General features: G+C 39.2%; 2 protein-coding genes across 2 annotated transcripts; one reads left to right on the forward strand and one right to left on the reverse strand.

Moving 5' to 3' along the window:
* Positions 1–16,370: 16,370 nt before the first annotated feature.
* LOC135473108 (neuronal acetylcholine receptor subunit alpha-10-like) lies at positions 16,371–96,879 on the reverse strand. Its single transcript, XM_064752927.1, has 7 exons — positions 96,788–96,879; positions 64,294–64,384; positions 40,433–40,602; positions 34,492–34,536; positions 19,509–19,618; positions 17,298–17,833; positions 16,371–16,935 (listed from the first exon to the last, which is right to left on the reverse strand). The coding sequence occupies exons 2-7, from the start codon at positions 64,370–64,372 to the stop codon at positions 16,400–16,402; spliced, it is 1,476 nt and encodes a 491-aa protein (XP_064608997.1). The 5' UTR covers positions 64,373–64,384; positions 96,788–96,879; the 3' UTR covers positions 16,371–16,399.
* Positions 96,880–123,479: 26,600 nt separating this feature from the next.
* LOC135473367 (uncharacterized) lies at positions 123,480–124,761 on the forward strand. Its single transcript, XM_064753217.1, has 2 exons — positions 123,480–123,910; positions 124,584–124,761. The coding sequence occupies exons 1-2, from the start codon at positions 123,480–123,482 to the stop codon at positions 124,759–124,761; spliced, it is 609 nt and encodes a 202-aa protein (XP_064609287.1).
* Positions 124,762–144,179: the final 19,418 nt, after the last annotated feature.

Here is a 144,179-nt window from a genome sequence, read left to right on the forward strand (position 1 = left end):
TACCGTCCACAAATTATCAGTCTTGTCTGTGTACCTATTACCATTCAAAATCTGCAGTGCAATTCCTAAAATGTATAAAGCGGGTGACATTAAAACTTTTTCAAACTGTAGAATTATTGTAATACTGTAAATAATAAATGTACGAGTCTGATATTTATTGAAAGGCAGTCATTTGAGCTGTTTGGTATCATTTGATATTTTATTTGATTAGCGAATGTGGAAGTTTATGGAAGCCTGGTGTCAGTATAATGTGACTGAATGTTATGTCATGTCCGGTGCCGTCGGCATGCCACAGTTAGACACAGCTTACATACGTGTACACCCACCCAATGACTCCCCGCACCCATATAACTAGACAATATGATGTAAATCCTCAAACATACACACATACACACAAATATACATACATGCATACAAATATACATACAAACATACAAGCATAGTCTGACCATGCTGTAAAATTGCTCCTAGTTCACTTTCATCAAATCAATAAGTCAAAGTCGTGTGGACGCTTTTCTACTGATACTCCTGTCCACATTGAGCACAGACCCTGGTTAAAATCATCGCCATTTCCCGTCCAATTTTCATGCCATCCGACATGTCCGATTTGAGATATTTTACACTTCAATAAGAGTTACATCCCCTGGAATTTCCTTTTTCAAAATGTCTTTCGATTTACTATCAGTAAAACGAGCGATCTCGAGAGAAGTTAGCTTTGGGGTGAAGTCCTTTTAGAGATTGTTTTTCGGGTGTCAATCAATTTTAACGTCAGAAACTATTTAAGCCAAGGGCCGACATACAGGCTTGATTGTAAGATAATCAATAGAACGCCCTAGTGGATTACGCTGTGGTGGGATTCGAAGTGACATCGGTTATTCTTCATCTCTTGAAAAAGCTGAAAATTTGAGAAATTTGGTAGAAAAGATCTCCCTGGGTGCTCCGAGATGGAGTAGGCTCTTATCCACGACAGTGTTAAGAAACTCTAGCTTAAAGGCGAAGGGCGTTACGGATTTCACTTAGTCTTTTACAGACATTTTACTGATCAATTTTTTTTTTATCTGATCGCGTTTGGGGTTTTACACAGTGTACTGAGTGTGATCAGATTCGAAGGTATGTGAATATTGTACAGCGTGATACGTGATTCCGTGTTTTGGCTGAATAACGCCCATCAAACATTGCTACGCGTATTAGGTGATCCATACTGCTGCCTAGAGATTTGTGTGTGAACAATGACACATGTGCATGCTGGCTTCCTCTGCGGATGTATGTGCAAAGGTCTGAAAGCAACCTGGTAGTGGATGGTCGTGGGTTTGTCCTGGCCTCTGCTCAGTTTCCTCATAATGCTGAGCGCTTTCGTATAAGTGAAATATTCTTAAGTAGCTCATGAAACACCAATGAAATAAATAAAAAATATACTGCTGTTCTGCAAACACAAACCTCTTTCGGTGACTCCGTGGCTCAGTTGGTGTAATCCACTAATCAAATAAATAAATCAATCAATGAAAACTTTTTCAAACTACTTGCCGTTGGACAGGTGATTTCTAGATTCCTCCGCTATTATTTTCCGAGAAGCTTTCTTTTTCCATAAAATTATTCAACATTGTATAAGGGAAATATTTCTTGAGAATTGGACGAATATTTTTATATGAGTGAAAACAAAGAAAATATTGTAAATAAATTTGAGTTGTTTTTCACAATGTAATTTTTTGCCAATTTTCAACATTTTGGGTGTTTTGTTGTCCAAATCGACAGGTTGATAGTCCAGACTTCCGATTCCGAGTTTTCAGACGTTGGATTTGATCTTTGTTCAGGCAGTTCCAACGGCACTGGCAATACTGGTAAACTATAGCTTATCCTATGTTACACTGTACATTGTATGTGTTTATATCAAGATTTCATATTTTTTTACTCTATTCTGTCTCTCTGTTTTCCCATTTCACAATAAATATCAACATATATTTTGTAGTTTTTGTGAACACTGAACTAAATGGAGAAGTTCTGATACCTCGGAAAGGTTGGGCGTGTGATATAATTCGGCAGAGACTGTCGAGTGTAGGAGGAAAAAATGCATGAAATTATTAGCGATTTTAAGTGTTATGTTACTCATATTAATATACCGTTTTTTTCAACATTTTTTTTTACACTCATCGACATATACAGGGGTATCTTAAAACTGTCGCACATGTTTTACACATTCATGTTAGGATTCTTGGAGTGATCATTCAATGTTAAAACTGTGAAACTATCTAAATGTTTTGGAAAGTTTGATATTCTTTTACCTATATACATGCATATGAAACTAGAAAAAATATCAAGAAAGTGTGGGAAGTTTATCTTTAAAGTGTTTGTCTACATATCTGCAAGATTTCAAAGTTTATATTCGAAATCAAAGTATTTCGCCATACGACTCAAAAGGAGAAGAAAGGCGGGGGGGGGGGGGGTAAGCAAAATGTATGGAGGAGTCTCACGTGTGATCAAAATCGCCAATAGTTTGGTTGCAAATTTATTTTAATCAAGTGTTTTTCGTTCTCCCGTCAAATAACACGACATGAAAACGTAAGTTGGTGTTTTATCTAGACAGATCTGAGCCAAACCTGCTCGGATATGTTTATTATAAATTTATAAAACACCAATTGAGCCACGGTGAGGTGATTATGAATGATGTTTTTGTTAACAAGTTTCTGAGGTAGATTTTTTTTCATCTTTAAGTGGGAGTACAGATAAGCAAAGAGAGAAGGCGACCAGACAAACGCACAACACTCATTAAGCTGGTAGACCTTCTCACGTACGACCTGATAGGAAGTGTTTCAGTAAAGTTGCTGATAGGGAGACAGACATATAGAAACGGCAAGGAACGGTTCAATAAATCCTGAATCTGGATCCAAATCCGAATTACATGTACCAGCAAAATAAAATAAAATGGTGCCAGTATCAGAGTCTAACAAGGTTTTCACCACGATCCGTTCATTACTTATTTTCAAGACCTCTTTGACAAACATTTGGCAATGCTGAAGAATACATTAAAGGGACATACCGCCGAAAGAAATTCAGAATTTTTGAGTTGGAACAGTTGAATACAAAAATGAACTGGATTTGACTCTTAACAAAACCTTCTGGGCCCATATTTTCTGAAAAATATCAGATAAGAGAATAACATGTATAAGGGGAAATCCTTCAATGGCCTAAATATGCACATGTACATCAATTCAAGTCAGCTAACAATTTATGAATCAAATTATGAATAGCATTGTTCTAGTAAAGAATCGCTCATGTTTGAGACATGATAAGTACTGGTTTTAACTGTAAGATGCTTGAGGATTTGAAGGCGCATGTTCCGGTGTGCCCGATTTTCGGCCTCTCTTGCATACTCCTTTTATTTTGATGTACAGAATTTAGAGTGTTCTGAGAAACTTCCATACTCCTCACATTGCAATCTCCGCTATCTGGATTCGCTTTACATCAGACGCCTCACTCGCAAATTTTTTTCAGACATATCAACAAAACGCCAAGGTCACTAGGGCAACATTCAGAAAAAAAAAGTTCTGTCTCAGCCAATTTCTTCTAATAAAGTGTCGCATTCAGTCGAAACGATTAACGTGAAGTGGTGGCAATGCTAAAAAGGTCAGCGTATAGATTGAAGCCTCGGCTGTGAGGAGTATCCTTTACTTCAGCGGAAATATATTTTCTCTGAGCAACTTTAAAGGGAAGAAAATTTAAATATCAAACAAATACCACCGAAAAGAGTATGCATTTCCTCTCAGGTGCATGCCATAAAAAATTCTACTATGTACCTCAAGTTGATAAATAAAACAAAGTCAGCGCCAAAATCTGCTGTGGGCAACTCCATTTTCCTTAAGAACTAGTCCTGAAGTCCTTTGTGTTAGGAGGAGAATTGCTGTGGGAAACCGCTGAAGTGCAATTCGTACATTTCTGGCAGAACTCTTTTTCCCAGAAGGTAGCAAACAATACAGTTCTTTTTCCGCTTGACGATCGGGAAACCGGAATGTGGGATGTAAGTTCCGAGTTTACACGAACAAGCCGGCAGTTTTATCGACTCTCATTGGCTGAGAGGCAACACATCCCCAGCATAAATTACAAAATGTTAAAGATGGAGAACGTGATGGACTCTGCGATTTATGTCAGCTTTGCCGTTTTCAGGCTGTACGTGTATGGGGCGGAAAAATTGCAAAATTATGCAGCAGGCACCACCAGATTGAAAAAAAGTGCTCTTTTAGTGTCATTTAGTGTCAAAACAGTTTTCTTCTTTTAATAGAACTGTTTGTTTGCTACTGATTGCAACTGCAGTTTTTGGATACATTTCTGCAAGTACAGTTTTTGACACATTTCATTTTGTTGGCATAGTAACCCTATAAGTTGTGGCGCCGCCCTTATTATTGGCAAATGTCACTTAAATGTCAATGATGTAAAAAATTTGGTGCAAACTCCCTTAATGCTAACATTGTGAAAGCCTATCTTTTGGACCACGTGGTAGAATTTTTATTGGCAGTAAGAGTTTCTCCCCTTGGCACATTTCACGATATATCAATTTTGTAGCACCTGCTTTGTCAAAATGCTGTTAAGAAAGCTGGTGATAGAAAGCAAGGTATAGACTCTTGGCGGTCAGCATTACGGGAATAGCGCAACGAATTGTTGACCCGTATCAGTATACTTACAAAGATTTTTAACTACAACAGTCATTTTTCTTTGGAGGACACAAATCTGACCTCCCTAATATAAATGAAAAGCTGTTGTGCACAGCGTTAAGAATTAACCAAACAAATAAATGACACCAAAGATCACAGAATGAATAAAACCAGAGCAGCGGTGAATCACAATGAATCATTGATTGATTTATTTATTTATTTATTTACTTGATTGGTGTTTTACGCCGTACTCAAGAATATTTCACTTATGCGACGGCGGCCACCATTATGATGGGAGGAAACCGGGCAGAGCCCGGGGGAAACCCACGACCATCCGCAGGCTGAAGGCCTTCCCACCTACGGCCGGAGGGGAAGCCAGCATGAGCTGGAACTCACAGCGACCGCATTGGTGAGAGGCTCCTGGGTCATTACGCTGCGTTAGCGCGCTAACCAACTGATCCAAGGTGGTCCCGATGAATCCTTTGAGGGACACGAGTTCATTACTAGCATTTCTGGGGCCCGTATCACCAAAGTTCCGTAGCCACCTAAGGTAGGATGAGGTTCATTTAGCAGACCACCATACGCAACGCATAAATTGACTAGACGGTTATACAAAAGTAAAACCGTCTAAAGGTGGTTTGAATCTATGATGATAGTTGATAAATTTCCAAAATACATACCTATATATACATATATGTATATATATATATATATATATATATATATATATATATATATATATATATATATATATATAAATTACTATGTATAAAAACAAAAAGACTTTTTCTTCTTCATTTTCGACAAAGTTTGCAAACGAAGCGATATTTACCCTCACAACAGACAAAAGCAAATCGAAACAACAGCAACGCATGCGTTTTGGTGGGTGTGAGTTTTAAAACTCCTTTATTTGCTGACAGAAACTGATTTATGCCTATTTTTCTTCAATCAACCTTTCAAAACAGGTTCTGATGGCACCTTTAAAGGTGTATTTATTCTAACTTAGCTACATTCGGGCGTTACAAAGGATTTTGGGCTAAATCAAAGACAAAAAAACTTTACGTCATGAGGCTTGTCAGTGGGTGCTTTAGTACAGGCACTCTGTTTTCCTTCGCCAGTATCCCAACGCCACTTACACTGAACTGTTGTTTGTAGTATGATAAACCGATCCTGCGTGGAAAGGGCGGTAACTGCGCACATATCTTGTTAATAGCACACACGATTGACACGACTGGCATGAAGAGTCAAGTACACATCACCATCACTGCTTCGAGGTAGCTTTCCCATTGGATGTTCGCAAGCCTATTTTAAAATTATGACAGCCTCGTTATAGCAAACAGGTCAGCTATTTACGGATCAAGGCTTTGGGGAATCTCTCACTGACATGACCGTACAGTGTACAGTTGTCAGTATCATAACCGCTCACCAATGCGGCTGTGGTGAGTTCAAATCCAGCTCATGCTGGCTTCCTCTCTGGCCATACGTAGAAAGGTCTGCCAGTAGCCTGCAGACGGTCGTGGGTTCCCAAGGGACTCTGTGTGGTTTTATCCCAACATGATGCTGGCCTTCGTCGTGTAAGTGAAACATTCTACGGCGCAAAACACCAATCAAATAAACCAATCAATAAATCATTGCTAACGGCATACGGAAAATCTCTCATTTTCGAAATTATTCTGTATCTGAAGAAAGAAAAAATGCCTCAATTACATTTCGTGAGATGGTGATGTTGCAGTCATGCTCACGTACGCCTGCATATCGTTCGCATGTGTCAGACGAGATGCACTCTCATAGCACAAGTAGTATTACATAGTAATGATTCTGACGGGAGAATTCTCAAGGGATTGCACCCTCTCTAGCAGTTGTGAATTCAGCTTCACGGCCCAGGGAGCATCTCAACTGATGAAACAGCGGCAAGTTGAGCAATGGAGGTAACCAGTTCTGGAGCTGTGTTGCTAGAACAGGGGAGGTAACAGGGGTTCAGGTACTGGACTACTCTTGATAAGAAACTTTCCTATGAGTTAATGCCCCTTAGACGGAATTGCGAAGAAAAGAAAGAAAAACAAGAAGATTGTTAAGGCTTTACCCCTACGTGTATATGTTTATTTGTAGACAGATTCGCTTTACTGTTTGCTTTACTTTTCAGTTGATTGCTTTATGCAAAGGCAACGAAATCTTCTTCTGCAAAGGTTTTTTGTAATAGAACTTTGCTTTATCGATGAACTTCATATGAAAATTATGGAATGGTATGCTGCAGCGGACGACGTATTGCTGATCTTGATGAAAAACACTGCCTTGCTGATGGCACAGACTTTGGTTTCTTCACCATATCACTGATCGCCATGGCTTAAGTGAAAATATCTGTATAGCGATAAAGAACAATCCGATAAAGCGCAATTATTCGTCACCCATTTATTTTATGTGAGTCTCCAGCACAAATCATTTTACCAGTTTCTCATAGTTCGTTAGCATGAATATTATTTTACCCACTGTGAGTTCAAGTCCAGATCATGCCGGCTTCCTCTCCGGCCGTCCGTGGGAAGGTCTGCAGCAACCTGAGGATGGTCGTGGTTTTCCCCCGGGCTCTGCCTGGTTTCCTCCCACCATAATGGTGGCCGCCGTCGCATAAGTGAAATATTTTTGAGTACGGCGTAAAACAACAATCAAATAAATATTATTTTACCTATACATCCAGAAGGAAAGGGCAGAGCATTTATCACTCTCAGCTGACACTCCGATGCGGAAAACTCTCACATATGTATTCAAGCGTTTAGAGCTTGAGTGAAAACACAGGTGTTTTAGGTGGACTTCGTCCCGCTGTAGTAACCGGTTGACAGATATCGAGATCAGTGCGGAGCTCATTTACGCCGAATCGCACGCCTTTGTAGGGATTTCTATAAAAAATGAGTGAGGTCATTCAGTTTTACTTGAATTCCCATTTTACGTCAGATATACGAAGCGATGATGTATGTGTAAATAAAAATTAGTCGTTATATTAAAGGTGTGTGATATAAATTTTGTTTACACAGGCAAATTGAACCATAAAAATTAGACATTAAATGTCCCTCAAACACCAAAGCAAGGTCATCTAACTACAAAAGGCTGAACTCACTTCTAGGATGAAACATACTCTTCGGATCCAGAATGTAATTAAACTCAATCATATCTTTTTATTTATCATAGGATATGCAAGAACTTGATATGCAAATTTTCAGACAATTTTTCAGAAAAAGGTTTTTGCAGATATTATGGATTTTCTCTGTTTGCTTTGATGGATCCCCGTGCTATAAGATACACTGTCAAGAACTGTTTTTCTAACAAGGTGTCTGCCAACCAACATGTTTTTCTCCAAGCAGTATTTATGAAAGTCTGTATACATGCGCTTACCATTCAACTGGTCACCAAGAATCATTTATGTTTGTGGTTAGAATGTCTGTCTGGATCTATCCAAGCCATTTGTTCTTTTGTCTTCTTTTTCTTTTTGCTTTTGCTTTGGAATACATTGTTTGTCTTCTTAAATAAATTTATTTTTCCCCTGTCAGTTTTAGTTTTGTTTGAGCAATGCGACCTACATGCAGGCTGAACATATATGCGTATGCATGCGTTCACGCAAGAACCATTGCTGTTTTTCTATAGTATTATGTTTATAATTTCTGGTTATTGTCTATCTCGCTGCAGCTACCCAATGGACATTTATTTTCTTCACTAAGAACTGTTGGTGTGCTGTAGTTTGTCGTTACAACGCCTGGTTGCCCGCGTCTACCCGGGGGACACTCATTTTCTTCACTAAGCACTATCGGTGTGCTGTAGTTTGTCGTTACAACGCCTGGTTGTCCGCGTCTACCCGGGGGACACTCATTTTCTTCACTAAGCACTATCGGTGTGCTGCAGTCTGTGGTTACAACGTCTGTCTGTCTGCGCCTACTTAGGGAACATTTATTTTCTTAAGTAAGCACTATTGGTGTGCTGTAGTTTGAGGTTCCAATGTCTGTCTGCTCGTGCCTACCCAGGGAACATTCATTTTCTTCACTAAGAACTATTGGTGTGCTGTAGTTTGTGGTTACAACGTCTGTCCACGTCTACCCAGGGGACACTCATTTTCTTCACTAAGCACTATTGGTGTGCTGTGGTTTGTGGTTTCAATGTCTTTCTGTCCACGCCTACCCAGGGTACATTCATTTTATTCACTAAGCAGTATTGGTGTGCTGTAGTTTATGGTTACAATATCTTTCTGTCCTCGCCTATCCAGGGAACATTCAATTTCTTCACTAAGCACTGTTGGTGTGCTTTAGTTTGTGATTACAATGTCTGTCCTCGCCTACCCAGGGAACACTTATTTTCTTAAGTAAGCACTATTGTTGTGCTGTAGTTTGAGGTTCCAATGTCTGTCTGCTCATGCCTACCCAGGGAACATTCATTTTCTTCACTAAGATCTATTGGTGTGCTGTAGTTTGTGGTTACAACGATCTGTCTGTCCACGTCTACCCAGGGGACATTCATTTTCTTCACTAAGCACTATTTGCGTGCTGTAGTTTGTGGTTACAACGATCTGTCTGTCCACACCTACCCAGGGAACATTCATTTTCTTCACTAAGCCCCATTGGTGCACTGTAGTTTGTGGTTGCAATATTTGTGTACCCCCATCTATCCAGGGGACATTCATTTTCTTAAGTAAGCACTATTTGTGTGCTGTAGTTTGAGGTTTCAATGTCTGTCTGCTCATGCCTACCCAGGGAACATTCATTTTTTTCACTAAGCACTACTGGTGTGCTGTAGTTTGTGGTTGCAATGTCTGTCTACTCCTGCCTATCAAGGGGACATTCATTTTCTTCACTAAGCACTATTAGTGTGCTGTAGTTTGTAGTTGCAATGTCTGTTTGCCCGCGCATACCTAGGGGGACATTCATTTTATTCACTACGCGCTATTAGTGTGCTGTAGTTTGTGGTTACAATGTCTGTTTGTCTGGGCCTACCCAAGGGACATTCATTTCCTTCACTAAGCAGTATTTATGAGGCGAATTTTGTGATTAGAATGTCTTTCTGTCTGTGCCTCCTCGAGAGGGTTTTTTTTTTTACAGTAAGCATACATCATGGGTGATGCATTGGGTGAGAATAGTTCTGCGTCACAGATACCGGAAACATGAGACTGATCATACCTGGAACAGCCTGTAACCAGAACGGCCATATATATACTCGTGCACCTGACTTTTTGTCAGAACTGATTAGTCGATGATTTGGAGGTCACAGCTAATGGACTTCCGATGTTTTATCAAATTACCCCGCAACTGACATGGCTTGAGTCGCCAAGACTGTAAAGTCTGTGAAAAGAAGAGAATAGAGCTGGAGCTAAAACCACAAGGGTTTAGGTGTAACTAACGTGAACGTGCTTTGTTACCATGTGTAATTACGTAAAGGGCTTTTGTCTGCTGTCGGGAAAACACTGAACCAAGAAAATAGTCTCCTCGCCGGGCTAGGATCCTCTTCGGATTATCAACATATAAAACAACTTTTTTTCAGAAAAAATTCATTATTACTCCCATACATCCCTGTCCATATTTAGTTCAAATCAATAAAAACCAATTGGTACACATAAAATATTGACACACTGCGGTCATATAGTGTAACCACATTTACTTCCGCGTGTCCGGAAATTGTCGCAAAGTATTGAAATTACTTGCCATTCTGGCTTTAGCGGCTGAAAGAATAAGACACAGTATGTCAGTTTGTGACGTAATAATCAATCAATCTGTTCCTGTGAATAACCCTTTGCTCATCTTTGTTTAGTAATTGCTCCCCATCCGCGTGCATGATTACTATGTTGTGAGACACTTGACTAGCGTACACACTAATTCTCAATGACAGATGATGTGACGGAAAGACGAGCACGCAGCACCCAGTGCCTGTAAAGTTAGCTTAACTATCGGCCCCTAGAATTCTCAATTTCATAACCAGGGGCAATGGTCGCTTCACGTTGGCATCAATCCACTAGCCGGTCAGACTGAGTTGGCAAGAAAACTGCTACATGCTTCTTTATTCCGCATGCGCAACCATGCCAAAAAACTTCATTCAGTGGTTTATACGTAAAGTGAACACAAAATAGCCTAAAGAACAACATCGACTCTTAATGAAAGTAAGGTCTCCCCTTAGTTCAGTAGGCACTGGTATGCTATAACTAAATGAGAGACTGAAGTTACGCCTTGGAGAATTTAATACTTTTTTCCCAGATACTCTTATTATGTATGTATTTTATTTCCACAGCGGAATAATCTTGTATATATATATATATATATATATATATATATATATATATATATATATATATATATATATATATATATAAACTACCGGGCAAAAGAAACGTATAACCTTGTTCAGCACCACAAGAAAGAGAAAGAAAGACAGACAGTATCAACATGATAAGCATTATATTGCAATAAACCATTTTCCAAGTTCTTTTCATAAATTCAAAACCATATGGATATTACACTTGCTGTCAGGCCGAGTAAAGAAGGCATGGGGTAAATATGAAAAATTACACAAATGCAAGTAAAGGGACTCCCTTAAAAAGGTGTACCTAATGTCCTATCATGTCATAAGACAGATCGTTAGTAGCGTGTGTGAGCACCCATTGCATCAATTAAAGCCAAAATACGTCTCCTCATGGAAGTCGTCAGCCGCCGGATGACGTCATCAGGAATTCTGTCCCACTCCTCAAATAAAGCCCGTTCGAGCTGTTGCCTGTTTTGTTGGGGAGGGACGCGTTTGTCTCAGACGTCGATCAAGATGATCCCACAGATGCTCTAAGGGATTCATGTCTGGCGATCGTGCTGGCCAAGGCAGTACGTTGACATCAACGGTATCCAGATAATTTAGTACAACTCTGGTGGTATGAGGTCATGCATTGTCCTGCTGCAAAATGATACCCCTTTGCTGTTGATGCACGAATGGCACCACAACAGGTTCCAATATTTCATCTCGGTATCTTTGGCCAGTCAGATTTCCCTGGATGATGACCAATCTCGTTCTCACCTGTGCACAAATTCCGCCCCATACAAGCACCCCACCAGCACCAAAAGAGTGGACATTCTGAATGCAGTTTTGTGCCAATCGCTCTCCCCTGCGTCGATACACACGAATTCGACCATCAGTTCTGAAGAGGTTATATCGGCTTTCATCAGTGAACAGCACCCTTTCCCAGTCTCGTCGCTGCCATCGACGTACAACACTTGCCCAACGCAGCCTGTTTTGACGGTGTAGAGGAGTCAATGCCATTCCACGGAAGGGGCGATAGGCTCTGATACCACTCACGCGGAGTCGTCGTAAGACTGTGCGTCTGCTGATGGGGTGTCCCAGTGCCGTTTCCGCCGTTCACGTCGTCGTCACAAACCGGTTACGTAGGTGGATTGTGCCGATGTACCGGTCTTCGCCAGGCGTTGTAACACTTGGCCTGCCCGATCTTGGACGATCTTGTGTCCTGCCTGTTAGGCGGTAACAATTCAGCATTTTGGATCATTTACACCTGTGACGTGTAGTAAATTGCAATTAATATAACTGCATTTTTTAAAACCTAATTCTGTTTAATTGAATATTTGTCAGCTATTACACTGTTTTCGCTGCTCTGGTTTTACTCTTTTGCACGTCTTTAATTATATTTTTAGTATTTCAGGATTTCTCGGTAAGAAAGTTTTAAGATATATACCAGCTGATAATATCTTTTTTCATTAACAGTGTGTGTAATTTACGATCCACACAATCTTTCAGGTTCTATGCTAGTTTCATTTTCTGAAGCTATTATCTTCATTGGCTACAAGTTTGGTTACAGTGACTAATATAACGGATCAAAAGGGTTTGTTTGATATTGACAACAGCATTATACGTACATAGCTCGACGTTTTATCATGAAGTATCAAATGAAAAAAGGGACATTGGCTAAAATTACAAATTTATCTTTTTTTAAGTCGCGCATCTTTTATGTTATGTTATCTCGCCGATAAGGGCGTTTTCAAATTAACAGTTCAGCGAATGTAACGACGTGAAAGGCAGCTACATTTATGAAGTTGGAATGAGGCCAAATATCTTCCACGATCGGGAAGAACTGTACTTTGGTCTTTCCGCTTATCCAGCAGCATCTTAACGTAGCCTTGGTTACGCCCAGTCTCACACAGAATTCCACAGGCAACATACTCAGCCCCGGTCCCCTCCTCCTCCCCCTCGCTCTCCTCCAGCCTTTGATACCCTTTACTAGAAAACTTGCACTAACTTTCCCTGTTGGGCTTTTTAGTAAATATACATTTATCTACAGCTGAAGTGGTCAACGATTTCCCCCGGGGCGTGTGGCGGGGAGGTTGGTTTGGGGAAAGGGAGGATGGAGAGTTGGCGAGACAGCAGATTACTGGTTAATAGTCGAATAGAAGAACAAATAGGTTGTCCTCAAGTCAGGCATCACTTGACGTCAATCAAAATTGCACTCTCAGGAAAATAGGAAAATAACAAGGCTTCTATCCGTGAAAACATGTATATAATATCTGATAATGAAATAGCTACATATATAGCAGTATCAAGTCGGTATCTAATTCGCCTTATCCTGAGGCCAGGGTCGTTATGTGTATCGTTTTGAAAAAGACGACCACGAACTGGATACTGATTCAGTTTGCCGTTATCACTGAAAACCACGGACTGCTTCTCTTTGCATGAATGCACTCTAATTTCTTGCTTTATACACTTTCATATTTCTTTGGTGGTGCGTGTTGAACGTTGGTTTTGAAATTGATCCTGTACGTATTGCAAAGAAGCCTTCGTTATGGTTAATGACTGGAATACGAATGCCTGTTTTGAAGCCTAGATTTGGGACACCACTTGTACAGAAAAAGAAGCTACAAGTACTTGACGATCTTATGTGCGGAAAGTCGGATTTGTGGCCAAATTCTGCAGGTTAAGTATAGAGGCTAATAAATAACAGAAGAAACAAAGAGTATACGTCTATGGACTAACACCGTCAGTAGCGCCAGGCGGTATATTTAAAGGCGTTTAGGACGGAGTTGATCTAGCAAATGCCCGGGCTTCTTTATGGTAGCATGTATATTATTGCCTGTTTTTTCGTTGTCTTTCCAAGTGTTTCAGAAAGTCTTTTCAGCAGGGAACATTACTCGTATGCCTTTCATTCCTTGGGCTTAAGTTATGTGGGAATTACTTACGACTGTACAAAACAGTGTACTTCAACATATACTTGTAGATATATTTTCTACTGAAAATTGCAGTAAAATTAAAATTTATTACACGTATTGAAAGAAATAACAGAAATATTTCATCATTTCAAAAGTCACTGAAAATCTCTTATCGAAAACTCATTATTTATACAAATGTAATCCTTGAATAAAATGCAAAAGCCTAAAACCGGGCATTATAAATAACATACCTCAAATGCATTTCTCCGTTTATACAAAAAAAAACGTTTTATTCAGTGAAATCTAAACGAAGAATGTGCATTATTTGATCAGAGTGGTCCATAAATACATGCATAGTGCAGAAAACCCTCCTCAATATTTAAATTTCCTCTTGTATGTGTATTTCTGTGTGTGAAAGGATTTGAAATGTTATTAATTTGGAAAAATTATTAATTATTCGGAATATTATATTCGTGATAATCACTTGAACTTTTTTGAGGGGGTGATGCTTTATTCTGCAGAATGGCTATGACTTCCATAGAGAAAAGTACAGTTTAGGAGATACCGTCTCTTATGTTTCATTTTCGTCAACATCGTTCTACAAATAGTAGGTAGAATAACCCTCTATGTCACAGTGCATTCAGGGAATCATTTCCTCTGAATACATTTATATCTGTGCATGACCTTCTGATAAACAAAATAAGAGGTTCGACACCCAAATGTTTCGCATTACAATCACACTGAGTTGGCATCGACCCGTGCCAGCCCATAGTTGGGCTAATATGCTATTTATTATTCACAGTGACAAGGATCTGGGCATGAATTCGACGAAAATATTCTCTACAAGCCAATCCGTTAAATTTAACATACCGTAATGTTTTCTGAGTGATGGTATAGATAAGATTGTATTACTTTAACATATTATTATGTTATGCGAACATTGCAATACCCCGGTACACCAACAAGCGTGTTCTCTTGGAATAACAGAAGGAGTTTGTTGATGACGTATACCATGATAGTCTATAGTAATAACATAATCTGTTCTCCCATAATGCAGAAAACAAAGCATTCTTCCAGTTGAACAAACCATCCTCTAAAATCTACATCAACTACAATGTATCTTCCATGGCATTTTAGGCTCCGAGACATGAACCCAGTTTGAGCTTGTTTAGAACTTTCGCTTCTTGAATGAATGATTATGGCTTAACGTCACATCGGCAAGTTAGCGGCCATATCGTTGCTATCGCTTCTTGAACGCGAGATCAACGGTGCATATGCACAAATATGACGTCTCATATGACTTCCATTTTCAATTTCATCACAACATTACAATGATATCTATTTATGAATGATAATTTTAATGATTGACAGCCAGACAAGAATAATAGACAAAACACTTCACGGGCAGAACGAGTTAACTATGCACCTGTGCGGTGAAAGTTAGAATCCCTCATGAAGGTCGAAACAAAATTATCTTAAAATAAAAATATCCAAACGCGCCAACTGACAGACACAATATATCTTAATATGTACAAAATAAACATTGCCTAAATCAGCAGTCGATTTTCATTTAAAAGGTTTACAATTCGTTGAAAGATGAATCGAAAATGCAAGTACGCACTCTTCAATATATCTTGCTAAAATCATAACTTAGTTAAACTAACAATTACATGATCGAGATTGATTGCACCAACAGATTCTCTGCTGGCAGTTCGGTTCTATATCCTGGTTAAATATAACTGCGTGCAGACAACATGCACACAAAAGCAAAGAGAGCATACTGTAAGTTGGAACCTCACTCGACGGGGCTCTCGCCATGTATCCCCTAGCAACCAGATGAGGCGAATTACATACATTGCCACACAATTCATTTGCTAGGTGAGCATGGACTAGTGTCAATCTGTCATATCACGCACTTTGGTTATTTCGTGTGATAAAATGACGAATATACAAATGAAAAGACGTCTATCCTGCGTCGCCTATACAACAGGCAAATTGTTTTCCATGAGGCACGTCAAATCACCTTCAGGTATTGGGCCTTACTTTACTCCATCGTCGACACTGTCTTCTGATAGACGCGCTTAACGCGACACTTGGTAAATGCTGTATATAGTAGAAGTAACATAATAATATGACAATAATAATACAGACCTTAATATGTTAGTTGTATTGTTTAGGTACAGGAAGATAAGGGTGAAATCATCGGACTTATGAATAACCATTCTAACAGATTCTGAACAGATGAGTCGGTATCATCTCGGACACATAATAAACCATGTCAGCAGATTCCGAACAGATGAGTCAGTATAATCTCCGACACATAATAAACCATGCCAGCAGATTTCGAACAGCTGAGTCGGTATCAGCGCGGATGTATAAAAAGCCTTGATGGCACATTCCGAGCAGATAAGTCAGTGTTATCCCAGACTCGTGATAAGCCGTGCAGGTATATTTCCAAGCAATTCATCCTATATGTCTAATACTCAGCATTCTCCAGTGGATGAACGGTCGTTTAATATGCACATGATATACACAAGCAGTAATATCACCATCACGCTTACCATGATGCTTACCACGATGCTTACCACCGCTACATCACTCCACGTGTTTCACAGGCTTTCCCATGGGAAGAAACACAAGAATGATGATAGTTGATATAGTGGAGCCGATTAAAAACAACCAGAAGAGGAAGCGATCCATAATTTGCGCCACCAAACGCCACTGGTTTACCACGTCCTGGTACTCCTCTTCACTATCTTGTTTGGAAATTAAAATTTTAAGGTGATTCGTGATTTTGTCCTTTGTTTCCCGCTGGCCGTGTTTACCAAAATATCGAGTACGCGACACTGTACCCTGATGATGCCGTAGACTGCCATTGCAGTTTTTCTCGTCCCTGGACTCCATAAATGTGGAGAGACAAATGTCGTCCTGGCGTGCGCTGGAGTCGTGACCCTGCAGTTGCTTCACATTTGAGCGCATGCACACTAGTCGGGCGATAATTTCGAACATGATCACTCGCAGCCATTTGGGAACTCTCTTTTGATGAGGACTCACGTGGTGCAGCTGCAGGACAAACACCGTAAGTATGATGGACAACGACGTCATGGCCATCGTAACCGTCAGATAAATTCCTGTTCGAGGAAGAAATATCATCTGTTAGACAACATTGGTTTTAATGAATATATCACACAAGTAGAGCAAATGTTATCTGGCACTCTATTTACCCTGAGTTCTTGCTTACAAACTAAATACATACTGAAAGAAGTTAGCCTTTAGAAACCCTTTCAACATTTACTATTGCACTAGTGCAAGATGGCGATTTTGGTTTTGCGTTGTAATTAAAAAGCAGAAAGTAAAATCAAAACATTTTTTTCTCATGGATGATTATAATTGCATGGTGAAGATCCAGTTTAATGGCTAAACTTCCGCGTGTCTATTGCGAAGAACTATTGTGAAGAAATATTCACGTATTTACTTTCTTACAACAACTTACCAATAAGTGGTACAAACTCCGACGTAGCTGGCATGTTCTCGGCTATAAGTAACATGAAGACGGAGAATGCCAACAGTACTGTGATGCCTAACGTAATCTTCTCGCCTGAGTCAGGGGGCAACCAAAATCCCAGCAAGCTGAGAATTGTCAACCACAAACATGGGAAAATGATATTAAACAGGTAGTATAAAGTACGCCTGCGCATGGTTATTGTAAATGTCACGTCCGGATAAGGTTCGACACAACACGCGTAGTAAACCTCATGACGAATGATTTTAATGTCGATAAGCTCCCACTCTCCGCTGTAAACATAGTTAGCTAAGTCCACTTCTGCCGATCTGTTTGTCACATCCACTTGGAAGCCGTCGTATGTCCAAGAACCAAACTTCATTTTGCAACTTTGGTCATCGAACGGGAAATAAGTAATATCGATTTTACAGGAGCTCCTTAATTTGGCGGGAGGTGGCCAGAATACACTGCCATTGAAGTCCACCATTGCCTTGCTCTGCATATATCCTGTTGTGAAATCGTCGGCACTAAAAACAGAAATAAAATTATATTTTACAATATTTAAAACCTGCAGTTCTCGCTAGATTCCACAGCAGTCTTAAGTCAGGATGACTCAAAATGGTTTAGGCCTCTACTCTATGCTCTCTTGTGCCTCCCCCCCCCCCCCCCCAACCGCAAACACAACCGTTAACGCGAAAGTAAGGTGTATGGGCAAGGCTTTAAATACTAATGAAATGAGCAAATAAATAAACTTTCCAAATTCCATGCACTTTGGCCTAAAATCCAACCAAGTAAGCTTGATTATAAAAAAACGGACTTTATGACTTAGATCAACAGACAAAATAATTTAAATAATGTGTATGGGAATTACACATCCAGTTATTTTCTGTGTAAAACGTCGTTCAGATACGAGATATATCATTACGTATCATATATACCATTACATATCATATGATAAATTTAGTAGTGTATATATATATATATATATATATATGTATTTATATATACACTACTAAATTTATCATTACACTACTAAATTTATTTATGTTTTGGTCTGATATATGTATCGGGTGATATTTCAGAATTGAAATGAGATGGTTTACAGCCTGTTCACCTCCGAACAATGCCCGGTTTCCTCTCTTTACAATGCTAGAGGTCGTGGTATAAGTGAAATATTCTTGAACACGGCGTAAAACCTTGTCATATAAAAATACACCCTGTTTATTGTTGAAACAAAGATGTCACCTGCTACTTGGACATTGTTCCTGTATCCATATTGCACAAATGGACTAAACAAACCCAGATATGCAATATTTATTCATTTATTTATTTGATTGGTGGTTTACGCCGTACTCAAGAATATTTCATTTATACAAAGACGGCCAGCACTATGGTGGGTGGAAACCGGGCAGAGCCCAGGGGAAGTCCACGACCATCCGCAGGTTGCTGACAGACCTTCCCACTTACGGCCGGAGAGTAAGCCAGCATGAGCTGGACGACCACATTGGTGAGAGCCTCCAGGGTCATTACGCTGCGCTAGCGCTCTAGCCAACTGAGCCACGGAGTCCCAGCAGACATGCAATAAACCATGAACTTACTGTGTGCATATGGGCTATATACTATGAGGAGATGGCTATGCTATAAAACGTGATGTCATTCATAAAACATTTTATGGTTGAGGAGTCAGATGACGTTGAGATAGCCGACATAAAATGCTTTCATTGGCGTCTCATATGTACAATGATTGCACGTTTTACATGTGTATCTGTCGGTTCAGGGGAGTAGCAGAGTTGTTATAGACTAAGGTCAAAGCTGAAATCGATTTTATCGGCCTGTGCTCATTGAAATTATCCATCGATCCCAGTTATGCTTTCTAAAAGCCAAACATAATTTTTTTAAAAGGGAAATAACTGACAAAAACCAATGTAAATACATCCTGTTTGGCTTAAACTGATGTAGGCCCTGCCAACAATACCTCGCCATCTAACCTATATACCGATACGGCTTTAATATGGATATTGCATTGGAGGTGAATTGCTGGGAGGAAAGAGTAATGAAGGATGTCTTGTTTTCCCGTGACGTGCTATAATGAAATTACCCTAGCTCATTTCTCGGGCCGCGGTCAAGCTTCGATTTATTTTTCCCCATTGCTGATTCCCTCGATACAAGATCGCGTGTACCACCAGATGTGTACAACCTTACCTGTTGTACAGAACAATGTCGGGAAGCCAGATTTTATCACAGGGAATGCGCATAATCTCCAACCCATTGTAGTCTTTCGGATTCCATTTCAGCCGCTCGTCTATCCATTGCTGTGAACAAAGACAACGTGCGGTTAGAGGATGCAGTAACTTTGTGAATAACCAAGGCAATGAAAAGAATGATATGGAAAAAAAAAATAAGCCACAAATAAGGAATTTCGTATTCTACCAGTTACCGGAAGTGTATAGAAGCGTTCGTATTAAAATGTGATGTCTATCGTCTTTACATTGATTTCTTCCTAACAGCCTCGAAATGTTGTGGTTTACTGAAAACAACAGAAGAATGTTTGTGGATTTTATTTTATTTCCGTTCCGTGTCCTTGACCCATATTCCAAATAATTCTCTCCTAATTGATAACTACCTGTATGTAAATGGTTGAGCGTGTGATGGTACCCTGTCAATACCTCACTTTATGAAACATTTACTTGCACTGACCGAGGACGTATATGCAGAGGAGTATTATTACTCACTCTTCTTAGAACAGACGATAGCCAGTCAGAACATAAAATACTCGGTGCTGTCAGTGGACATCGGAAATAAATTCTCCACGCCTCTGGCTATACACCACAGAGGACAGATCCAGTTTTCCGTGGGAACGGCTGTTTAATCCGCCGTCAGAAAGTCGTTCATGATTTAACGGCAAACGCGTTTTGTTCCATTATCTGCCAGATCGGGATATGTTTGGCCACAAGACGATCTGTGGATGATTTAAAGCACAACCAGAAAATTGCCTTTCTTCACCATTTATAGCTGAAAGGAATGCTGCAATTTATGGCTTAATTGGAATGTGGATGTAAACCTGGCCATTATTTAAACGCCACGGGCGCTAGCTCGTTACATGAATGTCCATTGGTAACAGTGTGATGCCGTATTGTAACACAGTTGCTTTGCCGTTGACGCCAGTTCGCCTGTCACCATAAACATCCAGGCTAGTGCTAACCCACGTGTTCTTGCTGTGGTAAATGCCAGTGAGATGCACACGAACGCATCACATAATCTGCTGTGAAAACGTGGGCTATATTTGTCGACCGTTAGTGACCACAAAGTTTTATTTACACTGCAAAAGAAAACCCAAGGAGATAGTTTGTCGACAAAACAGAGTAAAACTGGCCAAATTTGTGTATCTCGACAGTCGAGGCGTAAATAGCAAATTAAAGCCTTATACATTGGTACGAAACTATTTCGAGCGGAAATATGCGCTGTTTCAACATATCGACAAACGTTTTCAGGAAATTAGTTCCCATTTCTGTCGCAGCTCTATGTCCACCGATGAATTGAAAAGGCATTCATCTCAGCAGCCCCATATCATCAACTTCCGTGACGTTCTCATTCACCAGTCACTTCCATGGTGTCTCTCCAGTGATCAAAAGGAAGAAAATTCCTCTGATATTACCAATTCCCCGAATGCTACAGCCAGCTGTGAGAAATGCTTGTATGACAAAGAATACTTCGATTTTATATCTGTAATTGGTTAAAGGGTAGTATAAACCGTAGTCGGAGCAAAGTTTAAGAATGTAAATGTACTCGAGGAGCCTCACATGCATTTGTCTTAGAAGTAACCACCAGAAATTACCGACTGCAACCTCATACCGATAAGTTGAATTCGCTCGGCAAATACCTTCATTTTGAAACTATATTTACTTTTCTAATATGTGAATAAAAGCTAATAAAAGACGTCTGCACTGGTGGAATTAAGTGAACAGATCTGCAAAGTACTTGGCACCGTGCCGTCATTCGGGTGAAATATTGCTGATTACTGCATAATAAATTATGGCTCTTTATCTTTAACTTTCATAATGTCTCTCACTTCTAGCGAGCAGTCATATTTGTAAATTTTTCTACCTTGAGATAATCATTCAGATCCCAATCTTTTCATTAATGCTAACTCCTACAAATGCTAAACTGTGTAACGAAAACTGTTCTTGATTTCAAGCCCACATTTACATATTCAAACCAAGCTTCTTTCAACATGATATCTGAGCTAGAAGACAGCTTGGGACAGTGATCAAATTCCTGCAGCAATGAAGAGGCACTGGGAGGGGGTATGACCAGACATACAAAATACCAACTGCAGTCAGACACTGAACGAGAATTGGGAGGGGGTATGATCAGACATACAAAGTACCAACTGCAGTGAGACACTAAGTGAGGATTGGGAGGTGGAGGGGCGTATGGTCAGACATACAAAATACCAACTGCAGTCAGACACTGGATGAGGATTGGGAGGGGGTATGACCATACGTACAAAATACCAACTGCAGTGAGACACTGAACGAGGATTGGGAGTGGAGGGGGGGGGGGGGAGGGGCATACAAAATACCAACTGCAGTGTACATATCTCGATGTACAGTCTAGCAGTCTTAGAAAGGCGATCTAGAGTTCTGGCAGAACTTATACTGAGGTGAGCGATTTTGTTTAATCTGGGAAATTTCAGTGTAAACTTCTTCTCCGGCAATTGGTGTGGTGGGGGAATACAGCTGGGGAATCGATAAAAGTATGGTCATCGTGATGTGGGGACTGGGCCATCCCTAATGCGGCTGCTTTCTTATCCGTGCTATGCAGTTACCTCAGAACGTGTTGCAGTGATTGCTCGAGTGCCTGTTCTGTTTATAAAGACAGACAAACCAAAGTGAAGAAGTTGGGTAATGGAATTATCTAGACTTTAAGCCCCCGTTTTCAGCATTCGGTGGGGCTTAATAGAGACAGGTCTGCCTAATTTATAAACTGTCATCACCATTTCATAGATCAGACTGTTTGTTCAAGCAATCTTAGGAAATGCCCTTTCAGTGAGCGAGCACTAGTGATGTAGCTGTGTTAAGACTTTTTTCACCAGAGGCTGCAGACACGACAGGTATATGTATGGTGTGATAGACCATTTGGATCTGTGGTCACAACTGTGAAATATGTTGGAAGAAAATAACCTATCTTGCACGGTAGTATATTCTCTTTGCATTGAGTTTTAAGTGTTAGTAGCTCAGTTGGTTAGCGCGCTAGCGCATCGTAGTGACCCAGGAGTCTCTCTCCAATGCGAACGCTGCGAGTTTAAGTCCAGCTCATGCTGGCTTCCTCGCCAGCAACCTGCGGATGGTTGTGGGTTTCCCCTGGGCTGTGCCCGGTTTCCACCCATCATAATGCTGGCCGCTGTCGTATAAGTGAAATATTCTTGAGTACGTCGTAAAACACCAATGAAATAAATAAATAATTGTTAGTATGTTTCCTCTGTGGTGTGCGAAGACAGCTTCCAAAGCCATTTTTGCTGCAACATTTTCTTTAAAGTCATATAATGATGTAGGTGAATTACTCCTTGTATTATTAGTTTTGGTAAAAAGGAGCAAGTAGTTAAAACGAGGCAACTACACATTCCATGAATCAAGAAGTTAGTACGTTTCAACGAGTCGACATTATGTGAGTTTAGGGATGCATGTTAGGTTGTGTTCAGTCACTGATATATGCCGAATGAACAGAGAGATAGCCTGATCCGTGAGCATTCTGGTCTGGAAACTCGCAAGTTAACTGGATTGATACGATCAAAGAGTGGGCACAGTATACTCTCCAAAAATGTATTTTCTGATACATCTGTGTGAGCGACGAGCTTACAATTTCATGACCAGCAAACATACACGTCAGCATGTTATATGGCTTGTGACTTTGCAAGTACTGAACAATCAATGAGTCCGTGTGTGTGTGTAATGATCGGGCCAATGATGACAGCCGATGTCTTGCCCTTCTACGTTGATAACTTATATACAAATATTTATCTCTTGTCATTGATTGAGTGTACCGTTGGTACAGACCCTCTGTTTTAATCGTGGAATGTAGACGGGCAATTTCACAATATTATTATAATTGACCAATGGACAGAGAAGAGTTGATTGTGGTCTAACTCTATTAGGCACACCGTTCGACACAAAATGTACCACTGGAGCAGGCACATTTATTATACAAGAACTACCCGATAACGTTTCTTCCCCCTTTTTGTAACATACAATATAACACTGCAACAAAACACAAAGCAACAATATTTTTTTAAGGGTGTTACTTCTAAAAGTATACAAGTTTCCTATAGCTAGTCTCTGCGGCACCTTACACTTTTCTTCACACTACGTGACGTATCTGCACAGTCATGTATTTTTTCACTCTTTTGCGCAGCAAACGCTTGAGAAATGGCTAATGCATGGTGGGAAAATATTTCAAACGGTGTTGTGTTGAAATAGAATTAAAATTACGACAACGGAGAGTTTTGTAAAAGGACAACAATGTCTTTTATGGTAACTGTTTTAGACTTGCTTGGAAATATAAACATAGACAATAGGTTCTTTACTACATAGCAACAATGATTAGCCAAATCGTAGCTTTTAAGTACGGAGTTTCGATTTTAATGTTTGGCCAGTTCTTGAAGGAGACGTTTTCATTAGATTTCCAACGATTCAGTTCACAATCCCCCCCCCCCCCCAAGAGGTTGGCATGTTTCTCCACCAGGTGGCAGAAGCTTCTACAGACGAAGTAACATGTGTAATGTGACGTGGAGACTAGCTGTAGGAAAGTTGCATACTTCTAGGTAATGGATTTCTGATATTAGTTAATTATATAGACAATCATATGAAAATATCATTTGTGTTTCTGCCAAAGTGTTCCTAACTAAAAGAAAAACTGAACAGCCTTAATGCATCCTCATATACGTGACTAATAACCATGCGCACGTAATTTTAAACTATGTGTAAATGTGATAATTGCAAGGATTTACTGGTTTGAGTTTTGCAATCATTCAATTACCTCGAAACATTCACACGTAAACGAATAGGTATATGTCGCTGGACTGACTCGCAAGAATCATTTTAAATGCTCTTTCAACACTCTTGTCCGCTTTTGGGACTGGGGTAAATGCTTAGACCCTGTTGATAAAACTCAACAACACTGTTTCATTTTCTTGATCTTAACAATTTCTTTGTTTTTGTTCAGCGCCTGTGTTGAAGCCTGTACTATGCAGCATCTCCTATCCTAACAGATGTATTTTATTTGTACTTTCTGGTTAGCTAACGGTAGTCTGAGGAAAGGAAGAGGGGTGAGCTAAGCTATCGATCGGTCAATTGGGCAAACGTTGCTGACAATAACGTCTCGTAAAGCGAGCTATTGGCCTCCAGGTATCCATGTAGCACACTTTCACATATATCCCATATCACAATTTAATAAACGATTTGGGAGGAACAGAAAATGGAATGTTCTCTTTTCTGCTTTGTATATTTCTTTGTTCCATGTTCTATATCAGTTTTCTATATTTGCTCTCCATTAATCTGACAGACTGAAGCCCTTCGTGTTTTTGTACGGCTATGTATGCCTTTGTACATCTACTGGACAGGTGTCCTCTTTGGCCCTATCAAGTCTTATGCTTGCCACCATATTGCGCAAGTTTTGCTGGGTGGTTAGTGTCGACAGCTGAAGTTTAAGTTGGACGTTTGAAGTTCGTTTTCCGTGTAGATAGTGTTTAGCTTGGTTAGATTTACTCTCCCCATCTCCTTGTATGGCCACTTAAATGTTCAATGCAACGACCAATACAGGCATGTCATGGTATCTGATTGATGGGCTCATTCATTTATTGGCTGATAATGAATCCAGACTTTTAATTATAAAGTGTCGGACTGTTATGTTGTTGCTTTTTTATTGAGAGGGCGAGAGTGAAGGAAACCGAAGTGCCCAAGAACATGCACTCATCCTTGGTAAGTTACAGACGACTACATGTACCTCAGACGTACAGTTACAGACGACTACATGTACCTCAGACGTACAGTTACAGACGACTACATGTACGTCAGACGTACAGTTACAGACGAATACGTCCCTTACAGTTACAGACGGATACGTCAGACGTACATTTACAGACGAATACGTCAGATGTACAGGATTGTTCGCCATATTACTAGAAGACACGTGGAGGCTTGTACGCCATATTCGTGGAAAATACGTACTCTCCAGCGAAAGTAATGACATCAGTAAATCTGCACAAATGGCCCCACGAATGGAACTGACTCTCTGTTGTAACCAAGACCTTTACTCGCACGTACTATGGGAAGTTATGGTAGTGATCACATACTCTTAATATTTTAGGCATGGATGAATGGTGGATGATAGAGGTGGATGTGTTTCGCAAGTTAACGGTATACAATAATATAACATCTGCGAGTGGATGGGTTGTTGTGAATTGGATAAATATATGTGCAGATTTTTACAAAATACCTAACAACTCGTAACAGGGAACTTATATTCCGAAAATAAGCTCAAATTGCTTTGCTGATAAATAACATTACTGGGGCTGGAAGATACAGCGAGGATGGATTATCAGTACTGTCAAGCGTGGGATTTACAATGCGTAGTCTTCTATATGTAGTTCGTTCAGTCCTTTCGTCAGTAAGATTGTCATGTGTAAAGAACCTGTTCACTGTGAGAGAAGTGACTTTTGGGGGAATTCGCAAGCAAAGTGTCAGCCCTTTCTAATTCAGAAGGCTGCAGATTGTTAAGGGCTTCATATTTCAGGGGGCTTGCTATTGACAATGATAAATATGGCGTTAGCGACCCCTAAAGGGCTTGGGAACTACTCACTCCATCAGTTCAAGATTAATCCCTTGTGCTGGAATAAAAAGCTGCGGTTAGAGGATGGTTTGGATTGCAAGGTTAATCCATTCGGCCGACATTCGCTCCAGTAGTTTTCGTTACGCTTTCCACGATTCCCATTTCACTATTTCTCAACAGCTAGAAACTAGACCTGCATCGTAATCTCGACGGCTAGGAATGAAATTCCCCGCCGACTGATGTGCACTGATGCTGTCATTATCACATTAACGTAATTGGAACAAGACTTAAGCAAAGGAAATTGTCGACATCTTTTGAAGCTGGCAATGGAGGTGGTGGCTAAATGTCAAAGACTACAAAAAAGGTTAGAATTCTACACAAATGCCCTCGTATTAGCTTGTGAGAGAATTTTCTTATTCTCGTTTCACCAGAAGTGTAAATGGGTTAAATTCCAAATGGATAGAAGTAACAATTTTAAACATATTACTCACTTTCGTCAATAACGCATTTTTCTCTCAGTTGCTTCAGAAAGGACAGAAAAGAAAATTAACTACCATCTTCTGACATCTGATCGTTCGTGAGCGAGAATTTTTTCCTAGCAAGAATAAGAATGAAAAGAACAATATTATCCGAATATAATACGAAGACCAATGATTAACCGATTGTTAAAACTACGAAAGGTGTGAAGATGAACTACGCTTAAATACCAATCCAAATCCAGAATCGCAATGCTAGTTTGGAAACGTCAAGCAGACAGATGTCTCACTTTTGTCAGCCTTGACCTTTGAAGGAATTTATTTACTGAAAAAAAAGTAAAGACAATTGCTTAAGATGTAATTAAGCATGGGACACCTCGCGTTTATTCCTGTACTGTACGGAAATGACATAATTAAGTCAACTCAAAACACGTGGATGGTGGGGCCTGTCTGATTTGAAACTCATAAGGATAGAAGTGATACGAGACTTCCGCTCCAGTTACTCATAAAATAGCCATGCTGTACACTGGCCTGTCAGTTAACCCGAATTTGTGCATTAACAGAGACATCTCGATGAGCTGGTGAAATATGCCATTATCAGTTATTCTGCATAACAATTTATTATTACGGCTACATTGCCTAGCTCTGGATGACTTATCATTTATTGTTGGGTAAAGAAACCATTTCCGAGCTAGCGCCGAACTGATTGAAAGGCCATATCGTTCTTCCACTAAGTTTACCCCATAGGCTGAAGAATGTAGTTTTGTTTGGATCAAGTCAAATGAACAAACACTTCCACCGAGCTTCTGTAGAGGATTTATGGTTCGGTATCAAGTGAAAGACGGTGCAGGTCATGGGGTCTAGGTATCAAATGTTTTCGCTCAAGCTACGTGCGGTATTACTCTGACCGTGATTAACGAAAAGATTGCTCTGATAAAAGGTTAAAATGATTTTGTCTGAATATATATATACATGAAGAGCTAATGAATATGAAAAGAGAAACTACAGAAATAAGTGTTTCTTAGCATGGATAACACGTGCTGTGGTCAAACAAGCGAGAACAAGAAACAAAATCGTTTCGTTCACAAAACTAATTAGATTAGAGAAATTATAGATATGAAAATACTCGACTCGTTTCTGTAAGTTATTAAAATAATTGCGAAATTCAGGTAAATTAAAAGAGTTTGTACGACTTGGGGAAGCCCCTAATCATAACCTCATGCAAAGTAACTCATATTTAACGTTATGTGCTGACAATTTAAATATCTTTGGCCATTAACAACCCACTATTTTGACATTTCAATTGTTGACTGAAGTACAAAAAAATGATTGCGTCAGAATTTCAACGGATTTAACGTTTAGTGTTTTTGTGTGTGTCAACACCAAAGAACTTTCATCCATCACAATTTGAATTTCAAACATCTTAACTCAAAAATCAAACATCTTATTTCAATCTCCGCTTTTAAATAGCCTTTTACGTCTGACAAAACCCATGCAGTAACTTTAGCCTAAGGCTTTCCTTGAGCTTCGTATAAACTTCGTGCTCAGGCGGAAGTCATAATGTTATATAGCATGCAGAAAACAATGCAGTAAGAGCAAATTAGCTTCAAGCCATGGTTGGTGTCCGGATTCCTCCCATCATCATGCTGGCCTTCGTCGTATAAGTGAAATATTCTTGAGTACGGCGTAAATCACCATCAAATAAATCAAATAAATGTATGCATGCTTCTCCACAAACACTGTGATTGTGATCAAAACATGATGCCCTGAAAATAGCGGCAAACGATCGCAAAATCTCGCCATGACTAGACAAACTATCTCATCTGAGATGATAAAAAATATCTTTAAATTAAATCATTAACTTTCATGTCCTAATGACAAAGGTCAAGGGCAAGGGCATGGTTCTTTGATCCTTGGATTTTTTTTTTTGGCGCATAGTGGTGGTCACACAAATCAAGAGTGCATTCACATTTTCTTTTTCCATTTGCAAGTTCTTTCACGTAAACCATGTTTCCTTCCGAGGCACTGGACTACAAGTACTTGCCTTGTTTAGATCCTTTTCTTTTAAATATGTGGTAAAATGACCCAGAGTTTGAGCTGATCTGTTCGTAAGTATATAGTGCTATTTTATGGTTTCATGAACCAGAGTTTGAGCTGATCTGTTCGTAAGTATATAGTGCTATTTTATGGTTTCATGAACCAGAGTTTGAGCTGATCTGTTCGTAAGTATATAGTGGTATTTTAAGGTTTCATTTTTAGTTTCACCGTTATCTCAGCATGGCTGGTATTGACACAGCACGTAACTAAATTGCCCCTTGTAAAATTGAACTCTAGGGCAATGCATCATCCTCAAATGTTTTAGAAATTCATGTAATTGATGATTTATGCTGCGCTCGAGGATGTATGGGCTACATGTAAAAAGCAGCGCGGAAGGAAGTTCCTCTAACTAAGAGTAACAAAAATAAGGCATCTAATAATGACAAAAAGCTCGTTGAAAGACTTTAAGGGGCTTACTGCCACATGTATACATTCTCGATCCTTCATTAGGGGAACTGTCCGCGGGTCACACAAGAATGGCTCTGAGAAAGGAGCGTCCAATGCTTTCTACTAACCTTCAAAAAAGTGAAATGTTACGCACCAGCCGGCTGACAACGAAGGGCGTTAATAAACAGACCCGTTGTGAAAGAAAAGCGTGCAAGTCAGAAGCCCTGAAAGAGGCATTTGCATTCGAGAGTGGACAGCGTTCTTGTGGGTATTCAGAGATTAACCAAGAAGGATACCTGCGATGTGCTCAGATACACCCGTTTGCGATTTTTCAACTTTTCTCCGGTCATAATTTCAGCATTACCAACAAAAGCCTATTAATGTTTCATTTAATTACTCAGTCAGACAACGAGAAGAAATTACCAATCTGTGGTCAGAAACTCGGGCGCACGAACATTTCAAAAATTCAGCACAAAAACTCCTCTGAGTTATTAGCCCAGCCGTCTGTTCTTACATAAAAATGAGAGGCACCTTTTACTTGCGTAGGGAGTGTAACGGCCCAAGCACCGTCACCAAGAATCTTGTCTTGTGCTGTAAAGATGATATTAGAATGAAAATAAAATTCTTTACCATGTACAGTACTTATCGCACGAAATTAACTGATAAATACTTGAGATTATAAAGTCATTTTGTCATCTTGTCATCAAACTGATTTTAAACAACTAACAAAAGTGAAATCACAAGTGAACGATTATGGTATAAAACCACATTACAGCATTTCAAATCATACTCTGGCGATAACATGATAGATCTGTAGGAAACGGATATGGCCTGCTACGTGAGAATGGTCTAAATCAGAACAAAAAGGAAACAAACGCCTTTTAAAACCAACCAAAACAAAAAAATTAAATTACAATTCGAACACCACGTGGCAAATATTTTGCACACAATACCCTGATATATATAGAAATATTTTTGAAATGTTATCAAGTACGGAAAGAAAACACCGTTTAATGATACTTTCACAGCAAATGAATATATTTATTTATTTATTATTTTTTATTTATTTATTTATTTATTTATTTATTTACTTACTTATTTGAATTATGTTTAACGCCATACCCACGAATCTGTCACTTACACAATGACAACCAATTTTACGGGTGGAGCAAACCAGAGATAGAGTGCGGAAAAAAACACCGCGAGAGTTACTAGCGAATACTACCACGCATGACAAAATGGCATATATAGGTGGGAAGCAAGTGATGTTCAGAGAATGTTTTAGTCTTACTCAGCAAATTTAGATGTCATTAAAATATAGCCTTGAACGTGAATACGTTAGAAAGTTGATTTTTTTTAAATTTTGAACGGCTTTCTGCGAGTTTGTGGCTTTACCCGAAAAAACAATTGCCCTTGTAATTTCCGTAGACACCCGTGAATAACGTAACATGAAGACACCTGCCTTTTTAGGTTGACTGTAAACTGTGCACACAGGGTAAATATGTGCCCAAACAAGGACAGAGTAAAATAATTTTTCAAAGTGATGTTCAACGTTTCAAAATGTTTTACCTACGACTGATATCACACAGTCTTGAGAAAAAAGGTCAATGTATTCACAGATTTTTCCGAAGCCAAACTAGCACATTACCACGGCAAGAACTACAGAAATTAGTTATGTCGGCGGACCTATACAACAACATATATGGCATCAATTAAGGGTATAGAAACTATTTTAATTAATGTATAATTCTCATGTTCAACCTGTTTGGAAAAGAAAATGTAAGCTGCCAATATCAAAGTACATGTATGAACCAATAACTATTTTTCTCAACAGACCCGATAGAGCGCCACATTGGACCCTCTCGAGGTATATCGCACTGGTATAATTTTACTGTATTTTATACAAATAAAATATATATAATACAACTTGTATGGAAAAAAAGAAAATTGAACTAAATAAACTTTTCTTTGCCTTTAAACCTAGTATTTCACACCATCAGCTCCGTGTCATCTGTTTAGCGACATGGTAACAAACACCACATGGTGTCAAACACCACATGGTTACAGGAAAAGCACCAAATTGCGCACCTTATGGTAAAGCGCTTAAGTTTAGTGAAATAGCAAATTGCAATGCCAATAACGCACATATTGCTAGCGGCGGTTTAGTTTGGTGGTTATTGGGGTGTGGGTGTGGGGGTGGTGGGAGGGTTTGGTCTCGTTTTGAATATCGTGCGTTTTGACCTGATCCCTGCTGCACGATAGACTTAGGACTTCTTTATACACTTGGTCTTCCAAAAATCTTAAACAAATAGTGTCTATGACGATGTGTACCTTTGCAATATGATTTCTGGTTAAGGACGTACATTTTAGATATTTTAAAACATTGAGAGTCTTTATTTGAGCCCTGATGTAAGCCCTATCTTATGGGCCGTCATTCGGTCAATGAATCGAATTTTGTTAAGCGTACACGTCTTTTTAGAACAACCTGACGTAAGGCGTAGGAGAGAATTACATTTATAAAAATATATTTTCCCGAAAGCCAATCCTTCAAAGTAAAGTAATATCATAGATTTGATAGTATTTTTTGTTAAATAAGGCAAGTTATGCCGTGCTGAAATCCATAGGTGTCGGCATATGCTCCATCATTTGCTCCAAGTGCTGTAGGCTGTCATCAGTTGTCTACTTGTGACGTCACGCGATCCATACCACGCTCGGTATGATTTCGGTCCGACTGCAAAACGTACCTAAAATGCCTTATATGTCACGAAAAATAGCTCATATATTCGTATAGTTTATATATATATATATATATATAAATGCCATCAATGACAAATTCAGCAATAACGGACGTAACACTATATATATATATATATATATATATATATATATATATATATATATATATATATATATATATATAAATATATAAATGCCATCAATGACAAATTCAGCAATAACGGACGTAACACTATATATATATATATATATATATATATATATATATATATATATATATATAATATATATATATATATATATATATATATATATATATATATATATATATATATATATATATATATATATATATATATATAGTGTTACGTCCGTTATTGCTGAATTTGTCATTGATGGCATTTATATATATATATATATATATAAACTATACGAATATATGAGCTATTTTTCGTATTATATATATATATATATATATATAGTGTTACGTCCGTTATTGCTGAATTTGTCATTGATGGCATTTTCACTGTAGTATACGTTAAGAAATACAGCACCGTGGACTACTTTGATGGGCAAGGCCCCGATAGCAATGAAAGAATAGGATTGGACCAAAGTATCTGGTGACCGAGAAAAACAAGGATGTCATCCACTCGGCTAACACCCGTTCCCCGTATATATACGGTTATTTATATTACGTTTATATAAGATTTGTAGGGCTGATTTTAATTAAACAAAGCGCATATCTATTAGATTAAGTGTGCTATAAATGGGTCGATTTGTCGAGGATTTGCTGTGGATATCTACGTTACAATGAATATTTAGGGGCTTTGCACCTAGAGTATGTCAAAATTCTGAGAAAAAATTTGGCAAATTGCCTATCGGAAATGGAAGGCACCATGAGTGCCAAATGAAATTAAGTTTAGATGCGTTCGCTTGACAAGCGCTACGGTCAAAGAAATCAGGGATGTTTCCTTAAGATGTGATTTGTCACTTCAAAGGAAACCCAGTTGTTCAATGAAAGGTCAATGTTCATTGGCTGAATGAAGTACGCCAACACGTGTGAAATGAGTGAAATCACAATTTTCACCTCGGAGTAATTTCTGTCTAGCATTGTCGGGATTAAGCCTCTAAACCAAAGCCTCCTGGAGACATCTACCTAATGCCAACAGATTCTGAGCAAAAAAAAAACAACAAAAAACAACAAAACAAACAAACAAACAAAAAAAACCCCACTAAAATTAGTCAGCTGAAACAACCCCGGGTAAGAGCACAATTCAAACGAAGTGAATAAGAATGCATGATCCATTGCAGTCTAACCCACAAAAATATACTTATATGACACAAAAATGATAGCCAGTAAGTAAATAAAAGACATCTAGATAAAAATATCTTTGTTGACCACTGTGTGTGTTGGTAATGAGTTTTAACCCATAACAGTCGCAACATTGCTGCCACTTCACTGTATGAGTTGACCTAGTACATAAACAATCAATTTCTTTTGCATTAAATTTCCGCTGTCTATTTACAATCGGTGTGTTTTACAATCTTGCGGTACACCAGATATAATCCAGTGGTAATAACGTCCAGTCTCTGCCCCTACAGACTGTCAATGATTCTGGTTTGTTAAGACCACGTTCGTAACCACCCTGTCCATCTTACTTAAGCTGTGATACTGTCAAATGTACTAACTAGCCCGCTCATCTTATAAATCTTGGGCCTCTTGACATGCTTCAAAAACTTATGATGGCGATGGTAATAATCCGTATTTTGGTACTATAGACTGGTAATATATGGAGCAGACTAAGTCTTTGACTTAAAGCTAAACCTCTAATCAGTCTGTCTGTTATATTGAAGCAACGGGAGGACAGGAAGTGAACGCCGGAAAGTCTCAGCGTGATACGTGTTACGTGAGAGGCCTGAGTAAATGTGTGCGGCAACTTCATTGAAGTAGATTTAGTGGTCAAGGAACATGCACATGGAAAACCAATTTCCTATAGGGATGCCTGTAGCTGGAAAGGCTGTCTGTTTACAGTTCGGATGTAACCTGAACTCCAAGTAGCCGGCAGTAAGCGCATCTAATATCTCTGCCAACGGTCGCCTTGTAGGAAGAGGTAGCATTACCGGGAACATCTCCGCCCGAGGTAAGAGTCTGTGCCTCTGCCGGATGTACACCTTTACGTCGTCATCCACAGCACCGAGTAGAAATGAGTCTCCAGAGGGAATTGATAGCGAGATTGCCGGGAAACGTGAGATATTCAACAAGATTCCATTCTGTCCACGAGTTAATATCTCTGACTTTTCAACGTCTCTCCGAAGCACTTCTCACTGATTGCAGAAAGAGCTCACTTGCATGCCTGCTCTTTACATTTTATATAAGCTGATTAAGACTGGACACTGTGCAAATACCAGTTAATAAAAGACTTTTCCCGAGTATTGATTCAACTTTCATTTAGTTATCTTCAAACCTAGTACCCAGACAACTGATTTGCTAACTTAACACATGTTACATGCGTTCAGTCTTCCGTTCTGAGATCTTCCACCATGCTTGTCACAATTGTGAGCTGTTTGTTTTGAAGCATTCGCGAATATAGCCCAGTTTTTACTAAGCTAAGGAAACTTTCCTAAACGCGATGTTGGCACAAAATGAAAATCCCAGATCTTACCTGTTCGATCCAAACATTGGTTGTTAGAACTTGGTTTACTTCGTCCTGAAAATATATTCAAAATGACAATAAATAAATATTATATTACATTGCTCTAGACGCAATAAATTCGAAGACTGAAGATGGATATTACATTTTTACTTGAAACAAAAATGGGTAAAACCAATGTATCTCCTAAAACTATGTGAGTCAGCGGAAGCCCAATGAGTATTTGGAGCGTATAGTTATGGCTAATGCGGAGGCCATGCCAGCACCAAATTTTTACACAGGCCTTATTAAGCACCTGACACAAAATGCACTTATATTTAAAATCACAGATTAAGGTGTTGAGAAGCGTGGTTAAAATAATTGTTCAATGGCCATGGGGCGCAAAATGTCTTTTCAGTTCCAGCCATCATGGGCCTGCTATTTTCAGACCCCCCACCAACACCCCCACACCACGCCCTCACAACTACGGTTAGTGGGAATAAGAGGACGACAGCTCTCATAGAGCAGGTTAGGCTCGTTTCATCAATGTGACTTACGAATTGCTCTATGGTGGAGAAATCCGCCCGTTCCATGTGGCAAAGTTTGCCAGTTACTTGACAAATTGTTAACTCTAGGTAGTTCTATGGGTGAAATATTATTCGGTAACGTGTTTATCAACAGTCAAATAAACTAAATAAATAACCCTTCACAAATATGATAATAGACTACATAAAGTTATATCGGCTGTTCTCTGAAATTAACTTCTGATGTCACACTATAACATTTAATCTCTGGTCGCAATATACTTTTGGTGAAACTGCAACCTTTATGTAATACGCGTACTAAATAGTGGAGCAGCGGGGGAAATGTCATTGATCGGTCTTTCTGACCACACAAATGGTGGAGCAGTGGAGTAAATGTCACTGACCACACAAATAGTGGAGCAGTGGAGGAAATGTCACTGATCGGTCTTACTGACCACACAAATGGTGGAGCAGTCGGGGAAATGTCACTGATCGGTCTTACTGACCACACAAATAGTGGAGCAGTGGAGGAAATGTCAACGATCGGTCTTACTGACAACACAAATAGTGGAGCAGTGGAGGAAATGTCAGTGATGGGTCTTACTGACCACACAAATAGTGGAGCAGTCGGGGAAATGTCAACGATCGGTCTTACTGACCACACAAATAGTGGAGCAGTGGAGGAAATGTCATTGATGGGTCTTACTGACCACACAAATAGTGGAGCAGTGGAGGGAATCCCACTGATCGGTCTTTCTGACCACACAAATAGTGGAGCAGTGGAGTAAATGTCACTGACCACACAAATAGTGGAGCAGTGGAGGAAATGTCATTGATCGGTCTTACTGACCACACAAATAGTGGAGCATTGGAGGAAATGTCACTGATCGGTCTTACTGACCACACAAATAGTGGAGCATTGGAGGAAATTGTATCGATCAGTCTTACTGACCACACAAATCATATTGCTGATAACGATATAACGCATCAGTATCTCATCAGCATTTCTTACAAGGTTTATTCTATTTTCATATTACCAGGTTTCTATGCTTAACTGCTTTAGTTAGAACGTTATGCAGATTATAAAACACTCTGAAATTTAAAGTTCCACTACACAATAGCATGTTTCTTGTATGACGCATCCAGGTAGACATTTCCTTTATTCTATGCATAATGTATTATTGCGACAAAACATGAATGGCACGGTTGTCAGCATGTAACTGACGAGTATTCGTCTTGTCCCACGACAGTCTGCACAGCACACCCGCGTGTACAGTATACGCCCAAAGTGTTTTTGGTTTAACGGGGCTCGTTTCACACGAATTCTCAGTCGTGTGGGTGTGTAAGTCCTTACATGACCAAAGTTTTGGCTTTACATTATATAACAGTGGCATTTACCAATAGGAACTGATTGACAAATGGATAAAAGTGGTCACAGCCATCCCTATTCGGATTTTAATCACAAAGATATATTTAGTGTAAGTTTACAAGATGTAAACGGTATGTTGAGTACTGGCTACGCGCAGTACAACTGTGTGTTACCTGACTTGGTAGCCGAAAACGGAAGCGCCTTCATCATGTTGGCGAAGCTGTGTTCTGCTGTAAGGCAATGCCTTGACACGTATAGCAACTTCGCTATGCCACACAATGTAGTCTTTGTGAAGTTTCCCCAACATTCTATATTTGAATTCACCATGCACTTGCCGTGAAGAATTTGATGGCTGGAGTGCATTTACACTTTGCATGAAAGAGATCGCATTAATTTTCTTTGTGGAATAAAGAGAAACTAATATTGTAGATCTATGTCGTGATATGACTTTCGCTTACATGGGTTTAATTTGACCCGGTGATAATATTCGGTATCGCCCACTTGTTATCTAGATGGAATTATTAGATACACCCATATTCAATACCTGTACGTCATGCATATCAGACTAAAATCATAAATATTTCCTTACTGACTATTTAGTTTGCAAAATACAGGGTAGCTAGCTACAGGTAGGTTTCGCCAGATTGTAGTTTACTGTGCGTACAAACAACCTCTCTATATATAGACCTGAATGAATGTCTCATGAACGCCAAATGAAGCTTACCAGTATGTTTTATGTTAGAAAACTCCACAACAGGCTAGGAAAAAATTAATGCTCACCGTGAGTTAAGATTTTCCTATGGTGCAAATCAGTGTTAAACTTCAACAAAATAAATATATGATATAAAACAAATATATGAGTTGCCCAAGAACATTCTGTCAAATGTAACCATCGCTTAAAACAGTTGGCATGTGTACGATCCACTGGTATTATTTTCAGGCTGGTTGTATTTTGAATATATATATATATAATCCTAAATTTAACCAGGTAAGTGTTCACAGTATCAGTATCGGAGTTCTTAGTAGTTTACCAGAAAGCATTACACCAAGGATTTTTAAGCATGTACACAAAAAGACAGATTTCCTGCCTCGTCTAGACCTCGCCTGTTACACTACTACAGGTAGGTAGAACTAATGCCTTACTTTATGTGTTTATCGACTTAATTAATGCTCTATTGATTAGTTTATTTCCATACATACGATCAAGCTCATGTTTATCTCGGTTTTGGGGGAGGGGGGTCACGAGGGTTAACTTGACTTTAATTCGCATTCATTTCCCACTAATACTCGACGTAGCCGTCCAGAAGAATCAAGTAAAGATGTCCTTCACAGATAATGTCAAGGCGTGTGGGATATGCTGCCGTGATGTAGTGCACAACACTGCACGGGTGTAAATGTCGACCAGCTACTACAAATACAACAACAACTGCCATCGATACACCTTTTACCTATGCAAGTTTAGGTCATCAAAGAGCTAGCCTTCTTTTCTTGTGGTAATGCAATGGAGAGTAATGCGAACACGATTTATGATGAGTATTCAACAGACTCCGGGCAAAAGGCAAAACGAAGCTATCATAGTCGCAAGAACAACTGGTATTAAACATCTACCGATCAAAGTAACCAGGTTATCAAACGCTGACACAAAACGCGGGCAGCCCGGCCTGGAATTATGGATGAGTATGACCGTGTGGGAATTTTCTGATCCTGATGAAAACATTGAACGTACACCATCCTTTGCGAGAATTGCAATGTTTAACAATCGCAAAACTATTGAAGCTAGGAATAAAATAAATAAAATCACTCATTTTTACTTGGGTAAATTGAGAGAGTTTACAGGAAAATGTCCGTTTTATTAGCATATATTTAGCTGTTTCCGCACCGCAACCATGAATAGCATTGACATTATTCAGTAACTCAAAAGAAACTGTTTATTAGTTGCAGTAAATTTCAGAAATGCACAATTTTTTTGTGTAAAAAGCCTTTCCCCATAACATTCAATTCTGCAAAAACATTTGAACGTAATTACATTTCTTCAATGTTTTACAATGATTGTAAAAGCTGTCCTCACAGCAGTTTCATTACAAAAAAGGTCTACGCACTGGTCGTAAACACGAGAGAAAACTCTGGTAATCAAATTAGGGGAATCGGAAGCCTGACAGAAAACAGAATATAACACATTTTGTTAGGTATCATGTAAAACATGGCCACCTTCAGTGAACACTTTTAGTGAGATCAGTTCCCTTAACTTGAAAATGAAAAGAGTTTGACCTGCGAACAGATAGTGCTAAAAGACTACGTTGCCGTAAAGAAACGCTTCTAATCCTTACACTTACCGGTAACGTACAAACGCATTTATGAATGTTAAAATAGTGGAGCCGTGTATGTGAGCCTAAAAAGGTGTGATGACGATATGCATGCAAGTTGGAGTAACGGTGTGCCACCATGGCTTTTTCAACGTTTTCAATAAAAGCGCCTGGATCGCACTCACTTAATGAAGACTGGTACGAAAGAGACTGTTTCGAAAGAGACTGTTTCAGGTCATCCATGAACAATCAGAGTGCTTAAAGAAAGGGTTATTTGCTGTGGCAATATATACAGGGGAGTATCACCGAGGGGATCAAGATAGTGTCATTCACGTTAAAATTCAGTAACATTTTAACTTTCTATGAAATGTTTTCAATTTATTTTCTTTATGGATTTTATTTTGAATAAGTAAAAATGTTTTTGTCTGCTTGCAAAGCAAATATCAGGCCATATTTCAGTTATGCTCCCTGTGTGAGTATCTGTTGCAGCATCATTATGACGTTAAAATTAAGTCTAATATTCCCAATCTAACCCATTCTAAAAGAACATTTGTTGGTCAAGGCAAATTCAACACCTAATTTAAAATATCTTTGAATAGAGGTAGCTTCTACTTAATCGATTTCCTTCTCCTTAAATATCTTATACCTCGTTATTTTCTATGGCAAAAATGTGATCATTCTTATCAAATTTTTGGTATTTAGAGCAACGTTACATTCTTATGGACATGCTGACACACTCCGACTCAGAATGGGCCAGTATTTTCTTACATTGCCGTGGTAAATCTGTTTGATGTTCTCGTCAATCATGCGAGGCCAAGTAACAAAAGGCAATGTCTACAGGAACAAACAGTTGAGGGAAAGTGCTCTATAAACATGACGGATATGCGCCAGATTCATTTTTAACCTATCGATATTTCTGTTACAAATGGCAGAAGGAAGAGTGTGGCTTCCTTCTCAAGTAACACGATTTTGAATAGCCCTTAATGTAATGTTTGGCAAAACATAGAGAACACTGGACTTTTGATTGGAAGAGATTTAAGCCGGTTGTCTGAAACGAGCGACCCGTTAAAAAAAGACTGCTATTTCCTTAGAGCGGTACCATAACAAACACGCGAAAAACATGCCATGAATGTGGAAAAATCGCTTTTAAAAGTTTATATCCTTGTAATTTGAATGTCGCATTATTGGAAACTCTTGGAAATGGCAGATGTCAAAAAGTACACGTGTAGATTAAATTCGGGAAAAACAAATTTTTATTCTACGTCATTTAGTGCTGATACAACATGACAAGAGGGAAACTGTACCTGCAAAAACGCGAGAGACCCAAGAACATACCGTTTAAATGACACACGTGAGTTGCAAAAAAAAAGAGTAACAAAGACACTGTTTTAGCCATAAAGGCACATTACAGTGAATATATTAAAGAAATAAGATGGGCTCGTACAGCTTTAGTGGCCAGTGATGTGTATGACATCAAGTAATGGGAAGAAAGGAAAACTTTCCATGGTTTATTTCAAACAATGGTCTGTGGTAATTTTTTTTTTTTATTAGAAATCAGTATTTTCAATTATTCAACATTTAAAGACCAAATATTTCCCACTACGTCGTTGCCAATACGCACCTGATCACTGAATGCTCAAAATGACTTTCATACATACAGAACAAAACCAGGACAATGACTAACGAAATTTAAAAAAAGTGTTTATCTTAGATATTAGATATAGTTATACAGATTACCAATAGTTAATGAAGACTTGAGATTTCAGAGAAATACTTACCATATCGGCTATTTGCGTGAGAGTTAAGCCAAAATATATCACAACCTCGTGGGAAGCGTTGTAAACAGGCCGGGAGGCCGGATTATAATCCTCCAAAATTTTGTTCATTAGCCTTTGTTCATCCGGAATCTGGCCTTTGGCTCTTCCACGTCGAAGCCTCCGTATGATGCCTGTCAGCCCACGAGGATATGCAAATAAAATAATTAATACTCAAATTAAACCAAATACATACTCACCATATCTGAAATCTGTGTCACAGTTAGTCCAAACATGACGGTTACGTTGTGAGAAGCGTTAAAAACAGGCCGAGAGGCTGGGTCATATCTCTGTAACAGCTTCGTTAATAAACGTTGTTCGTCGGTTGAGTCGTCATCAACACATAGACACCCCAAGCACAAAATGGCGCATAAGACACTGAAGTAGATGAACATTTTCCTTAACCTCCAAACTTTAACTAAATCCTTTGTAAATTCATAATAAAGGCAGAAGATCACAAAGGAACGGCTGAAATTCACGTCATTTTAGGCGTCCATGAATGTTGACTTGTAAAGGTCCGAAGAAGTTCATTTCATCAGCAAGTGGTCTGTTCTGATGAAACAGCGATGAGCAAATGGCAGCATAGAGAGCTGAGACCACGCGACAACAGGCGGATGGTGTTACCGCGTGCTGCTTTCATAGTAGAAATGCAGCTCGCGATGAATCAGCGAGACTGGACTAGCGCTATTGACTCTTTGCCACCCACAGACAGTCCTCTACCATACACTCTTAATGTACGATGCTTATAAGATGTAAGCTTATTAGAAGATCGATCGCTATTTCTGTACACACATATATTCCTTCCTTCAAAGACCGTAACTGGAGAGTTTAGTTTTCAAACTCTGTCCGAGCTTGACCTATGGATTTGGCAAGGTGCAAGTACCGGTGTATTTGGGTGTCCGCACGCGTCGAGTTATAGACGAAGGTGAAGATGTAGTTAGGGTGAGTCTCTACTGACAACACTCGGTAACTTTTAATACTTTCTTCAGCTGGGAATCGAAATTTATAGTTATTGGCGTGACCAAATGTACCATACAATGGTGTGTTCAGTTGTGTTCAGCGTGGAGTATAAACATTCAAGAACAATTATGAAAGCGACGCTGTTCCATTAATGAAGAGAAAACTTTAGAACTGTAATATGAGCATTATTGCGACATTTTTTGGCCTAAGGTTTTGAAAAATTTTGGATAGCCACATAATACAGGTAAAGTAAGCCTAAATGATTTAAACAAAGCCTTATGATGACAGCTTGTCATTTAACATTTAGTAAAACATGTCAGAACGACCAATGTGGGAATTTTCACTATTTTCGGTATGTTATTTTAGGCGCACATGACAATGCTTGAAATGTACTATTATGCCCGCCCTTTTTAATACAAGAGCTTGAGCAGGATGGAATGAAAATCATGCGCAAAGTGCTTAAATGAAGCTTAGAAATTTCTGGTACCTCGTTACTAGAAGGCGGGACACGATTCTAGAGAAAAACAAGTAAACCAAACAGATTGGCAGTTCCGTGGCTATACATGTAAAAAGAAGACACCATCCGTCTTGAGGAAATGTTTAAGCGTAAACTCTGCTATTGACACGCAATACATACCTCAGTTTGTTTAACCGTTTTGGAAATGTTGATGTTTATTTTTACGTTCAGGAAATAGCGTACAATGGCGGCTTATTTTTACATTGTCTCTAAATGTAATACTGATGCTTGCAGTCCCAGATTCTGTGCAAACTAAATTGGTAAAAGAATAGGAGAACTATATAGGCTTAATCAGTTATAAGTCGTAATGTGCATGAGTGTGTATACGCACATCATGAATCTTAAATTTTCTTTAGCAAATATCACATGCACCTATCAAACTATTTATACAGGTGAAACAAAATAAATCAATTCACAAAGGTGAATCTTTCTATATTTCTAGCACTATAGTATTATAACCGAAAAGTGCATAGCCAATACCATTTAAGCGTATATTGTGTATCACTCACTACGTATATTATGCAAAGATATTGTTCTATTCCAACAGATAGACAGATGTCAGAGACACACTGCTACCGTCATACCACACTGTTTGGCCTCCCGAAGTTTGAGGTTAATTTTGAAGGCCTTTGATACATTTCGGTAAGATTAACCCTGGGTCCAATAGGTCCAGTTGCAAGGGTGAGTGCTTTATAATTATTGGATTACGGCACCTCATACGGTTAGTGCGCACGGTCTCTGGTTGCGGCACGGTCCAGCTCGGTCAACTCTCAGTGACATGCCTTCCGTTATCCTCACTGAAATCGATGTCCGGATGCCCCACCAACATTGTTTTACTGTTGACTTATTATACACAATAATAGAAGGATGATTGGACGCGTGCATCAGTGTATCACTGAAGCTGCACACTGCTGATTATCGCAGTCTATGAATATTCAACACAGCGCTTGGAACAGTTGGAGACATTGTAAAATAAAATCAAGAGTAAATGTAGACAGGCCGAGGCGAAGTGGACGATTAAGGACTATTTATAGGTAACGGTTCTTACGGAGACAGAATCCCATGGCCGTGCCACATCTCACGAGGGAGATATCAACTCTTCACCCCAGTTTGCCGCTCGGTCAGCCTACACTTTCAGTCCACCGCGAATAATCGCCCTGACCCGTTTTCGTGTGGGTTAATGAAATTGTTGAAATCCACCCTCGTGGCTCATGGACGTTCCATATCTAACTAACGCAGTTTTAAAAGGATAATTTAATCAAATAAGAATCACCTTGCTGACAGGATACAATTTAGGTTACCCGTCTAAGTGAGCTCTAAAACTTCCACATCAGCAATAGACCAAGTAGCCAGGCCTGAACGTACAACCATGTATTCTTAGATTCTTTCAGAAATTTCCGATAATCCGAGGTAAAATATCAATTTACACTGCTTTCCCCTTCGTGTTTCCTTGTAGCAAGGGTGTAAACAAAAATATTCTCTCGGTTTGACAAAAAGACACCTACCCAAAACATTTTGCGGTATTTAACGATAGCGAAAAATACTACTTTATCAAAGAAATATGGATTAGATCTTCGAATTTGAAAAGGAGTATACTTGATTACTGTTTTATCTTCCCAACACATTCGTTGGGAATACCACATGTACCATGTTGTGCATTTACATCACCTGGCCCAGGTTACTATGCGCAGCGGGCTGTAAATTTAATGTCAGAAAAGAGTAGAAAAATGCATTGCAAGTAGCGTAGAATGCCAACAAAGTTTACATATTTAGTTGCGCCCAAAACTTGAGTGGCCCGATCAATACTTACTGGAACAAGCCACTTCCTAGTTTTGCTAAAAACATGTGCAGACATTAGCCTTTTTTGTAAGATAAACTTGATATAGAAAAAATTATATTGTCCCTATCGCTTTCATTCGAATCTGATGGCCCCTCGTGAGTCCATGTTTATTAAATTAACTGTTACATTAGGAAGGTAAACCTTCTGAATAACTATATAAGACCGAATTGCAAGTATAAAGACATATCACATGTATCACATGTGATTTTGATCAAGCTGATAACTTCACTTGTTGTTTTCGGAACATTCAGTAAATCTATCCCGACAATGATTTAACCGGCATATTTAGAGATCACTGGCAACAGATGTATCACAGAGAACCCTCTGGAATGCCAAACCGGAGATTTACATGAACATTACGAGAACTCATTCCGTTCTCGAGTCAGTAGGAGTTAATTGCTTAATAGCACGTAAAATTTGAAGAAGACAAAGAAGAGCACTGCGCATTTCGGAGGCTTCATGTCAGACAGTCTTAACACTCTGAGATTTTCGGCTGTGCGTAATTACCACAGCAGCAATTCGTCCAAATATATCCAGAGTAAATTTGTAATTTCAAGTTCAGATGTTGTCTCAGTTTAAGAGAATGCTTCTCGTAACAGACTGTGACAGTTTTTATTGCGGGTCCCAGGGGTGCTGTTTTTCTCAGTCTGTTAAACATTAGCGGTATCGTTGTGGTGAGTGAAAACACAGATCCTCCGCTTGAAATCAGGAAATCCTAGGTTGTTACTTTAATTCATTTGGAAGTGACTTTGATTGCGGCTAGTGGCGAGCTTCGTTTACAGCAATTCAATTCGAGTCCCGCGTGTTAGTTATTTTCACTGAGGAACCATTTTGTCTCTGTCTGGATAGGGTCAGTAGACACTCGAACATTACTCCCAGACAAAAGCTTTACGCTTCCGGTATTGAAAGGTTGAGGGTAAGTTGAGCAGACAGGGAATCACCTCACCCCACTGTGACTATCCATCTTCACCGCGGGCTCCTCGTTATTGTACCATCCAACACTGTAGTACTTGAATTGGGGTTCCGGACATAATAAACTATTGGAGTTTGGGCTTGACTCGGTACATAACATAACCCTGCCAAAAGTGCCACAACGCCGTTAAGCACAAATCATCTACATTCAAGCGGAAACAAAATTCGTTTCATGTCCAACACGGAATGTTAGGAACTGTTTAAGACAGATGGCTCCGCTCCCATTGCGCTTTAAAGAATCAATACTGTTTTTATACGGAAAATACTCCAGTCCTATGCACATCTGAGCTGTATGATCTATAATGTTTTAACACACATCAACGCAACCATGATTCACCAATTACAGTGTCCCTAACATCTTACAATTCAAACAACTGACAAGGTATAAATGAACTACTTAACTGTGGAATTCCATAAAAACGCAATATGGGAACTTGGCCAAATTTCATTTGCGGCCCTGAATTGGTTTCTATGGCTACATTTTTAAGAAATGGGTTGGCGAGATACATAACTTTCCTGATTTTTTTTGTTTTGGGTTTTTTTTTTCTTTCGGAAAACGACTATTCATAATTTAGTCTTTTCATAACATCGTAAGTGTTTCATTATTACTGCATGCTTCTGCCCTCGGGTCCCTGTTTGTGTGTTTACGTCCAATGTTATTTCGGTGCGTTCACGACAGTAACTTTTGCAATGAATCATGCAGCTTCCTTGGAACCAACGAAAACAAGGGACATGAGACACTACATTACAACATACTACTCCAGCGGACCTGTCAGTACTTGATCCATCGCTTAACGCGGAACGCCAAACAGGAAGTACCATACCACGACTTGTAGCTTCCCGTTTGCGGGGCAAAATATCTAACCTCTTGTCGGCACTGTGTGCGTGTTTACAATGAGCTTCTTTATTATGAACAATCTTACCACGACTTCATGGAATTTAACTGAGTGAAGAAATTTTGAGAGTGTTATGCGAACAGCGGGCCGCTTTTGGATTATTACTGAATAGTGAACATTCTTTGGAATGCCCAAAGGTTATACAGGTAAAGAAGAGCAAGGCTTATTTGACAGTACCTATATATTATCACTTAAGTAAAGTCTCGACAGACTAATTGGTTGTGCAAAACAAAAAAGGAGAATACAATAAAGGGAGAAAACTCAGGGCACATACAAATATTGTAAGCAACAGTTTTGAATATATTCACATTTTTTGAATGGTTTTTACTCCAACAGAACAATTTAGCATAAACAAACTCTTTACATGAAGTATACACATACACCCAAAACTAAATCAGTCGTTTGTTTGAACAGCCGAGGAGGGGAATTTTTACACAGATGGTCTCCATGGGAAGCCAAGATAACTACGTATAAGATAATTAGCGCCTTGTTTAATGTATGCTTCACTTCGTTGTTTAATTGAAAATTGTGACCACACTGCAACATTATAGCTTTGGATGCATATGTCTGGCTCTGATTGACTGCAATTATAAAACGCTTTCCTAATATCTATATATGGTATCTTTACTTTACTATAGTTTACAGTTAGAGTCTTCCACGTAAGCTTTTCTTTGTGTCAGTCATGACGGTAGCCAGTTTTTGTCACCATGTGCATATACATATGCACATTAATTCCATTCAATACTATAACGAAAATAGTATGTGGGAAGGTATGACAGCAACCTGTGGATGGTCGTTGATCTGCCACGCTGTCTGGCGTGTTTCTTCCCACCATAAAGCTGGCCGCCGTCGTATAAGTGACATATTCTTGAGTAGGGCGTAAAGCACTAATAAAATAAATAAATAAATAAAACGAAAATATGAAAAAGAATAATATGACAATTAAATAGAAGAAACGAAACAAAGTAAAACAAAGAAAGCAAGAAAACAAACTAGTAACGTGTTTTGCATGTTATATATGTACAGCATTGTCCTACATACTTAGCGATCGCATGGATCTGCGAATATACACCATGAATTCGTCCACTGTGACATCTGCTGCTTTCGCTTGTGAATAATTAGACCGCGGTACTGTTTGATCTCCATACTCCGTGTTAGCCTGGTACTTACTTATCTGATACATGGATGCTTATCTAGGACAGAACATCGCATTAGCGAATCAGTTCAATAATCACATTTATCCGAACGAAACACCCCGATTCAGTCAAGAACAATTGCAGGCATATGAGTAAGCACAATAATTCTGGGGATGGGATTTTATGTGACACTCAGGAGCAGATGTTCGGATGTCTTTCTATTTGCATTCATATTATTGCCCGGGTAATGAATGCATCCACAAAATGGCGTTTGGTCTCGCAGTTCTCCACTGATGATATCTGACAAAGGAATCGTCACGGAACTGTTCATTACAATAAGCTGACATAGGAGAATAACTCCTATGCGTTCTGTGGGAACGATCTGCAGCTGTGATATATTGGAATTACGAAAGTAGAACATGATGTCCATACAGGGCGACGTGTATATATATATATATATATATATATATATATATATATATATATATATATATATATATATATATCACAATTGTCTGTCTGGCACTCGATATATATATATATATATATATATATATATATATATATATATATATATATATTGAAAATGCAATTGGTTAGACATACATATTCAGCTGGGGTCTTCGCCCACAGGATATCACCTCTCCAACTTCCATCTAACCTATCACCCTAATGTCCGTCTGAAGAACCACCACAGGGTCCATCTGAACGTCCACCATAAAGTGCATCTGAACGTCCAATATAACCTTTATGTGAACAGTGCAATGCGTGTCTTTGTTCTCGTTGATAACAGTCAGACCACCACATAAAGCCAAAGTGTACAGTGTACTTTCCTACATTGTTTTCTAACCACTATACCGCAGCCACCGGCATTATGTTAATAAGTTCATTCATTATTTAAAGTATTTCAAAGAATATTCAAGAATATTTTCCCCTACATGACACCCAGATTTGTGGGAAAGGGAATTCTCTGTTGCTTAGTTTTGTTAATGTCTTAATGCACTAACTCGCTGCCAGTTTTGTTCACTTTCAGTGGGCCTGCGTAAATGAGGGATAAAGAGCAAACGCAAATGTGAAAATAAAAAACATTACATCACATTAATAGGCTTTCAACTGGTGTGGAAGACAGCCTTCACTATTTTCAATAGTCATATTTTCCCGTGCACTCAACACGAATATCTCCTTAGCGTTCAAACCATTAGAAACTATAGGGTATAAGACTGATATCGGCTTTGAGTTTGCATCAGTATGCATGTGCAGAACACATGTGTATAGCGCCCAGTGGTAAACTTGATCTTTCCGGAAATGCAGTCACCCACTGCTAAATGAATTAATATTCTAACATTGTGTGACTTCATTGTCCCTAGTTCTAACCATTTTCAGCGTTTATTCTAAAACACAACGTTTGTCCAACATTCGATTTTTCCTGTCCGAGTCGTGTAAATTGAGGTCAGTCTACAAACAAAATTTGAAATGTTTAATTGGCTTATTAAGTGTGGCTCTTGTTATTTTCGAGGTTTGCTACATATCTGCTGCTAACATTTACTTTTTACTGCCTTCCACCAAACAGTGCGCTCACTGAAATAGATATCTTTTGCCCCAGACAGGTATTTCTCACCAGGTTTGTTTGAAAATTGCCTGGTGTGAAAATATCATGCTTTGTCTGTGGGGCTTTAGAATACTGCCTACATTTTAGGAGCACAATGGAATCACCAATATTATCTTGTAATGTCAAGGCTTGAAGGATATGGTAAAGATTTGAAAAACTGGCACCCACACAAAATCAGTCCTCTTTAGTCTGCATCCATTTGAACAGAATTATGGTATCATAACTACAGAGTTGCTTAGACTTAACAGGCATCTAGTGCTCAAGGGATCCTACCGTTTGCGAAAAAAAGAACTAGTGTGAGATTACTTTCTACATCAAGAGCTTATTATCCGTAAAATTGCAAGGGTGGGAACGTCAATCAATCCAATCAAGGCCACCTGGGAATAAAACGGCGGCAGTTTCGATGATAATGTCAGATATCATCTTCAAAGTGAAATCTTGTTTTTCACTTTCTCGCTGATTTGTATGACGCTCGATGAAATTCCCCAGCCTATTAAAAAAATACGAGGTAAATTATGTTAGCTGTCCAAACAAGTGAAAACATTTCGTTTTGCACGTTGAATCGCTCTATAATGGCGGCCAGTAATTACAAACACAATTTTCTCCTCCTTCTGAGTGGTACTCTGGAACACACATTCCCACAGAAGATCAGCTAGGAGGCCAACCATCGGTTTTCAGCAGAGAAGAGTTACAATACACAGGTTGAAAACTGTTCTTACCGGAAAAAATAATTTCGTTGATATTTTATCTGGAGAGAAGGGGAGAAAGAGAGAGAAAATGATATACGCATAAGAATCTATTGTACGGCAACGTTTCCAATGACTCCCACATAAAGAGACACTGTAAGCTGAATTAAAAGAAAGGCCGAGTCTTACCGCTTATTCTAATAATCCCCAGACGGCAATGACAGGTTTGAAAGACGAGTTGGCAATATTCTGCCTTGTAACTTATCACAAAACAGATCACGACCAGTACATCCAGATTCAGTTATTTAACTGGGCGTGGCGTCACAGCTGCTATGTTTGGCATTGTGTTCTGGGCAATACTACACATCTATAAGTTTACACCGATATAAAAGATAACACTATAAAACTGTTCTACCCAATAGTTACTGATTATTTACTGACTTACCGGGCGACAACCTATCGCCTTCAGCAGAGTAAGGTGTTAAACAAAAAGAATTCCTATTTATACAAAAACAAGGTGAACAAACCAGTATGTATAAGTTTCATGGTGAACACAGTTCACGTTCTCGGTTTAAGTATACAGTCGGTCTATACAAGTTTAAAACAATGAGACAACTGGACCTGGTATATAATGACAGAATTTGAATATAATACAGTTTTACATGAGTAAGCAAATTTTACCATGTTGGGATACATACACAAGAGCTAATTACCATTTTTTCAATACTGGGTCCCAGGTGTGTGATTAGTTAAACCTGAGTTCTCCATTGTGGTTGAGAGTGGGATTTTTAACCTTTACGAAAATGGCTTCCTTAACCCGTCTCTCAAACCAATGGGGCTCTTTAGATATTATATTGACGTTATCTCCATTAAAACTGCGACCTGAATTACGTATGTTGGAACACAGCAGAATCATAGCCAATAGATGCCGGTTTTTGATGTTGTTTAACACAATTACTTAGTGGCTGCTGTGTTTCACCAATATACGAATCCCTGCATGTGTTTTCTACAACATTTTATTTCATGGTTGTCGATAGGTTGTCGCAGCAACATCAGTAAATAATATACATTTTCCAGTAGAACAGTTTTATAGTGTTATCTTTATAGTATACTAACCTGGATGTCTGAAAATCTACATTCTTATATACACCGATATATGGTTCAGTGATACTAAAGAGTGTTCTCGGACACAAAGCTAACTACAGGGACTGTTTTCAGTTGACATATATATGCAGAATGAGTTTATTCGATTGTTTGATTGAGGTTTAGCCTCGTCTCCACCATTATTCCTCTCGTCTCATGACAAAAACGCCTTGCACACATCACGATGTGCCGACCAAAGTATTGTGGACATACTAAATAATTCAGTTGATATGCCATTTAGCTTTAGCCAAACTCACGGACGCAGAACTCAGAAACACTTGTAGGAAACGTTGGTTCCAATCAAGTCCTCCTTTCCCACTTCCCTGACTTATCTAAATGTACGTGGTTGAAAATTTACTGATTTTCATGAAATTCCAAATTTGTCTGTATTGATACTAGAAGAACGGTACATGCTGTTAAAAACGTTAGACATATTATTGCGTCGCTTCCTTAAACGTGAGGAGATCGCCGTGGAGCCATTGGGCTGTCAGAAATCCTTGTTAAATAAATAAAGAATTAAATTAAATTAAAATTTATATATTTAGCAAACCTGGTTTTATGGCTTTATTCTGTGATATTTCATTGTATCTTATCATCACTATTCTGCAGGTTTTGCAAAGAGATGAACACGAGATGAACATTGATAAAGGAATTATGTAGGCCTATTATTTGCTCAGTTTTCGGTCTAACATCAAGTAGTTTCATGGAAATATGCATAATGGCAGTTTTGCCTGATTCGTTCTATGAATTTTTGTACTGTGAATATTAATGGCGATGATAGTTTATATCTGCCAATATGTAGCCTTGTGTCCCTCAACGTATCCTCTTGTAATAAACCGCCTTTTCCTTGTAGAGAAGAACTATGTAAAATTATTATACCCAAAGCTGTATTAAAACTTCCTTTTCTGCAAAACGAAATGGTTGGTCATTAAGTCTTTAAACCTTCTTGACAGAGAAAATAATGAAAACACCGCTGCTATTAAGATAAGTTCGGACGGTTGTGTAAGGATGTTTCTAGGGCAGTTAACGAGTGCTTAAAGGGGTGGTTATATGTGCTTAATGACCTTGTTTGTCCAAAGATGTTAAATTAAATCGCAGTTAAATAAGATGGCATAATTTTGTATGCTGTATTGAAATAACCTATAATAGTGATGGCATCTTCTGCTCCATGTATTTTTTAACAGCAGACGCGGGCGCACAATTAGGGCGACAGAACAGAAGTTTAACCATTGTTTGTCTCGCTGGATATACGAGGTAGCATAATGAAAACATGCTCATAGAACTAGATAACAGAATGCCATCAACTATCCACAGCTTCTTTCTGTGGAAATAAGTGCAATGTTCATCCCAGACACTTTCGCGGTTTCTGGAAACCTCATAAAAGTGTCTTGTCAGCGGAATACACTGCCAGTGAGGAATGCGAAGACCAGAAACAATATCACGCTCCATGCAAGGCACACTAAACTGATCTGAAATGCTCCATTCTTTTCCATGTAGATCAGCCTTACCGCTGGACAACGGAAGCTGTGTGTGAACGCAGACATGGACTAAGACTTCGATCTTTATTATTCATTTCATTTACAAGTCCGCTAACCTCAAACCGCAAATAACAACGGGAAATAGCCCAGCGGGAATCTCCAGGAAGGAGAATGTAATCTTGTGTGATAGTAGTCTCCGCGATTTCGCGAAGTTGTTCAACGGGATCATTCCTATACTTGGGAAAACGAAAAACTATTATCATTTCCCCAAACTGCTACAGTTAGATACAATTTTCCGATCAGCATTTGATATTTTTGTACTGGGAACAATCGCATTTGATTTGTTTATTTACTTGATTGATGTTTACGCCGTACTCAAGAATATTTCATTTATACGACGGCAGCAAGCATTATGGTAGGAGGAAACCGGGCAGACCCCTGGGGAAACTTACGACCATCCGCATGTTGCTGGCAGAAGACCCTCCTACGTGTGGCTGGAGAGTGAGTGAGTGAGTGCTTGGGGTTTAACGTCGTACTCAACAATTTTTCAGTCATATGACGACGAAGGAATCATTAGGGTCCATGTACGTGTAATGTGCCTCCTTGTTGCAGGACGGATTTCCACCGCTCTTTTATTTAGTGCTGCTTCACTGAGACAAGTAAGCCGCCCCGCCCGAGCCATTATACTGATACGGGTCAACCAGTCGTTGCACTATCCCCTTCATGCTGAACGCCAAGCGAGGAAGTTACAACTTCCTCTTTTAAAGTCTTAGGTGTGACTCGATCAAGGATTGATCCTGGATCTACCGGTCCCGAAGCGGACGCTCTACCAACTGTGCTATCCGGGCCGGTCGCGGCAAGCGGAAGCCATCATATCCTAAACTCAGAACGACTGCATTGGTGAGAGGATCCTGGGTCATTGCGCCCCCCTGGCGTGCTGACCACGGAAAGCATGGGGGGCACCAATTACAGTTGAAGGCGGATGCATACAAGTACAACCTCTGCTGTGACGAGTGTTACAGTATGACATGCGCTGTGGGGTATAACACAGTATACCCCATCAGTCAAGGAATTGGCCATAATGTTGAAGTGAAATATATCGTCCCAAGACACAGGTTGATTAAAAGCCATACACATTGACATCTTTTTTAATTATTGTACGGGAATAACATCTAAAGGGAACTTTTCAGAATTTTAAAACCCTAAAACCCATTGCTAACAATGTTTCCTCTTTGGGGAACATTTTCAGACTCATTATACACCACTCTAGCAAACTAAGCTGGTCATTTGTGAAACCAACTTTTACTGAAGTCTTTCATGAATATCCTCTAGTACGCAGCTACATGTATATGTACTGGCAAGAGCTGTTTATTAACAAAACATCACGTATTTGTCCTGAAGCAAATTTTTGAGTTGTAATGGTATTAGGCTAGGTTAAGGTAGACTAAAGAGAATCTTATCCGCGCATGACGAGTAGGGTAGCACAAACCCCTACAGTGTAGTATATCACTGTTATAATTTACACTTGTGGTATGGTCTTGCGCACTCGATGATCGCAAATGGTATTACTCTTGTACTTTTTAAGACTTGTACATATTTTAAAAGTTCTTATTTGAACAACTGCAAAAATCAGCTGTAGGCACCATGGTGTTTTGGATATTTTTTTCTCTCTTTTTTTGGTTTTTGAATAACTGTTTCTCAACAGTTAATTGATTCTCAACTCGCTGTTATCTGTTAACTTACTCGGCCAAAAACTGCTGAGACGACTTTCTACCAAAATTTCTACACAAAAGTCCGTTTGTAATAGTGCTAGCACCCAAGAGCAATACTGGGCTTGAAACCACAAGAGAATCCACACCTTTATCCGCGCGATTTTGTGATAAAGTGACCTTGGCAATTTATGCAAGAGATTACCAGCAACCTGTTTTTACATCTAGCAAAGGAGACGCTAAAATTTTAAGCAAAATCAATAGGAAGTCATCTAAATCATTCCATGCGACAGTGCAAAGATTCACGTATGACGTCGTGAATGGCGAGAAGTCGAGGGGAAAACTACCCAGTGTTCGAAAGAAAATCACACGTGGGAATTTAGGATGGCGGGTGGTGTAGCAATCATCTGCATCAGCGAGGCAGGGTGGTTACAGCTGCAGGCAGAAAAGCTTAATCTCCTGCTGATCTGTCATCATAAACAATAGCTACGTGCACATGCTTTACCTGATCCACAAGCCAATGTTCACTCAGCCAATGGATTCCAGTCGGGGCAAAATTACCAAAACGAATTAAGAGAGGAAAATTGAGCGTTAGTTGATCTGATTAAACCGTCCTCAGTTCGAATGGAAGGGAGGGTTACTTAAGAGTTAGCACTGATGGTATCCACAGGGGTGAAACGGATGCTTTTCACACCACCAAACCTCCGCATTAAATACTACGAGCACCATATTCTTGCCATTGTCTCCAGCAGCTGGCCATGGTTTAACACTGCATGGGTACACACTGCTGTACCACTGTCGTTATGATCTGATTTGTTCCAAGTAAACGTGACCTTTCTAACTCTATTATCAAGTAATGATGTGGGTTATTTATTTATTTATTTATTTATTTATTTATTTATCAGATTGGTGTTTCGCGCCGTTCTAAAGAATATTTCACTAATACGACAACGCCCAGCATTATGGTGGGAATAAAGACCTTCCACAGGCTGCTGGCGAAACATTCGGTGTCTCTACTTTTTGCACAAACAAGGGCAACACGTATCCTATGAGAAGTTTACATTATCGTGTTGTCCTGTAGCATATACATTTGGCCTTTTTAATACCATCACCAAATGATGATGTGATATAGGATGTCACGATGTGGATGGAAAAAGGGACAGCAGAGAGTAAGATGGTATACTGCTTCTCTTTTATCTAATGTACTTTTGCCGTCATCTTGTATAATTAAATGGTTTGAAATACGCGAACGGAGTACACAGAATATATGTTTTCACGAATAAACAAAGACGGTTTACAGCTCGAGGTTTTCATCCAAGAACTTTTTACCAATATTTACGGCAAGACTAAAATCTATTGTCTAACGTCTGTTGTAAATGTTTTATACTGTAGGCATCAGCCAATTAAGTATCAGCTAATAACGAACATGTGAGCCTTTGAGAATCCCACTGAAAAAAATAGACACAAAAAGGCTGACTGGCCGAATTTCATTTTTCTTTCAGATTTTGCCTATGGAAGTAAAAAAAATACTCTATAGTTACTGCATTGCCGGAGTAATTTGCTCTCTACCATTATACATCCGTCGTATTCCGCTTGTATCTAACTGAAATTCAAAAAACATATCGACAAAGGATTTGATTCTCACTCATGTGGATATTATTATTCATTTTATGATAACATGGATTACATATAGTCCGTTTGGGTAAAATAGACTACATATAGTCCGTTTGTGTAAAATAGACTACATATAGTCCGTTTGGGTAAAATAGACTACATATAGTCCGTTTGTGTAAAATAGACTACATATAGTCCGTTTGGGTAAAATAGACTACATATAGTCTGTTTGTGTAAAATAGATTACATATAGTCCCGTTTGGCTAAAATAGATTACATATGGTCCGTTTGGCTAAAATAGACTACATATAATCCGTTTGGCTAACATAGACTACATATGGTCCGTTTGTGTAAAATAGACTACATGTAGTCCGTTTGGGAAAAATAGACTACATTTAGTCCGTTTGGCTAACATAGACTACATATAGTCCGTTTGGCTAAAATAGGTTACATATAGTCCGTTTGGCTAACATAGACTACATATAATCCGTTTGGCTAACATAGACTACATATAGTCCGTTTGTGTAAAATACACTACATGTGGTCCGTTTGGGTAAAATAGACTACATATAGTCCGGTTTGTGTAAAATATACTACATATAGTCCGTTTGTGTAAAACAGACTACATGAAGTCCGTTTGGGTAAAATAGACTACATATAGTCCGTTTGAGTAAAATAGACTACATATAGTCCGTTTGGCTCAAATAGATTACATATAGTCTGCTTGGCTTGAGAGCTGCTGTGCCAGATAAAACAGACAGGACATTTCTGAATATATGTTGGAAAGAGTGGTACGGATGCGACTGCTTTGAATTTGCAGTTTAAAAGTGTGTGCAATGTGCAAGAAAAGACTAACGCACTGCTAACCTCTGTCACACCCTGTTTACACTTTATTGACTCTCTAGAATCGATTAAAATTGCTTTTGTTCCAAACGCGAGCATTTCGCAGGGTTGAAATAAGCTCACAGTTGAAAGAGGGTACATATGCATACACTGCCGTGCCGTGCTGTGTCCTAGGCTGGTCTAGCGTATTCAGATCGATACGCCTCATACAGCTTTCTTAGGTCACAATCAATCGTAGATGTTTACGGAGCCTTAGGGAGTTCAGGAAAGCTTGGCAAACGAGTTTATCTCCCTTTATTTGGTTAACTTCAATTGTCCCAGCAGAATTTGGCATAATTGAAAACCACATACTACCGACATTCTTTCGATTTTTTCAGGGAAAAGAAAAATCAGCAATGACAAGTGTTATCTTAAAGAATGAGTTCGGGTGTTATCCAAAACTTGGCCTGTAATTAGTGCTTTGTGAGCTGTATTTCCTGTTCTGGTGTCAATAAATAAGCCCGATCTCATTAACATGGATGACTTATGAAGCCCTTAGTTCCAAAATTTAAACCGAAGTATTCTTAATGCCAAGTTTACTCATTAAATACAATCAGGTGACAAGAGTGTGTTCTTTGTAATTTGGCTACAGTTAAATAACATGAATTTGTCAAGACACCAACAGGTATCTGGAGGCCGGATCATCCGAGCTGATCTTGACTAATTTTGAGTTCGACATTGGCAACAAACTTACTATCAGCTAGATAAATATCTTTGTATGCATATCAGATCTTTTACCTCGCTCACATGGACAGAGTTAAGCTACTTAAACATGGAAAATTTGAAGTCTGCTTTCCCCTGTTAGCCACCTGGCTTTTAAGGATACATAGAACGTTTCTTTTTTCTTTTCTTAATGTGCATTTTGGGATTTACACTAACACATAAATATACATCTCTCAACTTTCTTTTCTTCCGTAAGTTCACCGATGACGTCATTTTCGACCATTGACAGAAGATAAGCATAATGAAGGGTTATTAAAATATGCCCAAAATATGAAATGGCATAACTTTCTACATTTCCCGTGAACCCATAATCTTCGTTTGGGGGCTAGGGCCATTTCATACGAGCTACATGTATTTGAAGGGTAACTAGGCCAAGTGCCCCGGATACACATTTCTGACATTCCTAATTTTCTGATTTCGTCAACAGACAGTTTAAAAAATGGCGCTGATTAATGCCCACTCAGATTGATACGAATTAAAGTTTGACTGTAAAAGAGTACATTCTGTTAACAGACGGTCGATATTTTTACTGGAAGAAGGAAGTGTGTGTTATACCAGTATTGACAGGATCTGATGTGTGGTGAATATGGTGCATTTATTTATATGTGTGATAATCGAATCATGTGGACAAGAGCTTGTGTCTAATAATCGAGCCGTTTGGACAAAGAGCTTGTGTATGACTACAAAGCAGTATGAACAAGATCCTTTGTGTGATAAACATGTGGTACATACAAGATCCTGTGTGTGATAAACATGTGGTACATACAAAATCCCGTGTATAATAAACATGTGGTACATACAAGATCATGTATGTGATAAACATGTGGTACATACAAAATCCTGTGTATAATAAACACGTGGTACATACAAGATCATGTATGTGATAAACATGTGGAACATACAAAATCATGTGTATAATAAACATGTGGTACATACAAGATCATGTATGTGATAAACATGTGCTACATGCAGGATTCTGTGTGTGATAAACATGTGATACACACAAGAACTTGTGTGTGACGAGCATGTGGTACATATAAGAGCTTATGTATGATGAACATGTGGCACATATAAGAGATTGTATATGATGAACATATGGCACATATAAGTGCATCTGTAAGACGAACATGTGGCACATATAAGGGCTTGTGTGCGATGAACATATGGTACATATAAGAACTTGTGTATGATGAACATGTGATACATATAAGAGCATGTGTATGATGAACATGTGGCACATGTAAGGGCTGGTGTGCGATGAACATATGGTACATATAAGAGCATGTGTATGATGAACATGTGGTACATATAAAGGCTTGTGTGCGATGAACATGCGGTACATATAAGAGCATGTGTATGATGAACATGTGGTACATATAAGAGCTTGTATATGATGAACATGTGGTACATATAAGAGCATGTGATGAACATGTGGTACATATAAAGGCTTATGTGCGATGAACATATGGTACATATAAAAGCTTGTGTATGATGAACATGTGGTACATATAAGAGCATGTGATGAACATGTGGTACATATAAAGGCTTGTGTGCGATGAACATGTGGTAAATATAAGCGCATGTGTATGATGAACATGTGGTACATATAAGAGCTTGTATGTGATGAACATGTGGTACATATACGAGCAAGTGATGAACATGTGGCACATATAAGAGCTTGTGTATGATGAACATGTGGCACATATAAGAGCATGTGTATGATGAACACGTGGCACATATAAGGGCTTGTGTGCAATGAACATGTGGTTCATATAAGTGCATGTGTATGATGAACACGTTGTACATAGAAGGGCATGTGAATGATGAACATGTGGTGCATATAAGTGCATGTGTATGATGAAAATGTGGTACATATCAGGGCATGTGTATGATGAACATGTGGTACATATAAGAGTTTGTGTATGATGAACATGTGGTACATATAAGTACATGTGTATGAAGAACATGCTGCATAGATAATGGCTTAAGCGGGACAAGGATCTTTTATGGAAGAGAATATGTATATATATTGAACTTTCTTGTGGCAGGGCGAGTCCATGCAAACCAGTCCTGTTTCCTTGCTCCAACCTCTCAGTGCTAAGCGCTAAGAGAGGCAACAACAAGTACCAGTTTCAAAGTCGCTATGACTCGACCTAGGTTTGATTCCGAGATCTCCCGCCTTCTGTATGGATAAGAGCTTTTGAGTGATGAAAGTGTTGTACAGACAAGAGGCTGAGTCTGATCAGCGTTCTGCATGTATGTGGATGAGAGATTCGGTGTGAGGAGCTTGACCAAAGGCACTAGAGTGTCACATAACCCTGGACATTTATAGGGCAATAACAGTGGAAGAGAGGTACTCAGGAATGCTGATTTACTGGAGCTTGTAATGTGGGCCATTTGCTAAAAATGAAATAAATCCCGCACCAAATCACGCTGCTGTCAGTGAAAGGACATCTATATCACTGCAACAGGCTGCATTCGTCACCAACGATGCTTAAAGTCAGCTTAACCACCACTGAGAGGCACTAACGTGACCGCCAGTTACACCAGCGAGTTTTAATTCCTGTGTTCTGATGACAGGCTAGAAATATTGTAATGGCATTATCCGGCGTCGGATCATATTGCCCTAGCATTATACTCTATCAATCTCGGCCAGGATTAATGAGATAACAACATGACAATATTAACACATCTGCATCTCCGATAGATCCCTACTTGTGCTACACTTACTATAGTTAACTAGCTCGCCACACATAATGCTGCGTAATGCAATTGTTCCCGGACCATCTGAATTTGAATCCATCTCGGTAAATTGTCTACATTTCTGCTTTGTTTCTTTCTTTGTCTATAATTCCACCAATAATTATTATTTGTCATATAGTGGATAAATAACTAAAAGTCGTGGAGGTTAATAATTTTTCTTATGTGTAACTTATGGGGGAAAACAGATATTTTCATTTATCAATAAAGCCAATAACTGTCTAGAGCCCTTTGGAGTAAACAAAATGGCACCAGTGTGTCTCTGTTACTGTACTTTATTTCACACGGCAATATAGTATTGTAAAAATTACTGACCAAGTTGATAAATATCTTCTTTCTCTGCCCAAAGGTCTTAACTCTTTCTTTCAACAAACAGGAAAGGTCATACTCTACCACAAAGAACTCCTTAATCGATCGAACTGGGTGATTTTTCACACACACAAAAAAAAACTTCGACAGTTTCACCAAGTTTACATTATGGGTAGCAAAAAAAGGTTTATTCCGAAAGACTTTTTATCACAGCTTACTTTATTTGTCAAGCTTGTCAGTTTATTGTCAGCTCTGCTGCATTTTGCCATTGCCTGTCAGAACAGAATAGGATCAGAGCTGAACTAAGGGAGATAACGCTAGCCTGAAGTGACATACTGGAATCCCCACATTTGTGGCCTTAGCAGGCTAATCAACCTTAAGTTCTCATGGCCCACTCTTCAGACCAAGATGAAGAGTGCATGTGAAAACAGACTGATTAATTTATACCTTCGACTAGCAATATTTAAAATAAGTAATCCTAAACCTAATTTGAAGGCAAACAGACAATGTATTGAACGTTATCGCAAACGTCTGATCTGTTTATGTCAAGTGGTTTCACCTCAGTTTCTTCCTTGTTTTTTTGGTTAGTATTGTAGAATAATACGACGGCAAGACTGGGATTAGTATAGCTTCTGAGATACAGTTGGTAGAAATAAGGTGATTGGAAGTGTAAATATGCTTATAAATTTCTGATTATGTTTCTGTCGTGAACTGGACAAATGAACACGATTATTTGACTGTATTCAGATTTGTATTCAGTCATTTGTCACATTTGTCAGATGTGTATTACACAGCATCAACTATTATGTTGTATAAGGTACGATGTTAAGCTACCACGAACAGCCTTAGATATCATTTCGGAATGGATCTTCAAATGTTTTTAAGAGTTCTTAACTCAGAACTGTTTTCTATGCCTTAACTGACGAGTCTTTGAAAACAAACTCATACCTACATCCATTAATGTCATTCTTTTAATTAGTTATTTTATTTCAGCGGTACGAGACTTCCTTAAATATTAATCATAGCATGAGTTTGCAATGAAGTACAAGTAGAGTAATGTGGTGACGTGTAATTCTTCATGTGGCTGTATGTCTATATAACGAAGTTATATGTTCTGTCCAAAAATAATGGGGGTGCATGAATTTTCAACAAAGCTTGGTCATTTCACATGAAGCAATCAAAACTGTTTTGGCCTTATTTTTTGGCCGTGCTTTACTGGATTATTATGATTAGAGCAAGGCAAACTATGGAGAGCAATTCATCCACGTAGATGCGACACGATTGTATTTTTTAAACTTAATGTGTATAGAGACTGAATGATTGATGCCAGTAGGCCAGTATATATACTGATTAACATTTCTGTGAGGAACCCTTACAGATTTGTTATTTTTTTCTATTTCTCTAAACATACACAATAAACGACTAATAATCGTTCCATCTCTATCAGCAATCTCGTTGTAGCCAGAAATAAAACTAGGCTGAAGAAAATTGGACATTAAGTGCACAAGTGCTTAACACACGCTTTAATTCTCACCTCACAAATGTGGTTTAAAAGCTTACATTAATGTAAAAAAAAATGTTGATAAGCATTTCCATTTTCTTGAGAGATGGTGAATGGCGTAATGATTTTAGATGAAGTTAATGTCGACAGTGAACATTCACACGAACGCAACCAAGTGAAGCAAAACCGTGAAATATGTACTTACATGTACGGCTCTGAGTGAAAAGCGTGGATAATCACGCAAAGATTCCTTTATACAGGGCTATGTTACTAAAGATTTCAGCATTCGCGCAGTGTGGACATTTTGTACAAATGATGAGCGGATGTCCGACACTGCAGACAGGATAGGCCTTTGGAATGCTGCGAGGTAGTAACTCAATGACCAATGTTGCCAAACTGATTGAATGTCATATTCCTAATTGTTGCTGGTTGTCTTCGTACCACACATTCAAGACTGACAACTTCAGCGTAAAATCCACTCTTCTGGGACTGGGCACTCATCCAGGGAACCGAACTAAAGCAGCAACAGAACAAGTTTTAGTTCAAGGTAAGACAACCAGTGTGGACTACCATATATATGGGACTAATTTTGACTCGATAACACTGTTTCCTTATTTTGAAAACATGTTGGCTACACATTCTTGACTCCTGGTTCAACACGGACGTCCATGCCGTGTCTAACTCCGAAGAACATTTGTCGATGGCCATCTCTTTTCCTCGAATATTGGTCCTTATAAACGCGTTTGAGGCAAAACTGACTGTCGGATTATTGACGGCACAGCTAATCACAATGGTGTAGTTATACCACGAGTTAGTATTTCAGTGAATGCCACTGCTTCCGGCATTCCTTCACACCCTTGCGGATTCCATAAGGAGACGTTACACGATTTGTGTACACGCCTAAAACCTGAAAAGTTTTTTAATACACAAACGTAAGTAATTCGAGCAACGCGGTTTGTCTTAATCTTGAAAGAAATGGACTGTGTTCTTTTGCTGTTCAGTATATATGTTATCAACTGGCTGGAAACCACCCGAAATTGCAAAGCATATTCATTTTACTATCCAGAAACAAACGGAGCCCATTCACCCTTTTTGCTTCTATCAACAGTGTCGAGAAGTACTATCATATCGGCTTCATAACTGCCACAGTTTGAGGGTCAGCAAATATGTACATCTGAACTCGTGCGAGTTAACGAGGTGAGGGTAAGAATGCCGGATTGACAAAACACGATAGGATGATATACATTAGTCCATAGTTCATCAAGCCCAAGGCAGGCATTTAACCTAGAATAACGACCATCATAAACACATTTAATACGGCCATAAATACAATGACTGTCACAATGACAAGGTGGTACCCTGAAATCAAGACATAAATGCCGAGCATCCACCATCCCGCCGTTCTAAGCCATGCCATTTCTGATGGAAGGGTAAACTTTAAAAAGGCCAAAATACGTTTGTACACGAAATAGTGATTGCTTTTAAATCGGAGCGTAATGTCGCTTATCACCGTGTGATATCACCTACTCCTTTCGATGGTTGAATAGAAAAAAAAATTCAGTTCATCAGGAACCAAATGGTATATTTTCAATCCCATACTCGGACCGGGAATATTCTCGCCCTACTTTCGTAGAGTTTCGTGGGCAATAAACAGTCAGAGGTTCCCGTAATGCTGTTTGAGCGGTCTTTCAGATGAGGAGATTAATTGCCTTTTGCCATAAGGCAGAAGCTTTTATATCAGCGTGTGTGAAGATCTGCGGGTTAAATATATGAAATTTCCCCAGTTACCCCCAATACATTTCTGAATAGAATATAATTTATTTGCAGGAATTCTATAATTGGTTTAATGGGCCGTTTTGGTAATGGTGGGTGTCAGAGAAGTGAAGCCATCTCCTCTTTAATTTCACCTTCGGATGAAATGACTGAAATGACTTGCATCTAAAAGATTTATTCTGGTATCGGGATTAAATATGTTATTACGGATGAAAAACATTTGTGACGTCACTGACATCTATATGTAGTTGGCAAAAAAGCAGTGCTCATAACTCAAAAACTTGACTGTTTTTGTTTAGTCAAAATATCTAAGTTAGTATTTTTATTTTTTCAATTTAACAGGATTGCTCCCTTGATCGACCAACTACATGTACGTATGCAAAACGCATACGTTACTTCTTGTCATAGTTTTAGCTTTCCTAATCGTTAAGCATTAATTAACAGGATAACTCTCGTCATCCATCAAGCACTGGCGAAACGTTACGTAACAGGATAACACTTGCCATCTATCATGTTTTGATGAAACGTTATGTAATAGGATGATTCTATTCATCCATGAAGAATTGGATCAAACGTTATTTAGCAGTCTTACGCTATATATAGCGATTCTCCAACCGGTATTCAAACATTACTTAATAGTATAATGCTGGACATCCACCAGCTACGGATTACAAACTGGGAACGTGTTTTGTTAACATTTTTACGTAGAGAACGTTACTGAGTGTGCCTTGGGAGGTCTGGCACTATAGGTTGTTGACATCAATAGAACATGCAGAGCTGTATGCGATGTTGGCTTTACTGGGCTCCCTTCATACTACTTGAGAAAACACGTTCCTCGATCTTTGTACAGGGCAAATGAGTCGTTATCGAACAGGACTATATTTCTTGATTAATTAACAAGTTACCGTAACACTTGGTTTTCATTTCGGCCCTGGTCTTTTGTACCAGTATAACCCAATCAATAAAGGTAATTGCTTTTTATCAATAACTTTCTAATCCAAATCTAATCGAAATGGTGATTACGGCCAAGAGCGCAACTCGAAAGCCTTCAAATTTAGCCTGTTAAAGGAAATCGCCCCAAACAGTATTATGAGGGTACAAAACCGATAAACGAGGCCAAACTGGCGCTGAATGTGCGTCACATGATGTCTATGCATCATATCGGTTTCAGTAAAACACCGGGTTGCCCATATCCATCCATTAACTATTTTCGTCTGGACAGAATCCTGAGAGGACCACATACTTTCCTGTACAAAGGAGAAAAAAATAATTTTGACATAGTGGAATAAAACATGCGAAGTTGAGAATGAATCTTACCGCTGCCATGGACGCTGAGTGAGAAATACACGGTGGTTAGATAGAGGACGTCAACGAGAAGGGCAGCAGTGTTCATCATGCACAATCCCTCCTGAAACAACAAAGCGGTGAATCTCTGTTAGACAGTGAAGTTATACCCTACATACAAGTTAAAATTCACCGAGATTTATTTCGAGAAACAGGGAATGGGCGTCCGCTGCCTGCCAGTCTGCTTCGTTAAAGACCACAAATCATTGTGGTCAAGTGGATGAATCGCACAGAATGCGCTGTAGCCTAGCGTCAGTATGTTTCTCCGGGTTTCTTCACGATTCCATCACTGATATAGCTCACTGTTGTTGTAGAAATGAAATCTCTTACTGTTTGTGATTCAATTCTGTCTTTATTCAGTGTTTAGAACAGATAATTCCACTGGTAGGCTGGTGCTTCCTTACATACGAGCACAACCATTGGAAGCATGTTAAACAGTTTATGGGAAGCGCACTAAGCCGCGCACAAAAACACCATTATTACATTTCTCTACTCCTCGAGGGCATTTAACAAGATAAAATGTAACAGATTATTTTTCAAAAACTAGATTTGTGGGCTTCTCTGGCCTAATACATTTACTGACTTTGTTCAATGTACAGATCTACGCTCTGTTCCATGACCTCCGTTCTCCATGTTGCATATATGTATCGTTTATCTGTGAAGGTTATATTTTACTAAAACACGTGAACAATATAAAATATGGCATTGCTAGAAACACAGTTTAAATTAGAATAGATAGCAGTTTAGGTAATTGCTGTTACTCATATTGAAACATATTGAACTCCGGCCATAGCCTAGCATACCACTGTTTTTTAATAATTATGATGTCACCCGTGAAAATGAGTTTTTGCCATCGAAAGCGAAGTTATGTACTTTAACATTATGGATTACAAAATGAGTTCTAACTTCATTTTCTGTGCAAGAATATGAACTTCCAACACACCAAGGTGCACAGCTTGTGTTGTTATGTGTCACAGGCTAAAGTCAATTTGGCAGCGAGTATGAATGGTTTTATAATATAAGCGACTGTCTAAAAGAAATAGACTATAGGATGCGCAAGCTACAGATAAGTTTGTCTGCTAATGATATCGAGCAGTGTGCCCATAAATATTTAGTCATTTTTACAGGCATATTAATAGCAAATTGGGGGCCTCCGTGGCTCAGTTGGTTAGCTCGTTAGCGTAGCGTAATGACCATGAAGTTCCTCACCAATGCTGTCGCTGAGAGTTCAAGTCCAGCTCATGTTGGCTTCCTCTCCGGCCGTACATGGGAAGGTCTGCCAGCATCCCGCGGATGGTCTTGGGTTCCCCCCCGCCCGGGCTCTGCCCCGTTTCCACCCACCATAATACTGGCCGCCGTCGTATAAGTGAAATATTCTTGAGTACGGCGTAAAACACCAATCAAATAAATAAATGAATAATAGCAATTAGATGGGTAAACGACAGTTCCACGAAATCTAATATTTATTTATGCTAATTATTTACTTGATTGATGTTTTACGCCGTACTGAAGAATATTTCACTAATACAACTGCGGCCAGCATTTTGGTGAGAGGAACCCACGGCCATCCGTAGGTTGTAGGCAGGTTTTCTCACGTACGACCAGAGAGGAAGCCAGCATGAGCTGGACTTAACCTCACAGCGACCGCATTGGTTACAGGCTCCTGGGTTATTGCGCCACTCTGGCGTGTTAACCACCACGGCCACGCGAACGTAAAAGGCTCATGGTGCAAAATTCAGTGGGCTTTCTGGAGGGACTACAGAGCTTTAAACTTTGTACTTGAGAGCGGACAAACAGACACATTTCCAAGATAGGGTTACCCCAAGTTAAATTCCCCCTACTCCAAAGTTTTTGCATGTATCAAGCCCTAACTTTGTGTGTGAGGTTGAGAGGGGGCAGGAGTTATGTGGTGCAAAAATTATTGATTTTGAAAAAAAGTTGGCCGGTGTGATAGGACACAGACCCCCATTACAACTTCCGTTTTTCGGGAAGGACGAATGTAATTCTGTGTATTTTTTGGGTGTAGAGTCTTCTTGCTGCCAGCTTGCAGTTTTTGGTGTACAGGTGCATGCTTGGTATCAAAATGCTGGAAATTGTCTAAGCTTTGGGCACATATGAGTTTTACCGCAGAAAGTTTGAAATTCTGGTCGAGAGGGCACAAGGAGATAGGTGGTGATGAGGCTGCGAGTGACGTCCCTTTGGCGATGCTAGGCACCTCTCCCAGTTGCCACATTAGAAAGGTCCAGATTTTGACGATCAACCTATGTCAAGATTTTAATGACTTCTTTTTCACAGGCTGGGCCAGGTATGCACCAAAGCTTATTGGCCACGGAATGTTTGGGGCTGATCTACAGCGAACATTGCCGCTTATGGAAAATTAATGGGGGCATGTGGCCAGGTACGCACATGTTAGGGACAGGAAGTAAAGTATTATAGGCCTATTATGGGCCATTTTGTCTTTCATTCTGTGATTTCATGTGTGCCATCGAGACACTTTTCTACATTTGTCCCTTAAATACTTGTGTAATAATACATTTTTCATATGTGTCACCTCTGCCTGGCCAAATGACAAGCTGGTCATCTGGTACTTATCTGGTCAACACGGCTGGTCATTTTCTCTAATTTCTGCAAGTGCTTTCATTGTTAAAGCTTTCACCTCCCATATTTTACAATAGCTTTTTTTTCCAGGAACAATATATGTATGCATAGAACTGTATCGAAATATAGAGGTGTAAATTCCTGGACAATATTATTTCAACAGCAGCAACAAAAAAAAATCCTGAATACGTCACACGACGGGATTATTTTTCCTGTTGCTGGCTGAATCTTTAAAATAAACAAGCCATCTAGTCAAGCAGATTCTCGAATCGCTTTAAAACTCTATAGTTTGTTCACAACTATATCTAGCATTAGTATACATTATACAATAAAGATAATGACAATACTTTAAATCATTTATCTTCTCTAAAGACATGTTTTTACCCTTTCACCCTAAATACTAACAAACAAACATCATTATTGACTTGCTCAAAATTCTTTATTATTCAATTGAAATTTGGCGTATTGTTTTTACCCGCCGTAGCAACAAGCACTTTCTAATGTGTCATCACGCTGCGCTAGCCAGCTAACCAACTGAGCCACGGAGGCCCCCACCAACGTAAATGAGGAGTTATTCCCAAGGCCGGTATATTTTACTCCACGCCTCGGTTACAGTCAATAAACTATCGACCCATGCCTGTCTGGATCGATTAGCCCTCGAGTAATGAAGATTATTTTATTGGATACTATTTTTGTTTGGTAGCATTAAAGAGCCTAGCATCGACAATGAAAACGATCTTTCGGGCTGCTTAAACGTTTCCTGGGAAAATATTGGTCATCGTGGGAACCCTAAGCACTTGTTCATCAACCTGTATGAGCTGATGTCCAGATACAATCTACCCGTGGACTTACATATATATGTACAGCTACACGGTAGTTTATTTAATCGAAATACTCCGTTTTAACATAACTGATTGCATTTCACTCAGCATTAGACAAAAGAGACAAACCCATATCTTTTGAAATCATTAAAAATGTTTCCTTTGGATGACGCACTTTTCTTCCATGATAAGCAAGAAAACTAAAGAGAATACTTATAGTCAATACTCAATCAGCATCCACCATCTGCTTGCTATAAGGCAAGTACTCTCCAATTTTTATTTATCCCAATACAGTCACCTTATTTGCAGCTAGATCTTGCACAAGGGTTAGCATGGTTTCCTCTCTCGCAAGGCTGTCCTTTTCATTTATCCCAATACAGTCACCTTATTTGGAGCTAGATCTTGTACAAGGGTTAGCATGGTTTCCTCTCTCGCAAGGCTGTCCTTTTCATTTATCCCAATACAGTCACTTTATTTGGAGCTAGATCTTGCACAAGGGTGAGCAAGGTTTTCTCTCTCTCGCAAGGCTGTCCTTTTTATTTATCCCAATACAGTCACCTTATTTGGAGCTAGATCTTGTACAAGGGTGAGCAAGGTCTCCTCTCTCGCAAGGCTGTCCTTTTTATTCATCCCAATACAGTCCCCTTATTTGGAGCTGCATCTTATACATGGGTGAGCAAGGTTTCCTGTCTTGCAAGGCTGTCCTTTTTATTTATCCCAATACAGTCCCCTTATTTGGAGATGCATCTTGTACAATGGTAATCAAAGTTTCCTCTCTCGCAAAGGCTGTCCTTATGCCAAAAGGCATAATATTAATTCTGAAATTGTACATGATCTGTACTTGGGACAATAATATACCACATTGCCCTGCATATTGCGTATATTTAGCTGGCTTTGTTATAGCTTGTGTATTAAACTTCTTCGAAGTATCAAACCCGGGTCGGGTCACACTAAAGGCTTCAAAAATGGTACATGCTGTTTCTCTGAGAGATTAGAGTCAGGAAACCGAACTGGTTTTCCCTGTGTCAGTATAATGTGACTGGGTGGGGTGTCATGTCTGGTGTCATCTTCATGATTCTTCAGAGACAGCTGCATTTTGGCGACATGGACTTGCCCTGCCACATAAAGGCAGAGTATATGAATACACTTCTAATAACTCCTCGTCGATATATGACTAGAAAATTGTTAAGTACACGTAAAACCCTAAGCATACATAGAACCTGTGTAAAATGTGGTGACTAGTAACCGATTCAGGAACCAGTGTGATAAGCATTAAACGTCTTCATTCTAGGTTTTACAATTAGTGTATCACTCCAGTTGGCAAATACGGACAGAGCGCCCACAATCCCTGGTGATCTATGTCATAAATGTACCTAATTCTACTTAACTCGGGGCAAGGGTCCGTACAAGCATTCACTGTTAATTACATCAGTATGTTGCTTCTGTGAACAGCTACAACCAAAAGGTGACAGACTGTAAGTTTGAAATTTGAACTGAATGCCTACACTATCGACAGTCTTCCATGCACCACTGAAAATGGATGAATTTTTGGGTCTTGCGATTATCGACCAGAAATACCTATTTATGACATGTTAATATCAGCCCTGACACTGAGAATCACACCGACAAATTTGATTCCCAGAATTGTCATTTTATATTAAAAAGCTTGTGTAAAACATTAGCCAGATCATCCACTAGAACACTAAGACGGATATAACAGCTCGACCGAATCACAGCACAGTGTATGTAAAGTTGGGCAATACTTTGGATGTTTGACAATACAGAGTGGATCAGGTCAGTTTAAAAGATGGGAGGTTGTTGAGAGTGAGACAGATAAAAAAGCTCGATCGGAGAGGGAGGGTTCCTTTGGGGTGAAACGATGGCTACGGCGTCATAAGGATCAGTTCTTCTTAAAGCAGAAGAACTTCTTTGGAGCTTACAAGTTGAAAGTTAAACACTGCGGAAGAAAATACCTCCTGATCGATGTCTGTTCAGTATAACCATTAGTCATTAGACAATCCGTCCGCCAAGATGTGCGTATTTCTGCCAAACAATTTGCACGGCGGATTGCCCTTAATAATGTTACATCGTCGAAATAAATACATGGAATTTGGATTTCAAGGCCTAACACCATATGATTTATTGCAGCAAGATGGTGTTGTGGCTTTTCCTGAATGAACCAAACTTCGCTGTTTGGGAACAGTTTAATCATGAAATGATTATGACCAAATATAGCCAACTAGTGAAAAGCAAAGAGGATGCAAATGCAGCTTCACGAGCTGATGGCTAGAGATAGCTGTATATTGTCCATAATTGTGCTCATCGATGGATGTGTTTCTTAAATAACCTACACCGCACACAGGAATACACATTTACACTGATACAGCTGTCACGACTCACTGTAGTCAGTGTAACGTTCCGGAGGAGCAGACACAGATACAGTTGTTACGACTCAATGTAGTCAGTATAACGCTGGGGATGAATATACATTAATGCAGTTGTTAAGACTTAGTGTAGTCAGTGCAATGCTCCGGGGGAATATACACTAATGCAGTTGTTACGATTCATTCGCGTCAGACACTGATGCAGTTGTTACGACTCACTGTAGTCAGTGGAGTTTTCCGGAGGAACATACACTAATACAGATGCTACGATTCATTGTGGTCAGTGTAACGTTTCCGGTAAATATACACCAATAGAGTTGTTACGAATTCCTGTGGTCGACATAAAGTTCCCGAGGAATATACAGATTATCAGTACACTGTGCTGATCTGCATCGTCGTATCGCTGGAGTTCTCTGCAGTTGAGGTACCGTATAGACCGAGCCCGCAGGGCGATACGACCATGCAGATCAGTACAGTGTACTGATAATCTATTCATCATATATCTCCTATAAAAAGCTACTTTGGGACATTAAAATCCAATCGTACTCAGTTGCTTTGCGTATAGTATCTGGCAGCGCGATTGCCTGCAGTGCGCTTCCAAACCATTACGCGCACGTGGAGTTCGTTCTAACTATAGCGTATTTCAGCAGTTCACAAGCGCAGTTTATATGAAGAAGAAGAAAACCCTGTAGGTGGAATTGTGATTTTAAAAAGATTTTTCTATCAACCTACGGTAAATGCTGTGGTACACTTTGAAAAAGAGTATAGTCCAGATTTGTATGCGCCAAAATAAAAAACAAAACAAAAGACATTGACCTACTTTACAAGTGAACGCGTAACTTCAATAATTAACAAAATTAGTGAGTTGCACGACAGTGTGGATGAAAAAAAAGTCTTTCAAAACTTCTGAAGTGTATACATAGGAAAGTTCGTCATCAAAATTAATGGCTATCCGAACTTTGGCAGAAATTCAAGTGGAGTTTGCAGTTTGAGAAGGAAACTCCCTGCAGTTATATTTGTGCCATGGTTCACATTGTGTGTGCCATTTTGTGAAAGATGAGTCAATTTCTTTTGATGTACTGGGTTGGTAGGACAGGACTATGCTTGAGGTTGAAGGCTACCTGCGACTGATGCATTTAAAGTGATGTAGTTCATTCTTCTCTGCATACCGGTACTAATAAGCGACAGCGTAATTGTTTTTTCTTGCAACACTTTTGTGACCAGAGAGTTGTATGCCAGCATGAAGGAGAAGGGTAAACGCAGTTATACTAGCACGGTTCGTTAAACGGTCAGGTAAGATAGACTTTTACCATAATCTTCATTATGGATTTCAGAGTTATGGATTTTCCCATTGGCTGATATTTATACCACACACTACTGGAAGCTCTTCTCCTGTAATTAATGCCGAGGTAAAATGGCGATAACACTTAGTGTGGAACTGGTTTGAATGGTAAATCTGGCCTGAAATCACAGATTTATGCACAACGGAAAGGAATCTGGTCATAAATCAAACAGTAGAAAATTAGACTTTTTCCCAGGGTTTAAGGGCAGTAAATCACATGTTCATGTAAATAGGTCTGCACTGCATGGTAGTTTAGAAAGACAGTGTTTTCCCTGCCAGAGGTCACCCAGTGGAAAAGTAGTTCGGCGCGTTTGAATGTTCAGAGGGTGTAGATACGGAAAAATGCGGCACGGTTCCGTATGAGGCGGGTGACACGCATAGGTATATGATAAATATCTTGATACAGCTATTACAATTCACTGTCGTCGATATAACTCTCCTGGGACCTTTCATTAAACCCCCACCCCCACCGCCCACATCGACCCCAAACAAAAAGTCAGAATAATGTTATGTGTTGTTCTTCTTGTTTTGTAATTTAATTACAGTTTACCGTCGTACTCAACAATATTTTATGCAAATGGAAGCTGTAAGCTTGGAAGAAACTGGAGTGCCTGAAGTAAGCCAAGGTTCTTGTGGCACATAAGTTAAAAATCAATTCACATTATGTGCATTATTGTCACTCGCAGGGCTCAATATTTAGGTCATAATCGTGATAAGATTTAAAGTGATTCAGAGCGAACTTAATGCAAAACCACCGAAACAGGTTATCGTGACCAAAACCACCGAAACAGCATATCGTGACCAAAACCACCGAAACAGCATATCGTGACCAAAACCACCGAAACAGGTTATCGTGACCAAAACCACCGAAACAGGTTATCGTGACCAAAACCACCGAAACAGGTTATCGTGACCAAAACCACCGAAACAGGTTATCGTGACCAAAACCACCGAAACAGGTTATCGTGACCAAAACCACCGAAACAGGTTATCGTGACCAAAACCACCGAAACAGCATATCGTGACCAAAACCACCGAAACAGCATATCGTGACAAAGGACCCGACAGCAGCGGACAAAGATTAGAGGTAATCACACAAGCATTTCGTCACCTAACCATCTCATAGCCGAAAATTAGTTGCACTGATCTGAAATGGCTCCATTTTTAATGTTCACCTTGTGTCCACTTATGTCACCTCTCCGACAAGATTTACCACTAGTTTCATAGAATAGTTAGAACAGGCTCGTGTTCTCGATTTCCAAACTTGTTATGTCATTTGCTACCTGATCTTAACTGTAGATCTTTTACTGTAACGCAGTTAACAAACTTACACCGTACATAGCAATTTCATGCAAGCTAACTTCAGTGTTTCTGAATTTAGAAAAGCCACACACCGACATCGTTTTACAATCTTACAAACTAAAGCTGAATTATACGGTCGATATTGGCGGTTTTGTTCAAACAGGTTTGAAGGTTGTGGATATAACGCGCACTTCAAGTCGCTGTTGTAACTGACGTTAGCAGATGTTTCAATAATAGAGTCCTTATACCAGACAACAATGCTGATATTGCCAACAGTCGAGTGAGTGTACACACTCTCTAGTGTACATACCCTTTGGCTCATGGCATGTATTGTGGACTGCTGTACTCAATAAACTGGTAAACATCCTGGCTTTTGATACATTGGTCCATGTGTACTCTGTATCCCACCATTAGCATTCGCTGTGATAGTAGTTCAGCGAAAATAAATTTCCACAACCGCTTTCAACGTTTATGGGGCGTTGACGTCAATGAATCCTCATCTACTGTAGCTGGGTGATATCCAAATATACCTTCAAGACATTCTGTTGAAATTGATGCGTTTATTTCTTTTCATTGGTGTTTTGCACTGTATTCAAGAATATATTACTTACGCGACGGTATATGGGCAGAGCATGGGAGTATGAACGGCTACCATCCGACGGTTACTGATTGACCTTCCCACGTAGGACCGGAGCTGAACTCACATCTATCACTGGTAGGAGACCCAAAGTGCTGCGCTAGGGCGTTAACTACTCGGCCACGTTGGACCCAGTTCGAAATGGAGATTAATGGAAAGTGAAATTGAGTCAGTCTGTATATAGCAGCATTAGGATAACATTTCATGATAACTATATGTTTGCTTACAGCATTTGGAAATCGGTTTCAATTAAATACCCAGTGAAATATTCTTGAGTACGGCATAAAACACCAATCAAATAAATAAATAAATTAAATACACCTTGACTGTTTAATGGGATATGTGTTCATGAATAAACAGATGCTCGACTAAATCTTTCCCTGCTGCCTTCATGGTAGGAAGTGTACTTCGTCGATTGTTGCACAGACGATGGCATTTATATTACCAACATCCAGTCTTTCTAAGAAAATACATAGCAACGATGACGCTGTGACTTGACGTTACCGTATTAACGTGTAGCAATTATACATCGTCAGATATAGCCATAGTGAGACTGGACCATCTTGTGGAGATAAAACCGATTTTCAAAGACGTTTGACAAAGAAGGAAATGAAATAACATTCTATAAACTGATTCAAACTTCTATGCCAAAATAATTTATTTACTACTTTCAAAATATACGCCCTTTGAGGCAACCGTCTGACGGCCTGTTGTGTTTCCCACGGACCAATCACAAAGATCGTCCAGATGAACCAAACGGACTAAGGTCCATCACTGTGGCGAGTGGAATGAAGTAAAGCTGCCAGGAATGGTAGGTTTGATAGATTTTCTAAGAGCAGGAGCATAGGGGTGGGAAGCAAAGCGTCGAGGAACAGTTGAAGGTTTTCTGCACCTGGGGGCTCTGTGAGAGGAAAGGTCGACGCGCCATAGTAAGGACCTTCTTGCCACTTTGCCGGCTAGCTGTTCGGTAGTAATCTACTTAATTTGAATTCTGGCGCATACATATGCAGTTCTGGAAATTGCTAGTATCTACTCAGTCTGCAACTCCAGTACCCCGAAAAGTAAGAACAGAAAGACCACAGAAAACTCCCAGAAATTCATATTTACCGTTTTTAAAATAGATTCTGATATACAGGCAGTCACACAAATTCTACACACGCACTCAAACAGAGTATGTCTTACAGAAGCTTTAAACGGTTGGTATTGTCATAAACAAAGTGTGAGGAAAAACGGGAATGATACCTTTGTATGCTTAACAATTTTGTTATAAAACTGTTCCTTGATTTTGGGGTTGAGTTGAGGACCGATTGAACGATAATTTGACTAGACTGGCATCGAGACACGCGTGCCTGGTGACGATAAAGCCTTGTCGGTAACCACATCATCTTCACTGGGAATGGCCCTCGGCCAGGCCACGATAAACCGTCTGTAGTATCAATTAGTGATCATGTAGACCTTAAGAGGGGAAGATCTCAGAGCAGACATCCTCCCGTTATCTCAACTCTAACTGCTTATCCACTTCACTGATTACCCCCATAAAACCACCGTGTTTGACGCCCCTACACGATTCCAGCTGACGCTGCACTAGCCCGTACAGACGGGCAGAGGCGCTCTACCGGCATGTTATATGCTACACCCAAGTGAGGTGTCACCCATTTCAAGAAGTAGTTCTCACACTAAAGCATCATGCTAGGGGTTAGGGGTAATCAACATCAATCTCAAACTTTCTGCAAGGAATTTAAGAAAGCGATTTGAAATATATCCAAATAATAATGGTTTATACAGAGCATAATACACAAGGCAGTCGTTATTCTGATTTATAACACTTGGATATATGTACGTAAAACATACGCGCCATAACTTGGATAAGCAAAAGAAATTCGTTTTACACATCTGTATGTAGAATAAGTAAAAATGCCCAGTTTGTGTTATCAGTGAATCGACGCGCGGTCTCCGAGGTTTTAACGGCTGTGAACGCTGGCTCCAATACTCATTTTGTACAGTCAGCTTTTGTGACCAGAGATTAAACGCGCTTACCCTGCGTGGGTAAAATAAGGTTATACATGAGCAGCCGTGCAGAAGGTAATGGTGATGAATGGGATCTAAGGAGTAGGTTGTTACAGAGGCTTTGGCAAAGAGGATATTAAGGGGTGTAGTTCATACGATTCTTCCTGCATCCTTCGCTCATCTAATGGAACTGGTTCAAATCTCATTTACGTGAGTATATACCGCAAAAAACACGGACGCCCAGAAAAGGCCTGGTAAGTCCATAAGCAAATCACACGGTTCCACAGCCGTTAAACATGAACACCATGGTGTTACTGACAAGAAAATGAAAAAAAAGAAAAGAAAACCTTCATCTCCATAAATGTTATGGCAGAATCAATATGCGGCTATGTAACTTAGTATGTCGCCCGTGTATGACGTATAGAGTTCCTATCCCAAAGCGATCGTTCTTTACAACTGTTAGTTTTCTTTGACCGCCTTAAAATTGCTAACGGCTACAGACGGAGCTAGTCAATTGTGACTGCAAGTGCCACCACTCTAAACGCTATATATACAGGAATCTCCCTTCCTTTGCGGCCAAGACACTTATTGTGATTTGTGTGAAGGTGTCTGGCGAATTGCTCTGGTTCTTTTTAACAATAAATCTGATCCAGTAGTGACCAACAAGTGAAATATGTGTGTGTGTCTGTGTATGTGTGTGTGTGTGTGTGTGGGGGGGGGGGGGGGGGGGCTCAAGACCAACAATCTACTGAATACAAAGGGTAAATAGATAGATAAAGAGTGTACAAATAACTGTAGTTACATCATGCATGGTCACGCGTTATGTCAGTATTTCCAAACAATCTATAGACCTGGGAATATACTCGACTTTTTTTGTTAAAGCCGCAAAAGAAAGCCAAACAGCAAAAAAAAAAAATACCCGTGAGAATGGAAACAGCTAGATAACATGGAGAAGGAATGTAGTGCCCTTGTACTTGTACTTTAGAGCTAAGTGCGTGGTTTATGCACTAGACTTGGAGAGCATATTAGATGACCTATGGTCCTAAAATAAAAACTAAAGCTATTCGACCTACGTTTAGCATTGTGACTTTCACTCAGAGGTTTTCTCGTATCGAGTAATATATTTGGTAGAGACTGGTTCGAGATCGATCGCTGATACCACTTCTATACAATTGCACAGAATAGCCCAGGAGCACCCTGTGGCATATGAAGCTATCAGTCAAATAATCGAGCCACGGACACGACATTAACAAATACTGATATAACAATTACCTCAGATATGACATGGGCACCTAAATGGCTGACAGGCTCCACGGGTCGGAATCTTATCTCCATGTGTTACGGGATCACTCAGGCATAACGGGACTGATTTCAACTCCGCTTTCATTATCGATACACGCTACACCGGCGAAATGCACATCCCCGTGATGGAGCACTGCATACGCACGATGCGATAACGCAGCATTGATTTTGCCGGCTGACTAGCATACATGGAGTTCACTTTTAATCAGCGCCAGTTAGCTGTGTGTTGTACCCTCAGATAGAGTAATTCAAGCACGAAGATGTATGCAGTTGCTAACTACGCTCTAAATGGGCACTGACACACGGAATGTGCACAACACGTGCATGATATAGCACAGAGTGCAACTTTTCCTCTAGCCATGAATGTGAACAAACATGTGTGTGATATAGCACAGAGTGCAACTTTTGCTGTAGCCATGAATGTGAACAAAATGTGTGTGATATAGCACAGAGTGCAACTTTTTGCTGTAGCCATGAATGTGAACAAAATGTGTGTGATATAGCACAGAGTGCAACTTTTGCTGTAGCCATATAGGCCCACAATCTACACGTCATATTCATCAAAGTGAATATTCTTTGGTACTGAGTAATACACCAATCAAATCAATAAATAAATGTGTAGCCCTGAGTATCCATTTACAATATTTTAATGCTTCCAACCTGCTGGAATATTTAAATTTGAGCGGAATGCCACAAAAACATGTAAACAATTTTTCTGTCGAACTACATGCAGAGAACATTTTTTGACTAACTTTTTTGCGTAAAAAGATCCTATGTATCCTAATTCGATTTGTGACTGTGAATATAGGTTAATTTACTGCAGATTCGCTGCTGTTATGGTTTTATGGGCTAAATCTTGTCTGTATGCATCAGACAGAAATAACTGTTAAAAATTGGCGATCATGGCACCGATAGGCAGATGCAGGTACGCTCAAAATAATAAAGAGCTGTAAGAAAATATGTTCATGCATTGGGATTCTGTCTGTATCATCAGCAAGGCATTTCCCCTGCAAATAGGCCAAAACGACACATCTTTGAGTTTGTTTACAGCCTTGAATTTCACGGCAATCCTTTCAACCCAAAATTAAATATTGTTGTGATCTGTCAAAATTAAAACCATGAAATCACACGAACCAAGCATTACCTAAGCATTGATTTTATCAAAATCTTTTAAAATAAAATATGGGAAGGCTATTTACCAAGGCATGTATATGTGATTTCTCACATCTCTTACAATTCAGAATTATCTTAAATTATACATGAAATGCTTGCTCTTATTTCTGATATGTAATTTAGTATTCTCAGCCTATAAATCCAAAAAATAACTTCCTGGCTCTCGTCTGTGGGCCTAAAATGGCTTTAAACTGCTTGCTTCCTGTAGGGATCCAGCGGCCAGTCCGCATATTAAATATCATACAGCATATATTGGTTAAATTAAGTACAGGAAGTATTGTATTTATCAACGTGTATGCCATGTGATGAGTGCGATCCGTCTGAACTCTGTTATCTACCTTAGCAAGCCCTGTGGAAGTAGCGCAGTTAAATTAGGAACAAATGTGGCAAATGACAAAATCTGATTAAATAACCACAGCATTCGCAAACCCTGGTAGAATTCAAACAAGGATAAGCTAGATAAAATCGGCGCACATGAGGTCATATTGATCCAACACAAGGTCAACAATATTTCCCTTCACGTTGCCTTTGTTACAAAAGGTAAATTTGAATTTTGGAATAGTAGATAAGACATTAACTATATATCAATGAAGTTTCAAACAACCACATTGATCACGTCTCGCCTACTCGTATTTAGATGATGGTGTGAACTATACATGCAGCAAGAATTTAGGCCGTCCCAAGTTATCGATTTTACACCTTACATGTTAAGGATTTTCTATAGCAGACACCTTCAATCTAAGAGTGTAACACTTATGCTGGCAACTACGAACAGCGTGTTCTCACACCCTGCGGCATAGCTCTGCCATAAGCCTCTGAACATAGATTTTTATTGGAAAAATTATCACTATATGTCTTTCCCTGTAAATTCCAAAGATTTTACAACAAAATCTACACACAAAAGAAGACTTTAAAATTATTTATTAGCTACACAGCTACATTTATGCTCCCCAAACGGTGGTTTAGCGATGAGCCGAAGACAAGATGACTGTGCTCTTAAAAGGGAGTGGATGGAAAACTCTTCCGGCTTGGTCTTTGGTACACCAAGCCGGAAGGAGTGCCGAAGAGAAAAGAACTGAGTGGTTTATGACTTCCGTTTAGCCACTCTTTGACTGAACATAACTGCCTCGGGTACTGCGCCAAAATACCGATAGAAAGTTTTAAGGTGGATTAAGGATGCATATATATAGACAGTTGTAGCGCCGACTCAACAGCTTGTTGGAGAATACATTTCTTTTTAGAGTTTTCAGTCACTTAAATCTAAACTAGTCGTATCATGCTTTTTTTGCCACAAAGAAACCAGCCGGGGCTTGGCACAATGGTAAAGGCTTGCCATGATAAATGGTCTTATTCGACACCAAAACGATTGCTGGCAGTCCCTTTAACTATGGTAGCCAACTACAGGAAAATCAACTAGAGGGTTTTAAAACGAGTGTATCCATTACGGTGGTTTGGTGATCATTGTTTACACAAGTAAAGATATCAGATTCTGAAATGAAAAAAAAAATGTCTTGCTTTTTTAACACGTCCACATTTTTAAACCATTTCCCTTTTCTATTGGTATCATACAGGGGATGTACTTTTGATACATCTATGGTTTATAAGCCTACGTATTTCGAAAACAACTTTGATGCATTGGGACTATGTACAAAACGACGCGCCGTGAGTTTAATTATCTGACACGTGATTACAACGAAATAAAAACACTTTCTTTCCTATCTCTAGTCCAGAAGATGAGGATCTCTCTATATTAGATTTCTTGATTGAGTGGATGTTGTGTAGATGCATTTTAGATCGTTTGTGTGTGGGTAGCTATTGTCTAGATCCAGTGGGCTGTGATTGCTGTGTACACCATCTTGGATGCTAGTTATTGTGTACACTTTCTGAGTGAATGACTACTGTGTACACATTTTGCACTGGTAGTTACTATGTGAGTCAGTGAGTACAGTCAGTGAGTCTTGATTGCTGTGTACACCATCTTGGATGCTAGTTATTGTGTACACTCTCTGACTGAATGACTACTGGGTACACATTTTGCACTGCTAGATAATATGTAAGTCGCTGAGTCTTAATTGCTATGTACACCATCTGGGTTGCTAGTTATTGTGTACACTTTCTGAATGAATGATTACTGTGTACACATTTTAAGCGGGTAGTTATTGTATAAGTTGGTTATTCTTGATTGCTGTGATCACCATGTAGGCTGCTTAGTTATTGCGTACACTTTCTGAGTGAATGACTACTGTGTACACATTGCGAGCGGGTATTTACTCTGTAAGTTGGTGATTCTTGATTGCTGTGATCACCATGTAGGTTGCTAGTTATTATGTACACCTTCTGAGTGAATGTGGCAGGGGAGGGGACTTACTTGCCTTTGGTAGAGCCGTTTCAATGAAGCAGCACTAGATAAAAGAGCGGTGGAAATCCGTCCTGCACATTACATGCATCTTAAGGATTCCTTCGTTGTCATATGACTGAAAATTGTTAAGTACGACGTTAAGCCCCCTGCACTCACTCCCTCACGCTGAGTGAATGACAGTTGTGTACACATTTTGAGCGGGTAGTTACCATGTAAGTCGGTGAGTCTTGATTGCTGTGATCACCATTTAGGCTGCTAGTTATTGCGTACATCTTTTGAATCAATGACGGCTGTGTACACATTTTGAACGGGCAGTTACTATGTAAGTCGGTGAGTTTTCATTGCTGTTTTCATTTAGGTTGTTAGCTACTGTGTACACCTTCTATTATTTATTTGATTGCCGTTCTACGCCGTATTCATCAATACATAACATTTACGACAATGGTCAGCATTATGGTGGGCAGAGACCGTGAAAATCTCATCACGGAGGTTGATGCAAGACCTTATGCAGAACAGCACAGATACGCAGGGACTTGGAGGCCATTACGCAGAACACCACAGATACACAGGGACTTTGAGGTCATTATGCAGAACAGCGCAGATACACAGGTCCTTGGAGGCCATTATGCAGAACAGCACAGATACACAGGTCCTTGGGGGTCATTATGCAGAACAGCACAGATACACAGGTCCTTGGGGGTCATTACGCAAGAGAGCACAGATACACAGGTCCTTGGGGGCCATTATGCAGAACAGCACAGATACTCAGGTCCATCGAGGCCATTATACGGAACAGCACAGATACACTGTTGCTTGGAGGCCATTAAGCAGAACAGCACAGATACACAGCCCCTTAAAGACAATTATGCATATTACTGGTCGACTGTACATAGTGCCCTGTTTTGCCTTCTGCCTCATTACCGTATTGTTTTTGTTTTTGTTTTGTTTTGTTTTTTTTTTTGGGGGGGGGGGGTTGGGTTCTGTTCAAAAGATATTTCTAGAAGTAATTTAATATGCTCAAAATACTGTGACGGCGAAAAGAGTCCAGAAAGAGTTTGAAGGGATTTTCTGACTTGTCACGCACTTATATTATAATTTGTTCACCATTTCGCCCAAATCTTATCAAATGCGAGAGACATGTCGCCTAGCTGTGGACAAATCACAATATTTCATACAGACATCTCATCGTACAACCATAAAACAGACATGTTTTTCAAAATATGCCCGTTTCTAGTTTCTAGACATCGAAAACACGCTGTCAAATCAGAATAATGTTTACAATGACGGGCATTTTACATAAGAATAACCGAGGGACATCATCATAATAGTTCCTACAGAGTGAGGGATAGCTAACAAAATGAGTGTTGCGTGCGACAAGTAGTTTTTCTTCAACGTTTCCGCCAAGATTTGAAAACCATATCAGAGTGATCATATTTCAGAGTTAGCTAAGTTTTCACTTTAAGCGATTGGTTAATTAAGCACACCATATGTCAATCTACTCTAATAACACTTACTGAATGTTTAATCGTATTTCTTGTTGTTAAAACAGTTTTCGACATTAGAGATTGTAAATCATTACACAAATTCCCCTCCAGCTCGGTTAGTTATCCAGATAACATTGTCTAGATATATAGCTTAGACAGTTCATCTTCAGGGGACATTTTTTATTCAATGTTGCAATAAATTCGTTGCTTTATTGATTAAAAAGCAGAAATCTGTTGATGGAATTGTTCTCCTTGCCCGTGTTCACTGCCATATAAGTTGGTTTCAAAACTTGAGAACATTGTAAAAGCCACATAACTTGGCTACATGCCCAAAAAAGACAGAGCGTGGTCATCAAAAGTATGTTTAGCTTTCTTTGATTTTGAATTATTTACATTTGATGATTTAATGGGGATCAATCTTTTCCAGAAATTCAGAAAAACAAATTAACACCAGAAAACGTGAAAACATTGCCACTTTAACACTTCAGATTTTTCCCGTCCTTCTTTCCGGTACCAAATAACAGGTCCCAGAGAACAGATATAGTGGTACACAAATTTACACGTTGCTAAACCAAGGGGGCTTGGATTACATGTACAAATTCTATACCTACAAATCTGTGCGCTCAATTCTACAAGTTTAGGAAATACACGCGGATAATTGTGCTGAGATAGTTTATTCAACTCGGCAATAATATCGAGATCACTTGGTATGAACAACCGACGAACAGCAGCTGAAAATGTTATTTTACCACAAAGTTCATGGACACCGTCTTCGAATTACTTTGAGGATAAAATGTTAATGAAGTTGGCTGGTTTATATCTCCTTACTTGGTATAAGTGAGTTCGAAGATGACACTCAGGCTGTCACATTCCCTACAGGCACACGTATAAGAGGACTTGACATGTGGAACTATCATAGCAGCGCTATGTTACATTCGGACGAAGACTGGAGAAAAAATATTAAACTTAACCATACCGAAATGCAAGATAGATATCAATCAATGTGTCTATACCGCTTTAAAGCATACTATTTAATCCTCGTATTTTATTAGAAATAATTGGTAACCTTGTAGATTCCGTATGGTAACTCCAATAACTGTTCAGACCAAGTCATAATTCATCTGAAGAAGCCATCGGTCTCAAGCAAGATACGAAACAATATAACGACATCCCGAGTTCTATCTCCTTTTCGAGCTGTAAGTAAATGTACGTCAATTTGAAATACGATTGACATGTTATTTGCAGCAATGTTCTGTGGTGGTTAGCTGGAGCAACCAAGACCGTAAACACCGATTTTGGTTAAATGCCTTTGGTTAAATCCTCAAAAACTTGAAGGGATCTTTCCTAATGACATTGTAGTGGCATGGAAATACGCTGCAAAATGATATTTACGCCACAACCTTGTCATGGACCTATAAGTCTTATTCTCCCTTTTTTAATTTCCATATCCTAATGTTGAGATAAGTCAAAACACATCGTTGGTTGTTTCTGTCTTGTGCTCTTGCTCACCACACTGCTGTTCAAAAGCATTCAGCGGACAAATGGCTGCCAAGGGGACATCTTTTAGGGCTACAAAAGTTTTACCACTTTGTTACAGATTTTGTTTACATGTCTGAGCGTCTAGCGGACATTCTGTGACGGAAAATCATTTGACGTGAGAACATGGTCTTGTGCCTAGATTAGTCGTTTAAAGGCCCAAAGGCCCTCCCCTTCGTCAACCAGGTCGATGTAACTGTCTTTTAAAAACACAGAAATTTTCCTATGCACAATTGTTCAAACTTGTTAAAAATATTACTCAGTTGCCGAATGATAGACTGCCCACAGAGTATTATGATTACCTCAGAACTAGTAAACCTGGAAGACAAATTCCATGACGTCTGTACAAAAAACCCTTTATTCATTTTTTTAGCCACTTTAGCACATCCATAAATTTTGTGTTTTGGATAACATCGGTTTTTAATAAATTCCTTTGTCTTTTGGAAATAACCAAGATCGATACAACTGCCAACAATATTTATTCAACTTTGGATATGAGCATTCTTATGAAGTTTCTTATTTAAAAATTTCATAACCTGGAATGCGCTGTCCCCTTGTTAAGGACTGGATACTCCCATTGTTTAAAATATAATATTAAAGGGGTCAGCTTTGTCCGGAAACTAACATTACAATCTTAAATTTTAAAAATAAACCCACACATGTGTATTTTCCGTTTTCATAAAATTTTAACTTTGCCTTTTTGACACGCTTGAGGCATAGATTTGTAAATGGACAATTTTCAGCCAAATCTAAATTGATCGTGAATTAAATTGCAATACACTATTTCCCAGCCAAAATGATATCAAATTTTTGGGGCAACAAAGTTGATGGTTATGCCAGAAATTTGCCAGGAGCAGTGTCATCAATGTATGCTTCAGCGTTTAGGTAAATGTCACAAGCACACCGTAAGGTTATATCCAGTAACTGATAGGCTTATGCATTGCGTGTGACTTTGAAATCGTTAATTTTCTTAGGAATTGCGAACGTGAGCTGGAATTACCTCCCAATTTTACATCGGAGAAATGGTACCGTCGTGGCCCACTAAACAATGCAATTGAAGTTTCCGAGAATGGTAATTTATTTGTGAAAGCGACGATCGTTGTGTGTGGGAGATCGGTGCAAGAAATATTCGGCCAGTGATATCCCTGGAGCTTTGGGTGAGAGACTGTCAGGAACTAATTATAACTTCTGACCACAGAGGAATTCAACGTTATCTCATTTGCTTAGGAATTGGGATAATATGTTCTCTGATAGTTACTTTATGTTTGATACAGTCAATTTGACTTTATCTAATTATAGCAATCACTGCGGAAATTTGTACACATAAACTGAGAAAGTCAAAGTGCTCAAGGATCGATGGATTTCATGTATAAACAAAGTACCAATCATACCAAATTATCCAAAGTAATCCTTAAACTGAACAGCATTGATCAGAGTTAGATTTGGGTAAGCAGACATGACAGTTGTCCGACGTGTCGCAGTATTTTCCTAGATAACGCCCGACAATATTTTCAAAGATAATGCCTGATGTGTTGCAGTAGTTTCGCAGATAACGCCTGATGTGGCGCCGTAATTCATAGATAACGCCTGATGTGTCGCAGTATTTCCTAAGATAACGCCCGACGTGTCGCAGTATTTTCCTAGATAACGCCCGACATGTCGCAGTATTTTCGTAGAGAACACCTGATGTGTCGGGGTATTTTCGCAGATAACGCCTGATGTGTCGCAGTATTTCCTAACATAACGCTCGACATGTCGCAATATTTTCGTAGATAATGCCTGATGTGTTACAGTAATTGCACAGGTAACGCCTGATGTCTTGCTTTATTTTCGTAGAAGACAGATTATAAGGGCATATGTCAGTTTCTATGTCGAAATTATTTGGCTCTTACTTGTTTTTCTGAAAATGCCATTATTTTGCAAGCTTGCATTTTCTACGAACACCTGTGCAAGATGTAAATAAATACTGTCACATCGTCTATTTCATGGGCATACCAGTATGATACTTTTACCCTTCACCCAAATACTATATCCATTTAAGAATATTGCTAACTGTTGTCCACAAGGATAACAGCTATGCCCGGTTGATCACACAAGCTCTACATAGATGTTTGATTGGAAATACATGTATAAGCAGAAAACGGAAATTTTTCCTTTCACTCCAATCATGGAAATAGGCATTGCCTTCAAAGTTCCTCGATCTCAGATCGATCTGGGTGAATTATTTTCTGCTTTCGAACGCGTTTTCATATAAAAATAGCCTATGCATTTAACACTATGGGCTCTGCCCAAAGTCTGAACAGATGTTCCGTGAGCGAGAATGAACGTGCTGCAATTAGATGCTGCGCATGGTGATTTATAGCCTGGTCGTACTTTATCCTGTTTAAAACTAATAAAATTTAATAACGGCGAGATTTTCTTCATGCCGATGTTCTGAAAGTTTTCTCCATTATGACAAGGCTATTGTTAAATACAAATATCGATAATCATCCTCTAGAATCTCTCACTATTGAATTTCGGAAGGTTTGGTTTTATACTTGTGTATTTACATGTTCCGTTTCCCCTGCAAATACACACACGTCTTTAGACTGTTCCTGAAAGAATTCATATAAATTGCTGCATTCTGATATTCTTGCGAGCTGATCACCCATACCAACACCGCACACACACATAACCCTTGTCACAAGCAACGTGTGGACGCCCACGTCTTTGTTAACATACCTTTACTTGAAAGCAAAGAAAACCACCGAATTACCGGAAAATATTTTTGTGCGCTTCCCTTTCAATGTTTTATGGATCTAAGGGCAAAGGGGATGCTGGTTGAAGAATTGCCAAAGTCGTTTGTGCTGAGTTTGGGTTTCGTGTCACCGCTCTTCGGCCATTTTAAGAAACTGCACAATAGTGTACAAAGCTCCTTGCTTCTAAATGTGCCTTAATCAGTGTCACCCCTATATCACTGAATAATACCGCTGACGTAGTATTCAGCCAAATCATTTATTTATTGTCAAAATCATGCAGAAGTGCTTACCAAAAGGTTTCGTGACACGGAATGGTTTTCTGGGAACTCACATTGTATCAACATCGTGCAGTATCGCACTCAATAAAACGCTGTGAACAATGTGCTGTAAATTCGGGTTCACGTTGAAAGAGCAGTCGTATGTGGCAATATTAACCATTTCTTCAGGACATGGAAGCAGAGGGCGATATATCCCTTTGCATGTTTTAAAGGATTTCCACAATTTAAGCATAACCTTTTGTTGACAGTCACAGCTAATGATGTACGCAAGATTTATGTACTGCAGGTATTCATGTATGATAAAAGTCATAGATTCAATAGTGCTAAGCTCACGAATTGGGGATATGCAAGAATTAAGTCAAACAAATTCCATGACTAATCTTGTCAGGAATCACCTGTTTATAAACACAGCAAAGTCATACATGTAAATCCCTAAGCATGCCTAAAAGGCTACACGTAAGACCTTCTACTAGTTATGTCTAGCAAGTTAATAGTTGTACTTACAATGTCATTTAGCACTACATTTATCCACACTGCAGGAATATATATATATATATATAAGAGTTTTTGGTTGGATCTTCACATGCTTCACAACCAACCCACATCAAAATGGTTACAAAATATAAATCAGAAGTTGTTATCCATGTGGGGAGTAATCTTGGGCTAACGAGTTTCTGTTCGTTCATCTTGGTATTGTACCTTTGTACAAAACAAAAGCACACACATATACAGTAAATTATTAACGGTTTATGCTTGTGTGTTAGAGTTACCCAATCAAAGCCCAGGAACTTTTCATTTTTGATTTATTTATTTATTATTTATTCAGTTATTTTTTTATTTAGTCATTTGTTTATAAATATGGTTTAACGCCTTCTTAATGTTTGAGGCAAATCTTCATGGATATCTTTTATTCATGTCCTTATATGTAGTCTATATCTTGCTTGTAATGCCTCAGTTGTTCATCTTGAGAAATTGTTGCCCTGAATTTTTATTTCTGGTTTGTACATACAATAAAGTAAGTGCTTAGTTTGTAAATTTCTGTTTGACATTGTTTCTTACTGTTTATATGTTTAGCATTGTGTAACATTTGGTTAGTGTACATAGTAATGCAGTGGATATTCTAAGTAAACATTAGTAGCCCAATAAACATGTCTTTATGTTTATTAAGTGTAACAAGCCGACAAACATGTAAAAATCTAAGTGTTTACCATAATAAACACATCTCAACCAACAAGTGTGTTTTTCCATTTGCAAACTAAAAAGTTAGTTTGACTATGTAGTTATAATTGTAGTATTAGTAGCCTATTCTGTAAGCCAGTACCGTTAATAAAACTTTTCGTTTCTGAAGAAAATTAAGCAGTGCCTGGGGAAGATAACGGCTGAGATATCTGCTAAACTTGAATAAACCTTGTTGTACCTGGGGAAAGTAACAGCTGAGATACCTGCCAATCCTAAAAAAAACCTAGCTGTATCTGGGGACAGTGACCTCCGGGATTCCTGACAAACCTGAATAAACCTAGCCATACCTGGGCACAGTAACCCCTGAAATTCTTGCCAAACCTCCTAAATAAACCTGGAGTACCTGGAGACAGTAACGGCTGAGATAAACCTCCTGAATAAACGTAACCATATCTGGGGACAGTAACCGCCGAGACACCTGCCAAACCTCCTGATTAAACCTAGCGGTTACTTAGGGAGAGTAACCGCTGAGATACCTGCCAAACCTGATGAATAAACCTCGTTGTACCTGGTTACCGCTGAGATACCTGTCAAACCTCTTGAATAAACCTAGCCATACCTGGGGACAGTAACCGCCGAGATACCTGCCAAACCTCCAGGATAAACTTGGCAGGACCTGGTGAAAGTAATCGTACATATATCTGGCAACCACCCTGAATAAAACAAGCAACAAAATAATCCTACATGTATCTCTATAATTCCACATACTAGAATAACCTCTAGAATAACCAATGTATTGGTAAAATCTTTGAAATATTTAAAATGCTTTGTCCCCTGATTGATTATCAAATATAGTCTGTCTTGTGAGACAGTGAACATCTTGAATGAAGCACCATGTAAATGTATATAGCTCAATGCTTCCGGTGACCTGGTGGAATGACGAATGTTCATTTCATTTGTTAGAAAGTATAATCACAATCACTGCACTTGCAAACTGAGAGAAAATATGTAATGGATTTTCGAGTAACATTCCTTTGTGATCTGAAATCGTCAGACTTATTCAGTACATGTGTCATCAAACTTAGCGTTACTTCCGGCGGTTGCGTTTGTATAAATTCCAAGCCTGATGTCTACTCTGCCATTTTCCGTCCACCAGCATCAGCAGTTGCCCGGTGTAAGTATAAAAGGCATTTGTTTATTACGATCGGTAAAATATGCTCGCATCCTAACAGCTTTGGGACGCATTCATTTGATATGTGACACACAAAAGTGTAGCGTTCTGGTGTTATACTGCGCATTACAGATATGATTAATTTTAATAACTCTTATAAATTGTATCAACTTATACACATTAATGCATTCTTTGTCGTTAATACACGGAAACAACATGTCTGGCAAAAAAGATAATTATATTCATGTTTTGTTGTCTTAGTATAAAAGTTTGAATGCAGACATACGGAGTGTTTTCAATTTAAACCTGAAAACATTTGTCATTATTGGCCCGTTCTGTAACAGGTCGATATCTTTGCATAAAACTAAGGTAAAATCACTCTCAAAACAATTCTAAACTAGTTTAAAGTTGGCTAACATAAAGGATGTCCAAATACCTGAAGTTTGCTTGTAAGGGAAAAGTTTAAAATGTGGAAAAGATGGCAAACTAAAACCAGTCGTTCATGCTTTGTGGATCATGGTACATTCAAAAACACTTTGCCAAAATCCTATGAATATCAACAAAGATCGTTTTGTTGAGCATACGCGTATTTTCAGACCTCAAAGTTTTGCATGGAAACTCTTATTTGTTTGAGTGTTGTTTAAAGCCGTACTTAGAGAACTGTGTACTTATAGGAGAAAGGAGAGCGAATCACCGACCTTTGCCACTCAGGGCTGGATTCAACATGGGCAGGGGCAATCAGCTTCAGCGGAAATAACGATTATCAAAAACGTGCATTATCATAAAGTATAAATTACACAAATGTCAAATGGAAAGGAGCTAGTAACAGTTGTACTTTTGAAAGAGGTAGAAAAGTAGGATCAAACGGACAGAATCGTAACATTTACAACACAGCAGATGTTTTACTGGCGTCCACAAGGCGGATATTCTGAGTTAACGTCAAATTACATACTCTTGAAAATTGTAGGGAGAAACGGTGGAAAAATGTCGCTTAAGTGGGATAAATTCAGCAGACTGATAACTATGAGTAATATAGAATTACATATATCCCATTTCCAAAGAGCTAGACATTCCCAATGCAAAGCTAACTTTTGAAAGAGGAAACTGAAGACTCCACATCGTGAAGGAGATATAAGTATGAATATCAGAACCGACATCTTTCTCAACTAAAATCTAATACTCGGACCATGGGACAGTCATTTTTGTTTGTACCTTACGATAGGGGAATGGCGGGACGTAGTACATGTACATGTAACGTGGTGGGAACTGTTAAGAAACACTCCCGCTGGCTGGACTATCTCAATCCATCAGAATTATGATATGTAATAACAATAATATTAACACCGAAGGCGGAAGACGCCCATTCATCATGGAGTATCAGAACACGTCTAGGCCTCTGACAACCCTATGATTGCAATACCACTCCACTATGTATGTCTGGTCAGCATAATGCCTTGCGTATACACGCTGCTGGCAACACCTTCAAGCTACAAACCGCGACGGCATCGTTCATACAACGCCCTGACCATGTCTCATGCACATAAGGTCATTTGTGAATCACACGAACTCAAAACGTCGTAAACGGTACAAAGACATGAGTAGAGAAAACTTCTTTGTGAGAACTTTTAGCGATATCACCTATACTTGCTTACTCAAAGATGAAATCCTCACCTACTGTTGGTCGAATGACAAGATTAGTATACGTGTAGATTTTGTATCAACATAAAGATATTACAGAGCAGTACACGAGGTAAAGCACCAATAAGTGAATATTAGTAATATAAAAATATCGATACAGCTTAGAGAATAAAACCAGAGCAGCGACGACAGTGCGATACCTGGCAAATAGTCACACGTATCAGTTTAATACGGTCTCTTGTGAACGTACTTCAGTTACGTTTTTATTCTAGGTGTTCATTCGAATGCTTAAAAAGTAGTAAATTACATACTCTCTAGCCCCCTCAGGAAGAATAAAGCAAATACGCCGAGATGTTATTTACAATATTATACACGTTACTGATGTAGAATTATTCAACGTGCAGTATTGTCATCACATTTAATATGAAAACACAATAAAAGCAATGCTCGCATAAGTGAAATGTTCTTGAATACGGCGTAAAACATCCATCAAATAAATCAAATAAATAAAAACAACGCAAAGTAAAAACTTTTAGTTAATGACTTGTCTTCTTCAGAAGAACTTGGTACTTAGACCACTAAGATGGGCTGTGCTTCCATAGCATAAGCATGGCATAAACAATGCAAAGGTTTTTACCCGCTAAACTAGAATTCACTCAGAGGTGGAATTCATTGCATGTGGACGGAAATCAGAAGGAATGCTCGAAACCAGGCGGCCATTATGACACAAATCTTGTGGAGCGTAACAGGAGCTAATTGGGTACTGCCGTGAACGACACTTCGCTCTTCTGCAATGTCTGAGACATTGTACATCGGGAATTTCACCTTGGGCATATCTGAGAATACAAGATGACAACCGTTTATTAAAGAATCCAGCTGATGCGTCAAAGTCAGACCAAACCCGTAAATAAAGGGTTTGGTTAAATGGGTAAGCGACAGGTGGCGCCGCGGGTCAATGGCTGCCGAAACAAATGTTAAACTTATAAATCAAGCAGTAGAGGATGCCTCGCGTCCTTCCAGAAGGTGACAGAGATTACTTCCAATTTTCTCATCCATTTCATCCGTTTTATGTACGGTGTCTGTTGCCGTTGGGGTCCAGGAGAAAAATCAGACGTGTTGTTCCAAAGTAGTCGGTGACCGACCCAAACGTTTCCTATCTATATATCAGTCTTTAGTCACTGTTGTGGTCAATTTGTCACAGACCTTAATGCTGGACATGTATTTGCATAAAGGCTTCTCCGCGCTCAGATGTATGGACCTTAGACAAACTCAGACGACAACAGAAACATGCTTAATAATCATGACAAAATTAAAGCTTAGTCTACACAGATGGAAAATTTCTATGATTCTTATCTGAAAATAATTTGCAGCCCGAAGATCACCATCCTGACAGACGTATCCAAGCCTGGCAAAACCCACGTGTAGTTCAAGAGATATGTTAAGGGATATTATGTCAATATCCAGACGACTTTACTAGGTCGTCTTATAGGCATGGTGGAATCGTAGTAAACAGTTACCGTGTACAAGAGAAATCCCAGATACATCCCAAAAATCACAATGACACTTACACGAACATTTTCAAGACGTAACACGATGTCATCAATCGCACGTTTCCCCTGTTAATGATTTAATTTACATATAAACGACAAAGCACATGAGAGAGAGATCCGTTTCCGTACTCCAAATTATGCATATCTCAAACCTCTAGGAGCTCAGGTGCGCCATAACAAAACAGGGTGCAAGGAACATATACTAATTAGCGATGTCATCCAAACAGTTAAGGTGCCGCACGAAGACAACACCGATTATAAGTGTTAATATTATGTGTGTACAGCTTAAAATGGTTGTTCACAAGAAGTGTTCAAAACGAAAAACGAAGTGTGTAAAATATCCATCTCATTTTGACAAAGCCACTTTGGGACGATGAACGCCCATCATGACAGAAGTAAACACACAGTCGGTAAGACATTTATAGCCTAGGTAATCTAGACAAAATATACGCGGAATATACAGTAATATACATATATGTACATTTCGAATAGCGTCATTAAGTAAATGTACACTTAGCAATTTTGTGTTTCATCTGCCACTTTATGGCGTGAACGGGTTAAGGCTACGTCACAGCTTATGTCGTGCTATCTGCGTTTGATTGGATAAAATTATGAAGATGGCTGCCTCGGTTCACAGCAGCCAAGTGGTCAGTATTGTCAGTTCCTTTGACATTTTAAGTCGACGAAATCTCATCGGACATAAAGTATAAAGCATGATACTTTTTAGAAAGCTTGAGCATATTGTTTTCGATCGAAATATGTTTTAACCAGATCCTTTCCTGTCTTTTAAAATGTTAAGTTTGCCTTCCCATGGTCACCGCTGTACCAACGTCAACATTGTCTGATATACAGCAATGACGTCATAAGATACCTATCGTCACAAAGGGGCTGGCGTATTTGAAACCTGTTCCCGCTGCTTTAGGTCAGTAGCTCACGAAACCTAACACGAAAAATCTTGAGTACCTCATTCAAAACTAATGGAATAAATAAATAAATCCCATGCATAGCATGTCCCTTGATTATGACTGTTTTAACGCAGCATTTCCGCGTTGTTTGGTACACATTATAGACATTACAAAGGCCGCTCTGTCCCTTTCTGAATACGAATGTCAGAAATTTCACTCGAAATTCTAAGAGCTGAAACTAGTAGATATGTGGTTACATACACCCACTATGTGAACACCCCATTTGACAGCCCCCAAGGGTTGCGTTTATGGTTTGTTTTTGCCGTCTGTTGTTGTTGTTGTTTTTGTTTGTTTGTGTGTTATTTTTAATAGTATTTATTTAGATATCAATATACCGTAGATAACACCATATATGGCTACCCATCTCGCACTGTATCATCTCCTAGATCCTGTGTGCTATAAGCCGATTTCCCATGTTACTGTCACAGCTTACAGTGTCGCGGATATTCTATCAAAAGCATACGTTTCAAGTTTTTTAAAGTTTACAATGAGTTCAAATTCTTTGCAAGAAAATGTGGACGGAAAGCCCAAAGCCTCTGGCGCTCTACGTTACGCTTGTGTCTAATCTCCTAAACCTGGGATTAGTGGACATAACCGCATGCTCTTGAATGAAATCGCTGCGTTGAATATAACAACAGTTGATAGTTCAATCTAAACTCAAATGAGACAAATATTTAACGACGACGTACACACTGTCATGGTTCACCACCTGGACATATATTAAATACACACTCTTTTGACGACTACCAAATGAAGGCTTGTTATCATGACGCCTATATTTAGACCCATATCTTACACCTTTGACACATTCAACCTGATAAAGACGAAATCATGTCAATTTTGGGGGAGTTTTAATCTAATGTTAATCAATCTGCTTATGTTACGAGCACTGAATACAAAGCATTCTTTTACTTAGGATGCATGTTATACCAATTACCTTGCAGCATCATTGATCTATAACATAGTCATTACAACAAGCTCTTAAATGAAAAGATAAACATGAAAATTACCTGGCGCCATGATTCAACCCATTGCATCCAACTTTGGCCCCCTTGAAGTATTAAAGAATTGTTGATTTTTTGTGTGTGTGTGTCCAAGATCCAACTTTAGATGATAAAAATAGTGCATGTCTCTGTTTCAACAAGAATGACAAATAAGGCTTGCCAACCTATCATCACATCGAACTGTATCATAATACACAATAACAATAAATGAAAAGGTTCCCTTTACTTAGAGAAGCAACTTCCCTAGTGCTTGTCAGCTGATGCAGTTAATGCTAATGTTTGTATGTGCTTGTCGATCTCAAGTCTGGCTTTGGCATCTTTTGGGGACGTTTTTTTGGGTTGAGTTACAATGAAGCCTAATCTTGAGAGGTTATTTCCATCTTATAAATTGTCCAACAACATGCAATCATTCGAATCAAAACGACTGATTCCAGGGCTATATTCATACAGGCAGACTATCTAAAAACTGTCAGTGTCACGGAGCGATAACGTCGTTCAACATCATTATATCCAAAGTGTTGAATCCACTTAGCAATCGGACGAGTTGAACGCCGCCAGAAATTACTACTGGAGACGTGATGCTAAGAATCTAGACTCGATAAGATAACCGCTTTAATTTATGAGTCCTGATTGTATGGTAGCCAATTCAAAATCGGAGCAAACCACTGTAGTCCTTAAAATGATACTACACTTTGAAGTGAGTGGTATTTGATTCCTAAAGATTATAACTCCCTACACTGCAGACAGTGTTTACAAAATGAGCAGATGTCTGGAATTTACTGTTTGGGATTACCTATCAACTCTGCCTGCCGTATGTTATGAACTAAGCCTTCCTGGTAACCACCTCAAATACATTTCCTGGTAACCATCTGAAATACACTTCCCGGTAACCACATGAAATAAACTTCCTGGTAACCACATGAAATACGCTTCGTGGTAATCAGCAGAGTTTCACTTTCTGATTAACACATATATCACACTACCTGGTAGCTACCTGAGTTACATTTCGTGGTAGCAACGCATAAATCATGTTAGAAACTGGTAAGGTTTTCTACAATGGACTTTGTTCTTAGGACATTATCGTCAGATGACAGCAATTATCTTAGCATTGGGAATGGCAGTCGTCCTTTATTTTAAGGTTTGGAGTAATTGTCCTGATAGCAATTCTGTCCAGAATTCCCCTAGGAGCTTAGTGCTGGAAACACTTCATCACACGGAGGATGTGTGCTATGTATAAAAAAGAACATTATTTGCACAAAGTGTGCATATTTTTCATTAGGAAAGTTTCCGGATGATTCGCATTTTTTAAGTGTTTTGCTTAAGCGAATGCACTTTTAACTTTGGTCACGCGCATATTCTCGCAACTTTGTTACAACAGGCAAATTTTGTGCTCATCGCAATGGAATTTAACGGATTTCTACCACAATGGTATCACAGGGGACAGCATCTCTAAAATCAATACATTTTGACTCCATGTGTCAGTACCGTGACTGACCTGAGAGATCTAATCACGACAACACTGCCTGCTTCCTAGTTTCTACAGCCAATCAACAAGACATTTCAGGCCACGTGTCTGTAGGCTTCTAGAACAGAATACATCGTACCAACATTAAAATCCCGTGACCGGCCTTGTCAGGCGATTTGGGGGTGGGAGGGGGTGGGGTTGGGGGTGATGAGCTGCTTACTTTCAGTTGAATATGAGCCAGATTTAAGCAATGTGACATAATTTTATACATGAGCCATTTATCAAACTATAACAAGATATTTAAAGATCCCGTCAAGTCTTTTATTTATTTATTTATTTGATTGGTGTTTTACGCCACACTCAAGAATATTTCACTTATACGACGGCGGCCAGCATTATGGTGGGTGGAAACCGGGCAGAGCCCGGGAGAAACCCAAGACCATCCGCAGGTTGCTGGCAGACCTTCCCACATACGGCCGGAGAGGAAGCCAGCATGAGTTGGACTTGAACTCACAGAGACCGCATTGGTGAGAGGCTTCTGGGTCATTACGCTGCGCTAGCGCGCTAACCGACTGAGCCACGGAGGCCCCCAAGTCTTTTAAAAGGCTGATTCAAGACTAATAAATAACACATATTCATGTATATGTATATATACTGCATTGCATATTTCAGCTGTTACAAGACTACTCATTTTAGCGGTTATTTTAAGACTAAATGGGTTTTTTTACGACGATCGCATCAGTAAGCATATAGTTTTCAAAGCAAACAAGATGAAGATATTGTCCGTCTTATAGTCATAAAATTGTATAACTGAAGTAAAAAATGCATCTCGTGGATATCGTGATGACACGTGGGCACTGTCATAACACGTGAGCAATGTAATGATATGTGAACACAGTGATGACATGCATCATCAAGCTTCACTATCACAACTTCTACAACGACAACAAACGTCAGATGGGATCTATTCTCAAATCGATATTATAATATAAGGACCATCGATATATATATTCATCGATTTTTGTAGTTACATCCGTTTTGTGAAATATCAAGATTTTATCATGCAAAACATGACTGCAAACAGTAATAAATGCACTTAAGATATTACAATGTCGATGCTCACGCTAAAGCCTTGTAAAAAGTACGCGTCCGAAAATATATATATATATGTGGTGGCACAAGGTACGTGGTGGTGAGAGACAGATGTGTAGATTATGCTCTAAAGCGTCCTGCCATTACGAAATGTATAATTTATACTAATATATGCTCCTTGAACATAGATCTCAAGCAATAAAGACGCTCGCTAGTTCGGGAAATAAATAAAGCTCTGATGTAATAGGAACGCTTTTTCTAAGACATATATTTGGCTGCATGATTGATGCATATCAACAGTTCCATTAGGCTTCGCAAATATAAAAAAATATTCTCTGGAACAAAAGTGTGCAAAATGCGCATGCTTAGTTTATATTTGAGCTTGGTTCGCTTTGCCATCATGCACTTCAGTCATGTTAGATGAAAGATTGTGTAAACTTACCTTACTCAGCTCTTAAACAACAAGCAATCCAAAGAAGATTCCCCGAATCCTAGCAGGTAGTTTGCCATATTCTTGGTAGCATTCTATTTGGGTAAATCCTGAAAGTGACAAATGGAAAAGTTGGAATAGTAAGATATGCCCAGAAAGGAGGCGATTTGTGGAGCAAAATGCAGATTTCCCCCGTCGACAACCACGGGGGTGGTCGTCCGTCAATGGTTATTTGGCCTGTCACCGGGAACGTATTGGCCACTTGTGCTGAGGAGGAAATGTGGGGCCATAGTGCGAGAGGCCGTCAAGGGGGTGCCGCCTGCAATCATCACTCCCCGTATCGACTTTCACCGTGAGTAGTGGTCCTCAGCTCTCACTAGCTGTAACGATGCGGGAACGGTCCGAGATACAATAAACCGGGGCGTCGCCTACATGTGCCGCCATCAGGCTTATGCAAACGACACAGGGATATTTCATTGAGCCGTTAGCAATGCTTCAGCTGAACAAGCTGACCTATTGCTTGTACAAAATGGGATTGCTAGCTTGGTTTTACGTTCATCCCTGTGACCAGATTACCCCTCCAGTGCTTTACTCGCCCTTGTTTGTTTGCCGTGAACAAAGTAATACAGAGTCCTGTCCTGTCAATCATCAAGGTGGGCCTAACACTTCAGTGCTTACATCTTGTGCAGCCCCCAGCACTTGATCCAGTTTGTATTAATTTACCAAATATTAAAACCATCTCGGTCTGTTTGCTAACTAGAATGAATTATTGTTTTTTGCACAAGAGTAGATATAGCTGTCCCCGTACTACATTCTACTTGACCGTAAATTATTAAATAATGAGATACACCCATTTGTTCAGGATGTTAACCAATACGGTTTTATTATCTATGTGGTTTAGTCTGGAGTCTTGTATGCAGGCAAGACAGATGGATTATAAAAACCAAACAACCTTTTCAGACGTGTACTTTTTACAAGGCTTTAGCGTGAGCATCGACATTGTAATATCTTAAGTGCATTTATTACTGTTTGCAGTCATGTTTTGCATGATAAAATCTTGATATTTCACAAAATGGATGTAACTACAAAAATCCATCTAAATTATTCGACATTTCTGTCAAAAACTAGGCTATCTAGTTTGCAGGCGAGAGAGTGTCTGCTGCTGTTATCAAAGATCCAGCAATAAATCCAAACCCATGCGCAAAAAGAGTCAGGTCTGGTAGCACTTCAGACAATCAACACGGTCTCGCAATTTTCGAGATCCTGAATGTGAGAACTGGAGAAATATTAGCAAATCAATATTAGATGATGGTTCGATGGTAATCCTTTGTACTACGCGTATATAAGTCTTTCCATATCTTCCACTGAGAGCCGTCTCTGCCTGACAAATTACAGGCACGTATTTGTTGTCCAAACCTTTTAATTGTCGCCTTATGTTTCACTGCAAGCCTGGAATATTTCGGTACATCTAAATGACAATAATCCGGAAATAACTTGACATATAAAAGCAATTACATTTAGTACACTATAAAAAAATACATTACCGCCCACATTTAGCTCGAAGGGAAGGGGTGTTAATGGTAGACGACAAAGGCAATCTTTCTCCCTCCCCTGGGATGGCTACCCATTTGAAATCAGCAGGTCTAACACTTGACATTTGTGTTGCCCTGTAGAATGGCCCATTTACAAGCGGCCAAATAGCAATTGTTATACCTGTAAATATTTTGTTTTAACTTCTGCACGCTCAGTGTATATTAACTGTATTAATTACGTAAGCGCTGGCCATGCCGTTACTGTACTGCAAGCTACCCTGCTAAACGCATGGACCGAGTCACTCAGAGCTGGGTCAGGAGACTCTGTGGAAGTTACCCTGCTAAACGCTTGGACCGAGTCACTCAGAGGACTGGGTCAGGAGACTCCTTGCTACATACCCTGCTAAACGAGTCACTCAGAGAGCTGGGTCAGAAGAATCTATGCTCTCCGAATGAACACATGGACCGAGTCACTCAGAGTCAGGAGAATCTATTGAAGTTACCCTGCTAAACGCATGGATCGAGTCACACAGAGAACTGGGTCAGGAAACTTTATGGAAGTTACCATGCTAAGCGCATGGACCGAGGCACTCAGAGAGCTGGGTCAGGAGACATCGAAGTTACCCGACTGGACACGTAGACTGAGTCACTCAGAGCGAGGTCAGGAAAATGGTCCGTCTTTTGATGGTAACCATGTCTGGATGTGTGCCCATATCGGATCATTTTTTCTCAAAGCATTCTGCTGTTGTGGTATTTATGCGGATTAGACAATTGGTAAATCTGGTGCAACCGAAGATCGAGATGTATTTTCTTTCTGAAGGAAGAGCAGTGTTTGTCTGCTTGAGGGTTCGTGATATTCTAGTTTCAACGACTTAAGATATCCAGATATCCAGATCCGTCAGATATCCAGTTATGCATTTGGCAACATAAGGTTAGAGTCAGTGTTCAGTAATGTTCACTGAATTTTTGGCGAAAGCTGCGGTGTCTAGTCAGCTTGCCTGTCTTAGACAGAGTTCATGTAATGTGACATCCCGCTCTCATCCTGCATTGCCTTGAAACAGATAGGACTGGTGGAATCACAAGTCTATCTCAATTTCACTGGTGATTTCGCTTTTTATGATTTCATGCTGCTTTTTTGTTTGAGTTTACTTTGTTGCTTTGTTTTGAATGGGAATCATGGCGAAGGGTTGCCAGTTTTGGGATTTGTCTTCATTTATTATGCAATCATAAAACTGCCTTGAATGCCTTAAGCCTGAATGACGAGACACGTGCGAATTTAACCCTTACCAGTTTCAATTTTGGATCAGTCTTCAGATAAACAGCATACACTCTGATGAATTTTAAATTCAAAGCACCTAAAATAAACAAGAACATCCTGTAAATATGTTGATGATTAGATAACAGTTATTAGAGTACAGCCCTATGAACAGCGAGAGACCTATAAAAGACTTTTAAAATGCTCTTGTTGCGCCGCATGGCGATTGGCGCTCGGCGCTGAGGGGTCAGAGCAAGGAAACAGGACAATTTAACAAGTACGATAAAAATAGGATATACGCTATTTCATGCGACTATAGGTTTCGACAAATCACATCGTCTTAAGGCCGCTTAAGAAAGAGACTTGTCTTATTTTCGCTCTACTTGATAAATTTGATGAGTTGATACGACAGATCATGTGAAAGCATCTTTATGTGTTTATACAACCCCTAAAAATTATATGAAATTCCACAATATTTTTTGGTTGGTTTAACCATTGCCTATTTACTAATAAATGAGCAAAATATAATAAATTACCAAATTTAGATGTGCAAAAATTAATGTAAATCCTATGTTTGAACTGTTGCATAGTGTAGTCACCAATAAAAATATTTTGCATTGTTCGAGAAGTCCAGGAATATGCACGGGAAGGATTATATTTCAAGAATCCAACTGTAATAAATTGTCCGCGTAATGTTCTGTTATCGCCTTACAGGTTATGTCCCAGTGGTCATAATTAGTCATCTTCGCAGATCTGTCCATGCAGCATGGTGTACACAAACCAGTCTCACTTAATCAACCAATGACTGAACACTGCATACATCAGTGGACACCAATGGGATAAAATGACTCTATCGTGATCATCGGTTGCCTAGTAAAGGTCGGGAAGCCTTTGATTAATAGTACAATTTACAACTCCAACCATGCGTTGATATATTAAGCTGACTTTCATGTTATCGAGGTGTATGTTCTTGCTTTTGATTAAAAAATCGCCTTGAATACAAAAAAAAAACACATCTATCAATAGTTATACAAATCTCACTTAACTGACGTTTAATCCACGTTTAAGGATCTACAAGTACACGTAGAGCCCACTTGCCATGTGAATCTGTGGCCGATGGTTCTGTCAAGTACTAGGCCATACTAAGGTACCGCCCGACAGCTTCTTAGTCGGGGTGCCTTGCATTTAAAACCACTCCGGGGACGATAGAACCAGGGTCAGTCGTGGGTCAGGTCACACAAATACCTTAAAAGAGGACGTTGTAGCTTCCTCGTTTGGCGTTCAGCAATAAGGGGATACTGAAACTACTAGTTGACCTGTATCAGTATAATGGCTTGGCTGGTGCGACTTACTTGCCTTTGGTAAGTCGTCAGTGAAGCACCACTAGATAAAAGAGCGGTGGAAATCCGTCCTGCAACAAGGAGGCACATTACACGTAAATTCACACTAAGGACTCTTTCGTCGTCCTATGACTGAAAAATTGTTAAACGCTTAACACTCTCTCACTGACTTGCATTTAAAAATGCATTTTTTGGGGGCATTTTAAAACGGAGCTCAACATTTTACAATCATTTGTTGTAAAAAAAAAAACGACACTAAAAATGAATTAAAAAGGTGACAGTACTTGAAGAGCTGCTTTTTCGTGAATGGTATCAAATGTATTCAAGGTGGTCCACAAATTTCGTTCAGTGTGAAATCTGCCTAGGACAGCAATGTTTTCATGTCTCATTTGTGAACCAGATTTTTTATGAACATACGCCCCGGTTTTTCTCCACGGACACCTATAGAAAGTTTATTCTCTGCAATCAACTACCAGTAAGACCTTCCTCTGACACCTGTGGTATCAACGATGTCAATCAGAATTAAGGCCAAGGGACCAGGGTAACTCTCCCACAACATCAATGTCACGCGAACCGCTGATTAATCCAGTTATTGGAGGGGCCAGTTCTTTCATAGCCTCCTATGCCGGTCACGACCGAGCTTTGGAATCTTTATTATACCCCAAGCTCTAAATTACAACTGCTTAGGTTTAAAAGTCATACAAATTCTACACATGCAGTTTTTATACGTATAATCCTGATGCACACTGAAACTAGTAAGGTGAATACACCACATGAAAGAAAGTGCGTACATTTAAATTCATGTGGATAACATTGAATGTAACACAACTGCAGACATTGAACTACAAAGGTCACATTATGTGAGCTTTTCTGAAGAGACAAGGACTTTGACATTATATATAGAGCTCCTTATTTGTGGCATTGATATACATACAACTGTAAAAGTTCATATTTTATTAACCATGAGTATCCTTAAATAAGTATGTTTTCAAAAAAGTGAAGCCTGCCGAGGACTGGTGGGTAATGGTGCGGGCCTTTCATTTACTAGCATGCACGAGTTGCGGGGTCAAACCCGGTCGTGGACAAAGAAATTTGTAGATTCCCCGCTCGTGTGGCCGTTTGCACAGCATGGCACGCGACACGTGGGAAAGTTAGTCAGAAACCGATTTCCTTCAACTATAAACACCAATCAAACAAAAAAATACATTTTAGCAAGACGACGAAATCAGCAATCACATGAATAAAAAGAATATTAAAGATACTGTATATATCAAAGGCAAAGATTGTCTGTGTTTCATGTAGGTGTAAATGGTTTCCCAGTCAGGTGTAAAGAGTGATTGTCTAGTTAACTGACGCGAACTAATGGAGTTTCTTGGCTCTACTTTACCGGAACTACCCAAATAAAACGGTCAGTGTCTTGCTAGATAATTTATATGAGAGTCTGGTCTATGTGGAAAGTGTTGTCATAACTCACACTTACATTCCCTGTACGAAGGGAAATGGTAAAACGGAATATTTAACATACTATGTAACAATGATAGAGATAAAATGATCTTCTTGTAGAGGATTTGGGTAGGCGAAATGTGCTGTCTCGAGAAATTGGAAAATTGTTCCAAAATGAGGCTGGAGGATATTGAGAAAAGACAATTACCCCAAGTCCAAGATGTATCCGGGAGGCATTTCACTAGGGGCTGGCCAACATAAGAGTAATACTCGCCTTCGTATTCCAATATCAAGTCTCACCGACTGTCCCTCCTACCTAATTCTACACAAGCCAGTGGAAATGCCGAACGAACCCCATGGTCTTAAGATCAGCTTGTCGTAACTTTATCTATGGTAAACGTCACACCAGTCATTCAACAATACTTTCCCCACCCTCACAAGCATCCATATTTTCATCGATTGATTGATTGATATTTGTTAACCATGCAAATACAACGAAACAATTGTAGCTGTGTGGCAAAATAATGACTCGTGTATGTAATATATCATCAGCCAAATGTAGAATCTGCCTGCACGGCAGGAATAGAGTTCATTGGGATAGAACACGTCTTGGCGTTATTGGAAGCTATTTAATTCCGTAGGACCCTTAGTCCTAAATAAGAAACAGGGTAGGTTTGCTTGGCACAGCGGTCTTTGATGTCTAGAGGTCTGCCTCGTGTGTGATAGATGTTTAAACCCACTTGTTTAATAGGACAAGCATTTAAGCTGACTAGGGCAGTGTCTGGTGAATAAAAATACTTGACGTACATTCACTGGTAATTTGGAAGGCAAAATCCGATCACCCAAATTATGGCCAAATATTTCATCTGCTTATTAAAATATTGCACACAGCGGGCATAAATTGCATTGTCCTAAATGTCCACCTTCAAATATGTCAAAGCAAAGCGGACGTTAACACGATTCAGCTTCAAATGCTTCTCTGGAGCACTTAACAAATTGTCGCAGAAGAATTGTTCAAGTCTGTAGTTTTGTGCCTCTGTGCATAAGTATAACTCTTCGGAAGTTTCTTGAAGCCAGATCATGAACTTAAACGACAAGGATATGTTGGGAAAAGATACAAAAGGTCCGAAGTGATAGGCCATGTTAATCATCATTTTCACTTCATGACTAAACGGCGACATACGTGTTGTTTACGTGACATACGTCTGGATGGCGCTCTCTGCTTCGTTTAACGAAACCAACGCTTACAAGCATTACAACGATTACAGAGGTAAAACGTATGGCAAAGAATCAAAATTAGTGTGTTTTGGTATTTGAGAACACATACTGTAAAGTATATTTTACATCAGGCAGAGTATTGCCCCGACTGTGAACACGAATGCTTGAACTGCCCATGATAACAGAGAATGGATGGAATTATTTAAAACGTAGTCCGTTTTGCTTTCGCTCGTTTTAAGCAATGATGTATGTCTACCATAAATGTCTCCCCGACTTCGCAACAGAAATCAAGTGATAAATTGATGTGAACTATATAGCCACTTGATCTGTCTGTAAGGAAAATCACTAAATGTTATTTTTTTGTCAGTAACGTGTTACTGAATATTAAATGTGGAACTGTGATATCAATTGCATTCTGTAGAATACTTTTATCATTGATATCGCAACTCAATCTTTTATACAATACACATCAAAGAGCGTTCGAGTTTCTTGTCAAAGATTCTAATTTCAGGAGGGCATCTGAAGCTAAGATGCACCTAATCTAAAGAGAGCCCTATCATGGCGGCTTGAGTGGGTCGGCCTGATCTCAGAGTAATTTCCTAACCATGCCCTGATGCGTCAGCACGTCGACTTTGGCCATCAATAACGGGTTTGTTACTAACCTGTCTCCAGTGATCCCAGGAATTACCGTGTCACTTCCTCCAGCCCATCCTAGGCTCTGTATCTTCTCAAAGACAAGGAAACAATTCCTAACCGTCCATCGAGCCGACACAATTGTTTTAATCATTTAAGGTGTACACAAAACTAAGCGCTTTTTGCTGATCTTTAGATTAATACACGCTTATTAAGATTGCTGTATATGTTTTAAGATGGCATGATACGGTTCCTCGTCATTGTTATATAGGCCACACATTTGTATGTCCGGGTTTCGTTTAGGTTCCATCCCAAAGATATAATCGCACAAGTAGGCTCAAATCAAAACATATACATGTGGTACACCAAATAACTTCGTTTAGTCTGTGTATTGGACGAAATTGACCTCTCTTCCACCATTGACCTCTCCTCTACCTCTCTTGCAAATTAGTCGGCGTACATGATTTATCAGGCATGTTACTATGGCTCAGACAAGGCTTACATGGCTTATATTAATATTACATCATAGTTATAATGATAAAACTTTTCAGCTGGTACATCAGCAAAATGTTGACTGTATGCACATGCATGAGCGTATTCCTTTAATGACATACAGGTGTTAGTAACGAGGTTACACATTAGCTTTGTTAGCGCAGCGTGATGACCCAGTAGTTTCTCACCAATGCGGTCGATGTGAATTCAAGTCCAGCTCATGCTGGCTTCATCTCCGGCCATACATGAGAAGGTCTGCAGCAGCCTGAGGATGGTGATGGATTTCCCCCTGGCACTGGCCGGTTTCCACCCACCATAATACTGGCCGCCGTCGTATAAGTGAAATATTCTTGAGTACGGCGTAAAACACCAATCAAATAAATAAATAAATGTTTTGTTTCCTGATTCTTGTTCAGAACATGAAAGACGAGTTTCATATTACTAAGTGTCTGTAGAAAACCCAGCACAGAAAGCCTAAATTACTTTCCCGCAAGTATTATCTATTGGTGAAAGACACCAAGTAGATTTGCGTTTGAATTTCAATCCCCTTATCTGCTGGTAATTCTTATGTGTTTAGCCTGTTGGTGTTTAACGGCGTAATAAAGAACGTTTTACATTTTCGTTTAAAAGATATATACGTCCAGTGTGTACGTGATGAAACCTGGCGTGTTCACAGTAACGCAAGTGTACTCACAATAACACGAGCGTGCTCACAGTAACACAAACGTGCTCAAAGTAACACGACCGTGCTCACAGTATCACAAGCACCATTTAACGAATTTACGTGACAAGCCTAACTTAAATCCGCCGACGAACTTACGATCAAGACCCAGATTCCAATCAACGATCTCAACTAAACAACTGGGGCTATACCAACGTTTTAACGAAATGAGCAATAAGCATATCTGTTGTCTGCAAATAGCAGTAAAATTAATTAAGTTTTTTATGTGCCTTTTGTTTTAAGGTTACTATGCACGGACAATTTGCAATTTATAGTCTAAATAAAATTTAGCAGCGCTACCTGAACCATCCCTAATCCCCTGTATGGCCACTTTCAGTGTTCGTAAACTTGTTTTCAATCACCATCAATCTTCATCCACTTATTGATCATTTCTTATTTTTCGTTGAATCATCTAAGTCTTTTATTGAATAAGTTTGTAGCAGCATCCAACAAAACGACAAAAATATGAAAAAAATATATAAACTTAAATGAAGAAATGCTGCTACATCTGCTGAACACAAACATTTAGACAAGGATAGCTTGCCTTCAATTTTGGGAAGAAATCATTATTTTAGCACATGTATTTGTCGTACCTGCCTATTTTTTTTTCATACACACAAAGCAAGGCAACAACAGTATGATTAGATCTAGACACCGTTTTACGGTAATAAGCCTGTTTGTCGATTTGTCTAACACCAGCACCCCCATAATAATCGGACTGAGACTTTGCTTTAAAACTCACTCCGTTATAAATTTGTTACTCACATCATGCAGTTCCAATTCGGACGACACGGGCAACTTTCCGGGTTTTACGGTTTCATCCTCGTCTTCATCCAGTCACGACCACGACCGATTTCACAAAAGCAGGATCCCAAAAACTTAATACACTCTGTCACTCTTAAGGGGTTTTGATTAAATATTTAGTAAGCCATACCCCGTATGTAATATTATAGTAAACTTAAATGTTTCCACGGTACTCCCGGGGGGTATTTGACAAGCCCCTAGAACGAACAAAAGTCAAAGATAACGGAAGACGGATGACATTACTACAGATACAAGCTATCCTGTCGACATCCACATCTTTTGTACAAGCTTAGCTGTCTTCCATATTTTTCACACACAAAGAGGTTTGGTTTTGCACTCGTATGCTATCTGTTCCGCCCTTGTAACTAGTCATTGATTGATTGGTCTCATATCACTTGGTTAATTGAGGTGCTCACCTCCAAAAAGCCTAGTCTAGACGGCCAAAATGCTGGGTTGAACACATCAGCGATAAAACTGAAGCTGTAGGTGCAGAAAAATGGTTGTCATAAAAACGTAACCCAGAAACAGTTCAGTATTAAAGTTTCTTTCTTTTATTTCTAAAGCACCTTAATTTATTCATGGTGTAATAATACAAACTACATACATCTGTAATAAAGATATTTTATTGAGAACAGGGACAGAATGTGGATATCACGATTTTCGGCTAAAGAGAATCAATAGATAGTTTAATACCATGGTGTTGACTTTACTGATGGTTGAAATACGCATTTAGTTGGAGTACGGGAAGCCCTGTCTCTGTTGTAGGGGATTACGAAGAACTAAACAGTTATCCTGCTGGTTTAGGTATAACCATTGCATTTTCCACCGGGTGATTCAGTGGTAACTTCTTCAACGTTGTAGATTGTTAGACAATTTGACTTCCGGGAAACATCTAGACAATATTGATGGATACCAGACTATTCGTTTCATGAACCTATTACACGTGAATCATGACGTGCCTTCGGTAATATAGTTTCTAACACTGCTTTTTTCCTAATAAAACAGTGTAATATATATACCTAATACAATAACTTAAAGAAACATGTACCTTTACGACAAAAATTCAAGTGGATACATGTCCTTTCGCGCAAATTTGTTACAGCCGTGTTTTGAGAGCAATAGGAAAGTAACTCCGGATAATGATGCCATTTAGGTCTCCATTTCGGTTTAATGGCGGAGTGATGGTCTACCCACCACTCTTCGTATTATAAATTCCACATCTCTCTTTAAATCACGGCTTAAAATATATCTCCTTGAGCAATTTGATTAAGACGCATTTTGGTTGCTTATGTAGGTTAATGACCCAAAAAAGTTCCGTAAAGTTCATCCTAAGGTTTCCAACATCTTTTATGCTTACTGATTGCGAACATTTGTTTGTTACCATGTATGTTTATATATGTCACAATGTTATATCACCATTACCATTAATCTATGTATATACTCTATTACATAACATTCTACTTTTCATGGGATAGGACAAGCTCTTGTGAGCTTTATTCCTGCTTAATGTATTACTTGTGTATACTTATATACTTAATTTAAGGTTTATGGGGAATAAGAAATGTAAATGGAAATAATTTAGAACCATTATCAAGACAAGAGACAGCTAATTAACTAACTATTACCAGAGACATGAAAACACAACAATAAATAAACTGAACTCAAACGTGAACTAATAATTTTAGGGCTTGTACTAAATCTGATGAATTTATTTCAGATTTAGGTAGGCTGTTACTGTCATTTGTGGTTGTTGGGCCGGCATAATGAAAGTAGTTTCAAAAACAACTTCACAGCAATATTTTCTTTATTGGTAGTCAAGTTTTGATTGACTAATAGCCCGCAGACGAAAGGCAAGTATGTTTTATCCGTGGAATCGTACTGATTAGAACACGTTCAGTTAACAGTAACTGTAATATGAGCTACTTCCAAGCATTTCGGTCAACAAACCAGTCCGGAATTTCTTCGCTCCTGCCAAGATACACAGTTATTATACATATTGCTATAAAACGACCGCGTCCGCGTGGAGACAAAATTACTGTCGTCTTAGTTCGTCTACACAATACGAGTATGGATCTCACAGTATTGTCGTGAAGCTCTGTTTGGCAGACATCCTCAATGTCCAACACGGAAGCACAGACATAAAGTCAATAAAATCGAAAAATAGAGAATTACCACAGGTTTCCACAGACGGTATAACAACTTCACATCCTCCAGCATAGGATGAACTAGTGGGAAGGATTATAATCGAATAGCTGGTCCCCAAACAGTGTTTCACATCGGGTTTTTTCTGTATGTATGTAATACATACAGTAATGGTAGCACTAATGGCATTGTATTTATATGCCTCTAAGAACGGAATGGGAGAAAAAAAAACGTGAATGGAGACATCCCGCCTTCCTGTTGTTTGCAGAAATGGATAGACAGATGTGATTGGTAACTTGATTGAGCCTTATCTGTAGACACTATTTATCGAACGCGTGACCAAAGAAAGAGCACATTTATCTGACAGATCACTGGATGACTTTCCAAAGGGTCCTTCAGTTGCAACAATAAATGTAAAATTAGTAGTAGTGCAATTTCCTTTATAAATTTACGAATTGTCTTGGGTACGGCGTAAAATACCTACCAAAAAAACTAAATAAATACATTGCAATTGCGGTATAGGCGCTGGCTGTCAGAGGGAAAGTGTTTACGTAGATCTGTACGGACGTTGACCTCAAGGACAATACCAAATGTACAGGATGTTTTGGCATTTTTAGAGTTAAAACTATTAAAATTATGGAGATGATAAAGACACGAAAACAAAAACAATTATTTGTTTTAAATGTAACGAAAAATGGAAAGGAGTATGATGAAAAGTGAAGATCAGTGCTTTCCCAATTTTTTATCAAAGGTGTACCACTTCTACATATTTCTTTTATGACTGATGTTGTTAGGTCATCAAAAAAGGATTTGTGTCAACTGGTTACAGATTGAGATCTAATTCATTGTTCACTGTATTTTCCGACTGATGTATTTTTGATTTTTCGCTGCATTCAAATCTATCGGGAAAAGAATCCTGAGAAAGATCCTTTCGATTATGTTCAACATAAAACCTCGACAAAGCAGTGTAGTAAACAATTTAACTCTAAAATAAATTGATGATTCTCGTCCCCTGACTAACATTCGCACATAACTCTAGGAAAGCAAAACAAATCATCCCACACAACATTAAAAACATCTAATTCCAATGCTTTTTGCACTTCTGTTGCAGAAAAAAACATTGGCAGCTAATAAAAACCTATTACCCAATTCCTCAAGCCCCCGATTATCATTTACTTCCTGTTAGCGATTGTTTTTCCTGCACAGAAATTGTGAAAGAAAAACAATCAAGGTTCATCATGAAAATAACTTGATGCCCAGTGTCCGCCATTACGAGCACATATACCAGTTCGCATTCACATCGAAGGCTATTTATTTTGATGTTGATGGAGTTACTTCTTTGTTAATGACAACTGAATCGAGCAACACTGTACGGCAAGGACGATGGCGTGGTTATTTTATCGACAGATAATTATCGATTACAGCATTACTGGGCGTTATATTGGACACTTTGTTAAAAATGAAATAATGCTGCAAATATATATCAGCCCTGAGTACCAAAAATAAAACATTTACGAAGCATTCAATGGTTAAATTTAATTTGGAGTTTTAGTTAAAACAGGTCAATAATCCATAAATCGATTATCGATTTTCCTTTATCACTGTGGTAAAGAGGGTCCGGAAAGAGGTTGGCTAGTGGATTTAGTGTCTAGCTCACGGTGCGGTAGGAGTCAGTGATGACACGCGGATTACCATAACCTGATCGAAAATCTTCTTTCAGGCAGGTTATACTGTATTTTGCACGTTCCTTTCCTCACAACGTGTCACCTGGTTCTGTATGTTACATTTCACCTTTCCCAAGCTCCTATCCAGTGTCTATATATAAACACTGAGACAGTTTAATAGAAGATATTTTAGTCTGAATTAATCTGAGATTTTTCATAAAACCAAACCTCCGTTCCACAACATTAATTGGGATTCCTTGCAGTGCATATGTTACAGATAGTGTATGGTTCACACGACAGGCACAAAAATGCCAGAATGTGCCAAAATGGCATTCTGTCCAAAATCACATTTCAGAGTAATGACTGGGGTAACTTTGACTGAAGTAATTGTCGAATGGTAAAACGACACGCCAGAGAATGTTTGGTCAGTTCCCGTTTGTAGGGTGTGTGTGATAAGAAAGAAAACAAAATAACAATGTAAATATATTTGTTTTACTATTTATGTGAGATTCATTCGCTGATATAATAACAGCATATCTACACAAATCTTTTATCTTTACATAAAAATAGTTTGCCAAGGCGTGAAAAATCTCAGTCAACAGGAAAGAAGACAGGGTCTTGTGAAGGTATGGTTAGCCTCCACAGGTATATATCGTCATGTGTCAATCCTGTACGCCTATACGTTTTACTTGAAAGCCTCCCTTCAAGGCTCTTTTGTACTTACAATTGGAATACAACCCTTTATAATAACTATGTAAATATGGATAAATATGAACGTACATATGAATGACGATATGATTATCTGATGTCAACTTTCATTGTGTTCATGCATCTAACTCTCAAGGGATATAGCGAGGCGGGTTGACGTTTTTGTAGACGCCATATCCGAACTTTGAACAACACATAACCGTGTAGACCATTGAATGGGCCCTGTCATAATTTATAAACTGCCATTGTTTTCATTCACGCTTGCGTCAGTCTTCCATAAAGTAACACGATAGTGATTATACATATAGTTTTTAACAGTATGGCTGCGTTAAAGGGTTACTTATAATAACTACATTATAAAACACTGAGTCGATCAATTTAATTATCTAGTTGCAGTTGTCTGTTTGGAATCTGCACACCGAGGAGACTTTTTCCACCAAATCTTGTGGTTTTAGACTTCTCATGTCAAACTGCTGAGCTGCACTGATTTCTTCCGGACGCCATACAAGTCGCTTCAATGAATTCGCATCGACAGTCAGAAAGAAGGTCGACAACAGATTCTCAACAACGATCGACAATATTTGAAAGCGTCCAGCCCTCAGGCGGTTGAAATGAAAGCTTGAGAGCTCTTGATGGAATGATCGATTCCAAATGCCAGCAGGGCCATGCTTTGCACATTTGCACATGACCAATGCCAAATGGAAGTGTTAAAGAATTTCTCTTAATTTTCAAGAAAACAGGGTTATGTATTCTCACCTAAGTGTGTATTTCTAATCCCTAGAATGTTTCTTGTGTCTGCCTTGACACGGCTTTCCCCATATTCACTTTACATATGCATGTATTTACGTAAAAGGAAATCGGCAATCCGTACTTTTAGTATGAAATTTTGAACAATCCCCAAGCTTATGCATTTTTCAAAGAACTCAATTATTTATTACTTCTTCTTTGTTAATTTTTTTTTCGCCTAGAATGATTTTTCGGATCAGTACCATAGATACATGGTACATTCAAAGTTCCTTTTTTTTAAGTCATTTTAATCATTTTGCATAAGTAAAACGCGAGCGATGTACCTATTTTTCAAAATTGAGTGCAGTCTGTTTTTGGGCGAGTGATTCAATACTTTACCATTTTTGGTTATCTTCTGTGTATATTTTTTATTTATTTCTGTTGTTTCCAATGCAATCGGAAAAATTTGGGGTGGTTTACACCACAAAATAAACATGTCTGGTGATTTCATCAGGCTTAAAATTATCTAATGTCTCCCCTGATTTATCAGTGTCATAAATTATACAACGTGCAGGGCAATTTTGTCTGGAATAGTGTGACTATGTGATTCCTGGCTGTAAACACCGGAGGGGGGTAGCAAGTGATCGATACATATTACGCTCGGGGACAACAGAAAAACTTTGAGAGAGCTACGATCGGCTGGCTGCGCGAAGATAGACGACACTTGGAGTCTTGCTCTCCACTGATGGGTGAAATACGACATCATATACATGAAAAATTACCCAGTAAAATATTACAGATCTATGATGCAAATGAACGTGATTAAGGCATTCGATGTGACAGGTCTGGTTTTAACCGGACTGTTTAATCCGACAGAGCCTCAGTTGCTAATTTTGTTTATTTACCATCACCTTCCTAGGTTCACTCCACTCAAAGAACATTCCAGGTAGATACCCACATCTTAATTCTTTGGTTCTTTGTGTTGAACGTTTCTTTGTTGAAAAGGTCTTGCGATCGCTGATCCGGAACATCCATTTGGGAAAGCAGCTCGTATAAGAATAATTATCTCTTTTGACCCTTAGATGTACGTTTAAATGAATTCTTAACTACTACTCAAGCGTCCGTGCTTGTTTTTCTTACAGTAAATGTCTAGGTATTTTGTATCAGAAGCGAAGTGAAAAGATGATGTCTCCAAGATTTAAATTCACGTTTTAAAGGTTAACTTAAACAACACCACAAAGAACTACAGGCAAAGAAAGGTGCGGTCATCTGAGCTAGCCAGGCAACACCGTGAACATTACACAGGCATCTATACTTCAAAAGGAATATTTTCTAAACAAGGACAAAACTTATTTTCATATTATTCTGGCAAAAAATGCTATGTTCGGTCGCGTAAACCTGCAAAGCTGAAACCTTTGATGCTGGGTCGTCATCCTTGTTCGCCTCTTTCTTGATATAACACTGGGCAATTTTAACTGTCAACGAACAGTGGGATGGACAACGAATAATATGAACTTAGTTATTTCGGAACAAGGGTGGAAATAGACCTAAACGGCCAGAGCACTTTTGTTCTGACGTGTTGGGTAACTTATAAATTCAACTTTCAATCTGGAATTCTTAGTAGGACAAGTTGTGTTAGAGAAACCCGGAAATATGATGTCGCGCCATTCGTGACCAATGTATGTTTCGTGTGACGATTAGGTGAGTTCTCGGTCACAGATATAGCCTCGTAACTGATAGGTTAAAATTGATAACATTACGATGGTTTCATTTCCTTAATGGAGCGCGATGTTTGGTTATTCAACATCACCAAAAGTAAAAGTGTATGCTTTTTAATTATATTTTGTAAGCTATAATTTTTCCTGCATATGTGTCTTCAGTACGTGATTAGAGTGTAAGTAGTGAAGTAGCCATGGTGTTCAAGGTGCGGTTGTTGGCTAGACAGGCAGGATTTATCGGTAACGACTATTAAGTGATTTTGTCAGTTTGTTGGGATATGGTTGTAAAAAAAATGCCAACGGTACAAAGTGACTGTTGTTTTCCTGTCTTTTATCATTGAACACCTGATGAAACCGACTAATTCTTTTGTTACGAAATATCAATTCTCTTCTCCTTAGCGAATATTATCCTATAAAACATCAGGAAAATAGTTTAAACTCTGTCTTTTCGATCAAACTGTCCTTACAATGTAGATAAAAAGTCATAAATAAGATGCTATTTAACAAAAACGTGATAAATACACCTCTGTTTTCAGTTTTGGGATTTCACTGTTTTCACTTAACTTCACTACCTTGCTGTAAAGTTTCCAAACACGAGAACTGCGTCAGAATCCGATTTTATGTCGACCCAAAAAAAAATCAATTCTCCTGGGAGCATCTCAGCTTGATGTCAAACTTTTTAATCTCGTCATATTTGAAGGACACTTTTTCACTTGTCATAGTCTTACCTTTATTAGGCATAAACCTTATCCATTCCATAACTGGTCATAAGAGTGGGGGCAACACATTTCAGGCAAAAATCTAATGAAATAATTAAGCAACATGTGGGTTGCTTTTGTTAATGAGAGCCGGCGATTAATTAGCGGTGTGTATTTTACTCTAAGAGACAAAACCATCTGTAATCCTATTTGCATAGTTAGCTGTGTAATTTTAGGACATTTTCCAAAATATTGTTCTTAGATATCTGCCGATATTCCTATTTATACAAGCACATAGCTATATTATATCGTTCATTTGAACTGTTGATATGTTCAGCACTGTACGTTCCCCCCAAAAAGCACTTTCTCTTGCACATGTAATTCGCTAGTCTGATTACATTGTATAATATATATATATATACACAGATACAGTTATTCATCTGTCAAATTGTTGTATTCACCAAATGGTCCACAGTATAAGTCACGGCTTATTGTTGTCCCCAAAGATTACAAAATAAAGACGTATAAAAAAACAGGAATTTCTTCAAAGATCACTTAAGTGAACATTCACCATGTCCAGCAATGAGTTACATAAATAACAGTAAAATATGACTGATTTATTGAGCCTGCATCTAATGTTGATTTCATCAGAAAATATAGAACACTTTTAATTCATTGTTCAAGAATTTTTGTAGTTACATGCATTTGATCTACATAAAGCATTATGTGGACCATTGCATGTACAATCTGAAGTGGATAGAATGCTAAATAAAACACACTGATGCCAATTCTATGAACAAGAGTAATCATTATTTGCCACAAACTATCAATCTTTCCTATAATTGTAATTCCCGTCACCCATACGTGACAGTGATTTGGAAAATTAAGTACACGTATGGAATTGTTTGCAGGGAATCCATAGTTCTACCGCTGCAGAGGGCGCTTTTCTAAGATCTATCTAATTATCCAAGGTTGACGTGACAAAGTCTGATAAATAATCTGTCATAATTTGGGCCCATTGGATCACACCACGGCTGATTAAGGAGCCTTCCTGTCGAAGTAAAATATTTGAGTTCAAGACTTTTTTTTCTCAAGTTCCTGAACACCTCGTAATTTCCTCAAGTCAAACTATTATTGTGTGAATGATAATTCCATTCAACAATCATTTCTTTACTTAATAAAGGCTATTTTATTATTTTTAAACGTCATCAGTCAGTTAAGACGAAATGATTATTTGGTGATAGAATGTATTAAGACAACGTGGGTGTTTCTCGTGGAGGAAATAGGTTAATTCAAAGTTGGGCGAAATCAATAGTAAACCACCAGCTGACCGTAACCAAAACTGAATTGAATTAGCCCCACAGCACATACTACCAGACGGATGGAAAATATTTGGATGCTATGGTCTATACAGTACTGTGTCTCAAACAGTGACAAGACAATTAAAAGGGTCAGAGGCAGGCTTTATCTGAACTGGTAGTCCCAAACTGTGGCCGTCTGGTCAGGGCTAATGTCATAGCATCGGAGACTAGCGGACACTCGACTCCATGTTATTGGTACACTATGTAAGTCTAAATGTCCTGAGATGAATGTCAGGAGAGATTGGAGAGAGTTACGCCACGGCGCCAAAAAGCTAGCCCAGATGAGCATTTTTGTCGCAGCCACTATTTGTGATCAACGAATAAAGACGAGTTTGTGCTCGCAGGAATCAAGCAGGTTCGAAGAGACTCGAGTCTGAAGTATCTCTTTGGGTTTTTCCCTGGGGTATTACGCTTTAATTACCCACGGGCTACTTCTTCAGAACATGACAGGTGGTAACATGTTAGGGAAGCCTGGGGATAGATTGCGAGATATCCCATCACCCTGTGGGCCGATTAAAATTAGAGCTCTTCAAAAGCCTCCGTTTTTCATCCTCTCCTTTTATCCTTGTCGTTTAGAGTTAGAGAGGTCGAAGGCGGATTTTTAAATTGATAGCTCGCTCTCCAATTAGAAGATAGCGGTTTACGTCGATCTTGTCAGACATTAGGCACAAGTTGAACATGCGGCAAGAAACAGTGTGCTCCACAGAAAGTACCAGACATAGCAGTGGATGACACTTAAAAGACTTCCGGATTTAGACCATGGTGTTTCGTGGCACCTCTTACAAGAGTAAATGAACGGTCAGTCCAGTTGTGTGTCAAGTATTTTACATAGAACTTTACAGAACATTACAGTTTTCCTTTAAAGATACTGTGCGTAGAAAATCGCACTGCATCTGCCGATTACAAAAGTGGACGTTGGGCAAGTCCTGTCCCGTCGGCTAAGACACTTGTCTTTCGGTGCCTAGGTCACACGTGGTGATACGTGTGGTTGAATTCAAGACTTGGCCAGTGAATCCTCAAGACTGCCATGCCTCCACGGTTGCCGGGCATTTGTTGACAACAAGCTATCAAAGGCGCACGCAGGGGCCGTCTAGCTTATGAAGTTCGATAGAAATTGCCTTCCACCAATGTACTAGAAGTGAGTTGCCAATGGCCAGTTTCTTCCAGCCATCAATCTATCATTCGCCCTTTAAGTTAAACATTTTCGAAAACGGCGTAAAACAACACCAAAACTTCAATGACAAGTACATATACATGTATATCTATAAAGGAATATCTTGTGACAAGTAAATCGGGAGCTCATGAGAAAACACATTTTCTGTATTGACGGCCATGGCCAAGTTAGCATCACTAAGATGGATTATTCATTCTTTTGGCCAAATAGTTTCCAAATTGAATGATTGCGCATGAAAGTTAATTTGCTAAATACACCACCAACAGACGGCAGATAGTAGAGACGAATTCTAAGATATTGACTCGAAAGTTAACAGGAAAGAAAAGCTCGTATGGGCAACACATGGGTTTCAGTCTGTCAAAGCCTTCTAAAGGTGACTTGGTTTCTTATTTTGCTTAGCTGTCATGTTTGAAGCGTGTGATATTTGGCACAAGTGGATTAGCTGACCTAAATCGGGGGAATTGCTTTACAGGAAGTTGGCAAATGGACAGGGGTCGAGAACTTCGGTTGTCAAAAAATCTGCACTTGTGTCGGTTGTAAATGACATGTGGCAATAGCAGATGGGACAGGCGGCTTCATTGATTTTAGCCTTTCTAACAATCAGATAACGGGAAATCGAAGATGTCCCGTACTTAGCCTTGCTATATAATTCATATCTAACTTAGGCTATCGCCGTAAAATGCAAAAATTTGAATTGGGCCTTTGTAAGCATTTTAAATCTCACAGCGTTTTAAGAAGCATTAAGCATTAGCCAAGAGGAATCGAAAACGTCCTGTTGGATTGATTCTTATAACTGAAAATGTATGCCAACTTTTGGCGAAGAGAATCATTGTGGTAATGTTCTCAACACTGCTATATTAATACACTTTCTGTTACTGAATACGCCTTAATAATCATAAAACTTTAGTAGATTCTGGAACATCGGGTATTACGATTAATTTTTTTTATTATTATTTAATAGGTACTTCCCGCTATACTCAAGAATATTTCACTCGTATTATGATTCACACTTGGTACATAGTGATCACAGATTATTACAAACTGTCCGTTCTATTATCTCACCGCAGTGCACCCGATGTATTATATACACATCACAAGCGTTCATCGCACTGTTAAACAGGTAAAATATGGTACTGCAATGGCTCTGTTGTGTAGTCTCATATATCAGTTGGAGTCCACAGTAAGGCAGTCACTGTAGCCAGCAAACTTCCCCAAATGACCAGCGCATGTCTCTGTGGCAAATCCCCATCGTTGATAGCAGGATGGTGAATGATAAATTTCCCATTCATTGTCCACGTGTCTGACAGATTAAACCACTTATGCTGATGTCAAAGCCAATAGCCATAGAACTCAAACAGTGTGTGGATCGATGCTGTGATTCTAGGGAAGAATTAAGAAATAGAGAACAGTAAAACTAATCATAGAAACCCTGAGCAGTTTGCATGGGAAGATGAATGACCGACCAGTCTGTTACAGATAACAGAACCGACAGGCGAATTGTGAACAACACAAAGCCCCAACAAATCCTCCCCAAAAATGACATACATTGACGGACAAATATTGATATACAAATACATGCCGCTTAGATATCAATATATATATATATATATATATATATATATATATATACTTTTCTCTCAGCTTTACTTAGCTTTAAGTATATATACATATATATATATATACTTAGCTTTAAGTATATATACTTAATATATATATATATATATATATATATATATATATATATATATATATATATATATATATATATATATATGTATATATACTTAAAGCTAAGTAAAGCTGAGAGAAAAGTATCCAGTGGTCGGACGGGCGGAGGAATGTATAGACCTACATCATACCAATAACACGTGGCATTGTGGCTTTACTTACTTGACTTACCTCATACAACAATGTGACATAAGGTCGTCGGTGGTTAACCGGACAGACTTTATAAACTTAACAAAAAATCATGCTTACTGGAATATTTGGGTTTATTGAAAATATCGACAACATTACTGTGTAAACGTCTGATATGTTTACAAAACACGTTACTTAACATAGTTTTTATGAATACTCAACGCCTTTGTAAACTGTAGCAGAAATGCGTTGCAAAGCAACTTGATCTACACGGTTTTCTGTGGGAAAATAGTCAGCAGAAGTGAAGAATTCTTGAATACTTGCAACATTAAACACCAAGCAGATACATAAAAGTATGAAAACGTCAACCAGGTAAAAGATCCTGATGAATATACTTGGAGTATCTTTTGCAGATTACGAAATGATATTCTATCACGTCAGTTATCACCATCAAAATGTTAAATGTTATGGAGGAAGCCTCCATAACTGACTCAGTTGACATTATTGCGCGTGAGTTGGGAGAATCTGTTTATCTGGATTGGCAATATAGGTACTGTAGACATCATAGCAGAAACTGTTCAGTTTTGATCACTGTCAGCGTTTTCCTGAATACTGACAAAAACTACGTTGTCATCGGTTTCATTAGCCACTTGTACTTAACTAACCGTGACAATCCGTTATAAATTATATACCTTTTTAGTTCCTCAAATCCTAAGCAGTTTTCGAAATGTCAGTGCTTTACTCGTGTATATGGTATAAATTATTTCGCTGGCGTTGTACGCTTTTTCTGTGTGAAAGCCCACGGGGGCTATACCAAATGCACTATAGTTCAGGACGCGTGGATTCTTTGACAAATCTCGCCACAGTCAGACCAATCGGTCGCCCATAATCCAGCTAGAACATGGCATAGTCATTAATCTCAGGGCATCAGACATCATCTGGCTGCTACAGGACCTGTACTGTGGTGAAGATATTTCATGCTTATGCAATAGCGAAACACCCTACTTAAACCGCCTGATAATGTGTTAGTAATGATATAATTGTACTGAAACACACGCGCCATTATGCATTATATGATAGCTCACCGTTTTAACTATAACAACGGAAATCTACCACACGTACTAATAAGCAAATCCATACAACATGTCAGAGGAACATGGCTGAAGGAGCCGAGAATTCACTAAGGGCAGTAAAATGATACATGGGACAACAAAAAATAACGGCATCAGAAACACTGCAAAAACCACTCTCTGGACTGCTGTAACGACCCTTGGCAGATCGGGAATGTAGACTCGAGGAAAGATTTCTTATCCGTGGATTTGATAAGTGGTAAAAATTGAGCTGAGATACACGTACGAATTACACAAAAGGAAGTTTATAATTAACATTTAATGTCAGTAAATTCCATTTAGAAGCAAAGCAAGTTCACTCAAGAAAGTGAAAACATACGTAACAGATGCAACATGTAAATAAACATATTTGGGATTAAATGTATAAAGGTGGACTAAACGTGGAACGTGGAAAAGCAATAACTCAGCTGTACATATTTGTATGGTTTATTTCTCCTATAAACAGACAGACAATTTGTTGAGAAACTTAATGTCATATCCATGGAATACATACTCTTATTGTACCTTATAACTGTCTAGGCTCTTCGTTTAGAACGCAGTGCTTGTTACGAACTTTTGAATAAGGCAAACACCTCAGTTAAATAGAAGATTTGGTGTCAACTATCGTTTTCTTGAAGCAATTGATTTTGCCTTGAGACGAGAAAATTTTAACTGATACCGAGCATTGAAAGAATGGTTGTCAATCACACATTTTTCTGCTCACGTTTTGGTCAGCTTGAAAAAAATTACAAGTAATGTCCACTCGGAGCAAAAGCATTCAGTGATTGGTAGCGCTGTTTAATCATCCAAGGCTCATCAATTACATCAGAGGGACTTCAGTGCCTCTTACTCGAACAAATGCTACAAATGCCTTATAAAAAACATTATTAAGTGATATAAATATGTAGATTATTATTAAAGGTAAAACGTCCGCTTTAAAGTTATCTCCTTTTTGTTATATTTTCTAATAATTATACACAAATTTCTGCTTTCATGCATTCTGGATTTTCCTTTTTTATCAATTAAATTTGAAAAGCTTCCCATCACTATGTATAATTACACTATAAAACCAGACCTCGTGCTCAAATAGAAAAACAACCAGTTTGAAAGTCGGGAAATAAATCGAATAATTCTTCGTCGTTTTTTTAGACAAGATAATTCGAATAAAGAACAGTTTGATGATGCATAAACAGAAAGCTTTCTACATGTATATATGATGTAAGGGATAACAGAAACAGACTGAGCCTTGCTCATGAACCTTTTTATCATGGCGCAATTCTGATCCTGGCGTGACTGCCTCATTAAATCTGACAGTCAACGACCTCAGCATCAAAAACAAAAACGCTCGTCATCTCAAAGCTCATGAATACACGATGAAGGGTTTATCGCATTGCACTTACCCGATTTGAATTTACGAGAGCAGTAATCTTTCAGATTGTAGCATTCTCTTTTTACGATGTAAACAATTACGTGATACAGTGCGCTTCACGTAATCTTGTAGGATCACAGAGGAGCCAGCTAGGTGTACTGTTATCACATATAATTTGTATTCAATATGGATGAAGGGTTTGTCCTTCAATTATCTCCTTTTTTACATTATTCCTATGGGGCGAAAGTTGCCAAATATATTGAAGCAGCTGTAAATGATTCCCATAATACATGCTTCGAACAATTATTGTCATGTTACGTACATGTATATCACAGACTGACAGCAAAACTGATCGAGAACATATTCGTAATATTCTCTGCAGTCGAAGGGAACAGGATGTTTCACAATCGCAAAAGATCAGATTGGAATAGTCAGAAATGTCTTTGACAAAAATAACCGACGACTCTTGCCTGCTACGACGATAATACATGCGTCAAGAATAGCCACAGGAGACAGCGATGGTTATAATGTACGGAAGGCTTTTCACCAAAACGACTATTGTGGATGCATTGTCTGATTCGGCAGTTATTGAATTCAGAGGCTGTATAAGTCTAGTGTGGGGGCCTGTCAGTTGGACATGCACCACATACACAGCCTACGGAAGGAGAATAACTTCATTTGGCCAGTACGCACAGGCAATAGCTCTTCTTAACAGATTATATTTGCAGAAATCAACACCTTATCACCCCCATTTCTCGAGATGCGGGCGAAATGGGCATTTTTATTACGTGTGATTGGTCAGGGGTGAAATCAATAAGCTCTTATATAAGGCGTTGAGGAAGGTTGGGGATCCAGACCATTATGTCCTCGCTATTTGCAGATATTGAACTCAGACTTGCGGTGGAGGTCACTGTCAACAGGAAACTGAGCTCCGAAATCATTACTGAAGTACTAACTTCTGTATTAACGAATCTAGAAAGGCCATAAATAGATACTCTTCACAATATCCCTATAACTTAATGAATGAATGAATCCCTATTTGCAAATAATGATTTTGTCGTAAACATAAAAGGTATACTTCAACATCGAAAAGTCAAAAGTAGAACGCTATTTGATTTATTTATTTGATTGGGATTTAACGCAGTACTGATGAATATTTCAGTTATACGATGGCGGCAAATGCAATAGAATGAATGGTTTGAAACATGCCATGTCATATTTCACGCGACTATATGGTCGTTTTACTATGTTTCACTATGTGTATTAAATTTAATGCACATGCAATATAATAGTTACAGTGGTTTACTCTTGACCCATGAGTTTTTAAATTCAACTGAAACTTCCTAATCCTCGGCAAGGGTACTGCGTTGAGAAATGTGTAAGGTACATAGACAACTGGTTTTCTTCCTTTAGTTCTGTCTGGTTTCCTACACCTATAAACTCAACTGTTCAGCTGTATGTTAAATAATATTGAGTAACAATAACACCGTGCTCAAGTGCCCGTGAGGTTTCATCTCATTACTTTCTGTCAGAGTCAATGTCTTTATTGTTCAAAACATTTAGATTTATTGTGATTCCCTCTAAACAGCCTAAATAATACTGAGTAAAATAGAAAACTAAAATCCTGTTTCGAAATGCAAAGCCGAAGACAAAACGAGATGTCATGTGCTTCTTCGTGAAATGGTTCAAGAGAAAACATGACCTGTTTGTGACCTTTCGATACTGAAATGGCCTATACAGAAAAGGACTGGAGAGGTCAGTCTAAGGCTGCGTATTTCGCTCAAGAAGCTTGCCAATTAACTATGGTAATAGCTGTCGACACAAGATTGCAAGCTTGGTGGCTGAGATACGCGCCGATAGTTCTAAACAACAGGATGTGTATTGGAGAGGAACAGACTCGGTCTAGCAGATCTTGGGCACTTCACCTCCACAAAATAAATGGGAAAAGTTTATCTGAATAAAGCGTCCTTTTTGAGCCTCAACGAAGTAAGGCATGGGTCAATGACCTAAGGAGTAAATACAATCATGCCTTAGGTATTCCCTTTGACACTGTCAAATACATTCCAGCTAATCAGTTAGTGCAAAAAGCAACCAACCAATTTAGCACGGCTACGTCACTGGGAAAACATCATATTTTTCTTAAATTTCCTCCACGATTAATATATTAGTGCTCATGAAAGTTTGTTAAGCCAACTTTGCGACCACTCGCCAGTCATTGTAAAGAATGACGCAACCAACAGCTGCTTCGTTGAAGGTCATAAAGCACCCTCATTCTAATATGGTATCTACCAAAACATACAGTGTGTGGCGAAATGTACCGTTACCAGTAACGTTGAGGAAATGTATCGTTGCCATCACAGTAGGAATGAGAAGATGTATCGTTGCCATCAGAGCAGAAATGAAGAGAAGCATCGTTACCATGACAGTAAGGATGAGCAGATGTATCGCAATTATAACAACAAGGCTGAGCAGATGTATTGCTATCATCAATATAAGGATGAGCTGATGTATTGTTGCCATCACAGTAAGGCTAAACAGATGTATCACTACTATAACAACAAGGCTGAGCACATGTATCACTGCCATCACATCTGAGAAGGGTGAGAAGTTGTATTGTTATCATCACAACCAGACCGAGCAGATGTATCGCTATCATCACATTAATGCTGAGCACATGTATCGCTATCATCCCAATAACTATTAAAAGAGGTATCGTTACCATGACAGTGAAGATGTTTAGATGTATCGTTACCATGGCAGTAGGGATGAGGAGATGTATCGTTACCATGACAGTAGGGATGAGAAGGTGTATAGTCACCATGACAGTAAGGATGAGGAGATGTATCGTTACCATGACAGTAAGGGTGAGGAGATGTATCGTTACCATGACAGTAAGGATGAGGAGATGTATCGTTACCATGACAGTAGGGATGAGAAGGTGTATAGTCACCATGACAGTAAGGATGAGGAGATGTATCGTTACCATGACAGTAGGGATGAGAAGGTGTATAGTCACCATGACAGTAAGGATGAGGAGATGTATCGTTACCATGACAGTAAGGATGAGAGGGTGTATAGTTACTATGACAATAGAGATGAGGAGATGTATCGTTACCATGACAGTAGGGATGAGGAGATGTATCGTTACCATGACACTAAGGATGAGGAGATGTATCACTACCATCACTTAAAGGCTGATCAGTTGTATCATTACCATCACCACGAGGCGCTCGTGGTGTCGCTATCATCACAATAAAGCTAAGCAGATGTATCGTTACCGCCACAACACCGCTAAGCACATGTATTACTACCATCACAAAAAGGTAAACAGATGTATCATTGCAATGACTATAAAGCTGAGCACATCTATCGTTACCATCAAAAGAAGTCTGAACAGATGTATTCTTGCCATGACAAAAACGTTGAGGAGATGTGTATCGCTACTATCACAACAACGCGGAGCAGATGTATCGTTACTCTCGAAACGAGGGGGAGCAGATGTATAGCCATTATCACAATAAGGTTGATGAGCAGATGTATCGCTATCATCACATTAAAGCCAAGCAGATGAATCGCTATCATAATAACAAGGAAGACAAAATGACAACCATGACAGTTAGAATGAGCAGGTGTATTGTTACCATGGCAATAATGATGCGAAGGTGTATGGTTACTATGACGGTAAAGATGAGGTGTTTCGTTACCATGGCAGTAAGAATAAGAAGATATTTCGTTACCATGGCAGTAAGGACGAGAAGGTGTACAGTTACTATAACAACAGAGATGACGAGATGTATCGTTATCATGGCAGTAAGGAAGAGTAGATGTTTCGTTACCATCACAGTACGGTTGAGGAGATGTATCGTTACCATAACACTAAGGATGAGGAGACGTATCGTTACCATGACAGTAAGGATGAGGAGATGCTTCGTTACCATGGCAGTAAGGACGAGAAGGTGTATAGTTACTATAACAACAGAGATGACGAGATGTATCGTTACCATGGCAGTAAGGAAGAGTAGATGTTTCGTTACCATGACATTAAGGATGAGGAGATGTTTCGATATCATGACAGTAAGGATGAGGAAATGTATCGTTACCATGGCAGTAAGGATGAGAAGGTGTATAGATACTATGACAATAGAGATGAGGAGATGAATCGTTGCCATGGCAGTAAGGATGAGGAGATGTTTCTGTACCACGACAGTAAGGATGAGGAAATGTATCGTTACCATGACAGTATGGATGAGAAGGTGTATAGTTACTATGACATCAGAGATGAGAAGATGATTCGTTGCCATGGCAGTAAGGATGAGGAGCTGTTTCGTTACCATGACAGTAAGGATGAGGTGATGTATCGTTACCATAACATTAAGGATGAGGAGGCGTATCGTTACCATGACAGTAAGGATGAGGAGATGCTTCGTTACCATTGCAGTAAGGATGAGAAGGTGTATAGTTACTATGACAGCTGAGATGAGGAGACGTATCGTTACCATAGAAGTAAGGGTGAGGAAATGTTTCGTGACCATGAGAGTAAGGATGAGGGGATGTTTCGTTACCATGACAGTAAGGATGAGAAGGTTTATAGTTAGTATGACAGTTGAGATGAGGAGATGTACCGTTACCATGGCAGTAAGGAAGAGTAGATGTTTTGTTACCTTGACACTACGGATGAGGAGATGTATCGTTACCATAACACTAAGAATAAGGAGATGTTTCGTTACCATGACAGTACGGATGAGGAAGTGTATCGTTACCATGGCAGTAAGGATGAGAAGGTGTATAGTTACTATGCCAGTAAAGATGAGAAGATGTATCGTTACAATGACAGTAACGATGAGGAGATGTTTCGTTACCATGACAGTACGGTTGAGGAGATGTATTGTTACCATAACATTAAGGATGAGGAGACGTATCGTTGCCATGACAGTAAGGGATGGCAGTAAAGATGATAAGGTGTATAGTTACCATGACAGTAAAGATGAGGAAATGTTTCCTTACCATGACAGTAGGGATAAGCAGATGTATCGTTACCATGAGAGTAGGGATGAGGAGATATATCGTTACCATGGCAGTAAGGAAGAGAAGGTGTATAGTTACTTTGACAGTTGAGATGAGGAGTTGTATCGTTAGCATGGCAGTAAGGATGAGGAGATGTTTCGTTACCATGGCAGTAAGGATGAGATGTATCGTTACCATGACAGTAGGAATGAGAAGGTGTATGGTTACTATGACAGTAGGGATGAGGTGATGTATCGTTACCATGGCAGTAAGGATGAGAAGATGTTTCGTTACCATGACAGTAAGGATGAGCAGATGTATCGTTATCATGGCAGTAAGGATGTGGACATGTATCGTTACCATGGCGGTAAAGATGTGGAGATTAATCATTACAATGGCGGTAAGGATGTGGAGATGTATCGTTACCATGGTTGTAAGGGTGAGGAGATGTAACGTTATTATGACAGTAGGGATGAAGAGATGTAACGTTATTATGACAGTAGGGATGAAGAGATGTAACGTTATTATGACAGTAGGGATGACGAGATGTATCGTTACCATGACAGAAAGGATGAGGAGATATTTAGTTACCATGACAGTAAGGATGAGGAGCAGATGTATCTTAACCATCACAACATCGCTGAGTACACGTATCATTATCACCACAACAAGGATGAGCAGATTATTGTTGCCATGACAATAAGTTTGAGCATACGTATCACTATCATGACATAACCATCACATTAAAGCTGAGCAGATGTACCACTATTATTACATTAAGGCTGAACAGATGTATCGTTACTATGACAGTAAGGCTGAGCAGATGTATCACAATCGTTACATTAAGGCTGAACAGATGTATCGTTACCATCACAATATGGCTGAGCGCATGTATCTTTACTATCACAAGATGACTGAGCATATGGATCGCTACGATCACAACAAGGCTAAGGGGATATATCCTTACCATCGTAACAAGGCTGAGCAGATGTATCGTTACCATCACAATAAAGCTGAGCAGACGTAATGTTACTATCACAGCATGGTTGGGCCGATTTATCGCTATCATCACAAGGCAAAGCACAAGTATCGTTACTATCTCATCATCACTGAGCAAATGTACCGTTAACACCACAACACGGCTGAGCATATGTGTCGTTAAAATCGCAGCAAGGCTGAGCATATGTATCGTTACCATGACAACACCGTTAAGCAGATGTATCGTTACCATAACAACAAGATCATCAGAACAAGGCATAAAAACAAGACAATCACAACAATTTATTTATTTATTTGATTGGTGTTTTACGCCGTACTCAAGAATATTTCACTTATACGACGGCGGACAGCATTATGGTGGGTGGAAACCGGGCACAGCCCGGGGGAAGCCCACGACCATCCGCAGGTTGCTGGCAGACCTTACCACTTACGGCCGGAGAGGAAGCCAGCTTGAACTGGACTTGAACTCACAGCGACCGCATTGGTGAGAGGCTCCTGGGTCATTACGCTGCGCTAGCGCGCTAACCGACTGAGCCACGGAGGCCCCTCAATCAAGGCTGAAGAGATGTATCGCTATCATCATAATAAGGATGAGCAGATGTATCGCTATCATCATAATAAGGATGAACAGATGTATCGTTACCATAGCAACAAGGCTGAGCAGATGCATCGCTTTCATTATAATAAACATCACAACAAGGCTGAGCGGATGTATCGTTACCGTCACAACAAGGCTAAGCGGATGTATCGTTACCATTACTAGGCTGAGTAGATGTTTCGTTGCCATGACAATAAGGCCGAGCAGATATATTTGTTACTTGAATATGTTATATTTACCATGGCAGCGACGTTGGAAAAATATGACATGGATTAATCTGAACATTGATTAATCCGCGAAATAACAGACCTGATGTCCCCTTAAATCGGTGAATAATGTAGCTTGTAGAACTTGCCTAATCTGTCTAAACTCTGTTTTCCATGCATAGCAGGCAACGGTTGTGAAATATATGTACTGGCCATACTCTCGTCTGATTCACAATGTTGGTTACAGATGAAAGATAAAGCCCGATGATCGGCATCTGGCGTCTTGTATCAGAAGTGTTTTACATTTCGATTTTCCAAAACAGCATTGAGGCATGCTGAAGTGAAGATCTCTGCGGTATTCCGTAGTGAACGTCTTTAATCCACCCGGGCTAGTCATTGCTCTTGTGTTGACTGACAGGTGGACGGTGATCACTAGACCCGTCCAAACAAGTCCAGGCAAATTAACAAGCCAAGCTTTTATACACCAGTATATTCAGACAGTCGATTGGCTAAATTAGTGCCATTGACGGCTGAAATTAAAGGGTAATGATTTTGTTTACCTTGCACGGAGAGATGGCTACCTCTTGCCAGGGCAAACGTGAGTGAAGTCTGAATTAACAACGCCTTATTCTCAGAAAGCAAAACAATCACTATGCGAGTGAATTTGTTTCACGGTCCGCTAACCAGCGTCGCCGCCAACTTGACTTAAGTATTGAAGTGCGCATTCAGAGCTAGCCAGCAAGTTCTCAGCTCCCCTTTGAATACACCCAGCCTGACACCAAACCGGCACATCCATTCTGGTTAAACGTTCCAAGCTTATGACTAACAGAGTGCCAGTGTCATTGATAAATTGCTTTATATCACGTAATATAATTATAATTATTGCGCCCTATATAAGATAGATAAAACCATATCAGATTAAAATATTATACTAACCAATCCAAACTGTCCAAAACTGGATCAGCCTATAAGAAACCCTACCCTATTCCTACTGGTTCGAATTGCCATTTAACACCTGCTTTGTTAAATGAACTGTGCCAATCAGGGGCCACCTGGCTTAGTAAGACACATTTCTGTTAACATTTAGTAAATGATGTTGGTTATAGGTTAATGATGTTGGTTATAGGTTAATGACGTTGGCTATAGGTTAATGACGTTGGCTATAGGTTATAGCGCCACAAGGGGAGGTTTTGTAAATGTGGGTCCAGAATCTTTAAGAGTGGAGACAATGATACACATTCACATTGTTAACATTATAGGTGTGAAAATTAGAACAATTGTGAATTTCAATTGCTGCAATACCTAAAACCGATTTTTTCTCACAAAACACTTCACTGAAACCAAGGAATGCTGCTATGATTATGTCGTTTTAATGGACGAGAAACTCATGATATATATTGCGTTCAACTGAGATGAAAATTTGGAAATTACTTAGACCTATGGGAACATCGTCTGTGTTTCGATTGCTATTTAACAACAGTTGTCACCTACCCGTGCTTCAATACAGATACACAAAAGCCTATGATAGCCCATTCACTACACATGCAGAGAAGCAGAGTCCTGGATATGGGCTTTTTAAGTTCCAACGGTAGGAATCAAACGGTGGTGATAGTCGCATTTTTGGCGTTTTTCGGCTCGCATATTGAACTGTTGCATCAGGAGTTATAAGATATTTACACCAGTGGGATATCTAGTTCGACATATTTATTGTCCATTTACACCAGTGTGATATCTAGTTCGACATCTTAAAAGGCATACCTGGTGGATTGGGCTGAAAATAACTTTACCCTCTGACAGAACATTCACGAAGGCTGTATTGAGCTGGCAAACAACGTTGTAACGTAGGCCTACAATACAATGTGTCCTGGTAATACTCTATACATGTAGACTATATATTATGCAAATATATTTGTAACCAAGATATTGTTTTGTTGGATTGTTTTTACATATACTGGAATTTAATGTGATTGTATTTGAATTCTTTCAAAACATTTGTTTAAACTAAATCATTTGGCGTTGTTATGTTGTGTTGTTATTGTCATTGTTTGACCCTCGATTGGCGCTCAACATGAAGGGAATAGTGCAACAACTAGTTGACCCGTATCGGTATAATGGCTCTGGCGGGTCGAATTTCCTTGCCTTCCTTAAGGCGTCTCAGTGAAGCAGCACTAGATAAAATTTTTTGACCGGCTGGGTACTAGAGAGCTCTTTATATTTCTGGGGTGATACGACACACCGCACACTCCCCTATCGACAGCTGGGTGATTTCATGTGAGAATTTTCCCAGTGTTCATTCCGGCTTAGTCTAAATCAAAACTAAATGAAGAGTAGAGTTATAAACAACATATTGGATTTGAACACCTGTTTCAGTAAATGGGTAAATATATTGTAAAACAGTGCCGGCTGTAGGTAAGAATTTACTGTGGCTGTCTATCATCGTTACAAAATGACTGATTCATCACGGGGTTTGGTGTTAACGGAGGTCTTCACACTCGTCGTTTCATAACACGTTATAATCTGTTACTCGTAATGTTCTGCCCTCATAAACAGATAACTGTTGTGGGTGGGTATTACATCAATGGATTGTTCATACCAGATTTTCAGCAGACAACTGTAAAGGGGAAAATGTTTCAGTCTACTGATAATACACTATGTTGGGCATTAAAATGGTACATGTCCTGTAACTCTTTGTGTTCAAACGATCAATAACCGATCTTAAAGCACAGTTGGTAGAGCGCCCGAGGGGCGGTAGATCCAAGGCCAATCCTGTGTAGGGTCACACCTAAGACCTTAAAAGAGGAAGTTGTAACTTCCGCGCTTGGCGTTCAGCATTAAGGGGATTGTGCAACGACTGGTTGACCCGTATCAGTATAATGGCTCGAGAGGGGCGGCTTACTTGCCTTCGGTGAATCGTCTCAGTGCTGAGGCAGCACTAGATCAACGAGCGATGGAAATCCGTCCTGCAACAAGGAGGATTTTTCGTCGTCATTTGACTGAAATATTGTTAAGTACGACGTTAAACCCAAAGGACTCTCTCACTCACTCAAACATTCAATTGTTTGTCTGAATACATGTTCATCTGGATGACATTAATGAACACATAGTATATAAGAAAGATACTCCAAATAAAGTTTTATAAATGTTAGTCACCTAAGTGTTTAAGACAGTTGACATGATCTGCTGGCGACAAAGCGCATAGCTGTAAAATAGGTCGAGGTGGCATTTCAGAAGTACCACGAGATCACGCAGATAGGGAAGAAACAGGGTGGGGTCTCTCGATACTAATGCAGCTAAAAGGGGAGACTTGCGGTACTTGTTAGACTAAATACATCCCGCGTAGCCGAGTCCGTCGAATCAACATCGCCGTTAGCACCATCCGTAAAATGACGCATTTTCCCCGCTTAAGTTCGCGGCAACCTATGTTGAACTCTCTAGATTCCTGATATTTTAACAAGTCTTCCTAATGAAACCGCAAAAGATCACATCGTAGTATCGTTATGGCGGAAATGATGACGTTACGATGTATCGGGTGGGATGTGATCTCCCATATTCACACGTCAAATCCGCTTTTTACCATCTGAGCTGAATAGTGGAAAGGGTACGATATATTTCTCATCCAAATCAAGGAAAACTTCTTCCGTAGCCGAAAGCCCATAGGACAGAGACATAGACATCCGAATACCGATACCTGGAAATTTGGCACTTTCTCGCGAGCGCAGTCTTTGCAAGCAATGAGAAAAATGTACCAGTCCACATGTCTTGTTACCGAAGGTATAACCAATAGGGTTAAAAGAAGATTTAATTTTTCAACACCAGATCTCATTGTGTTGCTGTCCCGAAAGCTGAAACTTGAGCTCATTACACGCTACAATATATACTAATTCAACGGTGACAAATGCAAGTATCAGCCTGTTTGAGCACATACAGCACACATGGTTGATGCCACATGAGTGTGCATATCCCAGCTTATCTAATATCGAAGTACTGAATAGACAAATAGGCTGGATATAAGTGCCATCAAATCACACCAAGCTAGCTTGTTCACATGACCACACTACACTGTGTAACCCCTAACAACTCACTACATAGAGGCCAGTACAACCACACTATGCGGGAAGCTATCCTCAATCGTAAGAAGAATCAAATCATTAAAATGTTTCTTTTTAATTCGTGATGAGAAATTATTCAACGGTTAATAAGGGGTTAACTAAGCATTTAATAATTATTAAAGCCTGTTTACTTAACAGTAATCCTTAATTAACCGTCAATAATACCTACGTGTAATTCAGAATAAGCATTGGTAATTGCACATTTCGAATAAATGATTAGTCAGAATAATCCAAAATAACGAATTAAAAAAATCACTGACACGCAGCAAAAGTGAAGCCTAGTAGGTGGGAGATCTGCTCAACGTCCGGATTTGGTTTATAGATTACGGTTTGTGACTGGAAAACCCACTCGCTGGGTATATTAAATCGTCTTTATCGAGTTTGGGGTGACTCTGAATCGCTTCTGTAATACACCGATGTAATCAAATTATCCATCCTCCGCCCGCATACCAACAGCTAATTTGCCCCTCACCCTGTAAAGTAGACGTGTAGGTCCTTAATGGAAAGCGCCATGCCATGTTTGATTTGATTTTATCGCTGCAGCAGGAAGCCACAACTTGAGCTCCTTACACACTAGAATTTATACCAATTTAACGGTGACAAATGCAAGTATCAGGCAATGTGTAGCCAGCCCTGTCCAATATTTACTTCAGGACCTGAAGTAAAGCCGCTGAGAAACACTCTTACATGGCCACTGTTTGGGATCAAATAGGGCTTGAAATCGCTTGTTTCAGCACACCTAACGTTCAGGGTTGATGTCAAGTTAATGGGCACATCCCAGCTTGTCTAGTGCTGAAGATCATTACTATGTCATACATTACAGAGCATTACAAAAATTAAATCTATATCTTATAAAAGTGTATAGAGAATTAGTCTTGATATAATGGCCATTAAATCTTTCTTGAGGTTGATCGTCCAGACCTAGATTTATAAATTGGGGTGTTTATGAATAAGGCATAAAAATCTAACTACCTCAGACGCCATTCTGAGAAACCCAGCCTGACTGTATCGTGTGCCATTCTGAGTCTCAACCCAACCTCACTACACGGGACCCTATCCTCTGTTCACACAACATCAATACATGGAGGCCAATCTGAGTCTCAATACACCTTCACTACACGGGAAGGTATCCTCAGTCCACACAAGCTCATTACATGGAGACCAGTCTGAATTTCAACCCAACCTTACTGCATGGGAAGGTATCCACAGTTCACACAAACTCATTGCATGGAGGCCAGTTTAAGGCTCAATAAAACCTCACTACACAGGAAGCTATCCTCAGTCCGCCTAAACTGACTGCATGGAGGTCATTGTGAGTCTCGGCACAACCTCACTACACGGGAAGGTAGCGTCAGTCCACCCAAACTGACTACATGAAGGTCAGTCTGAATCTCAATACAACCACACTACACGGGAAGCTATCCTCAGTCACAGCCTCACTACATTGGACGCCATTCTGTATATAAAGATTCGCTACATTAGACGCCATTCTGAAACTCAATATAACCTCCCTACATTAGACGCCATTCTGAACCTCAACATAGCCTCACTACATGAGGTACCATTCTGAGTATTAAAACAGCCTCATTGCATCTGGCGCCATTCTCAGTTTCAACGCGGCCTTACAACATGGTAAATATATACCATTCTGAGTATCAATGCAACATCAATCAGAAAGACTCACACCTCAAATCATTAATTAAATATCCATTCTTTTGTCTAAAACAATTGCCTGAAGACAGAAAAATAGAACATACAAGCCTACTCAACTCTACCCTTTAGGGAAACCTGAAGGTATTATATTACCGTCACCATAAGTCACGAATGACCTCAGACAGAACATGTTTCAATACACTTTCAATACATGTGTCCCATGACTGAAGAAAGACACTTTGTAATCATTACGGTATGAATATATATCAAGGCAACCATTCTTTGATGTACGGGCGCTGTAAAAATGAAGGGAAGTAACCATGTCATTTGTTGTGCTCTCCTCCCGTATTTTTTTTTATTTGATCGATGTGTATTTAATGTCCCACTGAAGATTTTACAACGTCTGTGGAGAAGACAAATGTTCAGATAAACCTTTCCCTGATCAGTTTTGACGGAAACAGATTATAATAGCTCGTTCTCGTGAAAAGGCTTTAACAGGCACAATGGTTTGTAAAGCCATGTTCCTCTGTATGAGTTCTCACGGAAACAGTAGATGATCATGCCATATATGTGGCCCTTAATCATTTTTCACGAAAAACATTAAGCTGTCACATTGTGTTCTCACGGATGAAATGCATGGCTGTATATACAGAGCCAGACAAGCAGTAATCTACATTTGTGCCAAAATCCTTCACAAATTCACACAAATGCACCCACCTTTCATGTTTGAATATTAGCTGCATGTTTAGATGGGAATGTATAATATGACCTACATCCTACGTATAGCATACAACAATAGCGGCTTGTGTTTGCGTGTGTATTTCTCATTGGCTAATGTATCGTCCACACATACCCCCTTCAAATATATACATGTACACGCGCTATGCGGGAAGATTTTTTCAAACGTTAGAAACCTGGAAGTTGCTGAATATCAAAAAGATGTACCGTATTTAATAAATAAACAAAGCTAATCAAAATGTATCATACATTGCCATATATTTACCAGTTCGGACTACCTCGTCGGGTGCCAGATCAAGAAATAAAAGGCTTTCGTGTTTGTGTTTTAGATAAAGAGCTCCCCAGAATTCGCTTAATCGTGAACAGTTGAGGTCTTTTTCAGCAAATATAAAAACGGACAATGTATAGGCGTACAGACATGCAGTACTTTACGGGTGGTTAATCTCCCTGAATTAATAAAAAAAAACAATATCAACACTGGCGAAAATAATATAACATTACCTTGGTGTTTTACTGTATATGCGTATCCACTGTCAGTCCGGACTGAGTAGAGCCATAATTTTCTTCCACATCGAGATCAGGTTCAATCTGTTCTTCAACTTGACTGACGAGGACAGGGAATCTGAGGCTCGTACATATTTCGGAAGTGTTTTCACCTTGACAGGTGGGGAGGGCCAGCGCAGTGGGAAGCTTTCAATCGGTAGGACAGTGAATATTGAACGTCTCCAACACGCAGCTGGCAAGTCTGGTGTGAAATACACCACTACATTCTCCTTCTAATGGGTGATATCCGAGTAACAAAACGACCGACAGCTCTAGACGGGGAGGCTTGCTTTGTTGTCCGGTTTCCCAGGCGCTGAGGACTGGCGCTCAGGTATGGCCATACTACAGGCCGCCTTCAGGGAGTGGAATTAGAGACTCTTACGCTCAAATTATTTCTCACGACGCGCGCTCATATGCCGCTTTGGCCTCTATGGGTAAAGATGCCGGATTCAATATCTCTGTGAATGCTTTAATGTATTGCATAAATCCCAATCTTGTAAAACCCACTGTAACGGTTTCATCGCTTTGACCACCGTGGACGATATGGAATCTAAACGCCTGAATAAATCATAAATATCTCAGGTACGTGGCAAATAAATATTGTTATTCCCACGTCGCGAGAAGAATATTAGCGTCGGGAAATGAATTTCTGGTTTCCATTTGTTGATGTGAAAAGAAGCTATTTTAAAGTGATTAACAACTGCGAATTTAACCGTTGTTTCACATGAAACTAGCGCCACCAAATACCAACTGATTCTACATTGTGACACACTATCGCTGATGTCGTTGACTTATCGTTCATCGGGCATTTTAAGGGAACATATTGAAGCGAGTAGTACGCAGATATAAAACGGATCAAGGTGGCTTAGGGCTCGGACAATCGCTTACAATGACCGGTACTTTAAAAACATTAAAATCATTAAATCAAATCAAGAAAATATGTTTTCAAAGTGTAAAGATTTCAATTCCAGATTCTCTCCTACAAACTGATGTATAAAACATGGCAATAAAGGTCACGTGATAGTTTATAGGACTAACAACGCAGACCGTCCACCATGTTTGAAATCAAGCGAGCTACAAATTACACCTGCGCAGTTCGGGCAGTTGGGATTCCCCTCCGAACTGAAGAGAGGGGGAGCACTGACTGGCTAATACTGTCACACAAACAGTTTAGGCTGTTGATACATTATAAATTTCTACACTGTTATTTATAACCTTTTAAAACATGCTTGACACATGCCAACATTGAACTATGTGGTGGATTTTCTCAGTAATTTGGCTTGTCCGTTGTTGAACAGAGAAATGGAAAGCTGAAACATTGAGATGATCGGGTAATTCTTGCCGTTGTATCTGGTAGACAATATCTCTTAGCAACCTTGCCTAAAAACCTTTTATGTTTTATGATGGGTCTACATGTCCTCGTTATATGTTGCATATTACAAATACATGTCGTTCTAGACAACCGACAAAAGATAGAAAACCAACTTAGTATGCATAAGTATATAATTCAGGTCTCCCGTATATGGACCAAGAGTGCTCTATGTCCTGGTTTTCGGTAGGCAAAGGTGGAATGGTTTTTATGTCCAGGCATCCGGTACGCGGACCTCAAATGCTGTTCAGTATGTCCAGTGGCCAGATTTGCTGACCGCGAATGCTGTTCCGTGTGACCAGGAGTTCAGTATGCAGACCGCTATGCTATTCTGTTTTCCAGATTTCCGGTATGCCGACCGAGAATGACGTTCTGTATTAACTTTTCCGGTATGCGGACCGAGAATGTTCTTCTGTATTTACTTTTCCGGCATACGGACCACGAATGTTGTTCTGTATTAACTTTTCCAGTATGCAGACCGAGAATGATGTTCTGTGTTAACTTTTACGGTATGCGGACCGTGAATGCTGTTCTGTTTGTCCAGATTTCCGGTATGCGAACCGAGAATGATGCTCTGTATTACTTTTTCCTGTATGAGGACCGAGAATGACGTTCTGTATCAACTTTTCCGGTATGCGGACCGAGAATGATGTTCTGTGTTAACGTTTCCGGTATGCAGACCGCAAATGTTATTCTGTTTTTCCAGATATCCAATATGCAGACCGAAAATGATGTTCTGTAATAACTGTTTCGGTATGTGGACCTAGAGTGTTGTGTATTAACTTTCCCAGTGTGCAGACCGAGAATGGTGATCTGTGTTAACTATTTCGGTATGCCGACTGCAAATGCTGTTCTGTTTGTTCAGATTTCAGGTATGTGGACAGAGAATGATGTTTTGTATTGACCTTTATGGTATGCGGACACAGAATGATGTTATGTATCAACTTTCCCAGTATGCTGGCCGAGAATGATGTTCTGTGTTAACTTTTCCGGTATGGGGACCACGAATTTTGTTCTGTTAGCCCAGATTTCCATTATGCGGACCGAGAATGGTGTTCAGTATTAGGTTTTCCGGTATGTGGACCGAGAATGATGTTCTGTATTAACTTTTCGGGTATGCGGATCGCGAATGTTGTTCCTATTAACTTTTCCGGTATGCGGTCTGCAAATGTTCTTCTGTATTGACTGTCCGGTATACGGACCGCGAATGATATTTTGTGTGAACTTTTCCAGTATGCAGACCGCGAATGTTGTTCTGTTTGTCGAGACTTCCGGTGTTCGGACAGAGAATCGTGTTCTATAGTAACTTTACCGGTATGCGGACAGCGAATGGTGTCCTGTATTTACTTTTCTGGTATGCGGACTGAGAATGTTCTTCTGTATTAACTTTTCCAGTATGCAGACCGAGAATGATGTTCTGTGTTAACTTTTCCTGTATGCGGACTGAGAATAATGTTCTGTAGTAACATTTCCGGTATGCGGAACTCGAATGTTTTCTGTATTAACTTTTCTGGTATGCGGGCCGAAAATGATGTTCTGTATTAACTTTTCCGGTATGCGGACCGCGAATGTTGTTCTGTTTTGTTCAGATTTTCCTTATGCGGACCGAGAATGCCTATCCGTACGTCTTGGTTTCCTCTAGGGTTAGTTTTAAGCTGTTTATAAATTATATACGTAGAAGTTGCATTATGTTATTATGCAGTTATATAATACATGAGTATATATTGTTGAGGGTGAAATGGTTTTCATTTTTATTATGTTTTTATGTATGTTTTATTATACTTTAATGCGATACATTGTGATATGGTTGTGTTAAATGTTTATTTTTTGTACTAAATTAATCGTTTTCACTGTATTGTAAACTAGTGAATAAATGCAAATGAAATAAAACGGTATGCTGTATTCTGTACAGCTATACTTTTTGTGGGTGATCTAATTTCGTCACCACATGGCTGAATTATTTTACCGACGTGGTTTCAAGCCATACTCATTCAATCATTCCACCCATAAAACAGTGAAAAATTCTTGAGTGTGGCGTTAAACAACAACCATCCAATCAATCTTTCATTCGGTGACCTGTTCTTAGAGCATCTGTCTCCTGAAGGGAATACCTTGGTTTGGTTAAGAGTTGGATGCAAAGCTATAGCCTGTTTTTTTTATAACTTGTCTATTTTCAACTATCTGTGAAATCACTCATACTCACTATACAATTTATCTAACACGTAAAACAATAAGCTCTATACATCGGTATCCTGACGTTTATATTGTTGCAAGAATACTGTTTCAATGCTTACTGTTAAACTCCCATAAACTTCGACATAAAGAACGCATTGCCTATAAGGTGACATCATAATTATTAAACAAACGCCGGCAGGTTGGTTAATGAGTGGAAACCCGGTAAGTTTTGGGTGAGAGCCATACCAGTTACACACACTGTGATAGATTTTACGGTAAACCCTGTTTCTGAAACTGTCATTTTGAAAATTGCCTTTTCAAGATTTAATATAATATAACATTAATCAAGGAAATAATTTATCTCCTGTGGCTATAAAATCTAATAGCAATATATGTTCAGAGATCGATGTTAGGAAATTTTCTTATAAAATACAGGGGGCCTCCGTGGCTCAGTCGGTCAGCGCGCTGGCGCAGCGTAATGACCCAGGAGCCTCTCACCAATGCGGTCGCTGTGAGTTCAAGTCCAGCTCATGCTGGCTTCCTCTCCGGCCGTAAGTGGGAAGGTCTGCCAGCAACCTGGGGATGGTCGTGGGTTCCATCCACCATAATGTTGACCGCCGTGGTATAAGTGAAATATTCTTGAGTGTGGCGTAAAACACCAATCAAATAAATAAATCAAAATAAATATAAAATACAGTGTAGTCCATTCCTAAAGTGTAGGCTTTGTTACCGCATGGTGTTTGGTCTAACAGGTAGAAGGTATAGCTGTTGTAAAACAAATATCTCCCCGCGCTCATTGCCCAGCATCACAGTTGTTTATGGTTAATCATGACGTCACTCGAAGCAATAAAATATTCTTCTTAAAATCAAGGTGATGTAATGTAATATTATTACACTGCAATTCACATGGAATAATGTGAACGTCTAATATATAGATGTGTCGAGGTTGTGGTGTCAATGACAAAGGCAAGTTTGGTTGCGACTATTGCTGGTTTTACAGATAGCGGCATGCAGGCGATAAATTCGAAGAAACAGAAAAAGAAATAGGGTACAAGTGAATGCCGACCAACCCGCCCGTTCCTCGCGTTCACATACGACGTTCTAATATGGCGGCTGCAAACATTTTGCCCAGAATACGCATAAATATTACGTTTCAATTTGCCGTGAGTTTATAAAGCACTAAAGCTGAACTCCATTAATCCCTGTGAAGTTGTTCAGTTCATTCTGTATGGACTTCGCTTTTAATTACAAAAAATACTTTTCTGACGGTACAAAATGTTGATCTTAGCGCAGACATGGTTAGAGCAGTTTGGATAGAAATACAAAAACCCGAAAATATGATTAGGTTGGGGCAAATGTGATAAAAAAAAAAGTAGCCAGTCCATTACATTATTACTCAGGTCGCTTGGCGGAACATCATTTGGGGACTCTGGTCGACTTCACGATGCATACGCCGATTACAAACGGTTGCTGTTCATAAAAAACAGCATTAGTGAAAGGTATATACGCTGTGAGGAGTTAGGCTTGATTTTAGTTGTCTTCAACTGTCAAGATTCATCTGATGCTTTCATAATACTTTTAGAGGATTTATGATTGGTGCAATCATAATATATACCAGGACCATGGTGTTCGTTGACAAAAAAGATAAAATTAGATCTCACATTTTTTTCAGTTTCATAACATCCATCCTTTATTTATAAATATGTATTCGGTTATTATGACTCTGTATCAATCTGATCTGCAACAAATTATGAAAATATGAGGTATGACGTTCATCGAGTTTTCCCAGTCAAGAAAAATTTCGAAATTTCATGATGGTTTATTTTCTTCTGAATGTAAGTTGTACCATTCATACATCACGACCAAATACACTGAAAAAACGTGTTGTCTGAGTGATCTGCAGTGTACCCTGTTATCATAACCTAGCCTAATACTCTGTCATATTTAACATGATATCTGTCTTTGTTTTGAATTTAAAAAGATATATGTGCTATATTTAACAGAATACGTCATGACTTAACACGACGGACTTTCTGTTAAATTTATTAAGATTTTTTTGAGAGAACATACTGCGTTAAATTGTTCGATGCGGCTTTTGTAAAGCTTTGTTAGGGTCATATGTACAATGTAATTCACTGCTGACTGACATAAACTTCTTGGGTGTGTTCAAGTTTACACTACAGTTTAGCAAAAAAGAACAACGACTTTATTTTCATTCGTCCTCTTTTCTTAATGTTGATAATTGATTCAAATTAATGTATTTTCAAACTATTCAGACTGACCAATTTCATGCAGTGAGCTGTCTCGAATTCGTCCTATAGCATAGATATTTTACACTGTTTTATGGACGGCACTTTATTGCCATAAAAAATAATTCCCAGCACCTGACAAAATTGCAGCGTAAACACAATTACAGCCTAATTATAATGACTCGTATTTGTAGCAAAACGAACCCAGCAATCTTTTTATATTATTGCAGGTAGCAGCTCATGCTGGCTTCCTCTCCGGCTGTACGTGAAAAGGTCTGACAGCAACCTACAGATGGTCGTGGGTTTCCCCCGGGCTCTGCCCGGTTTCCACCCACCATAATGTTGGCCGCCGTCGTATAAGTGAAATATTCTTGAGTACGGTGTAAAACACCAATCAAATAAATAAATAAATAAATATTACAGGTAGCACACAAACGGCGGCGGTTTTTACCGGTAGCACACAAACAGCTGCGGTTTTTACAAGATGCACACAACCAGCGGTGGTTTTACAGGTCGCACACAAACAGCGGCGGTTTTTACAGGTAGCACACGAACAGTGCTGGTTTTTAGTCATAGTACACAAGCAGCGGTGGTTTTTATAGGTAGCACACAAACAGTGGGGATTTTTACAGGTAGCACACAAGCAGCGCTGGTTTTTTACAGGTAGCACACAAACAGCGGCGGTTTTTACAGGTAGCACACAAACACCGGTGGTTTTTACAAGTAGCACATAAATTACGGGGGTTTTTACAGGTAGCACACAAACAGCGATGGTTTTTACAGGTAGCACACAGACAGCGGTGGTTTTTACAGGTAACACACAACAACTTTGGTTTTTACAGGTAGCACACAAACAGCGATGGTTTCACCATAGCTGATTCCTATACATTTATAATCTCACCAATGCGGTCACTGTGAGTTCATGCTCAGCTCATGCTGGCTTGCTTTCCGGTCGTACGTGGGAAAGTCTGCCAGTAACCTACGGATGGTCGTGGGTTTCTCCCCGGGCTCTATCCTCGTTCCTTCCACCATAATGCTGGGAAATGTTGTATAAGTGAAGTATTCTTGAGTACGGCGTAAAACACCAATCAAATAAATAAATAAATAAATAAATATACCTGTGTATCCACTACATAAAGGCAAGTTTTTGATGTAACGTTAAACCCAATTAAATAAATATATAAATAGGAAATACACATGATCATTGATTAGGGTTTTCTATATTGTCACCGCGAACACACCCACATTGCTGTGATTCAGTTGTAGATGTATAGGCCGCATATAAGATTGGTACATGCTTATGTAATTCTTGTTCAATTTCCAACTGAAGCAGGTGTGGTTAAAATGATCACACCTGGGTAAAGAGCTGAAGTGAGCTGCATGCCAACGCACCACCACCTTGATTATGTTATTATAGAAGTTTACCCCTTGTTTCTTGTAAATGCCTGGTGTATAATTCATGTTACGGTATACGCAATAAGGTGACAATCAGATAAAACATATCGCTGTATTAATGCATGGTTTCCGATCATATCAAGGCTTCGTCGAATGAGAAATATTCATATATTCACTAGTTTTCACCCTAATTGAGCTTAAACACAATAGAGAGTTTCTGGATGGCAAAAAAGTCGTTCTCATCGGAAAACCTTCCATCAACGAAACGAACTGGTCAACCTTGACATAACACAAACACAGCTTTCAAAGTACCGTTACCTGCAGGCATGTTACGATTGTGATCCACCAAGTGTGTTGGAGATATCAATGAAAATCAATGCACGTAAATGGGAGTTGGGCAAATCGTTTGAAGCCGTGTCAACAGCTGCCAGATAATGGCACCAACGGTATTGGTAATTTAAAAGCTTTCCTATGAATTGGACACGGGTCTGTGATTTCCGTGGGGACTTTGATGAGCGAAATCGCTTTTTTTCTTGGAATATCTCTGGTGTAGCTTGACAGGGAGCCTGGATCTTATCTCACCGTGCACACCAACATAAACAGGGGTAGGCAAATATCAGGATGCCGCTGATCATTTGCCAAACAAAAACGACAAATGAGGGACAAGTGGTTAATCAATATAAACTACATCAGCAACCAATACCTATGATTTGCAGATTGTTTTCATTAATATGCAGATCATGATATGTTAATATTTAGATTCAATATTCATTCTGAACGGTTTTTCCTGAGCCCTAACTGTTTAAATATTGAGAGAACAGCTCCATTTATTTATTTGTTTGTTGATTTACCTTAACTCTTCTGAGTTTTAAATGGTCTTGAAAAATGTAAAAACTCGACACACAAAGTTGACGTATTCCATTAAAGATGTTGCACGTGTATATGCTCTACCTTTCCGAAATTGCGACTCATGCTGAACTGGCCATTGTTAGAATATTTCACTTATACGAAGGCGGACAGCATTATGGTGGGTGGAAACCGGGCACAACCCGGGGGAAACCCACGACCCGGGGGAAACCCAGGTTGCTGGCAGACCTTCCCGCTTGCAAAGGAACGAAGAATACACTGAACACTTTAGACCAGAGTTACCAATAGACCCCAAAGATTCCACACTGTACACAATAGGTGCATAGAGCAAAGAAGTATTGTTTTTTATTTTGCCGTCTCTTGTCATCCTGTTTTATTGAAGTAATTGACGAACGTGATAACTTTGATATCCATTATCATTTGGTTCTATGTTTAGATGTTCCCGTTTTATACACTCTTGTAGACAACTTCAATGCCCTAATGGTTAGATCCTCTACCTCCAAGTCGGGAGAACCAAAATCAAATCCGCGTCGGGTCATACCAATGATTTGATAATAATACTTGTTACAGCTTCGCAGCAGCCCGCTGTCAGTATAATGCGACTAGTGTCATGTCTGGTGTCTTCTGCCAGATACTTCAGTAGCGGCAGCACTTCGGCAGCATGAACTAGTCCTGCCATAACATATATGCATTCATGTATCAGAATGGACAGACAATTGCGCGGAAGTTCCTATTGTCATGTCATTGACAGAAGAGAAACTTTTACCTGAATATACCGAAGTTGGCATCTTTGATAAATGAACAGGGTTTTGCTTTGATCATTATTAAGTCAATATGTTATTTTAGAAATATGTATAGTGGATATTTGTTATCGGTTTCGTCAGCGCATTCAAAACATCTGATTTAAGGGTTGACCATCCATTTGGCCAATTGAGTCAAACATTTTCTAAATCCTACACAAGTGCAGTCAGAATCATCTTGAAGAATGGCAGCCATTTTGCAAACTTTGACTCATGAACAATTGTTTGATTTATCTGCTCAACTACATGGTGTCATTACAATGTGTAATCTCTCGGTGAGAGACTACTCGCGACTTCTCGGGGACATAGATGTGACGCACTTGTGTTCACCTCGGGCACCGCTACCTCTTGTCCCCAGTGGCCTAATGTCTTTCGATGAATCTTTACCGTACAGCAGCTCTGGTTCTCCACATAATGACTGTTTAATACAGAACGACCAACATTCCTCGTTTAGCCTTGATATAAGTCCCAGTCAGGGGTTAATCACGACCAATTTGATGCCCAGCTAACACTGCTCTGCTGGGTAATCACTATATGTATGATGCCAACATAAGGTGCGACTACAGGGAAGATATTATCTGTTATGCGCAGTAATCTTATGCATTAAAATTATCTCAGGCGATGAGAGGCGACCTCCAGCAGTGGAATTTTCTGTCATAACAACAGTACAATAATTGCTAATAGCTTTTTGACTGGAGCGCACCCTGCATAAGTATACGTTGTCACTTATCTGCA

This window comes from Liolophura sinensis, chromosome 8 (assembly GCF_032854445.1).
Source record: "Liolophura sinensis isolate JHLJ2023 chromosome 8, CUHK_Ljap_v2, whole genome shotgun sequence".
Lineage (NCBI taxonomy): Eukaryota > Metazoa > Mollusca > Polyplacophora > Chitonida > Chitonidae > Liolophura > Liolophura sinensis.

Coding starts and splice junctions, on each gene's coding strand:
- LOC135473108 (XM_064752927.1), bottom strand. CDS start 64,372: ATGATGAACACTGCTGCCCTTCTCGTTGACGTCCTCTATCTAACCACC. Junction 17,834..19,508: donor GACATTGTTCTGTACAACAG/GTAAGGTTGTAC, acceptor TTCTGTTTTTAG/TGCCGACGATTTCACAACAG. Junction 16,936..17,297: donor GGAGTTTGTACCACTTATTG/GTAAGTTGTTGT, acceptor TTCCTCGAACAG/GAATTTATCTGACGGTTACG.
- LOC135473367 (XM_064753217.1), top strand. CDS start 123,480: ATGTATCGTTACCATGGCAGTAGGGATGAGGAGATGTATCGTTACCAT. Junction 123,911..124,583: donor GACACTAAGGATGAGGAGAT/GTATCACTACCA, acceptor TTACCATCACAG/TACGGTTGAGGAGATGTATC.